At 53.5% G+C, this 103,548-nt stretch overlaps 43 protein-coding genes across 43 annotated transcripts; 23 read left to right on the top strand and 20 right to left on the bottom strand.

Moving 5' to 3' along the window:
• Positions 1-530: 530 nt before the first annotated feature.
• CKM354_000354800 (uncharacterized protein) lies at positions 531-1,556 on the bottom strand (the record flags this gene model as incomplete). The annotated part of the gene is made up of 1 exon (XM_044798748.1): positions 531-1,556. One exon carries the CDS (start codon positions 1,554-1,556, stop codon positions 531-533), a length of 1,026 nt encoding a protein of 341 aa, XP_044654683.1.
• An 862-nt stretch (positions 1,557-2,418) lies between these two features.
• On the bottom strand, positions 2,419-5,535 carry CKM354_000354700 (uncharacterized protein; the record flags this gene model as incomplete). Its single annotated transcript, XM_044798747.1, has 1 exon — positions 2,419-5,535. One exon carries the CDS (start codon positions 5,533-5,535, stop codon positions 2,419-2,421), a length of 3,117 nt encoding a protein of 1,038 aa, XP_044654682.1.
• Positions 5,536-5,893: 358 nt separating this feature from the next.
• CKM354_000354600 (uncharacterized protein) lies at positions 5,894-7,268 on the top strand (the record flags this gene model as incomplete). Its single annotated transcript, XM_044798746.1, has 3 exons — positions 5,894-6,260; positions 6,374-6,601; positions 6,718-7,268. The coding sequence occupies 3 exons, from the start codon at positions 5,894-5,896 to the stop codon at positions 7,266-7,268; spliced, it is 1,146 nt and encodes a 381-aa protein (XP_044654681.1).
• A 396-nt stretch (positions 7,269-7,664) lies between these two features.
• Positions 7,665-8,407, bottom strand: CKM354_000354500 (signal peptidase complex subunit SPC2; the record flags this gene model as incomplete). Its single annotated transcript, XM_044798745.1, has 2 exons — positions 7,665-8,015; positions 8,090-8,407. 2 exons carry the CDS (start codon positions 8,405-8,407, stop codon positions 7,665-7,667), a joined length of 669 nt encoding a protein of 222 aa, XP_044654680.1.
• A 241-nt stretch (positions 8,408-8,648) lies between these two features.
• CKM354_000354400 (uncharacterized protein) lies at positions 8,649-9,624 on the top strand (the record flags this gene model as incomplete). The annotated part of the gene is made up of 4 exons (XM_044798744.1): positions 8,649-8,695; positions 8,757-9,151; positions 9,228-9,389; positions 9,443-9,624. 4 exons carry the CDS (start codon positions 8,649-8,651, stop codon positions 9,622-9,624), a joined length of 786 nt encoding a protein of 261 aa, XP_044654679.1.
• Positions 9,625-10,290: 666 nt separating this feature from the next.
• CKM354_000354300 (uncharacterized protein) lies at positions 10,291-11,364 on the top strand (the record flags this gene model as incomplete). Its single annotated transcript, XM_044798743.1, has 1 exon — positions 10,291-11,364. One exon carries the CDS (start codon positions 10,291-10,293, stop codon positions 11,362-11,364), a length of 1,074 nt encoding a protein of 357 aa, XP_044654678.1.
• Positions 11,365-11,901: 537 nt separating this feature from the next.
• On the top strand, positions 11,902-13,596 carry CKM354_000354200 (uncharacterized protein; the record flags this gene model as incomplete). The annotated part of the gene is made up of 4 exons (XM_044798742.1): positions 11,902-12,290; positions 12,339-12,904; positions 12,960-13,398; positions 13,452-13,596. The coding sequence occupies 4 exons, from the start codon at positions 11,902-11,904 to the stop codon at positions 13,594-13,596; spliced, it is 1,539 nt and encodes a 512-aa protein (XP_044654677.1).
• Positions 13,597-14,084: 488 nt separating this feature from the next.
• Positions 14,085-15,524, bottom strand: CKM354_000354100 (uncharacterized protein; the record flags this gene model as incomplete). The annotated part of the gene is made up of 2 exons (XM_044798741.1): positions 14,085-15,194; positions 15,246-15,524. The coding sequence occupies 2 exons, from the start codon at positions 15,522-15,524 to the stop codon at positions 14,085-14,087; spliced, it is 1,389 nt and encodes a 462-aa protein (XP_044654676.1).
• Positions 15,525-16,061: 537 nt separating this feature from the next.
• On the bottom strand, positions 16,062-23,105 carry CKM354_000354000 (uncharacterized protein; the record flags this gene model as incomplete). The annotated part of the gene is made up of 9 exons (XM_044798740.1): positions 16,062-16,737; positions 16,793-18,105; positions 18,167-18,541; positions 18,595-21,266; positions 21,314-21,362; positions 21,420-21,571; positions 21,619-22,399; positions 22,458-22,761; positions 22,813-23,105. The coding sequence occupies 9 exons, from the start codon at positions 23,103-23,105 to the stop codon at positions 16,062-16,064; spliced, it is 6,615 nt and encodes a 2,204-aa protein (XP_044654675.1).
• Positions 23,106-23,951: 846 nt separating this feature from the next.
• CKM354_000353900 (uncharacterized protein) lies at positions 23,952-26,696 on the top strand (the record flags this gene model as incomplete). Its single annotated transcript, XM_044798739.1, has 3 exons — positions 23,952-24,197; positions 24,246-24,497; positions 24,579-26,696. 3 exons carry the CDS (start codon positions 23,952-23,954, stop codon positions 26,694-26,696), a joined length of 2,616 nt encoding a protein of 871 aa, XP_044654674.1.
• A 575-nt stretch (positions 26,697-27,271) lies between these two features.
• On the bottom strand, positions 27,272-28,918 carry CKM354_000353800 (uncharacterized protein; the record flags this gene model as incomplete). The annotated part of the gene is made up of 2 exons (XM_044798738.1): positions 27,272-28,729; positions 28,787-28,918. 2 exons carry the CDS (start codon positions 28,916-28,918, stop codon positions 27,272-27,274), a joined length of 1,590 nt encoding a protein of 529 aa, XP_044654673.1.
• Positions 28,919-29,541: 623 nt separating this feature from the next.
• CKM354_000353700 (uncharacterized protein) lies at positions 29,542-30,945 on the bottom strand (the record flags this gene model as incomplete). Its single annotated transcript, XM_044798737.1, has 2 exons — positions 29,542-30,199; positions 30,344-30,945. 2 exons carry the CDS (start codon positions 30,943-30,945, stop codon positions 29,542-29,544), a joined length of 1,260 nt encoding a protein of 419 aa, XP_044654672.1.
• A 1,968-nt stretch (positions 30,946-32,913) lies between these two features.
• CKM354_000353600 (uncharacterized protein) lies at positions 32,914-33,807 on the top strand (the record flags this gene model as incomplete). Its single annotated transcript, XM_044798736.1, has 1 exon — positions 32,914-33,807. One exon carries the CDS (start codon positions 32,914-32,916, stop codon positions 33,805-33,807), a length of 894 nt encoding a protein of 297 aa, XP_044654671.1.
• Positions 33,808-34,227: 420 nt separating this feature from the next.
• Positions 34,228-35,235, bottom strand: CKM354_000353500 (uncharacterized protein; the record flags this gene model as incomplete). The annotated part of the gene is made up of 1 exon (XM_044798735.1): positions 34,228-35,235. One exon carries the CDS (start codon positions 35,233-35,235, stop codon positions 34,228-34,230), a length of 1,008 nt encoding a protein of 335 aa, XP_044654670.1.
• A 2,805-nt stretch (positions 35,236-38,040) lies between these two features.
• CKM354_000353400 (uncharacterized protein) lies at positions 38,041-39,192 on the top strand (the record flags this gene model as incomplete). Its single annotated transcript, XM_044798734.1, has 2 exons — positions 38,041-38,091; positions 38,155-39,192. 2 exons carry the CDS (start codon positions 38,041-38,043, stop codon positions 39,190-39,192), a joined length of 1,089 nt encoding a protein of 362 aa, XP_044654669.1.
• A 2,546-nt stretch (positions 39,193-41,738) lies between these two features.
• On the top strand, positions 41,739-44,221 carry CKM354_000353300 (uncharacterized protein; the record flags this gene model as incomplete). Its single annotated transcript, XM_044798733.1, has 6 exons — positions 41,739-41,878; positions 41,929-42,032; positions 42,131-43,003; positions 43,106-43,199; positions 43,251-43,712; positions 43,771-44,221. The coding sequence occupies 6 exons, from the start codon at positions 41,739-41,741 to the stop codon at positions 44,219-44,221; spliced, it is 2,124 nt and encodes a 707-aa protein (XP_044654668.1).
• A 580-nt stretch (positions 44,222-44,801) lies between these two features.
• Positions 44,802-46,777, top strand: CKM354_000353200 (uncharacterized protein; the record flags this gene model as incomplete). Its single annotated transcript, XM_044798732.1, has 4 exons — positions 44,802-45,492; positions 45,546-45,945; positions 45,996-46,205; positions 46,255-46,777. The coding sequence occupies 4 exons, from the start codon at positions 44,802-44,804 to the stop codon at positions 46,775-46,777; spliced, it is 1,824 nt and encodes a 607-aa protein (XP_044654667.1).
• Positions 46,778-47,148: 371 nt separating this feature from the next.
• On the bottom strand, positions 47,149-48,176 carry CKM354_000353100 (uncharacterized protein; the record flags this gene model as incomplete). The annotated part of the gene is made up of 2 exons (XM_044798731.1): positions 47,149-47,746; positions 47,800-48,176. 2 exons carry the CDS (start codon positions 48,174-48,176, stop codon positions 47,149-47,151), a joined length of 975 nt encoding a protein of 324 aa, XP_044654666.1.
• Positions 48,177-48,729: 553 nt separating this feature from the next.
• On the bottom strand, positions 48,730-49,257 carry CKM354_000353000 (uncharacterized protein; the record flags this gene model as incomplete). Its single annotated transcript, XM_044798730.1, has 3 exons — positions 48,730-48,766; positions 48,834-49,033; positions 49,096-49,257. 3 exons carry the CDS (start codon positions 49,255-49,257, stop codon positions 48,730-48,732), a joined length of 399 nt encoding a protein of 132 aa, XP_044654665.1.
• A 460-nt stretch (positions 49,258-49,717) lies between these two features.
• Positions 49,718-50,897, bottom strand: CKM354_000352900 (uncharacterized protein; the record flags this gene model as incomplete). The annotated part of the gene is made up of 2 exons (XM_044798729.1): positions 49,718-49,926; positions 49,979-50,897. 2 exons carry the CDS (start codon positions 50,895-50,897, stop codon positions 49,718-49,720), a joined length of 1,128 nt encoding a protein of 375 aa, XP_044654664.1.
• A 298-nt stretch (positions 50,898-51,195) lies between these two features.
• Positions 51,196-53,106, top strand: CKM354_000352800 (uncharacterized protein; the record flags this gene model as incomplete). Its single annotated transcript, XM_044798728.1, has 1 exon — positions 51,196-53,106. One exon carries the CDS (start codon positions 51,196-51,198, stop codon positions 53,104-53,106), a length of 1,911 nt encoding a protein of 636 aa, XP_044654663.1.
• Positions 53,107-53,191: 85 nt separating this feature from the next.
• CKM354_000352700 (uncharacterized protein) lies at positions 53,192-54,094 on the bottom strand (the record flags this gene model as incomplete). The annotated part of the gene is made up of 1 exon (XM_044798727.1): positions 53,192-54,094. The coding sequence occupies one exon, from the start codon at positions 54,092-54,094 to the stop codon at positions 53,192-53,194; it is 903 nt and encodes a 300-aa protein (XP_044654662.1).
• A 483-nt stretch (positions 54,095-54,577) lies between these two features.
• On the bottom strand, positions 54,578-56,607 carry CKM354_000352600 (protein phosphatase 2A regulatory subunit CDC55; the record flags this gene model as incomplete). The annotated part of the gene is made up of 4 exons (XM_044798726.1): positions 54,578-54,601; positions 54,661-55,229; positions 55,280-56,073; positions 56,558-56,607. The coding sequence occupies 4 exons, from the start codon at positions 56,605-56,607 to the stop codon at positions 54,578-54,580; spliced, it is 1,437 nt and encodes a 478-aa protein (XP_044654661.1).
• Positions 56,608-57,734: 1,127 nt separating this feature from the next.
• On the bottom strand, positions 57,735-58,301 carry CKM354_000352500 (uncharacterized protein; the record flags this gene model as incomplete). The annotated part of the gene is made up of 1 exon (XM_044798725.1): positions 57,735-58,301. The coding sequence occupies one exon, from the start codon at positions 58,299-58,301 to the stop codon at positions 57,735-57,737; it is 567 nt and encodes a 188-aa protein (XP_044654660.1).
• A 2,958-nt stretch (positions 58,302-61,259) lies between these two features.
• CKM354_000352400 (uncharacterized protein) lies at positions 61,260-61,852 on the top strand (the record flags this gene model as incomplete). Its single annotated transcript, XM_044798724.1, has 2 exons — positions 61,260-61,408; positions 61,462-61,852. The coding sequence occupies 2 exons, from the start codon at positions 61,260-61,262 to the stop codon at positions 61,850-61,852; spliced, it is 540 nt and encodes a 179-aa protein (XP_044654659.1).
• A 994-nt stretch (positions 61,853-62,846) lies between these two features.
• On the top strand, positions 62,847-63,946 carry CKM354_000352300 (uncharacterized protein; the record flags this gene model as incomplete). Its single annotated transcript, XM_044798723.1, has 4 exons — positions 62,847-62,956; positions 63,012-63,098; positions 63,188-63,408; positions 63,462-63,946. 4 exons carry the CDS (start codon positions 62,847-62,849, stop codon positions 63,944-63,946), a joined length of 903 nt encoding a protein of 300 aa, XP_044654658.1.
• A 345-nt stretch (positions 63,947-64,291) lies between these two features.
• On the top strand, positions 64,292-66,268 carry CKM354_000352200 (uncharacterized protein; the record flags this gene model as incomplete). Its single annotated transcript, XM_044798722.1, has 1 exon — positions 64,292-66,268. One exon carries the CDS (start codon positions 64,292-64,294, stop codon positions 66,266-66,268), a length of 1,977 nt encoding a protein of 658 aa, XP_044654657.1.
• A 615-nt stretch (positions 66,269-66,883) lies between these two features.
• On the top strand, positions 66,884-67,993 carry CKM354_000352100 (uncharacterized protein; the record flags this gene model as incomplete). Its single annotated transcript, XM_044798721.1, has 1 exon — positions 66,884-67,993. The coding sequence occupies one exon, from the start codon at positions 66,884-66,886 to the stop codon at positions 67,991-67,993; it is 1,110 nt and encodes a 369-aa protein (XP_044654656.1).
• Positions 67,994-69,179: 1,186 nt separating this feature from the next.
• Positions 69,180-70,968, bottom strand: CKM354_000352000 (uncharacterized protein; the record flags this gene model as incomplete). The annotated part of the gene is made up of 2 exons (XM_044798720.1): positions 69,180-69,465; positions 69,518-70,968. 2 exons carry the CDS (start codon positions 70,966-70,968, stop codon positions 69,180-69,182), a joined length of 1,737 nt encoding a protein of 578 aa, XP_044654655.1.
• Positions 70,969-71,631: 663 nt separating this feature from the next.
• Positions 71,632-72,224, top strand: CKM354_000351900 (uncharacterized protein; the record flags this gene model as incomplete). The annotated part of the gene is made up of 2 exons (XM_044798719.1): positions 71,632-72,090; positions 72,180-72,224. The coding sequence occupies 2 exons, from the start codon at positions 71,632-71,634 to the stop codon at positions 72,222-72,224; spliced, it is 504 nt and encodes a 167-aa protein (XP_044654654.1).
• A 358-nt stretch (positions 72,225-72,582) lies between these two features.
• Positions 72,583-73,175, bottom strand: CKM354_000351800 (uncharacterized protein; the record flags this gene model as incomplete). The annotated part of the gene is made up of 3 exons (XM_044798718.1): positions 72,583-72,657; positions 72,717-72,875; positions 72,978-73,175. The coding sequence occupies 3 exons, from the start codon at positions 73,173-73,175 to the stop codon at positions 72,583-72,585; spliced, it is 432 nt and encodes a 143-aa protein (XP_044654653.1).
• Positions 73,176-73,504: 329 nt separating this feature from the next.
• Positions 73,505-77,836, bottom strand: CKM354_000351700 (uncharacterized protein; the record flags this gene model as incomplete). The annotated part of the gene is made up of 4 exons (XM_044798717.1): positions 73,505-76,273; positions 76,322-77,295; positions 77,352-77,604; positions 77,657-77,836. The coding sequence occupies 4 exons, from the start codon at positions 77,834-77,836 to the stop codon at positions 73,505-73,507; spliced, it is 4,176 nt and encodes a 1,391-aa protein (XP_044654652.1).
• A 656-nt stretch (positions 77,837-78,492) lies between these two features.
• CKM354_000351600 (uncharacterized protein) lies at positions 78,493-79,560 on the top strand (the record flags this gene model as incomplete). Its single annotated transcript, XM_044798716.1, has 1 exon — positions 78,493-79,560. The coding sequence occupies one exon, from the start codon at positions 78,493-78,495 to the stop codon at positions 79,558-79,560; it is 1,068 nt and encodes a 355-aa protein (XP_044654651.1).
• A 246-nt stretch (positions 79,561-79,806) lies between these two features.
• On the bottom strand, positions 79,807-80,778 carry CKM354_000351500 (uncharacterized protein; the record flags this gene model as incomplete). Its single annotated transcript, XM_044798715.1, has 2 exons — positions 79,807-80,307; positions 80,359-80,778. 2 exons carry the CDS (start codon positions 80,776-80,778, stop codon positions 79,807-79,809), a joined length of 921 nt encoding a protein of 306 aa, XP_044654650.1.
• Positions 80,779-81,269: 491 nt separating this feature from the next.
• Positions 81,270-81,950, top strand: CKM354_000351400 (cytidine deaminase; the record flags this gene model as incomplete). Its single annotated transcript, XM_044798714.1, has 4 exons — positions 81,270-81,396; positions 81,456-81,598; positions 81,651-81,755; positions 81,816-81,950. The coding sequence occupies 4 exons, from the start codon at positions 81,270-81,272 to the stop codon at positions 81,948-81,950; spliced, it is 510 nt and encodes a 169-aa protein (XP_044654649.1).
• Positions 81,951-82,305: 355 nt separating this feature from the next.
• On the top strand, positions 82,306-83,049 carry CKM354_000351300 (J-type chaperone JAC1; the record flags this gene model as incomplete). The annotated part of the gene is made up of 1 exon (XM_044798713.1): positions 82,306-83,049. The coding sequence occupies one exon, from the start codon at positions 82,306-82,308 to the stop codon at positions 83,047-83,049; it is 744 nt and encodes a 247-aa protein (XP_044654648.1).
• A 302-nt stretch (positions 83,050-83,351) lies between these two features.
• On the bottom strand, positions 83,352-86,657 carry CKM354_000351200 (uncharacterized protein; the record flags this gene model as incomplete). The annotated part of the gene is made up of 4 exons (XM_044798712.1): positions 83,352-84,962; positions 85,070-85,140; positions 85,190-86,039; positions 86,115-86,657. The coding sequence occupies 4 exons, from the start codon at positions 86,655-86,657 to the stop codon at positions 83,352-83,354; spliced, it is 3,075 nt and encodes a 1,024-aa protein (XP_044654647.1).
• Positions 86,658-89,004: 2,347 nt separating this feature from the next.
• Positions 89,005-89,701, top strand: CKM354_000351100 (uncharacterized protein; the record flags this gene model as incomplete). The annotated part of the gene is made up of 2 exons (XM_044798711.1): positions 89,005-89,138; positions 89,197-89,701. 2 exons carry the CDS (start codon positions 89,005-89,007, stop codon positions 89,699-89,701), a joined length of 639 nt encoding a protein of 212 aa, XP_044654646.1.
• Positions 89,702-91,955: 2,254 nt separating this feature from the next.
• CKM354_000351000 (uncharacterized protein) lies at positions 91,956-94,007 on the top strand (the record flags this gene model as incomplete). Its single annotated transcript, XM_044798710.1, has 2 exons — positions 91,956-92,296; positions 92,348-94,007. 2 exons carry the CDS (start codon positions 91,956-91,958, stop codon positions 94,005-94,007), a joined length of 2,001 nt encoding a protein of 666 aa, XP_044654645.1.
• A 957-nt stretch (positions 94,008-94,964) lies between these two features.
• CKM354_000350900 (uncharacterized protein) lies at positions 94,965-96,530 on the bottom strand (the record flags this gene model as incomplete). Its single annotated transcript, XM_044798709.1, has 1 exon — positions 94,965-96,530. The coding sequence occupies one exon, from the start codon at positions 96,528-96,530 to the stop codon at positions 94,965-94,967; it is 1,566 nt and encodes a 521-aa protein (XP_044654644.1).
• Positions 96,531-96,685: 155 nt separating this feature from the next.
• On the top strand, positions 96,686-97,700 carry CKM354_000350800 (thiamine transporter TPC1; the record flags this gene model as incomplete). Its single annotated transcript, XM_044798708.1, has 2 exons — positions 96,686-96,715; positions 96,765-97,700. 2 exons carry the CDS (start codon positions 96,686-96,688, stop codon positions 97,698-97,700), a joined length of 966 nt encoding a protein of 321 aa, XP_044654643.1.
• A 785-nt stretch (positions 97,701-98,485) lies between these two features.
• On the top strand, positions 98,486-99,250 carry CKM354_000350700 (uncharacterized protein; the record flags this gene model as incomplete). Its single annotated transcript, XM_044798707.1, has 1 exon — positions 98,486-99,250. The coding sequence occupies one exon, from the start codon at positions 98,486-98,488 to the stop codon at positions 99,248-99,250; it is 765 nt and encodes a 254-aa protein (XP_044654642.1).
• An 849-nt stretch (positions 99,251-100,099) lies between these two features.
• On the top strand, positions 100,100-100,524 carry CKM354_000350600 (uncharacterized protein; the record flags this gene model as incomplete). The annotated part of the gene is made up of 2 exons (XM_044798706.1): positions 100,100-100,165; positions 100,216-100,524. 2 exons carry the CDS (start codon positions 100,100-100,102, stop codon positions 100,522-100,524), a joined length of 375 nt encoding a protein of 124 aa, XP_044654641.1.
• Positions 100,525-103,548: the final 3,024 nt, after the last annotated feature.

Genomic DNA, 103,548 nt, shown 5'->3' with positions numbered 1-103,548 from the left:
CGCCAACTTTCTTAGTCACCATTCAGGCTATATTGGAGCTTTTTGCGAATGTCTCGCCAAGCAGCCCATATCCCATCCGTCTCAGGCGGCATTGGTATAGTGTGTCGTCATTCAGAAAGCGGAAGTGTTCAATGCAGGAGTGCTGACCAATGCCGCAATTCCGAAGTGCGCTCGTTTCGCTCGTGGCAGAAGATCAAGGAGGTCTTTGCCTCACTCACGGCTGCCGGTCCTCGCTCCAGAGCACCTTGCAACTGAGCGCTTGTGTAATGTATGGCCGCATTGGTGCTGGCTCGAAGCAGCACTCCCAAGCTGGGCACTGGCATTGCTCAGAGATGCCAGTCAGCACTTCAAGTGCGGTATCCGACGTCTCGACTGCAGTCCCAAGTGCTGCCGTTCTGGTAAAATGGCCAGTCGACGTCGCGTTTACAAGCCGACAATTTCTCTGATCTCCTGACTGGTCTCCGGTCAATGGCCGAGGAGTCTCCAGATGCTTGCTCACGGGATTTACAGAACGCAACATCACCAAACACTCATTCTGTCCTGAATCTCACATTTGCTCCAGGCAGCTCAATACCTCTCAACTTCGTCGACCACATATCTCCATTCTGGATCGGCAGCGCCTTGGTCAGGGTCCCAGTTGTCACAACCTCTCCTGGCTGAAGAGGCATGTTCAGTTCGTCCTTCTCCAACAGTTCGAGCAGCCGGCGTAGCGCGCTGATTGGACTTCCAAGCACATTGCTGCCTTTGCCTTCATCGACCTTCTCCCCATTTTTCAGAAGATCGACTGTAAAATCCTGCAATTCACTCAATAGTGCTGCATCCTCGCTCCCTTTCAGCATCTTCTTCGGCCCGACAAGTAGAAGTCCATGGAGCGCAAACGCCGCAGTTGTGTCCGCAGCGGTAAATTTCCAATGTGGATATATGCTCGCGACCACTTCAAATCCATGCGCCATCCATTCCAGACATTCAAGGATCTCCAAATCGCTCATTCCGGAATTCGGTACGCTTTTCAGTCCAAATATAATCTCCGGTTCAATTCTTGGCTCCATGGCATTAAGATGTCTTATATCAGCCAAAACTGTGCGCCCTTCGGCAAGCTGTCCAGGTTCCGGAAGGTTCACAATCGTATGCTGGTACATGTAGCTCCAATTTGGGGTGTCGACCATGTATTCCTGCCAAATGTTCTGATTTGTGAACCCGATCTTTCGACCAGCTACAGTCTCTCCATTCATCTCTCGTAATTGACGAATCGCGGCTGCGATTTCGTATGCCTTTTCCTGGGTGAATGCTCCAGGGTTGTTGGTTCCGTTGGGTCCCGTATACTGTGCTTTCGATAGCAATGGAATCTGGTAGTTTGATGCTCTTGCATGCTCCGCGAACACTGCCAGCTTTCGAATGGCATCCGGTCTCGACTCCCAATTTTTCTTGTGGGCCAACATGCCTTCAATATCGTTCGCTTGGGTGGCGTAAAGACATCTCTGGGCCCTTGCGAACTTTCGTGGCATCCAAGTGCACGATGCCAAGCGCGGCAAAGTGTGTGTCCGCATTGAAGCCATTCACAGTTTATTATGTCGGTGTTCGTATGTGCAAATTTTCCAGGTTGCGACCAATGAAACAAACCAAGCGCCTTGTCTGCTACGGAGATGAAGCTACAGGTAAAAAGCAGATGACACAATGCTAACACCAAACGAATGTCGAAATGCGCCGTGATGAAGTTGATGTGGTAAGAGCCGAGGTGGTGGGAAGTTTGATGTGGAAGCATCAGAGACGGGATAAGATGGTCCGTGCACACATGCTTGGCTCTAAGTGCCACTCAATGACTGAAAGACACGAGCACGAGCACAGTAGCATACAGGAACGAGCCATGAAAGCAACGTGGATGTGACGTATACAACCAATGTATTTGCGACTGTAAGCGCTCATCAAAGTCATCTCCCCATCACGTGATAGCCCTTCCATCGATCAATATCTTAGCATCCTGCTACTACTATTACAATAATAGTCACATCATCTCTGGTCATCCTTCTTGCTCCGTGACCGGGTTTTGCCCTCCATGAGTTGCAGCGCAAATACGTTATGCCCACTTTTGGTAGGTACGTGTCCAAGATTGGCTACATCTTGCGCCAAAGAATTTCCCGCTCGACTTGGGGTCGATGCCGTCCCTGCTGGTAAGCTCGATACCGATGTTGCTATGGGCACAGCTGCAGGCCGGCCAACTGAAGCGAGAAGTGTTCCCACTGCAGCGACAGCTGGACGAACGCCGGAGTTGGGAGACATTCGGTCTCGTGAGTCGCTATTCCCTGTTGCTGGGGCATCCATATTCTCTGTTGCTGAAGCATCCACATCCATATTATATGTATTGCCAATGTCTGTGGATCTGTGTCCGACAATGGCAGGGCCGTGCTTTTGGCTGCCGCTCTAAGGCGTGGCCTGCTCCCCAACATGGACCATATCCGTATCTTTGATGGCTCTCACGTACCCATCGTACGGCGTTGTCACCCGGGACATGTCCCGATGCTTACCCAGAATGTGTATGACCTCTTGTAGCAGAGCTTCGCGCTTCCAACCGACAATCTCGTCACCAGGTCCCCAATCTACGCCTGGCAGATCTTCATTCTCCCCTTCATCCACGAACAGGCGTCCTGCGAGTCCGCGGAGCAATTCTTCTGCCTTTTTCTGGAGATTTTCGGCCCCAATTCGCTTCGCGTACATGACAAGATAAACTCGGAATTCATCCCGGCCATTGAGCATTTGAGCAGCAGCAAGCCGATTCTCGAGATGTGCAATAGAGACGGCACTTTCGAAGCCTTCAAAGCCCTCGGCCGACAATAACTGCTTGACAAGTCGCTGCAGGAAGTATCCTCTGCCCTTCATGATGGCATGAGATGTGGTAGTCCGCTCTAGTAGCGGGATGATACCGGCTGAAATGTTCTCTGGATTGATGTCGTCTAGAAACGTCGAACCGTCTTTCTCCTTGCCCTTGTTCTTGCTGGTAGATATGGAAGCAAGAGACGTGTCGGTTGTATTCCAGTATTGCGAGCCTACAGCCCACCAGGCTTCGCTGAGCCGCTGCCAAACGTACATTGCTGGATTGTACGCATATCCGTCGCCATTCGACATCCCCATGATTATGTGACCTTGACTATTCAATCGTGCGAACATAATACTTGGGCCGCCAACAAGATGACCTTGTTGAGATGATGCGGCCATATCCAGGACCGGAGCGAGGTGTACGGGTGGATGAGGGGCAGCCATGGTCTTGACATTCCAGACATAACAATGACCAACCGCAGTCACTGCTAAGAGCCACCAACCCCGACAGTCCAAGATTACAGGTTGTGCCTCGAGGACGAGAGCACTGAGCAAGCGGCGACCGGCCGGCGTCCAGACTTGCAGACTACCGTCTTCGCAAGCAGCTGACCAAAAGTTCCTGTTGCCGGTGACGAGAAGCACTGCCCGAGGGAGAAAGTCCTGCCAGAGAATTTGTCCACGCTTGGACAAGGTGATGCGTGTAGGGTCCTTATCCGCTGCACGTCCTGTCCGCGACGCGCCCGTTGCGTTTCTTGCTTCGAAGACAATTGCTGCTTCGCTGTCCTCGCCTACAGACTGCTGCTCTGGAGCCGGCTGTCTCGAGTCCAGAGGTCTCGTAATTACGCTTCGCAGCAGTGGTACAGCAAGCCTCGTCTGGCTGACGGCAATGCTAGGGTTGATGAGTGCAGGCCGGAGAACGTCGGGAAGCTCGTCTGTTTTCGCTGTGGCACTACTCGCGAGTGCAAGGCCGTCGTCTGTATTATGGACAACAGGGGTCGCACCAGCCTGCTGCATGGAACGTATGCGCTTATCGTTGCGACTGCTCTCGCCATCTTCGTCGGTCACTTCTGCATACTTTCGCTTATTGCCCATCAGTAATGTAGCTAGACCGCCAGGAGGAAGGCCGTCGTATGGTTTGCTGAGATCCAATGTATGCGCTGGCTCGTCTGATGCGCCCGGACCCTGACGCACGGCAGCTTGTAGTTGAGGACGAGGAAGGTTGGACTCTCCCGTGTTGGACGAAGACAAGAGAAGCGGCGCTACACGCTTCTTGCCGTCCTTCGTGATCGTGACGCGTTGCTTCAGTTTCTCGACACGCTCGGCCTGGGGATCTTTCGGAGGGGCAGGGGCAGGCGGAGTCGCGGTTTCACCGTTTGGTGCATCAGCCATTGGGGCGTCTCCGTTTGTCAAGCCATTTGTTGTCGGTCCTGCGTCTCCCATGAGGTCTCCCATCCTGCCTTCGACCCTGTTCATCTCCGAATCCTTGCTCTTGTTTTCTAATAAGAGTGCATCTGTGCTCTCGACGATGCCGACACGTCGGCCTGCGCCGAACTTGGCGAGTGCCTTGTCGTAATCTGCGTTCGGCGCAGGGTACCCGAGTTCGCCCTTCTCGAAAGCCATGGCGGCTATCGTGCCGTCGAGAGATGTCACGTACAGTGTCTCTCCTTCAGGGCTCCACGCCATGTCGCTGATAGGTTTCGCGCAGAGCTCGGCGGTCGTAACGAAAGGTCGCGGAAAGGAAGTGTTCCAGACACTGACTGTCCTATCCTGCCCCGCGCATGCCACGACTGTCACCGCTCCAGGTGACTGGTAATCCTTGGGTATCACTTCAGGCGGAGGATCTCTGCAGAATAGCCTTGGCGAGAACGCGCAGACCTCCACCGGTCCCTCGTGGCCGATCAAATTGATCTCACTATCCCAAGTGCCTCTGGTAATGATGGCGACCGAACTGACAGGGCCATTGACCGCATTCGCCGCAGCGATATGTGCCCCTTCTGGGCTCCATGAACAGCGTCGGAAATATGTGGTAAGTGGGCTGGTTTTGAAGGGATCGGTTACAGTGTGTTCCAAAGTGAAATTGCTGGTCTGATCATAGGCAGTTGCGCCTGGCGGTGGCGGTGTGAAGCGATAAATTCTGATGCTGCGATCGTCGCTCGCTGTCGCAAAGTACTTGTTGGCAGGGTCGAATGTGATGCCCTTCACATGACTCTGATGCTGCGACAGCGTCTTGAGTTTCTCGAAGGTGGTTCCTGACCAGACGACCACTTTGCTGTCCAGCCCGACGGACACGAGAATGGAGCTGTCGCAACTCCAACCTAAATCTTGCACATCGTTGTCATGTCCCATAAGTCGGCGCCAGATGCGCCAGTTCTCGACGGGCGGCGTCTCGTTGGTGCCGAAAGTAGAATGTGACGGCGGACCAGGATCCAGCGTGTAAACACACACTATCTTGTCGTCGGCGCCCGAGGCCACAAACTTGCCGTTGCCGCTGAAGCGCACCGAATGCACGGTGCCGGAGTGATTTGAGAGGGCCGCGAGCTGCTTGGGCTTGGTGTACGCTGGGTTCGAGGCATTCAAGATGGCATCGGTCGACCAGATGCGCACGTGGCCATCGCCGGCGGCCGTGGCCAGTCGCGTTCCATCGGGCGAGACGTGGCAGCTGTAGACTTCGTGGTCCTTCTTCTCGCCGCCGTGGACGAGCCAGTTGGGTTTGGAGAAGCGCATCGTTGTCGCCGGCGCATGCTCGAGCTAGTGCAGTTACGAGGGGGAGCGGCGGTGGTGGCGGAGGAAGGGTGCGGCGATGGGCATCCTTTATGGCGGCGAGACGGAGGGAAGCTGTAGTGGAAGGTGAATGTGCACAGTCTCGCGGGTCTCAGGGAAACGCGACAGCTCGTCTCGCGTGTCAGCCAAATGTCTTGGCGCGACGGCGATCAGCAGCGACCTGCATCTGCATCTGCTTTCTGCGCTGCCACTACTACTGCGAGGCGCAAAACGATCGTCTTCAGCCGCATCTCCGCTGCTGATATATACTCGGTTCCGCGTCCTCCGCCACCATGTTGCAGTCCATCCGGTCTCCGAAGCCATGCGCCTGCTCAACACGAACAATTTGAAATTCGCTGAATTCTTTGAGGAGCAGACGCCGCCATATGCTATTCTGTCTCACCGCTGGACTGCGGAAGAGGTCTCATATGTCGACTTCATCGCCGGCAACAAGAAGGACAATGCCGGGCACAAGAAGGTCCTTGAAGCTTGCCGCTCAGCAAAGTCGCAGTCACACACATGGATCTGGATCGATACTGTGTGCATCGACAAGACATCGAGCGCTGAACTCACCGAGGCCATTAATTCGATGTATCAATACTACGCGGACGCCCAAATCTGCTTTGCATATCTGAGGGACGTCTCGCCAGGTTTGCCCACTCAGCAAACCAACGATGCCTTGCAGGGCAGTTAATGGTCAGTCTGTCGCCATAGCAATGTCGCGCCAACCAGAGTCAACGCATCGACTGACGCTTTCGCGTTCGCAGGTTCCGACGCGGTTGGACATTACAAGAATTGCTAGCACCCAAAGAAGTGCTGTTCCTCGACGCCTCTTGGAAGGCATTTGGGTCCAAAGCTCAACTCTCAGCTGTCATTTACCGAGCCACCGGCGTCCCGGAATGGTACTTACATCGTCCTGATCAGATTCCTTTTGCCTCGGTGGCGGCGCGGATGGCCTGGGCTGCACGTCGCCAGACGACGCGCAGTGAGGACATTGCTTACTCGCTTCTTGGTTTGTTCAACGTTAACAGTAAGTACCTTCTCAAGCTCACTATCTCTGGCTGTGGCGTGAGAACTGCGACCGGCTGCCGGGACGCAACGATCAGTCCGCACGAGACGTTTTCTTACCTTTTGTTATCCTCTTAGTGCCTCTTCTGTACGGTGAGCGAGGCAGTCGTGCATTCTTCAGACTACAGCTCGAAATTGCAAAATCTACAGACGATGAAAGTATTTTTGCCTGGACTTCCCCGTCGAATCAGCCCTGTGGCATGTTTGCTCCCAGTCCATCGGCTTTTGCAGGATTTGCCAATGTTAAAACTCTCCCGTTGGACCCCGAGGATCGACTTCCCTGGAAGTGGACACACAAAGGCCTAGAGCTGCATCTCGCGAGTCCTTTAAACTCAAGTTCGACCATGAAAATGGGCAACACCTTCTACGATCATACGAAGACTGGAGATATGCACAAGGTCGTAACTCTGGGCTGCTTCAAGAGTGATGTCGAAGTCGACATGCGAGATGCCAAAGCTGTCAAAAAGGTTAGCAAAGGCAATGTGATCTGCATCGAACTGCAAAGAATTGGGACTCGATGGAAGAGGATCAATGCCCAACAGGTTTTGCTATCAAAAGAGTTCGAGCGGTACACCAGCTCGTTTTTCGGTAGCCCGGTCACGCAGAAGGTGTATTACGTTGCTCAGTGAGCGCAAAATGCCAGTACTGCTGCTCTCTGACCAGTTCCCCGAAAACGGATCATCTCTTTGCAAAGCGTTACTGCCGGCGAGCCAAGTCGGGTACCAGATTGTGCCGCTGAGGTATGTCTGAAACATGATCGCCCTGCGTGAGAGGACTGCTCAGAAAGGAGTGTGCTCCGAAAAGGAAGGGGGCCTTCTGCACTTTCTAGCTTAGTTGAGAAACACGACTATGCTGCAGAGAGTGCCCGAGAGCCGAACACATGCCTTCTGACGACAACCTGGAAAGTATTCGACCGAGTGTAGGTGGACGAGAACTGTTCCATTATGAGACATGAGAGGTCAAGACCTTTTTGAGTGGTATCAATGTACATTGCAGACATTATCCATAGCTTTTTGGCCGACTGCTCAAGCTTTTCGCTTACTCTTCCTCTGTGATCCCTTCTCCACGGCTTCCGCTCCGGTCGATTGTGCTTTCGTCGCCGCCTGCAACAGCTCATACTGTGCTGTAGGAGACGCCAACTCGTCTCTCTCATCGCGCTTCGCATTCTTCAGATCAGCATCTCCAACAATTTCCACGCTGCTCGCGAGCCACTGCTGAAATGGCTTGGCGACAAAGTAGCCATCCTGTGTGAACCACGTCGTGAAAGGGACTTTGATCTCCCGTGTAGAAGTGTCATTGGCATTCGATAGCGAAGAGGCGTGAATCTCGAGGTAGTAGGTTGGGTCGTGCTTTTTCGTGCGGGAGAAGATGGAGATCTAGAGTCGGTCACACATAATCAGCCAACACTTCTTCCAAAAGCTGTTCCGAACAGTCAAGGGTGTCAACCCACCTTCTTCCCTGAGCGCGTGCCCTCGAACACTAGCCCTTTCTCCACAGCCCACATCCAATAGGTCATGGCTGCACTGAGCAGGGCGTACGCTGCGACTGCCACGGCAGTCCAGATCTTGGTGGCCTCCCAACCGAGTTTGTAGTCTGCCACAAATGTTGCACCAGCAATCACTACCGAGACATAGCCCAATGCAAGTCGAACGTCCAGCTTCGAGTTGTCCTGGACGAAGCCCAGTGATCGCAGATAGTTTCCCAGAGCATCGTCGGTCGTGTTCTTCAGATCAGCCAAATTGTACGGCGATATGCGGGATTCGGCCATTGTGGATTCAGAGGAATTCGATGTCAGAATGGTGAGCCTGAGAGCGAGATCGACTTCACGTTCGGCGACTTGTAAGAAAGAGTAGTAAAGCTCCAGGTGTCCCCAAGCTAGGTTGCGCTAGTGAATGCGGCTCAAAAGCTTGGCGTAGTCGTGGGGAGCATGTGAAGAGAGAGCGATGCACTGCACGTCGTTGTCCAACTGCACCATCAACGTTCACTGCTCGCGCGAGACATCTGCAACCATGGCGGGTATCGTTGAGCAGCAGATCCATCGTGATCCTGCTCTGTTGTATGTTCTCCCCATACTCGAACTCTTGCCCTGCGAGTCCGCGACTGACCACCGCCGGTAGCTACTGGATCTTGCTGCCAATCACCATAGTCATGGTCCTTACCGGTATCCTGCGTCACTACCTATCGACCTTGCTGCAATCCACTCCCAAGCCACAGCCCCTCGCCAAGACACGACAACAGCGGTCTCTGCTCCGCATGCAGAACCTTCGCGTCAACAATACCCAGATCTCCCGTGCAGCATTCGAGAAGCGCAAGGAGTTTTATCATGAAGCGGTCAAGGATGGCAGATTTTTGGCAGATCCTGAGAACAGAGGAAAACCTCCGGCCAATCCGTTGACAGATCCGGGAGCTATGGACGGCATGATGGGCGCCATGAAGGGCAATGTGGCCATGATGGTTCCACAATCCTTGATCATGGGCTGGATCAACGCCTTCTTTAGCGGCTATGTGATCAGTGAGTACAAAACTTCCTCAGGATGCATCGCCCACGAGAGGGAGAAGGGCGTGAGCGGTGACTGACAGCGCGACAGTGAAATTGCCGTTCCCGCTTACTCCGCAATTCAAGCAGATGTTGCAAGCAGGTGTCGGTACCAGAGATCTAGATGTCAGATGGGTGAGCAGTCTGAGTTGGTACTTCCTGACTCTATTCGGATTGCAGCCCGTATACAACTTTATACTGGGTAGTAACAATGGTAGGTGCATTTGGAAGCTGCATTCGTGGAACTCGTCACTGATCCATTCACAGCTGCCTCACAAATCGCTCAACAGATGGCCCAGTCACAAATGGGCCAGAACCCCATGGGTGGACAAGAAGACCCAGACAAGCTGTTCAAGGCTGAAATTGAAAACCTAGAAGTCATCGAGCACAAATACATACTTGATGGCGTGGAGGAAAGGCTGTTAGCTAAGCTAAACGCCACCATATGAGGCTTCAAACAGCTCGACATCGCAATCCCATAACGCCATTCGGACTGCGGATTTTTCCAAACAGGCGACTATCGACAACTTACCTGCAGCCTGGTTTTTCGTCCTCTGTCTGCTCAACGCTTACCTTGTGCTCGAGGCTACTTTCCATCATGAGTGACTAGACATCTTACCACACATAGTCACGAACTACCTCTCTGCAACGAAGCCGCCAGCAATGGAGTACGAGACAGTCCGCAAGCTAGTCTTAGACTACTGTATCCACAAAAAAGCTAGGCTCAATGAAGCACAAAAGCCTCAGGGATCCTCCGCAGGCTTGCTGGTCTTGGCTACCTGGCTTCGATGTCCGACTCGGCAAACGCAGATGCCTTGCCGCATGTTGCACGAAATATGCGGCTCAGCGGCAAGCAGCGAGCACTTCGATTCGTTGGTTGTGGCTTCTTGCTAGTGAGCGGAGGAAGTACCGTGAGCATGTGGGTGTAGTGCATCAGGATTTCCATTCCCAGGCAGTACGCGGCAACACCACTCATATCCCGATGACTTGATTGCCGGTCACTGCGTCAACCCACCCCTTGATCCGACTATGTGCACTTTCACGAAGTCTTCGCGATTCGACAACCCGCTCTTGCACCTAATTCTGAACACAGCTCTGCACAACTTGCCGCAATTATGGCCGACTCTCTTGTTCTATTGACTGGTGCTACCGGCTTCATTGGCTTTCGTATCTTGATTGAGCTGCTCCGTCAAGGATACAGCGTGCGAGCTGTGATCCGCAGTGCTGCCAAGGGACAATGGCTTGAGTCACGGCTGACTGCTGTGATGAAAGGCTCGGATTACAAGGACAGATTCCAAACTACCATTGTAACGGATTTCGTGACAGATGGAGCTTTCGATCAAGCAGCTGAGAACACGTCTTACATTATCCACGTGGCCAGCCCGATAGTCAGCTCGGACAACCCAGACGACTGGGAACACGACTTCAAACGTGTTGCTGTGAAAGGTAGTATTGGGGTCCTGGAGGCAGCCAAGCGAAGCGGAACTGTGCGACGAGTCGTCATCACATCTAGCATGGTCGGACTTTTCTCGCCAAAAGCTCTTTTTGCTGAGCCATCTGAGGTGCCACTGAACGCGGAATCACGCATTCCGGAAATGGAGCCACCTTATGCGCACAAAATGCTGGCATACCAAGCTGGGAAGATCGCAAGCATCAACAGCGCGGAAGCTTGGATCAAGCACGAAAAACCCGCATTCGATCTTATCCATATGCACCCCTCCTTCGTGACTGGCCGGGACGATCTGGCCACGACTCGCGAGGACCTGCGGAAATTCTCGTCGAACTGGCATTCAATGCAGATTGTGCTCGGCCACAAGAATCCTATCGGCAAGCCAATCCTGACATGTCACAACGATGATGTCGCTCGCTGTCATGTATCGGCGCTGGATCCCAAGGTTGCGGGCAATCAGAGTTTCCTTATTTCGTGCAGTCCGGAGGATGGATCGGAATGGGATGATTTGAAGAAGTTCGTGCAGAGGGAGTTTCCTGAAGCGGTTGCGCAGGGCGTCTTGCCCAATGACGGTCACATGCCGACCGTGAATAAAGGCGTCAGATTTGACGTGCGAAAAACTGAGAAGACCTTTGGCTTCAAGCACATTCCCTATGAGGCACAAGTCCTTGATGTGGTCAAGCAGTACTTGGAGTTGCCGGAGAAGGATGAAGGAGTGGAGATCTCGACGACGGCGTAGAAAGAAGTAGATATGCCCACTGAACTCTCACGTTTCCTGTTGGTATTGCTTCCAATCTCTTCTGTCGCCTGCTCACAGCGCAAGAGGCAGCATTGGCGAAGCTGAAGTCGAATCTCGGGATGTGCTCGGGACCTTTCGGGCCGATGCCAAGACCATCTCGTCGCTCCAGATCAAACGCGCTCTTGCCCCTTCAACTTCAACCTTCCTTTACAATCGTCTTGAGTTTGCAAGAGTGGCTCGATGCAAGCCATCAGCACTGCCAGAATGCAGACATAACTCCACCTTCGCATCATCAACTATGAGACTTCTTCGACATCAGTATGCGAATCAACGCTACGGCGAACGGTAATTGTTCACCGAGCCTCCGGAGTAATCGTAGGTTCGACGATTGCACTGCTCGGACATGAGGCGACTTTCATGCGGCCACGGCATCAATCGTTCACGGCAAATGTTTAGACCTTACCGGGCTTACCATCTGAGGTCGTTCCTGACCTCAAGTCTTGTTTCAATCTGTTTCTTGAAGACTGTACACCCACGATGGCTCCCCCTATCACTGACGATGGCCTTGACGGACTGAAGCAGCCTTATGTGACCTTTTCATCGGGCTCAGCATCACCACCACAATCCACGACTGACGCCATGGACTTCGAAGAGCAGATACTGGAGGCAATCAAAAGTGATGCTTTCCTTGTGGACTGGGTTGGAGAAGATGACAAGGGAAATCCTCAGAATCTGCCTTACTGGCGCAAGTGGGTGATCACAATGTCTTTGGCATTGTATGCTCTCTCGACGACGTTTTCTTCGTCGGTCTTCGGGGCTGCAACGCACGTTCTCGCAGAAGAGTTCGCCTTGCCAGCGGAGACGGTCGTGCTGGGTTGCACTTCCCTCTTCATGGTAGGATTTGCTACCGGGCCCATCTTCTGGGGGTGAGTGGGATATTCTATCACGAGGGGCATATTACTGACAAGCTTCAGACCCTTCAGCGAGGCTTTTGGCCGGACTCGACCTCTTTTGGCAGGCTACCTGGCTTTTGCGGTCCTGCAGCTGCCCATCGCTGACGCAAGAAGTCTGACATCCATATGTATCCTGCGCTTTCTGGGAGGGTTCTTCGGCGCAGCGCCTTCCTCTATCCTGTCGGGCATCTTGGCAGATATCTGGTCGCCCAGAGAACGAGGTTTCGCTATGCCCACAGTTGGCGCGTTTCTGACTATCGGACCAATCCTCGGACCGCTGATTGGATCAGTACTCGTCCAAAGTGTACTCGGCTGGCGATGGATCGCGAATGTAGTTGCGATCGCTTCTTTCTTCATTGCTGTCTTCACCTTACCGTTCCTCCCGGAAACGTACACGCCATTGCTTTTAGCGCGTCGTGCTGAACGCATGCGACACATAACTCGCAACTGGGCTTATCGTGCCAAATCTGAAGAAGCGCAGAGCAGTATTGGCGATTTCGCGGAGCGTTACTTGCTTCGGCCTGCTCGCATGCTTGCCCTTGAACCCATTCTGTTGATGATGACACTCTACGTCAGTGTGTCTTTTGGTAAGTCTGAAATTATTTGAGCTGAGCCACGAGCAAAAGTGTTGACTCCTTGTAGGTCTATTGTACAACTTCTTCCTGGCATACCCAACATCATTCATTCAGGAGCGTGGTTGGGATCAGACGACTGCCAGTCTTCCGCTCATCTCCATCCTCGTGGGCGTCATCGTAGCAGGAGCACTACTTTCGTTTACGACCAACTCCAGATGGGCCCCGAACGCCAAAGAGGGGCGACCTCAGGAGACAAGACTTTTACTCATGATGGTTGGCGCTGTCTCGCTCCCAGCTGGAATGTTCGCCTTTGCTTGGACAAGCTCCGCTACCATGAATCCTTGGCCTCAAATCTTGTCAGGAATTCCCACTGGCTTCGGTATCCACTTGATCAACATGCAGGGCATGAACTACATCATCGACTCTTACAAGATTTATGCGAACTCAGCCATAGCCGCAAACACCTTCTTGCGATCCCTGTTCGCTGCTGGATTTCCGATCTTGGCGTAAGTGTAGCATTAATCGTGTTGCCACAATAGTGTACTGACTGTCTCGCTAGGACTTCAATGTATGCTGCGATCGGAGTGAAGTGGGGAACGACCATCCTTGCATTGCTTGCAGTTGCCATGATCCCGATTCCGATTCTGTTCTACTACTTCGGTGCCAAAATCCGAGCCAAGAGCAAGTGGCAGCCACCTTTGTAATTACTTGAGTCAAGCAGTCACGAGCTTTGACTCTTTCGCATGTGCCCTTGCCTGCGGTACATGATATGCATCTATCACAAGTCTGTAGTCACTACGTGTTACATCCAGTTGAATGAGCGATGGAGTTCGTTCGCAGTCATCTTGTCAAATGTTGTCCTCGACTTCCCCGGCGTACCGTAGGAAAGCAAAATAGACACTAGGATCAACGTTGTGGACTGCTCTGCTATAGACATCCGAGTGCTCCTTCTATTTTCGTATCTCCGCCTGGTTTAGCGTAGCTGAGGCCGTATGTCTTAATAATCGAAGCAGGCACCGTATCCAAATAAATGATCACGAGTGTGCATGCTTTCGGCTTTCCTAGCTGCTGTCAATGACCAGCCGATTGACACAGATGGGCTTACAAGACCAAATGAAAATTGAGAAGCTTCCGATCAATTGGAGAAAACACGTTAGACGGCTACACAAACGCTAATTATCTGCACAACATTTTAATGACCATTGACACCATTAGTACCATTCGCATGGCCGTTGACACCATTAGCCTGAGCAGGAAGCTCAACGCCATCAAGGGTGACCTCGATGAGCGACAACTCGCCTTGCTCTGGATGAATGACTCTCTGCAGCCGCAGCTTGGGAGTCACTGAAGCAAAGATAGCTTCGAACGCACTCTGTGTTCGTTCACGGCCATTGAGGTTCATCAACATCAGCAGATCACGATCATGCATTCTTCGCTCGGTCTCTCTGCCAACCTGTCCGGCTTCAGGAACGACCACTTCGTTCAAAATGATGCGGTCTTGTGGCCTCAAGCCAGTTGCAAGCTGTTGCACGATCTTGGTGGCATACTTGTCACTCCAGTCATGCAGGATAAATCGAGCAAAGTAGACGATTCCTTCGCCGTCTTTCACTTCGTGAGCAGGTTGCGCAGTCATGAAATCATGAGCCTTAAAGTCCACTCTCGGACGCAAGTGCTCAGGGCAATTCTTCGCTCCCACTTGGACAGTCTCGGGCAGATCTTGGACTTGGAATCGCAAGCTTGGGTACTTTTCCGCGAGCGCCATGGCGACATGGCCGGGACCTCCACCAACATCCACAACCAGGTGACCTGCGCCCTCTGCGAGGAGGTGCCAAGGGTATCCGCCATCGACTGCATGGCGGAAGTCGTACGCACCACCAGCTGCGATACCACGCATAGCTCTTGCGAACATCTCGTGGTCCTTCTTTCCATCAGGCTCACGAAAGCGCTGGAATTGTGCGATCTTTCGTCCGATCGAAAGACCGTACCCAGCCTCATCTGCTTCCATGCTCACGCCATACTGCTCCACAGCCTTAGGGATAGCTGCACCAGCTGGGTAGGCAATCACCGCAGAGAGATACATCCAGGCCTCGAGATCGGGATCGGTAACCAGTAGTGATGAAGTGGCATTGTGAGTAACGTAACCGCCAGGGATCGTCTCGAAAAGGCCAAAAGAAGCACAATGTTGTATCGTACGCTCAACGAGAGCTGTTGTCACCCCATCTCCGACTGCTTCGGCAATCTTGCTGTATGTTGTGGAGCCATGTAGTGGGATGTGATTCGCAAATTTGTATTTGAAGATAACCTGCAAAGATATTAATTGAGATGAAATCGTAAATCCTTCGGCTAGACTGACCTGCATCGACGCCGTAGCGCAGTGCTCGAAAGACAGAGCTAGGAGTGTGTCGCGAGGTCCACGGACCAGGCGAATGAGCTGCTCGGCAGCCTCTACAATTGCGCTTCTCGCATCATAATACGGCTTGTTGGCTGAGTTGAGAGCCACCGATGGAGCTGGAGCATCAAACGATGGCTGCGGAAGGTTCTTCTGGTCTAGAAACTTGTGAAGTTTTGAGGAGGCTGAGACCAGCTCTGCCGTTAGCTCAAAGAGATTGTCTGCTTCAATTCGGTTGACCATTTTGATTGATGAGAGATTTGCAAATTGAAATCGTGAAGTGGAATGATGATGCTATGAGCTGGATATGATATGGCCTCGCGAGCCAGTGTTGCAAACGCGAGCACTAATGGTGATACCGAGTCGGCATTGTGCCCGCTTACGGTGCTTCGTCGCATACCGCAAGACAATCACCGAGAGAGATGTGCTGTTTCGTGAACGCGGCGAAGGGAGACCACGAGGTGTAAGAGCGACGTTCACCGAGCTGGGATCGGTGAACGCTGTTGCCGAGACCGACCATCGCCAATGCTTCTGGAGAACACCAGCCTGCAAGAACAAGCACGGTGTCTGGAAGAAATGGCTCGGAACTCCATAAGCTGATGGAGTCAAAGGTGTGTTGATGTAGAGACCACGCAAAGGAACTCCGAGAAGCTACATGTGAATGCCAAGCCAAGTGTCTCCACATCCGGCAGCGACTGGAGGTTGAGTTACCGAAGGTACATTCAAAAGAACATTCAAAATTTCATTACAATTGAACTCCAACGCCTAAATCTAGCGCTATCATGATGAGACAATTCCCAACCCGTCTCGCATGTGCTCAACAAGCATCTGTGCACCATGATCGCGCATCATGCTGAAGTGATGCTCGCTCTCCACAACTCTCGCGTCAACATCAGTGCCAGGAAACAAACTCGCCCATTCTGTGGCTCCAAAATCTTTCCGCTTCTCAGTCAAGAACTTCATGCCTTCAGTGTCTTCATCGGTATCGCCTGCAGATGGCGGTATGTGGGCATAGCGAACGCCATCAAATGCACATTCGCCGGCCCAGATGACCATCACTTTCGTCTTGTTGCCAAGCTTCATAGGCGGAGCGTGGTAGTCGTGTAGCAGCTCAATGGACGCTCTGAAGTGAGGCATCAGCCACTCAGGTGTCTTGTTGGGACCTCCACTGCCTCGGGACAGCTCCGTTCCAAAGAGTCCGACGTTCGTGCAGTGATCGAAGAATCGTGTCGGAAGACGATCCAGGCCTTTGGTTGGCGAAGGCGAGTCGATGAGGAGGAGTGTCGAAACCTCCTCGCCAGCGGCGATGAGTTCTTGGGCAACGGCATAGGCCAAGATACCACCAGCAGACCAGCCGCCCAGATGATATGGACCTTGCGCTTGACGGCCTCGAATGCCTTCTACATAAGATGCAATAACATCTGGTAAGGTATGATCCGCAAACTTGTGCGGTGTCCTACAGGAGTGTTGTGTTAGTTCCTGTTACTTTGACCTCTGTAGAGACAACTTACTTCATGAAAGGCGAATTGAAGGCGACTACGCCGATATCTGGAGAGAGCCGTGGTAGAGACAAGTAAGAAGTTGCGGCGCCGGCCCCGTCTGGAAACAAGAAAAGAATCTCTTTTGACCGCTTCTGTGAGCCTTGCAGATACATCGACCATGCAGGCGGGATTCGTCCTTTGGGCGGGGATGGTATCCTCTTCTGCGCCGGGGGAGAATCGAACACCTCGTCCAGATCAGTCATCGGCGTCTCGCCGTCGAACTCGGAGGAGGGCGGAGATGACGCGCTGGAATCGGTCAGAGGTGGCGTCGCATCACCAGCGCCAGGCTTGGTCGTCGTCGAGTCGAAGCTTTCCGTTGACCCAGAGAACCTCTTGCGAAGGTCAAATATAGTTTGGCATTCTTCGAATAGTGCTCGGTCCGGGAAGTCGATGTCCAATTCATCCCGCAGGCGACTGGTGATCACAAGACTCATGAGGCTGTCAACGCCCACGTCGGCGAAACTTGTGTCATCGGTCAACTCCTCATCAGTAAGCCCACTCTCTTCAGACAGAATCTTGAGGGCATCGCGCCAGACAGTGCCGATCTCATTAGGGCTGGGATCAGTAAGCTCTTCCAATGAGGTGAGCGCTTCCTCCTTGACAATTTCCACGGCAGTGGCAACGGCGACTGCTACTGGGGGGCTGAGCCTGGTCAAGAACTCCTTGAGTCCACCGATAGATCCAATCTCCATGAACTGCGCGGATTCGAACTCGATGCCCAGCTGGTCCCGCATGCGACTGCTGATTACCAAGGAGAGCAGACTGTCAAGACCAGCATCAGTGAAGTCGATATCATCCTTGAGCTCATCGATTGGCATCCCGATCTCCTCGCTAACAATCTCGAGGGCCGGGGCTATCAGTGCCGACACACTTGGTGTCTTGATGGTCTTGTTTTGCGGAGTCACTTGGGTCGCTGGTGGAGGAATCGAAGCATTCTTACGCTGGATTGCTGGCCTTGTGGGCGCAATAGGCGCGCTGGCTTTCTTTTCGACTGGCGGGCCAGAAGTTTTCTTCTCTGTCGGAGGGCCGGAAGCTTTCTTGTTGGCAGCTGTAACAATGTAATGCATAAGTCGCTTGGGCACGCCCTGCAACGCCACTCCCCCGACAATGCCGATCAATGCTTGCTTGTCGTCGAAGATCAAGACATCGCCGGTCCACAATTTGTCTTTGCCTTGGGCCATCTTCACATGAGTGTAGTAAGTCATTGCTGGATCCAGAGCGGCGAAGAAGCGCATGGAACCCCAGCCGTGATTGACAAAGACTTCTTTCTCAAGATCCACACCCTAAGGAACAGAAAGAGTTAGCATCGCACTCTTCAATGTGCTGTCTACTATCGCTACTGACCTCGTTCGCGTTCATGACGAATCCGCCAAGTTGCGACAACGCGTCGAGATAAGCCGGGCTAGAGTGGAATTTGCCCTCGTTTGGAATGCCCTTGAATGATACTTTGCCCGAGGCTTCCATGGCGTCGTTGTCGAGTGTGATCGCGCAGAGACCGCGGTACTTCTCGTCGAAGTCAGCTAATTGGCCGATCATCTTGTAAATCATGCCTTTGCTGAAGCGGTATGTGTTGTCATCCTGGCCAACTTGTGTTTTCAGAGCGGCCATTCTGGCTTGGGCAGCTAGTGCAGCACTCTTGAGCGCGGTCTTCTCCTTCTCGAGACTGCCGAACCGGATCTTGCAATTAGCATGCTGCTCGACTACGCTACTGCCGTCCTCCTAGTCAAAATTAGCATGGAATCCATAATGAGCTGATGACCCTCACGACTGACCTTGATACTAGAGAACGTGCATGACGCTACCTGGGCCTTGGGGTCAAACTTGGCATACGTGCGAAGGAGTTGCACTCTGCCCGTGTTGTTAGCCACTAGTGCGCTTTGGATGTTCATCTCTGCTACTTCGACGGATGTCTGTGCAACCTCGCCTGGCTTGATGACCTGTCGAATATACTCGCCGAGTGTCAGAGCGATATCCGCGTACACGGAAGGTGTGCACAGTGGAACACCGTAAACCTGATGCCCCTGAACCATGGGATGCAGGTCCTCTCGACTGAGGTCTGCGTCCACGACAAGCTCGCCGTCGCTGTTGGCGGTGATCGTGTTGGTTATGACCTTGTGTATCGACGAAGAGAGTTCCAAATTTGACGCGGCAACAACCACGGCTGGATCGCCCTTCCTCAGAGACCAGTCGTTGACATATTGTAGCCAGTAGTTTTTCAAGGTCCAGCCATAAGCCGGGAGCTCAAGGACTTTCTGAGCTCCAGGGAAGTCTTCGTGATAGCGCGACCACTCGACACTGGCACCTGCAAGATAGAACTTAGCTAGCGCTTGCGTCATGAGCTGCCATGTGTCTTTGTCTTTATTGATGGACGCAAAGGTCTGCATGGTTGTGCCCACAGCTTCCTTCACGAACTGTGTGACGACTGGGCCAGGGCCAATCTCGAGGCCAATAATATTCTTGTCAAGTAAGCCTTCTTCGACTGCACTTTGGAGAGCATCGACCATGTTGACAGAACTGCGGCAGTGATGGGTGAAGTACTCTGGTTGGAAGTCCTTGGCAGACCTGATCACTTTGCCATATGCGGGGGAGATGACAGGAATTTGGGGATCCTGGATGGAGCATGCCGCAGCGACCTGCAAGAGCTCGGGCAGAATCGGATCGACTTGGCCAGTGTGGAATGCCATCGGGGTGTCCAAGTACTGGCATCGAATCTTCTTAGCCTCAAGCGCGGCTTTCGCCACCTGGATCTGATCGACGGTGCCTCCAAGAACGTTTCGCTGTTCGCCATTGCGGCAAGAGAACTCGTACGCTTCTCCCGGCGGCCCATCGATCGCTGCCACAATAGCTTCTTCTTTCGCTCGGACAGCCAGCATCGCATGGGTGCCTTGCGAGAGATGTTTCTCCATCAGCTGTGCTCGCCGGCCCACCAGATAGAGCGTATCAGATTGCGAGAGCACTCCAGCAGCGTGGAGTGCAGCATACTCACCCAAGCTGTGGCCGACTACCGCTTTCGCTTGTACGCCGAGGGACTTCCACAGTCTGTACAAGGCCATCTGAAGAGAGACATGTGTGAGCTGCTGCACAGTTGGTGAAGCTGTGGAGAACGATTTGTCGTCTTCGAACATAGCCTTGATCGAGGGTAGGCTCATCCGCTCGCAGATCTGATCGTAACGAGCAATGTCTGAACGAAATGAGGCAAAACGTTGGTAGAGATCTACACCCATACCTGCGAACGCCGAGCCTTGGCCAGTGAAAGCAAAGACAAAGCTAGGTCCATTGGGCGGGTGAGGGATACTTCTCTCGCCGGACACCCGGCGGTCAAGCTGTTCTTGAAGCGACGAACGGATTTGCAGCAGATCAGTGCCGCTAGCTACGGCTCTGTGTCTATGGTGCACTCTTCGTGCAGTTGTCGTGTAAGACAGTTGAGGCAAGGTGGCGATGCTGTCTCCAGAGTGCTTGTCGATCCAGGTTATCATGTTCGTGAGGTTGTTCACCATTGAATCAGGTGTTTTGGCAGAGAGTGCAACGAGGTGATGTTCTCTAGGGTCGACTTCTTGAGAGTCCTCGGGCTCGGGCGCATCCTCAAGCACAAGGCACGTGTTACCTCCAGCGGCCGAGAAGTTATTGAGCAGAACACGACGCTTGCCATTCTTTGGCCGAGGCCAAGGTACCTCAGTGCGCGCTATGTGTGTATTTCGTGCAGCTAGGTCTGGTAGCCGGTGATTCAGCTTCGTTTTGATGCCCACATGAGGAGGGATCTTGGAATGCTTGAGCATAAGCAAGATCTTGGCCAGACTGCTGACCCCAGCTGCGGACTCAGCATGACCCACATTGGACTTAACTGCGCCAATGTAGAGAGGTGTTGTTCGCACAGCAGAGCCGGATCGGTTCAAAGGCGCTAGGGTCTCCACGACGGACGTTGTTTCACCACTGTCTCCAGCCTGGGTGCCAGTACCATGCATCTCGCACACACTAATGTCGTTCGCGGTAAGACCTGTCTCCGTGAGAACTTGCTGGAACAAGTCTTGCTGCGCTCCGGCATGAGGCCTAGTGATAGAAGCGGCCTCGGCTGAGTGATTAGTGGCAATTCCCAGAATTGAAGCCTGAATTGGATCTTTGTCCGCTTGCGCGTCTGGCAGCCGTTTGAGAATGAGGGTCACCACTGCCTCACCTCTGCAATAGCCATCGGCTTCGTCGTCGAACGTCTTACAGTTTCCAGACCTTGACAAGAAGTGACCCGCGTCGAGTCCCGCCGTCATGTCTGGATTCGTGAGGACGTTGGTCCCACCTACGATGGCTGTATCGACTTCGCCTCGCCAAAGTGCGTTGCACGCCATGTGCAATGCTGCCAAACTGGAGCTGCAGGCTGTATCGATCGTGTAAGATGGGCCACTAAACTTGTGGAAGTAGTTCACTCTTCCTGGGATGAATGCGCGATTGCCACCTGAAGCAATCAGAAAAATGCTTGCGGAAGTGTCGCAGAGTACTAACCGGGAATGAAGTATGTATCAACGTTTTGAGCGCTGTTGGTCTCCATCCACTATAGCAATGGATTAGTGCTGGCTCAGGAGCTGCCCACAGGAGAAACGACACTCACATCGTTGCTGGTTGCGCCGTACCATACTCCAACTCGGTTCTTTTGAGTTGACGATGTTCTGTTCGGGACAATGCCGGCTTGCTCGAGGGCTTCGGTGGCAGTCAAGAGCGCGAGACGCTGTGCTGGATCAACCTGCGGCGCTTCACGCGGACCTGGATTATCGTCAGCTTGAGCCATTCGTATGTGACGATCCTCGTACTCATGTTAAAATAGGCGGCATCAAATTCACCGGCTTCGTGGAGCCAGCAACCAAAACCTGTGCCAGATACATTCTTGGCCTTGGGATCTTCGGAAACATGAGTGGCTGCGTTCCAACGGGTCGGAGGGACAAGTTCGTGCGTATCGACGCCATTGATAAGTACGTCCCAAAAGTGGTCCATGGATGAAGATTGTGGGAAACGACCAGAGGCAGCAAGGATAGCAATGGGGGCCTTTGCCATGGGCTGCTGTTCCGCTCCTGTAGCAGACGGGATAGATGATGTTGATGTCAGCTCGCGCGTGGGTGCCTTCGCGCGTGGCAAGTGGCTGTTCACTTGTGGGCCCAGCTTGTCGCTGAACGACAGAGCGATGGGCGACGGAAGCACCGAGTCTTTGCCAAGATCTCGCGCATGACTGGCAATGCTCACTGCCATGCGGGCGAGGGCAATGGGGCGGATCAAGCAGTCTCGCACGGCCTCACTCATGGCGGCCGGGAAGCTTGCACCACGCGACACCGCCTCATCGCGGGAGAAGCTGATGATGGGGATTTGCACTGTCGGCCATGCCTCGCTGGGAGGCAGACAGTCCGTGACATGCTGCACATCTGCCGCAGTGAAGAGGTGAGGTGCGTGATACGGAGCGGTAATGGGAAGTCGCGTGGTTGTCAGCGGTCGGAGAAGTGTGCTGAGGAACGCGTCGAGGATGACGGGTGGCGCCGACACGGAAGATTGGCCCGGCCCGACCGCTGCCGAGAGATACGGAACGGACACGGATGCAAGAGCCTATCTTGGTCAACAACACAACCCACTATCGACACAGCGGAAACGGAGCATCACTCACATGCTCGGCCGTGTATGCTGAAATTCGATCCTGAAGGTCTTGGGGACTGACACCGCCCACCGCCGACGTCCAAGAAGCATAACGGCCATTCGCACCTCTCCTAGCATCGGCGAGGCAGCGGCCAATTTCCCAGGCTCGAGCACCCAATCGCGCGGCCACGGCAACAGTGTGCAATGCGAGCGGCACCAAAGCGGTCACACTCGAAGCAGAGCCGACAGCGACGGCGGTCAGCGCTCCGGTGCAGACGCCAGTAATGCAACTATCGTTGGCTGTGGGGTAGGCTTTCTGTCCGCTGCTGTGTTGTCTATGCGCGCATTAGCTGTGCTCAGCAGAACCATGAACTGTGCTGCCATACCGGATGAAAAGCCCCAGCTGGGTGATGCATGTCAATGCCTGCGACACTGCTGGATTCAAGGTGCCAGCTCGGTAGCGTGGCACAAGTTCAGCGAGCGTGGCGAATCGTGGAGTCTCTTCTTGTTGCTCGCTGCTTAGCCTGGTCAACTCTGCCTTCACAACGGCCGTTGCCCGTTCGAGGAAGTCGACGACTATGGCATCGTCGCGGACTCTTAAAAGCTGTGAGACGGCCTCGCTGCAGTCATAGGTCTGATCCCCGAACGCCACCACTCGCATCTGCGCTCCATCTTCCATAGTGTGAGATGTCAAAAAGAGTGACAATGTGTTGAAGCGATCAAGGGAGTTATGTTGAAGAACGGAAGTGCAGATGGGATGGCAGAGATACAGCTGGACACGAGCTCGTGACAGTGTATGCGCATCTATATCCCCATGCTAACCGTAGGTCGAGTCAATCGCCGGTCGCTATGGCATGCATAGCTTACGCGCGCCATTTTAAGCCTAAGAAAGTAGCCGTTCGACACACTCGGCGTTTGTTCCTCGTACGTTGAGTCGTCAGAGATTCTCAGAGGAGCGGATTCGATGCCCTCATGACTTCAAGCTCAGGTTCTGTGAGTAAATGCTCTCTACCGCTAGATGACTCTGTTACAGCGTCTCCCTTTCCTAGCCACCAGATGCACACAGAGTGGCAGCAATTGCTTTGTCACCATTGAAGCTGATGATCGTCGATACGAACGGCCGTGATACCCAGAGTGTCAGTATGCGAGACAGCTCCTAGCGCAAGAGGCCCGGCGACTTAGCCTGCACACGATGATTGAGACCTCGAGACAGGCCATGCCCAGTCTTCACGTGCGACAGGCAATCAACATGTTCGCCACATGGAAGCGCGCGAGCATGGAACAGCACATGTCCTATGCACGGTCACGTGACATATCACCAAAGGACGGGGACTTTGCGTACAAGCGGCCCGGGAAACACAACATAGGGAAACAGCACGCTCAATTTGGTTTGCGGCGACTGCGCAAGGCCAAGTTGCCCCCCTGCTACGAATGTCTGTTACTTGAGCTCCGTCGCCGGTTCTTATGATCGAAACGTCCTGGTCTCAATGCTAACATCTACTGTAATCGCACACATTTGTCACACATGATGCAGTTCCAACGCGATCTTGAGGCGTCCTTGGAGGCCGTATCGGCCAACACCCAGGAGCTGCTCAAATCCCTCAAGAGTCGCAAGGATGGTCAAGACCTCAACGCGTCGTTGCCGAAGGATCCTCTAGACAACTGCGATGCTCCAACTCAAGCTGCTCGTGCGCAGCTGGCAGAGGCAGCGACGAGAATCTTGCAGTTGTCGATCCGACCTCAAGAGTATCTGGAGCATCTACAAAACGGCGTAAGTTCGATTAGTCGCGCCAAGGTGTCTTGATCTAAGCTGTATCAGTATCAACATTTAACCTGTTTCCGCTGGCTGGTGGAACTCAACATACTGGACCACCTTCCACATAGCGGATCGATCAGCTACACAGATCTTGCGAGCAAAGCCAGCGTGCCGCCTATGCAATTGAGAAGCATCTGTCGCATGGCCATATGCAATGGCTTCCTGGAAGAGCCCGAAGCCAACCAAGTCCGCCACAGTCGCATTTCCGCCTTGTTCGCTCGCGATGAAAGCTATTTAGGTTGGGCTAGATGGATGGTGAGTGGCATCCCTTCCCCCTTACAGAAGGATTCAAACAGAGACGGCATTGTTCAGATCATGCTGACCTCGGTCTCACAGGTCAACTACTCTGTACCAGCTGCATACAAGCTTAGCGACGCCACGCGATCGTGGGGCGAGACTGTCGCCAAAGATCAGACCGCGTTCAATCTGGGAATGGATGTGAAGGTCCCATTCTTTGACCATCTCCGCCAGACGCCCGCAATGAAGGATGCCTTTGCAGCTTATATGCGTAATGTGACTTCAAACGCAACTTGGGGCCTTCAGCACGCAGTCGCCGGCTTCGATTGGGCTTCCCTTCCGCAGGGCGCAAAAGTCGTCGATGTCGGTGGCTCTCTTGGGCATGGCAGCATTGCCATTGCCAAGGAGCACACTCACCTTCACTTTATCGTCCAAGATCTGCCAGAGACAGTTGCTGGTGCTAGGAAGGAAATGGCCCAGAATAACAAGATTGACGCTTCTGTGAAGGCTAGAATCACCTACCAAGAGCATGATTTTTTCACCGAGAATCCCGTCAAGGACGCCGATGTTTACTTTCTTCGCATGATCTGTCACGACTGGCCCGACAACGAAGCCAAGGTCATCCTCTCACATATTCGCGCAGCACTGAAACCTGGTGCGCAAATAGTCATCATGGACACCATCCTTCCCCAGCCCGGTACAATTAGCGTCTTGCAGGAACAACAACTACGCATTCGGGATCTGACAATGATGGAAGTCTTCAATGCCAAGGAGCGTGAATTGGAGGACTGGAGCTCATTGATGCAATCTGCCGGTCTCGAGATTACTCACGTGAACCAGCCGCTCAACAGTGTGATGGGTCTGCTCACAGTCCGCTCAGCCGGCCAGACTGCCCTCTCTGGAACGAATATGCTCACGCCAGAGTTGGTGGCGGCAGTCTCCGCAAGCACTGGCTCTGCTGGTTCGAGGCCAGTCCTCATTGCGGGCGCCGGTATTGCTGGGCTCTGTCTTGCACAGGCTCTCAAGAAGGCCGGTATCGACTTTCGCGTTTTCGAGAGGGACTCCCATATCGATGCTCGGCCACAAGGGTACCGACTCAAATTCGAAGCAGACGCCGCACAGTCTCTCAAGAACATTCTGCCTGACGATGTTTATGAGGCTTTCGAGCTATCAAATGCCGTTACCGCCGTAGGCGAGACAGACTTCAATCCCTTCAATGGCAACATCATCCACAGCCGCACCGGTGGCGGCCTGTCTGGCAAGCAGGGACTATATGCCACATTCACTGTTGATCGCAAAGCATTCAGAACTCAGCTCATGACCGGGATCGAGGACAAGATCTCGTTCGGGAAGGAGATCGCATACTACAAGACTGATGCCTCCACATCAACAGTCACCGCGGAATTCAAGGATGGCACCCATTTCACCGGAAGCTTCCTGGCCGGTACTGATGGCTTACACTCTGTCGTGCGCAAGACATGTGTACCAAATCATCGTATCGTGGATACTGGAGCTGCCTGCATTTACGGCAAGACCGTAATGACCCCAGAGTTCCTCGCGCGATTCCCGGAGAAAGGCCTGAGATTCATGACTGTGGTCAGCGACATCGCACCTATGCTACAATCATGTCTCATCGGCGACAGCCCAGTCACTTTACTACTGGAGCCTATCCGATTCAGCGAAGCCTCGCGCGCCCGCTACCCAGAACTGCCTCCAGACTATGTCTACTGGGCACTCATCGGCCCCAAGGAACGCTTCGGATCGCAAGAAGTGACTTCCATGAAAAACTTCGTCTCACTGGAACAAGCGGCAGAACAGGCTGCCAAGCTCAGTCTCGCAGTCACCGAGGAATGGCATCCAAGCCTTCGTGCGTTGTTCGAGCTCCAAGACACGAAGCAAGCATCGCTCATTCGCGTTGCATCAACAATCCCCGATATCCCATCTTGGGAGTCTCACTCCAATGTTACCGTCCTTGGCGATAGCATTCATCCAATGAGTCCTTGTGGTGGAGTCGGAGCGAACACCGCAATAGTCGACGCCGACGCCTTGGCTAAAGTGCTTGTTGAGCATGGGACGAAGCCACCGGTGAATGCAATCGCCGAATTTGAGTCCGCGATGAGGACGAGAGCGAAGAGAAACATTTGGAGGAGTGAGGTCGGTAGCAAGAGAATGTTTGGTCAGAAGAATTTGGTGGATTGTTCAGAGTTCGTGTTTTGATGATTATGGCTCAGCAAATAGTGTTTCGGGTATGAAGTGTACAACGATCATTAACCGTGGCTACCTCTGAATGCAACTACCTCTGAGTGCAACCGCAGGTCGCTAGGCCAATCATTAAAGCTTTTCATGGATCGAGAGCCAGTCTGGTTAGGCACTTGCACTCAAAGGTCGTTGCATTCAGAGGTAGCCACGGTTAGCGATGCCGCGAACATACATGGACTCGGCGATCACTATTTTGCGAACGGTATTATCGTCGGTATACGAGCTCTCGGATTTTATGGACCGAAGCCCATGTCCAGCATAGCATGTCAGCTTGCCCTAGACGCGCTTATCAAAACCGAGACAACAGTACAGTGAGACGGAGTCCTGCCCGTTCTTGATTACTGAACAGAATGGCGGCGAGTGCTTCTGGGATCAATTGTTGGAACAAGGCGAACACATGTCTCGCAAACCATGGATTTCGTTCATACTAGTAACCTGAGAAGCAAATTCTGGCACACACTGTCCCTGAGGAAGATGTTGTAAGTCATCATCACTAATTTTCCCGAACCCTTCCGCACCGCTCACATTCCGTCTCAAATCTGCGGTAACTTGAAGCCACCCGGCACCTGCTTCTGGAAAACCTGTAGCGGATCATACTTCTTGCTCGTAGCAACCAGTTCCTCAATCGTGCTCTTGCTTCTGTAATCAAAGGGGCTCTGCCAGCTGTCTGCATAGGTAGGTTGGATGAAATGCCTGTAGATACCCAACTCTTTGGCCTTGGCATTGGCAGCGTGGAACAAGTCTTGGACACTCTTGGTGATAGCATCGTCGAATTGAGCCTCGGACTCATCGTAGCTGACAGCCCAGTGTACAAAGACAACATTGCCTTCAGTCTGGATTGGGCCCAAGGAGTCAACTGCTCCGTTTCGTTCCAGCTGAACAGCTGGTGCGGGTTGGTAGTTGAGGATAAGCTTGAAACCTGCCAGTTTCACGTATTGTTGCATGGCATCGTTGGCCATTTGGAAGAATGTCTCCATGAAGTCTGCATCTGGAGCGAAGCTGATGCAGGCGAATTGCCAGCGCTGAGGGTATAAAGTGTTTGCTGCGTACTCGCGAGAGAAGGAGGTGACGTTGTCTACTCGAAGACTGTCTTCTGGCGCGCCGGGGAAGATTGGAGTTCGCTTAGTCTGGAGGAACGGCTTGAATACTTCTGGCTCGGCCACGGGAGGATCGCTCTTGGTGTACTGAATGCTATTACCAATGAACCAATGTCCTCCGGTCATGTTCGCGAGGACCAGAGTATTGATATAGTGTGCATAAGGATCGTAAGGATGCGCTGAGGCAAGTTTTGCATGATTCTTGAAGTGTTCTTGGCGAGTGTCGATGGAGTGGAATGTCTGTCCACCCCAGAACGCACCTTGCTCAAAAGTCTTCAACGTAACAGCGGTGACGATGCCAAAGTTGTTGATTCCACCTCGCAACGCTTTCCAGAGATCGGCATTCTCGTTCGCGTTGGCATTGACGATATCGCCGGTGGCGAGAACGACTTCCCAGTTCTCTACCATGTCGCAAATATATCCATATCGAGGCGAGAAATATGAGACTCCACAGCTCGTTGATGCTCCTCCGACACCAATACCGGCGACTTTGGTTCCAAGTGTGCTTCGATTGTGAGCATCGAGAACTTCGTATACCAGATCCCATGTCGTACTGGGCGACACTGTGATCGTCTCGTAGTCTGGCGAGATGCCCGCGGATGGCATGTGCAGGAGATCGAGCACAATCCCGTTGTCGGTGCTCGCAGCTCCCTTGAATGGTGTATGGCCACCACCTCGGACGCCGAATTGGCATTGCCCCTCCCATTTGTGTGCGCCGAGAGACAGTGTGCGCACTGCCTTCGAGACATCTTCTGCTGATCGTGGAAGTGCTATGCAACTGGGATGGAGGTCGCTATTCTTCAAGCTGAAGTATGAGCCCATCGATTGAGAGTAGGCCGCATCATATGGGAACACCACGGAATTCTTGCCCAGGCTTTTTGTCAAGGCATCGCACTATTTCTTCGCGTCAGTGTCTGATCTTTGCATCGGTCAAGAACAATGGGTACTGACACAAGATTTTGACGCCGCCACAGAAGCCCATGCACTGCTGTCTGACCCATGTTGATATGAGCCTAAACCACTGGCGATACTGGATATCGTAGGAACATTGGAGAGGACCTGCTGTAAATTTAAACCCAACATGATGATGAATCAATTCGTGATGAAAGTATCCAGAGAACGAGTGGGCTGGAAAGGCAAGACACTGAATGTCATTGCAAGTATTTGCACATCAGCCAGCGCAATGCCCGCCATGCCTTCAAGCATTGTCACCACAATCGGCTACCTCAAGCTCGGTGTCGTGTGCTGATCCCCGGCCGCGTGAGGTCTGCGCGATTGGATTCGAGCACGTGACCGGCGATTGTGAAGTTTGCTCCACAAAGTCATCGCCGCCAGGTATTGTAGGACGAGTTCCGTGTCCCCGACACCTGTTGCAGCACGATCGTTTCTCTTCCCCATGCTAAGGAGCAGAGACCTGCGTGCATTGTCGGAGAAAGAAGGAGAAAATCCCCAGAGCTCACTTTCATGCAAAGCAGTCGCTTCGGACTCTCGGATAGATCTCTGCAGCATAAATTCGACCAGGGCTAAGCCGAAAGGCAGTGCAGACACTATCGCTTCGGGAAAAGTATTGTTGCCGGCAACTGGAACACGGTCGGGGAATGAAAAAGCTGCGTTGAATCATTGCGCGCAGTATCTGCCGTATGTAAGTCCTGTCTGCATATGTGGAAGTTCGCCTGCCTCCCAACGTGCTTCTTTAGCACATTGCATCAATCCAGCCCACCAAAGTCGTACTCAGGAAGCTCGATCTTTACTGTCTCGTTCCCGAAATTGAGCAAGCGCCAGATGCCTGTCCAGGAGATGATTTTATAGAAGGTGCGGAGAAGCCATATGCCCCAGTCTGACTGTGGCAAGATAAGTTTCGGAGCTTGACCTCCAAATGGAATTTCCTGGGACTCGCTGACAAACTTGTTGAGTATATCGTAATACGAGGCGAAAGCCCGTTCTAGATCGTCCGGACTTTTGGCCATCTCACCCGCAAGGACATAGGCGCCGATGATAGCAAGAGTTGTGCCTTGCCCTGTAAGCGGAGAAGGAGAGTAACCAGCATCCCCCACCAGAGCCGCCCGCCCACTATGCCACGAGTCCAATTTGATTTGCACTATGCGGGTGAAGTAGAAGTCGTCAGCGCTGTGCATGCCTTCAACGGCTCGTTTACCCAGTGGGCCCGTAAACTCTCGGAATCTTTTGTCCAAAAGAGCTTTTTGATCTTCTTGCGATCCAGTTCGTGCAACCTGTGCCAGCTCCTGGCTGTCGGACTGCGACATCAGGTAACATGATCTTTGAGTGCCCTTCTTATCAATGGGGCGGATAAGTATTCCGCGACCTTTGTTGGCATGTTGGAGTTTGCCGACTGGGGTATCGTACCTAATTCATCGTTAGATGATATGCGTCTCCGAGGCAGGTCTTTGCGACGCATTCGCGTCGTATCCACCCTCGCTACCACAGAGCTCGCTCCGCGGACAGAGTGATGGGGGAGGGAAAAGCCTTCTCGCGGCCGAGCTTACGTACTTTGGATCACCTGGAATGGAGAAGAACGCAACGTAGGTGTTGGTCGGGGACACAGAACGTCTGTTGATCTCCGGATCAAATGTAAGCTTGCGTATAGCTGATCCAAGCCCGTCTGCACCAATGATCGCAGTGAAGTCTTCTGGTTCGCCCGTGTCGGATAAAACGGCAGTGATTGACTTCTCATGCTGTTGAACTTCGTCGACCGTGCAGCCATATCGGAACGTGACATTTGGCAATGCTCCTGCGGCATCTACGAAGATTTTTGTCAAGTCCCGTCTCATGATCTCGATTTCTTGCGTGACGCTGGCCGTTCCTCCCTCGATAGGTGCAGTACCCAGCCGGGGAGCAACATCTTCGCCTTGATCGTCGACAACGGTCAGACCTGCTTCGCCGGTAGTGCTGTCTCGAATGCGTTGCTCCAATCCCATCTTCTTGATAATGTCGACAGCGCGTCCCGTGACGTCGACCCCTTGTCCGTAGGGCCGACTCATTGAGCGCTCTGTAACAACCACTTCGAAGCCGCCCTTGGCAAGCCAGAAAGCCGTCACGGCGCCAGCGGGCCCTCCGCCATTGACCAGGACTCTTCGGTTAGATGATGCCATGTCTGTAGAACTGGGATGCTGTTCACACTGCTTGGGTATGTCTGACAAGGTCTGCTCGCTGACCCATCCGCCTTTATGCCTTCTGCACACCGTGTGATCGCCCTCCACAATTGCCTGGTGTCCTGTTCTTCATGACGTCGACCGCGTTACATCATTTGCAACTCATCACCTCACGATGGAGCATCCGGGCCATACTGGGCGAACGAGGAGGCTCAACAGGCTGAGAACCAACTTTGCAGATCACCCGTACGGCCAGAAAGCGCCGGTCGGGCGCGCGAGATCGTGGCACCACCGGCAGCGACCAGGCAGAGCCGTGTCGAGGGCCAGACGACTGCCCAGGCTCCGTCCATCAAAGTTAAGGCCAGCCAGGCTGTTGCATCTCCACAAGCACCGGTCTCTGCGTGATCATCGGGGCTGCCGTCCGTGTGCTGGGCGCTGGGGGTGAACGAAGAGTTACGAAGGATCGTTGAGCCGAATCGCGCCATCACGTGTCGGTCGGCAGTCGGGACACTATACTGAACGGATACAACTCCGCACCCGGCTAGGCTTGACACAACAACAGCAGTCGACATGCCGCCTGTGAAGACGACCAAGGATGGCGATAGAATGTGCATATTCACGCCATTCGCGACCCTATTCCGTGCAGCACCTAGCCACCTCCTGCAGGCAGATGGGCTTGGCGGTCAAGTGCGCTGGGCGTGCCTGAGCGCCTACTGAATCGGAAGCAACGCCTACTGTCCTATCCTCGAAGCACGAGAACGTGGACGCTCAAGGATCGGGACCGGCGCGCTGCAGATCAATCTCTTACCTTCCGGTACGGTCCTAGTAGCGTCACGCTGCCATGTGCAACGCCTTGAACACTCCATCGGCACGCTCGGAGAATTGCTTGGTCGGGGACTTCTACTGCTCGCTTGATACGGGGACTGTCTGCCAGAGACATTCGCATGCAGCTGCAGGTTCGCTGATTGTGGGTGCTTACAGGCGCTCTCGCGATGCAAGACTAAGTAGCGCACATGTGGAATAAGTGGGACATGTTTAGATGACTTAGGTTCCAGGGAGGGCGCAGCCAAGTCCGGCGGCGCTGTTGATCTCACTGCACTGACGGACCTCGCTCGCGTGCTGTATCTCGCTTCATGCTACTGCTGGTGCATAATCAACCTTGCATGCCCCCAGGATCGCACGCACGCTTCTGACACGCACCGCCACATTCGGACAGTGGTACCATAGCGCGACGGCCTCCGCCGTCCTCTATCAAGTTGCTGGGACACTAAGCGTTCCAGGGTACGAGCTGTCAGAGTCGTCTGTGCTGGGGTACGCTCAATGGTAAACACAGACTCACAACTAGTTGCAGACGCAACGTGCGAACCGTTTCGACGGGCGCAGCGTCGCCACGCGTTTCGACTCTCGCTCCCTAGCGCACGTTGATGAGCGGCGATTAGCTTAAAAGTGTCGTTGCTCCGATTCCATCTGCTAGGATGCCAACGGAAGTGCGTGCTGATGGCGGAGGGAGATATATGTTGAGCTGAGAAGTCTGTGGGTAGCACATGAGAAGACACTTCGATCCCGATCGTCCTTTGACACGCATCCTTGACAACACTGTCCGATAGGCTTTCAACCATGGCGAAGGGGAGCGCAGGCGATGCACCCAACACAAGAGACACATCTTTCAAGCGTCCGAAGATCAGGGAATCGTGCACTCATGTATGTTTTTGTGCGTGCTTCGCTGCTCGGCACGACTGACCGCTCCACCAGTGCTCTAGCCAGAAGATCCGCTGCACCAAAGAACGCCCCGCTTGTGCCCGATGCGTCAATAAAGGACTCCTATGTCAGTACAACATCTCGCGGCGTACCGGCACCAGGCGTCATTCTGTTCGAGCAACGCCTGAGCCTGAAACATCAATATCCAATGCTCCTACCTCTAGCGTTCCCACGGATTCTGTCAAGATCGATGGCAAGCAGTCGCCCACCATGAGCGACTTTGCATTGCTCGATGGTATGGAGACATTCGACAACAGCCTGTGGCACCAGCCCATCACGACGGACATCCAGGATATAGACATGCAGTACTTCGACTTTTTTGACCCGGGTGGCTATCAAGCCGAGCCTGAGTCCATGAATTCATTCGACATAGACAGCACGCTTTTGTGTGGGACATCGACAGCAGGTTATCTTCCAGAGCTGGACGCAGAAGCGTCAACACGGCCTTCATCGTCATCATCGCCTCCTAGTCAACGGAGCGATGGTGGCAAGGCCACGACACATGGCGGGGGCGGATGCATAAGTACGGCGCTCCAGATCTTCTCCGAACTTCATGTATCCAGTTCGGTGTGCCCAATAGCCGCGGGCGCGGCAGCCCACGACATTCGCGAGTTCGACCATGTGCTGGATAGCAATCGCGCAGCATTGGAGAAACTTTCCAGCATTCTCGACTGTCCGCCGTGCTGCCACGATCAAGAGGTTCTCACGGCCTTGTTCCTGGCGGTCCAGAAAGCGCTGTCGTGGTACTCGGCAGCCTTGGACGTGGCGGGCGACGGCGAGCCCACAAGCCCATCCTCGCGGGTGAAGAGCCCGCCGGCGTTTCTGGGCAGCTACGCGCTTGGAGCTCAGGCGCAAACGCTGGCACGCGCGTATGTGGTGATGGCACAGTTGCAACAGCACTTCCAGCCGCTTCTGGCAAAGCTGCAGCGAATATCGTCCCTGTCGGCGCTGGGTGCGCGCTCGGCGTCGACCACCTCGCTGAGCTCCGTCTCGTCGCTCCAGTCATCCACGTCCGGATCGGCGGTGATTGAGTGCCAGAAGCGCGCGCTGCAGGAGGCGCTGGAAGATGTTGTGGCCAAGATTGAGGCCATCAAGCGCGGGTGATGGATTTGATGTGATTTGATGACGACTTCATGTAATTAGAGGGGGGCATGGTACGGGATTTTCAGCCTCAAATGTATTGTACAAACAACGTTCCTTGCTGACTTCCGCCTGCACCCACCGACTCTTCAAATACGATGCCCACGACCCGTCACCGCCGGTCCGGCCGGCCACCTCCCACCGCCGTACGGCCTTCTCTGCCGGCGCCTCAAGTCGCAGTCGCCGACGCCGGCAGCACACTTCCCCCGCCGCAGTCGCGTGTCGACGCGCTCGAGGTTCCTCGGCGGTGATCACGCTGGCCACGAAAGTCGGCGACAAACAGCCCGAGCACGAAAGCGGTGCGAATGCCCAGTCCGGCGTACGCTGACCGGAGCCATCACTACGCTGACCGTTTCCTCGGCGGACGCGGGCTGCCCACGCGCTCTAATATATCATGCTATTCGCCATGGCAACGACTCTTTGCAGTTCAGTCCGCAACATGCACTCGATGGGCACTGCTCCGTCCGTCTTTACCGCGCAGGTCTCCTCCTGGGGTCCGCCTCGTTCACTCGGAACGACGGGTTGAAAGCGAGGCAGTCTCGCGACCACGGGCTCGACCTGCTGTCGAATCTCGTTCAGCACGGTTCGAGCCCTGACGGAGCGTCTTGCAGCTGTGTCTAATGCGTAAGAGCCAATGAAGATCGGGGAGTCCACGATATCGCCGCAGTCAGGCTCTCCAACTATCGTCCCATACATGGAGACAATCTTGTTCGCCACCATGTATGCCACCAGCTTCACGCTCATGTCCGACATGCACGCACAGCTGAGACTCCGGTCAAGGAGGCGGATCGCTTCTCGATTTTCAGTCAAGAGCGAATCCACATCTCTGGCGCACCGAGCGTCCGCGTGCACTCCGCTGGCTGCGTTCAAACACTTCTGACTGGGAACATGCAGCTGCTCGGCTGCTAAACGCAATAAAGTCGCGTAGCAGTCGTGCTGTGGGCAATTGTTGTGTTCCATTCCCGGTGGCAGTGTGTGCGGCGGTGACCAGTCCAAGGTTGTCAACGGCGTGACCCGAGTACTCGGTGCCTTGGTCCAATCCATCGTTGCCCAATCGCGACTACTCGAAAAATGCGAGTGCATAGGTGCCGTGGCGTCCGCCGAACCGCCCAGTGGCTTGTCCCATGGCAAATTGTCTTGGAGAAAATCGCTAATGTCATGTCCGTTGCTGCAGGATAGCCCATTCGGCGATGATATATCTAGCTCGTTTCGCTCTGACGCTGGCAGCGCGACATTGCTATGCAAATTGTACGACTGCTGATCCACTACAGAGCCTGGATGTCTGCCTGTACGCAGCGAGGGGCTATAGTTGCAGCATATGTCCTTGCTGAAGCAACGCGCGCAACTTGGACGCTCCTTCCCACATCGAATCTTCTGTGCGCTGGGCCTCATCAGCCTGGGCCGTGGAAGTGGTCATATTGGTTTACCTGCACGCGTTGCATGAATCTCGCAACTTTCTACCCAAGATCCCTTCTCCGCCACCAGGCGTGTGTTCTTGTTCAATCGACATGCTACAAGACACTTTTGTTGCTGCGCTGTTTCTGACAATGGATTTGTCGAGGCCGAGCAGCTCCAAGCCACAGAGTCTGTGGGTCATGCGAGTCTTGGGCACCTGATAACCAACACTTGCCAGACATTTCCTCAGGATTTGGTACGGGGCAACTATTGGATCTCCACAATTTGGAACATGGTCTTGAAGATCATCCTGATGCACGTGGTCGTACCAGGATATTTGGTGGACACGCAATGCCAGCTGCAATGCTAGTCGCCTTGTCGAATAACGAAATCCCGACGCTCAAGCGACACGCTGACAAGAACGGAGGTGTATTAGCGTCATCACTGGAGACCGCGTACCTCCATCATGTCTGTGTCGACTCTCCCAGCCGAGCCTGATCCTTGCGACTCACTTGTCCGCCAGCACTGAGCTTCCGAGTTAGATCACGTTCGAGTCAGCTTTCATTGCGGCAGGATCAATGAGGCGCCAGACAGGAAATTACACCAGACTACAAAAGGTGCGCAGCATGTAGTTTGACTCCGGAGGCGCGCATCCCTTGTACTTCTCGCAAAGGGTGTCCCATGGACTTTGTTCTTGGTTCGCTCAACAGAGAAATCCGACTGGGGTCCAAGAAGCACTATCGGCGACATTCACATCCCTGCATTTACTGCATTTGTCGTATGGAAAGGCGTCGGAGAAGTTGCTACCGGCGGAGCCCGGGCCAGTAATGCGGCTCGACTGTGTTGCCAGCCTTTAATTCCAGCATTCTCCATCACCCCATCTGAGTTCAAGTGCACTGCTGATGTTTTAGTTCCTCACGCAAGGCGTCCACTTCAGACGGCATCCTTCAAGTGCACTGAGATGAGGAAGGATGATGCTCCGCCATGCTTCGGTAACAGACGTGTGGTCAGGACCTCAGATTGCCATTGACGCAAAGCCGAGCATGGCTATTGGCTAAACTAGTCTCACGGCTACACGACACGATTCAGGATTGAGGCTCGACACAGGCTTGATACTTCTGGAGCTAATTTGTCAATGTTGCGTGCTGCACTTCGACAGACTTCACAGGCGTCCCATCAAACGACCCTTCTTGTGATCCATATCGGAGCGGACCCTATTTGCATGCATGGCAATCAATTTTCCCCTTTTACCGATAACAGGCGAAACAGCGTACCGCACATGATACCGGAATCTTTCATTGCCTCATTCGACAAGAGACATCCATCCCAAGCAATGTGAGGACTTACGGCCGCCTCTGGCTGGTGACAATAGTCTGCGTTCGTACCCAGATCACTTCTCACAGCTTCCGATGTGTAATCTGCACAACTCAGTATTGGGGTATAGGCTGTTCCCTTGAGCTTATGCGCCGTCGCAGGTTCGTATGACAAGGCCACGCCATTGGGGCAATTGCATGTCGTTGTGACCGAGGGGTGTCAGAAGCACAGGGGAATTCACTAATCTTGGCGACGCATGGTGTGGAGAGAGCTTGCGGCTAAACCGACCCACGCAATCAGGTCCGTATCGTGGATTTGTGTAGTATCACTTGAGTTTGGAGCTAGACTCACAACGCAGACGACTTGCAACGTCAATCGTCTAGTCGCTGCAGCTAATTTTAGGTCAAGAAGGACTTCCAGAAGCTCCAACGCAATGCCCAATGAGTGCACCCGGGGTCCAGTCTCCCCAAAGGTGCGGGACAGATATTCCCGTCTCTCAAACTGGCAACATTGGCACGAGCAACCGAAGGTTCAGATCTCGGCAACCATCGCCCGTGGTGACGTTTGAGGGACAAGCACAACTAAGCTGTAGCTGGGATGCTACGCCGTGGATAAGCCGAGACCTACTATCAACAAGCGCCAAGAATGAGCTGAGGATTAACATTCTTCTCCATCAAATTCCATGAGACCTTCCAGAAGCGGCATATGGCAGTGCCCCCAAGCCTCACGCGCACACAGCCTCGCTTGCCTAGCGGGACCTGGGATGGCAATCACACTAGTTGATCTGTGCAGCTGGCATTCGCCAACGGCCGAATGAACATCATGGAGCGGAGACACCTACTCGCGTGGATTCAATCGCCGTAGCGTCCACGTAAGCCCTGCATGACTTGTACCGGCTGCGTTACAATCAACACTGGAAGGACATTGTCTACTTGATGCACAGTCTCACGTAACGGCCGAGCATCACGCAAGGTTCGTGACACGCTTCGCAGAGGCTGTTTGAGAAACTTTCCGAAGCAAAACAGCAGGTCGAAAGCTTCCTCTATTGGGACGCCTCAATTTGATGATGCGAAAACTCAGGCCGAACCGCGTCGACGTGGATCGCAACGGCGCATGACAATCTACCCGGCTGTTATATTCGGCCCTCTAAGTAGACAATGCAAGGTTCTAGCGGCCAAGGCTCCTTCAAACCCACTCAGCCATTAGGTCGAAATCAGAGAGCATGATGCACACAGGTCGCCGAGACCGGCAAGCTCGCATTGACGCAGCTTGCGCGGTGGTGATCCCGCCGATCATGTTGGAGGCAGAGGCGACCGAGTCGCCCGCCTAATCGGAATGAAGCACGAGTATCAATGGAGAAACCCAACGACCAGTCCTAGCAGTGCGCTCCTGCGATTACTTCCCGACGACTCGGGTGTCGTTCAGTGACAGCCCTCACTATCAGCAATCATCCTGACAGTGCTTCGAGCAGTGCTCTACGGCGTCAAGATGTCCAATGCCCCAAAAGTCCGCGACTCTTGCGACCAATGTAGCCAACAAGTGAGCATTGCGCCAGATGAGGGTCCATTTTCTTTTCCAACGGGCTCATTCCAAACTTTGCAGAAAATCAAATGCGGCAAGCAGAGGCCACGCTGTGCTCGCTGCGTGTCGAAAGGGCTCGAAACTTGTCATTACAGCGTGTCCATGCGCATTGGACGCCCACCAAGGAACCGGGCAGAGCCTTTACTCGCTGAGTCAACGATCAAAGATCCTACTTCACCACATCCCGATCCCGACACTGAGCAAGAATGGCCAATGACGAATGCAAGCATGCTGTTTGACGATCTAGGATGGTCACTGGCTTCTGAAGATGTGAATATCCCCACATCGAAAGACAATTTCGATACGCAATTCTTTCTGGACGAAGACTTGGCCGTTCTCGATGCTACGTCTAGCACCACGAGAGCTGGAGCAGATGCTCTGCAATATGTTCCTCCAGCCCCGATGATGACGTTCGAGCCTCTCGATTGTCGATCTCTTTCGGCCACAGGCGAGTCGAATCCTGTCACTTCATCGGGAAGCAGCGATTGCCTCACGTGTATCATCCAGCTCCTCGATGACATGCACGTCAGGAACCCTCTGTGCAACGACGGAGCTGGAACTCATCGCCATTCCAACTCGCGGAGCGTCGACATGGTGCTCATGCGCAACCGAATCGCCGTATCCACTTTAGCCAAGGCCGTAGACTGTCCCTGCTTTTCTGCTCAGGGATCCATACATCTGGCTTCTTACCTGCTGGTCTCGGCAGTAGTCAGCGGATATGGCGCCATCCTGAGGGCCGACGGGAAGCCCGCAACAGCCTTGTCGATCGCCGACAGTGTCGCGCCTAGCCCATTGTACATGGGATCATACGAACTCAACGAAGCAGCTCAGCGCGGTATCCGCGGCCGAATCGTGTTGACCGAGCTCAAGAATCACCTCGAGCCGCTCTTAGAGCGCCTGCCTCGCTTTCGCGCGTCGCTCGCAGACGAGATAAGCCAAGCGACAGATGAAGCATCTATGCCCGATGTGGCGATGTCGAGTACTCCTCTAGAGGTGCAGGAGTGCGTGCTGCGGGAACAATTGAGGTCGCTCGTATCAGCGGCTAGCCAGATACCTTGAAGATCCGGGCACTAGCGCGAATGCACTCGGCATGTGCATTGTACTTGATCGCCAGCCTTCCGAGCAGAAACGCTGGCGCTACCTAATTGCCTTCAACGGCATTTGGCTCCCAAACGACCCACATTTTCACATCTGCCGTACATCTCTGAAGCAACCAACGTCTGACTGGTCGTTGAAAGGCAAGAGCCTTAGGCCAGAGAAGCAGTTGCTCCGCTGGCCAGCCTGGAAGTAAGCACTTGATTGATTACAGCCAGACACCAAAACTTCTCCCCGCCGCTATTTTGCAGTCTTGCTGAGATAAGAATACCCGAACGGGACATTACCCCCGATCACCTTGCAGAATGCACCACAGGGTCTTGCGCTGCCCGAAAGAGCTCGCGGACCCATAAATTTCACGCGTCGGCTTTGACCTCACTCTACCTGAAGAGCATGGCTTGCATCGTACTCTTCGACTCGCGCACTCAGCTTGGCTTCGTTGAGTAGCGCACATCGCTTGCAGCAGGCTTACGAACACGAACACTCCCATCTGCGTGTCTCGGCTGCACATTGGCGCAGAGAAGAGCGTCGCTCTACATTTGTGCACTTGCAGGACATCCGACTGGGGTTGTGCACGCCAGCATTCAAGTAAGCGCCCTCAACGCCTGTTCATCCATCTCGCCAAGACTGTTCTAGGATCACCCACATGGACTTGGCCCTGCATTATGCACAGCAGCATATCGGGATCTCGTAGCTTGCGCACTCCAAGACACTAGAACAAATCAACAAGATGTTAGCGCCAGTTTCGGTCCTGCCTCCGCGCCTCCGCGATGTCTCAAGCTGCTTTCTTGGCGAGCATGGTCGTCCTGGTAAAGGCACATGAGTGATTACTCAGAAGGATGACTTTATGGCCTACTGAGGCATAACTTCAAGGTTTCGATGTACGACGAATGCGACGGCGTATTACTCTTCGATGACACCACTATCAGCCACGGCCGTATCATCCACAATGGAATAACCGGCAAGAACGTCTCGAAGCTCGGAGAGAAGACCTGCAAGTCACTCCGTCTGATAAATCACCATACTCCATCGACGATGTAGATCTCGTCGCAATGCTCCAGGTATCCGACGTCGCCGGCTTAAGTCAAACCCTGCGCGGCGGAGTTCTGTCCACCGGAATCCGCATTGCCACATTATTAGTAAGGCATGACCTGAAATGATGCGATCGACGATCGCCCAACGTCGCCAATAGGCCGGTCATGCTCATGAGACCTTGAATAAACCATACATACCGCTATTATGGACCGCCAACAACAACATCATCATCACAATAGAATCGCCGAAAGGCAAATCTTCTTCTGGATGTGAGGGATGTTCTGTGCCAATAAGCTTGAGAACTAAACACAATTATGCCTCAAAGTATCCTTCGAGAGCCGTCTTACTACCACAATGTCGCTAGTCTCTCTCATGCTAAGATCTTTCTGCTCATCAGCTGGGCCTGGGACAAGGTTATGCCACAGAGATCTGTTGGAATGCCGGGACTCGCGCTGAGTGCTGTCGTAAGGCAGCTTTGAGTCGTAATCGACGTGTTCGAGAAGAGTGATTCAGTGGAGCACTCCTATACTTGAGCATTGTTGTGAGGATGATCGCCTGGAACTCCGTGCCTGCCTCTGTGATAAACGTAGCGACATCTCGAGCCCTGTGGGCCTCGAGATCGACACGATTTCCATCGAGAACCCGTGTACGGTTTCATAGCCCGTATTGCCATCTTCGGATCTTCTCGGGTGGAAGTCAGACTCCGCTTCAAGGTGCACATCCTTGGCTGCCTGAGTGGAAGGTCGCTTCTTTTCTCCACACCATAACTCGTTGGAGAGAATTATTTGCTTCAGGAACTCTCTACCTGGCGTATGTGCGATGAAACCATTCGAGAACTGCGAGCCTGCTCAATACTATGAGGAGGTGAGGTGGCATGGGTATTTCTTGGCATCCGTATTCGTCTCTTCCGAAACATGTGCAACCACCAATGCTGCTCCCTCGCATCCACAATCCGTTTCAGGAGGCTCGGTAGAGCCAATACTCTATGGCCTCTCTTTCGTGCCTACGAATCAAGGGAGCACGGCTCCTCCGAAGATCCGCACACCACCCGGAAACACAGCCCGACAGCTGCAAGGCATATGGCAGAACGCGAGATGCCCCAACGATGTTTAATTAGGCTCGCCTGAAAGTGAACTGCTGCATTATCCAGACGTCGGCATCCCGTGGCCGATCGACCGTTCCGCACCATCACCTCACCCTCACCCTCACTTTCACCGCTTGGCTTTGTGACTGGTCTTCTGGGACGCGAACGCCACGTGCCGAATTCGTATGTTCACATGTCAGGCGCCGAAACGGTTCACCTGATGCGGTTGCACAGGTTGCGAGATGCGAGCAAACATTGGTGAATTGAGATTCGCGGCCCGCGCTTGCCTGTGAATTATAACAAGTCAAATGTGCAGGCACAAACACCTTCTGACTCGCAATGACCCAACCGACCTGGAACACCATCTCAAAGTCCATTCATACACTCCGCGATGCACCGCAAAATTAGCCGTACGCCCTTGACAGAATTGCTCTGTGATACGCACAGACGAGTGGAAGAGCTCCGCGCCAATGGCGACCTACGGATCTCGGGTCACACGCTAGACGTGGCCAGTGTCGTGGCAGTAGCGAGGTTGGACAGGACACGTCTCGCTGCGGAACTGAAGCTGATAGTGTTGCCAGGCACAACGTCGTCCCCAAAATCGAGGAGATCAATGGAGTGCTAAGTCTCGCAAAAAGCGTCAAGGTTCTGCAAGCCAGCTACGAGAAAGGGGAAACTCTCTACGGTGCGTCTATCATTGAGAGTTTCAATGCAGCAACGAGTCCTGCTCCTACCTCAGCAGGACTGATTTATGGCGACTCGAAGCGTTAACACATTCTTTAGGTATCAACACCGGCTTCGGCGGAAGTGCCGATGTTCGTTCACAGAACCCAGACGCTCTGCAGCGCAGTCTTCTACAGACGCTGCAGAGCGCCGTTCTAACAACTCAAGATCGAACTGGAGCAGCCAGTGGAATCCAATCTCATGCACTACCCGCGGCATGGACGAAAGCAATGATGACGGTGCGAGCCAATTCGGTACTCCGTGGCCACTCTGCCATTTCTCGGGACGCTGTCGATGCACTTTTGAGTCTGCTCATTCAAGGAATCACACCGATTGTGCCCCTTCGCGGCTCTATTTCTGCCTCTGGGGATCTTATGCCTCTTGCCTACGTGGCCGGCGCCATTGAGGGCTCACCTGACATATTCGTGCAGGTGGAAGAAGAGTCCAAGGTGACAGTACAGCGATCAGATCAGGCCCTCTTATCCCGAGGACTAACACCTGCCGCATTATCTGCGAGAGATGCTCTTGCTCTTGTCAATGGTACATCCGCCTCCGCAGCTGTCGCCAGCTTGGTGTTCGCGGAAGCAGCACAACTATCCATTCTCTCTGCATGCATTACTGCGCTCAATTCGGAAGCTATGTCAGCGCGCGTAGAGTGGTCACATCCCTTCCTCTCGGACATCAGGCCTCATCCTGGGCAATACGAAACATCTCACATCATCAGAACTCTTCTTCAGGACTCGGAAATGGTATCCGGTACTGGCGACAACGTCACGACGGCGGAAAGTCTTGTTGAGCGCTTTGAAGGCTCACTTGCACAGGATCGATATCCGCTGCGTACGTCGCCACAGTGGCTAGGACCTCAGTTTGAAGACATTCTTTCAGCCTATGCACAGATATCCACTGAGCTGAACTCGACCTCTGATAATCCTAGTAAGTTCGTCCAGACTAGTTTTCTACTTCTGTTTCCTTGGACGCCCTATCTTCAACAGAGCTACGCCATGACACGAACTGCTGCTAACACTCTGTGGCAAGGCACCGATCCGGCGGGAGGCCAGGTCTACTGCGGTGGCAACTTCCAAGCGTCTAGCATCACGTCTGCGGTTGAGAAAATGCGCCTTGGGTTACAGTAAGTGTTATTAGAGCTTCCCCGAGACACCTGCTTACCGGCTACTTTCAGGATGGTCGGCAAGATGTTGTTCAGCCAGACTACAGAGATTCTCAATCATCAGATGAGCAATGGACTGCCAGCAAACCTTGCAGCTGACGACCCCAGCCAATCCTTCTGCTTGAAAGGTTTGGATATCAACATGGCAGCATATCAATCGGAATTGTCCTTCTTGGCAAACCCAGTTTCCAACCATGTGCAGTCTGCAGAGATGCACAACCAGGCCATCAATTCCCTTGCACTACTGTCGGCAAGATATACCCACCAGGCTGTCGAACTGGTGGCTCTGTTGTCCGCTAGCGCACTTTATGCCGCTTGTCAGGGGGTGGATCTACGCGTCATGCATGCGAGGTTTCTCAGCGAGGTCACTACACAGATCGATGATCTGTGCACGGCCACGTTGTCGGTGCACACTGGCGAGGCAGGCTATAAGGATATTGTTGCTACTGCATCCAAGACAATGCGGAGAACCTGGTAAGTCACTCATGGCAGAGGCTGTGAAGACCTAATGGCTAATCCCTGCACTACACAGGTGGGAGAACGCTTCGGCCTCTTTCGAACAGCGGAGTGACAAAGCTGCGCAGGCTTATGTGCTCCACCTTGCTGGGCTCGACCCATCTTCTCGGAGCAAGACCCACCTCAATCTATCGATGAAAGATGTGAACAGTCTGCAGGCCAAGATCAAGTCCGAGCTGCTTCGCACTTTTAGTGCCAAACGTGCCACATTCCTGGAATCACCAGATACTGCACAGTATCTCGGCGCGGGAACCAAAAGGCTGTACGGATATGTTCGGAATACTCTGGCTGTGCCCATGCATCACGGCTTAGAGGCTCATCCACGTTGCGGGTCTGGGGACCAAGGCAAACGCAAGACAATAGGCTCGCAGGTCTCTATCATCTACGAAGCCATCCGGGATGGGAGACTCTTTGGCGAGGTAGCTGAAGCGATGCATGAGCTTGGAATCGTTGCATTGCCTAATTGAAGGGCTCTCGCGGTTGTGTCGACCATATTAGAGCCAACAGCGTAATACTTCGACCATGCAGGAGTTACTGGGCTTGATACTTTGTAGCGGTATGTCCTGCACTGCCAACGATCTTCCTCGACCCACGCTTCATTTCCGAACATTTCTTCGTCACATCTATTTTCTTTGGCACACGCAAGACTGTTGAGCTCTCCATGTATTCGATGCTAAGTACCTGTCCTGAGGGCATATATTGCGCCGCTGATGCCTAAGGCATAGACGCATTTGAAAACCGTGCCATTCATTCATTGGGCGAAAGGCTTGCGGCGGGCCCACCTAGCTCGCAAAGTCTTGGCCCGGCGAACATAGTCCGTATGTCCTCGAGTGCCCGACTCAGACGGCCACGTCCGCCGTATACTGTTTTCGATCTACGGCAATAGGTTCGTCATCGAAAAATCGCAGGGAGATCGTTGTTCAGTTCGCGCAATTCCACGTGGTAGGTGGGCCGCTGATAGTCTCAGAAAGATTTCATAAAGAGGTAGGGGCCGTCGAATGAGTTCCCTCATAGCAGTCTGGACCGGCTACTTTCCATACATTGACAATGACGAGCCCAGCGCGATCAACGCATACTGATACAGAGTCTCACGACGTCGTAAAGAGCGACTCGGAATCGAAACTGGAACTGGAGCACAGCGATTCGGATAATCAAGATGAGAAGTCCAACGCTAAGTTGGCGGAAGCTCCTGAAGCCAAGCCAGAAGAAGATGAAGAACTCAATGATCAAGGCGAGAGGTACATCTGCGGCTGGCCTCTGGTATTTCTCTTGTTAGCCATGGTCTCCACAGTCTTCATTGTCGCTTTGAGCAACACCATCATCAGCACAGCAATCCCGGCCATCACAACAGCGTTCAATAGTACCCGAGATATTGGCTGGTACAACTCTGGAGAAGCTCTTGCAGCCACTGCCTTCCAACTACCTTTCGGGCGAGCGTATCTCTTGATGGACCTGAAGTGGACTTTCCTCGTCTCACTGGCCTTATATCTGATCGGCAGCCTGATCTGTGGTGTGGCAAACTCTTCTGAGCTTCTCATTTTTGGCCGATCGATTGCAGGAGTTGGCAACGCTGGCGTCTTCGCTGGCGTGTTCATCATTATTGCTCGAAACGTTCCTCTGCGGAAACGCGCACTTTATGCTGGATTGGTTGGAGCGACTTTTGCCATTGCTGCTGTGCTGGGACCTGTCCTGGGTGGTATCTTTACTGACCGTATTAGCTGGAGGTGGTGTTTCTACAGTAAGTCTCTAGAACCCGTGCACTTTATTCCGTTCATTGACACTTTTCAACAGTTAACCTGCCTATCGGAGCTGTAGCTGTCGCAATCATCATATTCCTCCTTCCATCTCGTCCTGGCGAAAAGGCAGCAGAAGTCAAGGACCTGTCCTGGTGGCAGTTCTTCCTAAAGCTCAATCCTTTTGGGTCGGCTCTCCTACTCGGTTCCCTGACGTGCTTTTTCCTCGCCCTACAGTGGGGCGGCGGCGAATACCGTTGGAGTGCTGGTCGTGTCGTTGCTGTACTGGTGGTCTTCGCCGTCAGCTTCATCGGATGGCTGGTTCTGCAATACTTCCAAGGCGACGAAGCCACACTGCCATTTAACGTTGCAAAACAGCGTACCGTTGGTGGTGCCTCTATCTACACTCTGCTTCTGAGCGCCGCATTTGGACTCGTCATATACTATCTGCCTCTCTGGTGAGTTGATTCATGAGCATGCACTGGGCTCACGAACTGACATTATGAAGGTTTCAAGCAGTACGATCTGACAGTGCCGAAGCTGCTGGTCTCAAGCAACTTGGCATCGTCATCTCGCTCACTCTCTCGTCAATTGCAGCTGGCGGTGCTGTTGTAAAAATAGGATATTACTATCCTTTCATTTACGCCGGAACGGTCTTATGCAGCATCGGCTCTGGCTTGCTTTACACGATCACACTCGATACACCGCAATGGGATATGTAAGTAATCGAGCTCCGACTGAATTTGAACATTTCTAACGCATGACAGTATCGGTTATTCGATCGTATTCGCCATTGGAATCGGCGTCAGTCTCGAGCAATCCAACGTTGCTGTCCAGACTGTCCTGCCCGATGCTCAGATACCAGCAGGAACAAGCTTGGTTCTGTTCGTCCGACTACTTGGATCAGCAATCCCCGGACCCATCGGACAGAGTGTACTCCAGACAACACTTGCCAGTAGGCTAGGGACTGAGGTCGCAGAGCAAGCATATGGTGGTACCGGAGCAACTGAAATCCGCTCAAAGCTCGACAACATTTTTGGAGCTGGCACACCTGAAGCTCGAGATGCCCTTGACGCTTTCAACGATTCTGTGACGAAGATCTTCATGGTCGCAATCATAGTCTCATGTCTGAGTGCGCTGCCTCTTCCCCTCATCGAGCTCAAGAGCGTCAAGCGTGAGAAACGAGACAACGAAGACGCCAAAGAAGGCAAGAAAACTAATGGGACGACGCGTGAGATAGAAGATCCAGAGAAGGGGCAGAGTGCAGAGATCGTGGGCAAAGCAGTGTGAGATGTGGCATCAGACCGAGCGACGATTTTATAGACATTGTAGCGAGCTGTTACGACTAACGCATGTACCCAACAGAGTGTGTGGCTCAGAGGCAATAGAGCTTTGACGACATAATAAACCAAGAATTTTAATGGCTACGAGTCCTCTCAAAACCTCGCCGGAATTGCTTTCCGAAGCAAAAGAGTCTTCACAGCTCGCGAGATTACAAAGCGCCATAAAGCTGTCGGTGATCTCCGTTGGAGAACGATCGAATGATTTACATGCAATCCAGCTCGATCTCTGAATCATGGAAGAACTGGAGAACAACTATGCTGCAGAAGAGTCAAATCATCTAGAGTTACGAACGTATATTCGAATACGGTACACGAATCCTACTCAGCCTCCTGATCCTCCCAAAACACAAAGCACCTGGTCTCAGTACTCGCTCTCGGCTCTCCAAAATCATCCGGAGTAGGGAACGATGAATGTGGAACACGCCTCGCAGTACCATCCTTCTTAGAATCAAACATTTTGATCAACAATGCCTCATGCTCCGTCATACCAGATACATAATGCCATTTGTGCTGCGTTGGAGTCTTAGGTGGAGCAACAGCCCACATCTGGTTCTCCTGAGGTGCAGCGTCCGGCCACCTCATTGGAACAAGATGCAGAGTGTTGAACAATTCGTCTTCACGAACTGATCGAGCATCGCAGACTGCTAGTGGCTCGTTGGTGACCTTGCGTACGGGACGCCAGACGTTAATGATGGCCCATCTGGTTTTCTCCAGCCTGCGGGCCTCCTCTTGGGGCAGATCCAGGTAGAGTCTACGGACTGCACCTTGGTAGGATTGATCGACGTGGACGAAACGTCCAGGAGTCTGGCCCTTGGTCATTGTCATGTCTGGGGCATTTTTCTCCTCCTCGGTCGTATCATTGTAATTCAACGAACGATGGAGGTGACCAATGACATGAACTTTGGTTGCTCCGGTGCTGTGAATAATTAGCACAAGAACTCCTGAACGACGAATACAAGATGCTCTTACACCCTCTTCAACATCTCAGCAACTTCGCCATAGTACGGTCCCTGACGAATTGCCAAGTAGTCCGCAAATTCAGTCACTGAAGTTTTATGCTTGACCCAGGCAAAGCCATGGGTGTCGAGGTTGAAGTTATGTTCATTACCACGTTCATTGTTGATTCGCACCGTCCTGGTCTCATACTTCCTGCGCATCAAGCCAACAGTACCGCCCCAGATAACTTCATCGCCACCATCACGGGGGTCAAGACGGTAGTTGAATTCAACATCGTAGTAAGGCTTCTCTGGCAATTCCTTATTGCTTGTGTCTTCAGGTGGGCTTGGTGGTGCCACGAATGGCACTGCTTCCTGCAGAGTCTCAGTGGTAGTGATAGTGCTTGTCATCTTGGCTGCTCTTGACAGACGTTGGAACAGACGATTGAACAATTTCTGGGTCTGGGACCGTGCTCCAGAAAGCTGCATAGAAAGTTGACTGAGCTCCAGTGATAAGATCGACTTGATAAGCTGAATACACGGCATTCCATGCCTGACTTGCATGGGAGAACTTGGCCGCTGCGGCATGTGAACGACTCGGCGACCAGCTCGGATACTTTCATCATACTTGTTCGTACTCGTACGAGGTACTCGGCGAGCACCTCAAATCGTTCGCCGGTCTGCGACCCAGCCTTCGATGCAATCAAGTTTGAAGATCCTCAGAGAGAGTCTGATAAGCTGCGATCGTTCGATTTATACGTTGTAGGCGACATGTCTCCGTACGCACAAGGACGATTGCAAACATAATAAAATAATGCTTAGGAAAAGGATCGAGGTCATGAGAATCTTGGTACATCATTGTCTTTAGTATAGCAAGATGTATGGTTCTCTTCAACTACGCTACCTGTGCTAAGCATCTAGCTTCCTGTCGCATTCTACAAACACCATCCCGTGCCCTCCGCACCTAAAAGGTGAACTCCTCAATCCAAGTCAACGATCCCCTACATGACCAGAAAGTCAGCAAAGCCCAACAAAATAATCAGCAGAGATCAGAAAGTGACAACATACTTGCTGCGAGTCATATCCGCAAAATTGAAATGATCGGGAATAGTCGTACGCAAAAACTCCTCATCCTTTTGCATAGTCTGGATACTCTCAATGTCTTTGACGATCATCTCAAAAACGGTGTCATAAGCGAGGACGTTCTCTTCTGGCTGGCCACCCATCAGAGCCGCTTGCTTGGGCTTCGAGTAAGCATCGTTGTGCTTCTGCGATGCGAGTAAGTAAGTGATTGGGGTGAAATGATATTTCACGGAAGGCAGGCACGGACCACAGTGTAGCGAACAATGCCATATTTCTTCAGAAATGGTATCATCATTGGAGCATTGACCTTTGAGACATGGTTGTGGTGATCTTCCTCAGATTGGTCGGGCTTCTTGGTCACGTAGATGCTCCAGCAGAGCAGACGGTTTGGCTCTCCGATGGATCCCATTGTGATGATTGATGGCTGATGAATATGTTGGTTGCTTGGTCTTTCAGACTGTTGTGGAAGGAGTGTCTGCTGGATACTTTCTTGATCAAAGATGATGATTGATGTAGTTATGGCAAGCGCTCTCCCTGTTCATCCCATATTCCTGCGAGGTATGCATCCATGATCCCAGCGACTCTGTACGACGCGCAAGACGATCGGAGAGTGTGACAGATGCCGAGAAACGAACCGTGTACCTAGATTGAGTTGGATTGCGATGATGCCGAGTATCCATTGACATGTGACAGGTTGGTGATCTCCACCGGGAACTTCTTGGTCTGAGCTCGGTGATTAAAGCCGAATTCGATTTATTGCCTCGTGACTTCGAAAACGAGACAGAGAGACTTCGGAGACCATATGGACGAATACCGGTATCGCTTTCCTTGTGCAGTGCCATCGCGTGAGCGCGTGGACCGAGTTCCTTCTATACCTTCTCATACTTGCCAAGACCATCGCTCAGTCTGATCAGCTGACGACTCTGTCTCCGTGACTGGTATACCCTGTACGAAATCGACACGAGGGCCATTGCAAGCACTGCCAGCAATGTGAGTTGGTGGCTCGCGAGGATAGCCCAGATCTGGCTGGAGCTGACAGCCGCCACGGCGAACATCCCGGTGGTGCAAGCAGACGCATCTGCTACGCGTTAGCGACACTGATACAGGGATTTCATGGCGAAACCGCTCACCTTTCTCCGGCAAAAGAGCCCCATCGATCAAATGTGCCACTCCTCCATATAGCAACAGATCAGTGCGAACGACTTCAGCACCATTAACAAAGATCTCGCCTCTCTTTCCACGACGAATACGCAACGTGCTGCCATCCAACGTCTCCAAAGTCTCCACCCCATCAAAGAGAGTCTGATACAGCACCCGATTCGGCACAGCGTGTTGCGCCACCACGGACTTTAGCTGCTCCGATGTGAGCATATCCAGAATAGGCTGCAGCTTGACGAGTGCTTCGTCTTGCGGGATGAATATGGTGACATCCGACAAACTCTCCAGTCTAGGAACGCTGTCAGACCTTTCCAACAGGTTCAAGAATTCAGTCATCCCGCCGAGCCTTGCAGTCTCGGAAATGTTATGAGGTAGAACCATGTTCGCGTCGATAGCATGAATGACACCGTGGTCGTAGGGGATGTCTGCTTCCACAACGGGTGTCAAAACGCCCAATCCAGACTCGACCAGGATGCCATTTGCTCCTCCTGTTCGATTACTTCTGAGCTTCGCAGCTTGACCTTTCGTGACGTTGTTGAAAAGTGGTGGCTGCAGAGATGTTCGGACAACCTCTGCTTCGTGGTGTAATGCCTTGACCGTGTCGGTTGTATAGACGGCATCTAGCTGTGCGTACTTGAAGATCGCTCGAGCGATGTTGGGATCTGCGGTAGTAAGGTTGATGCCAAAATCCGCCAATTTGTACAGTCCCTTATTCGTGATCGCGAAGAACGTGGCATCGGCCGTGGATTCCAGTTCATCGACCAGGCCATGTTGATGAAGAAGATCGCGTAGCAGTGAGAATGAGTCCCGCTTTGCAAGCACTTGATCCAGTGATTGCGCAGTGGCACGGGAGAGCAGGCAGCCCGCCACAGCGAACGCTGGAAAATGCATAATGGCAGTGTCGAATTGTTGTCGTGATTCTTGGTTGATCGATCTCCAATGCGGGTGCGAGCACACTGCTAGTGTCTTGTTTTAGCAAGTTGCCTTTGAAGTCAGCGGCGTACTAGAAGCTGTAGTTGCCGGTTCGGTGACCTCAGACACGACTCGGGATTCAATGCCCGTTGGACGCCAAGACATCCAAAGACCTACACGATGTTCTTCTAGACCTTTGGCAAAAGATACTGCTCTTTGTCTCAGGCAGTCATCCATGTTGCGGACAAGAATTTGAAGATCGTCCACTGCATCAATAATGTGGTCTGTTCGACTCTACTCCTTGGCCTTGAGCCTACTGCTTCAATGCATTGGCCCAGCCGCGGGTCGTCCTTCGGGATGCGTGGACGATGTCGAGGCAGTTCGAGAGAGTGAAATCAAAGGCACACAGCCTCCCGTGGTTCGCTTCGAAATCTCCCTAACAACACAGTCAATCGACGCAGCTGGAATAGGCTCGCGGGAAGCAATCTTCATCAACGACGCCTTCATCGGACCTACCCTCTACGCCAACCAAGGCGATAGGATCGAGTTCGTTGTTCACAATCACATGCAACAGGACACAAGCATTCATTTCCATGGCATCGATCAGCGATCTACGCCATGGTCGGACGGAGTGCCAGGTCTGACACAAAGTCAGATCAGGCCTGGGGCGTCTTTCCTGTACAATTGGACTGCACACGAGGCAGGTACATACTTCTACCATTCTCACGCCAAATCACAAATGATGGACGGCCTTTACGGCGCGGTCGTCATTGCGCCGAATGACGAGACACCGCGTCCATTTCATCTTATCAGCAGCATCGAAGCCGATCAAGCGGCGATGCTCGCAGCGGAGAAGTTGATGCGACCCATCTTCGTCAGTGACTGGTCCCAGTACACTTCTGCGGAATATCACGGAATCCAGCATGCTGCGAATATTGATTTCTCGTGCATGGATTCTATCCTCGTCCAAGGGTTTGGCTCGCAATACTGTCTGTCCGAGGAAGAGCTTGACGATATGACGAATCCCATTGTCTTGCAGCTGTTGAAAGAGCTAGCGAGAGGACACATGACGCCCAAAGGTTGCATCCCTCCGTTGCAAATGTTCAATGGAGACTTTGAATTGCACCTGGAGAATGTGCCGGAGCTCGCCTACAACAAGTGCAAAGGAGGACAGAGCTCGAAGGGAAACTATACGATTGATGTTGACTCCTCGATCGGCTGGGCGGCGTTGACATTCGTCAATCCCGGAGGATTGTACCCTCTGCAGCTGTCGATTGACTCGCACGAATTGTACGTGTACGCTGTAGATGGCCAGTACGTGCACCCGATCGTTGCGGATCGGGTGCTGGTCAACACTGGGAGTCGAATATCCGTAATGATCAAGCTCGATCAAGAGAAAGCCAGACACGTTGTGCGAGTGGCCAACGACTACCTCAACCAGATCTTGGGCGGCTTCGCCGAGCTAGCGTACGATGGCGCGACAAATGCTCCTGAACACCCGCATCCGAAGACGAACTATGGCGGCAAGCTTATTAGCAGCGAGATGGTGTCGTTTGTGCCCGAGGACAGCAGCCCATACCCAGCCTTGCGACCTGCGCAGAGCGCCGACTCTACTTTCAAGCTTCGGCTGAAAAAACTAGGCCAACCTTATAGAGCGTACGAGTGGACGCAGACCGGCAGCCTGGGCTACAACATTAGCCATGAGCACGACGACCCTCCGTTGCTGCTGCAGAATGTAGAAGATGTTCCCGTCACAGAACTCACGCTGAAAACGCAAATCGGTGACTGGGTCGACCTCGTCCTCGTAACAGCAGGTCCATTCGCCCAAGCGCATCCAATGCACAAACACGGCAACAAGGTGTTCCTCATTGGCTCGGGTTCAGGGAATTTTCCGTGGGACAGCGTGGAAGAGGCAATCCCACATCTGCCCGAAGGCACTTTCAACTTCCAAGATCCGCCATACTTGGATACATTCAACACAGTGGAGATGGAAGGGCAAGCCAATGATACCTGGACAGCAGTCAGGTATAAGGCGGAGTATGCCGGTGCATGGTTGTTCCATTGCCATGTGCAAACGCATTTGTCGGGCGGGATGGGCATGGTCGTCCTGGATGGCGTGGATGCTTGGCCAGAAGTGCCCTTGGCTTATCAAGAGTGGAACGGATTCGAGCCACCTGCTTTGTCGTGAGCGACTGTAGCTTGAGACTGCAGAGACATAGTGCAGCTGTTCGCCCCATCGCTATTCGAATAATTGAATCAGACGCCGAGTGTGTTCACTTTTTCCCCTTTCTCTTCTTAAAGACCACTGCGGGCGTAGCAGCAGCTCCATCTTCTTGCTTGACATCTGCTGATGTGCCTGCTTCGACGTCTGGCACCGAGTTCAATGTGGTCGACCCAGCACCATCCTCCTCCTTGACTACACTTCCATCCTCTGTCTTGGCCTTCTTCTTCACCCCTCCAAGGAGAGCATCCAGATCAGCAGTATCGACCTCCTCTGTCTTGCCAGGATAAGTTTTGACGGTGCTTCCCCAAGCCTTTCGCATCTTTGGCGCAGCCTCTTCGTCTCTCGGGTCATCGTCATCATCAAATTTCCGCTTCACTCCGGTCTTATCATCATCCTCATCCTCGTGGTCATGTGATATCTCCTTCTCCTCCTTGACTGTATCCTCCCCTCTGCGTGCCTCTGCCAGAATCTCCGCAAGTGATCGGTTCACCGTGACTGCGCCAGCTGAGCTCGTATCAACCTCATGCGCATCGACGACTTGGTAAGATCCAACACCCGTGGCCTCCTTCTTCAACTCTTCCGGCAGCTCCACGCCCAGCGCAGCGAGCTGCTCCGCATGCGCCTTCCTCTGCTGTGCCGTCGATTGGGGAGGTGGAGGCGCAGGAGCAGGTTTGCCCATCTTGCCTACATTTTGTGAAGCGCCGCCGAGTTGCGCCGCTGTTGATTTCTGGCCACTGACGAGGCCGTTCAGTCTGTTGACTTCATCTTTGGCGCGCTGCTTCTCCCGCTCTTCTCGCTCCTTGCCCTTGTGCAGCTCTCGCAACGATCGCTGGATGTTGTTCTGGTGCTTGGCCGAGGCCTCGTGGTTCTTGCGCTCGATGGCCGTGTCGCGCACATATTGCGAGCAGAATTTGCACCAGTACGATGGCGTTGACTTCCAGTATTCTGACATGTCGAAGGGAGCGCGACGGAGAATGCACCGTCCTTGGGAGTTGGGAAGAAGTTCGCAAGCCCAAGGAAAGTTGCGTACAAGCGACGGAATTCCGCCCGGCAGCTCCACCTCTCACTCACTTCTCGACCGAACTCACAATCAATGGCCGGCAGTCTCCAGCATGCGGCCTTGTGCAGTACTTTCATCTGTCATCATTTTAATATGAAAAGTCGATTTATGCATTCGCAAGCACAACCATCACTGAGTAGAAGAGAAGCACAGCACGTGTAGTTCGACAACTCTTTTCATGTCAGGATATCGGCTTTAAAGACCGATGGGCTACATAGCACGCGCCATGATCGAGTACCGACCTTCCCCGTGGAAGAGTACTGCCGTTCCCATTCGCATCACTACCACTTGCGCCCATTCTGATTGACCATGCAAGATGCCGTCCTGCTTTCACTTTCCCCCCACTATTGCAAGCCTCTGCGCCAGACCTAAGGTCTACAAAGCCGAGAAGACGAACAGCTAGAATGAATGTCAGCGTTATGAAATTGACAAAGCGCAGCAAGGAGTTGGGAGCTTACGTTGTTCGTCGCCGCAATAGCAATACTGTCCTCCTGTGGATGCCACGACATGTGGAGGATTTTCTTGTTGAAGTCGATCTGGTCCGCGTCCGTCTCCTTGCGCATCCTCTGCGCCCCACCGACTGGACTGCTTGCTCGAGATCCCTTCTTGCCGTCCTTCGCACCGGCACTGTTCATGGGTGTAGGAATGCCCACCTTCTTGGCCTTGAATGCGCTCTTGTCGGCCTGCAAGACGACTTCTGTGTCCTTGCCTTCTTCTGAGGGATAGATCATGAAGTTGTTGTTGTACGAGCCAGTCATGACATTCTTGGCGTCTCCCGAGAACACAACCTCAAACTTGTCGAATATGCTGTCGTTTTCGTAGGTGTCACACAGTCTGGGTCGGAGATGCTCGTGGATAGGTATCGTCTTGACCGGTTGCTTCTCCATGTTAACGTCCCAAATCTTGACAGTCAGGTAGTCGCGCGAGAGAATGTATCGGCCGTCGTGAGAGAAGCGGACGTCTGAGATACTAGAGATGATCTCAGAGAAGAATGATCGCGAAGAAGGGTCTTCCTCTTGCTCAAACTCTGGGCTATGGTCAGTAGGAATCCGGCACACAATTCAGGGGGTCACGTACGCTTCGCGTGCTCATCACACAGCGCTCTCTGCCGCATGTCTGCCAGCTTGATCGTGCCCTTACTCGAAGCGTACATGAACCAATTGCAGCTGACCGGATGGAACTCGGCAGCTGTTATCACCTCCGTAAGTTCTTCCATGTTAGCTGGCTTGATGTCCACGATATTGAAGCTCTGGTCTTGGATGTTCAAGTTCCACAAGTTTATGCGCAAGTCATCGGAGCTGATAAACGTCTCACCGTCGCTGTTGACCGAGATGCTGTTGATGTGATATGCATGTGCGTTGGCGTACACTCTCCGGGGTACGGCAGCAACGACGGTATCGTGGTGCGTCATGCGTGGAAACTTGAGGTCTGCTACACTCTTGAATGCATGATTGGGATATCGAACGGGACCGCCGCCGTTGGCATTGCCTGTACCAGCTGGCGTGAGCTCGTTGGATAGGTTGTTCTCAGCCACCACTTTCAAGGACTTTTCAAACACCTTCCACAGCTTGATGGTCTTGTCGTTCGTTGAGAGCAGATAATGCGAAGCATTCTGTCTTCTGCACCACTTGATTTTGTTGATCTTTTCTTCAATTTCGAGAGATTTTAAGTAGTCGAACTCGGGCTCATGCGATTGGAATTCGGTGTGAAACTTGTACTCGCACGTCTTTTTCGTCTCATTACGTTCGAAGAGGACGACACGCCCGCCTTTGTCGCCGGTGGCGAGGTAGTTTCCCGTTTGATCGAATTCGACGGTCGAGATGATGTCGGCTTCTGTGATGTCCTCGACGTCGCCTTTATCGCCAAAGCATCTGCCACCACAATGTCAGTATCTATGTTCGGCCTAGGCTTCTCGCTTAATCTCATCAACTTAGGGCCAAAGCGTTCGCACTGCGTGAAATGCCACACTTGTTCCGCGACAGGAAGGTTGCTCTGATCCGCTCGATACTGCGGATCTTCATAGTCCTCTTCGTCCAGGTCTGTCATATGGTCGTGACGCTCGAATGGCACCCAAACTCCCCCGCCATCATTTTCTATCACCTCGTCGACACAGTCTCGCACTGATGCCGTTGCAGTTGGTGCGGGTACAGGCGTGCGAGAGGCTTGCGGTCCGTGTCTGCGAGAATTTGTCCGGTCGCCCAACAGCGATGATCGGATGCTTGAGAGCATGCTGCCGTAGCAATGTGGTGACTCGAAGCCCCGTGAAAGACTAGCTTGTCCTGTACAAATGCCGCCGCCGCCGCTCGTGTGCACAGGAGGTATGGTTGTGAGAACAAAGAAAGGGCAGGCACTTACTGCGTGAACTTCCAGGTAGGCTGGCTCCCGCCGTCCGCAGCTTCCACCATCTTCTCCAAGTGTTATCTGCTGTGGTCAATCGCTGGGGCAGGGGCGACAGCGCAAGCGAGTGTGCTTGAGTGCGCTGTCTGCGTGTCTGGCGACCGCAGGTGCCAATGCGGGGCCACGGGCTGTGCCTTGCGGGACTTGGAGCGCTGATACGAGCGTGGCGTCGACGGTGGCGGCGGTGAGGCGAGCACGGAGGTCGTGGAGGAGCGGTGGTGAAGCGCAGGTGGAGGTGGTGAATATGTCGGAGCTCTGGGGTGGCCCAACGCGAGCAATCTACGTCAGAGAGCGCGGTGATGCCGCAGCAGTCGGTCTGCTCTTCTCTCGCGCTCGACGGGCGGGCGGCGGGACGAGCAGAGGGCGCCGGTCGCACTCGGCCACGGCACACACAGTCACGGCGAAGGTGCAAGAGAGTGTGAGCGCGCACGGGCAAGGGAGAGTGACGAGGGGCGCGCGCGAAGAATGTCGAAGCAAGCAAGCAAGCAGGCAGGTGTGAGGTGGTCGGATGATGATGCTCTGCAAAAGAGTGGCAGGGCTGAAGATAGCACGGAAGGCTTGGCAGTCTCGCCCATGGGCGGCAGACTGGAGCAGCTCATTCATGATCCACCTGCGACAAAGAACCACCCAGCGCACTGCCTGTCTGCGGCCGTGCAGAGGAATGTCTCGTCGTCCCGTGCGCGCTCTGCTGCCGTGCGTCTAGCCAGAGTCTGCATGCGCTCTCGCTAACGACCTGCGCCTGAATGAGCGACACCAGGATCACCTCCCCTCTATATATTAGTCGTTGCACTTCACCTCTGCTCTGCATATATCTCTACCCCGCATGCCGTTGCTCAGGTTGAGGCCGCACATCGACCCAAGTTGGGTTCAAGAGCCCGCATCTGCGCCACTCCCACAGCATGCCGCGGCGAGAAGGCACTCATTCTCCCATCGGGACCGGACACAAAATCAGAATAAGAACTAGTGAATTTTGGCTGTCGTTATGTGTTGCGCAAATGGTATGTACAAGCCCGCTCGTTAGGTGCAATGTTCGCAACGCACACTGTCATGCCCTTTATAAAGAAGCGCCAGCACTCCTACCCGCATGTCCTTGCGCGTATAAATCCCATGAATCCCTCACAAACATGTCAGAAATCTACCGTCTCTCGTCCTGCCACATGGAAAATCTCGATTTTTGTGAACTGCTGTTGCTGCCGTTCATATAAGGGCTCGTCGGACTGCGGAATGGCGCCCCTAGTGTGCCTTGCGAGTGCCGCGTCAACTGCGAGTTTCGCGGACTGGTAACCGGGCTTTCCTGCATCAATGGGCGATCCATGGTTCCCTTTCGGGTGAAACTGGGAAACAAGCCCTGCTTGACACTCGCCATCCTGCTGAGCCCAATCTCCGTCGTAGATGCACTAGGGTTCCAGGCTGGCAACTTATCCCGCTCGTCCAGATAGCCCCGATCACTGTAGACGGGCAGCTGAGAGAGTCGCTTCTTGCGACCACTACGGCCGCAGCAGGAGCAGCATCTCTTGAAGCCTCCAAATGCATATGCACATGCAATGATCAGGCCTGCCAAGGCAAGGACCAGCAGGATGACAATGGCGGCGATAGTGCCTGGTGCGATCGAGATGCCACCTCCACCGTCGAACTTGAGACTGGAGGTATCGTCCTGCGTCACGATGGTGTTGTCTGCTGTGCTGGTTCCAGTAGAAGCCATGGTGTGCGGTGGTGTCGCTGCAAAGTGTCGGGTTGCTGTTAGTGGCTGGAGCAGACACAATCAAGTGCTGCGTGTCGGTCGATCCGATGTGACTTTACGTCGTGCCCTCAATTCGTGGGTCTGGCGCGCCGTTAGGTGCTTGAACTATGGGGTTGGTTCGTCCGGACCTCGGCAGTTGAGGGTGTAGCGAGGGGCAGTAATGTCGGAGTGTCTTTGGCGGTGGAAAAGAATGGCTAGAGTGGAGGATGAGGTCGACAGCAGGGTATGCGGTCTGTCGAAATGAATGAATAACGATGGAGCGCGACAGTCAGGGCGCGTGCAATGGCGTTGTCAATGACCGATTCGCCGGCGACGCTCAGTGGGTGGAAGGTGTCGATTGGTGCAGCGGCTGTGGCGGGCGCTCCAATTTCGCTCGACGCCGTTTGATGCTGCCTTCCAAGCTGGTTGTCGCTGGCAGGTGAGAGGGTGGTTATGGAGATTTAATGAAGCGAGAGTGTGACAAGGTGGGTTGTGCAGGGGGAGTAAAGAAAGGACCAAGGTCAGGTATGCAGCGCCATCGACGTACACGAAAGTGGGAGAGGGCGGAGAGGAGGTTGGGAGGGAGAGAGACATGCAGCGCGACAAGACGAGAAGACGGGACACGCCGACAGCTAAAGTGTGTTAGCGCCACGAAGCCTTCGGTCACTCAGTCGTTCAGCTCGTTCGGCGGGAGCCAAGCCAAGCGGGCGACGCTGACGAGTCGTCGTCAAAATAGCAGTAAATTGGGAGCGGCAGCGCGACTGGGCAAGGAGGTCGCTCTGACGCGGCGCGTGGGCATGGCGGCGGCAGCGATGCGTTGCGTGCTCACGAGCATTGGAGTGGAGGCATCGCAGGCTGTCTTTTCGACCGAGCCCGCCAGCATGGAGCGCGGCATGAAAGGTGTGGTATGTGGCACAGAAATGCCGGAGCGCATTGTTTGGAATCGAGTGCGCGTGCGCGGATCATGGCTCTCGTATTTGGGGAGGAGAGACAGGAACAGGATGCGATCGCTCCTGCCTGCCCCGCTCTCCTTCCCAATCAGTGCCGCCGGGGGTTGGCAAGACTGCTACACGTGTCAGCCGTTCCGCGGACCCAGCGCGCGACATCATTCTACAGAGAGAGCATCGAACCAGACACAAGCCATCGAGCATCGAGCACTGCACCTACACCCGCACCTCGTCGCCCGTCTTCATGTCGCCGCGGGCCTCCGACGCGCTGCGGTGGTCGCGGTGTGCAATACGAACACGAATGATGATGTTGCTGATCTTGCCTTCTCCGTGGTAGGCACGTGCATTGCAGACTTGATCCCAGTGTCCAAGGGGCTCCACGGCGATGACTTGAAGTCTTGAACTCGTTGCGCTGCGATTATCTTGAGCGCAGGCGAGAATTGCGAGTTTGCGACCACTGCACTTCCGTCGGTACAGGCCTTGCACTCCAGGTACCTCCAAAGCTTCGAGCTGGCACTTGCCGACTTCATGATTGCACTTGCTTGGAGAGAGATCACGCCTTCAGTGCCGAGGCGCAACGAATCCCAGTCTGGCAGGCCTTATAAGAGTATCATGTATCGACTGCACCATATTGCCCGCTTCGCTTCCTCGACGATTTTCGTTACTCGCCATTGCCGCGCCACTCCAGCAGAAAGGCACACCGAGAAGACCGCTCCTGACGAAGCGTTCAGAGCCCTGGGCACCAGACCTGCAAGCTGATCACTTTCGCTGCGTCTCCCAAGAAGTGTCCTCAAGCCCCAGTGCAAGTCAGATGGGCGAGCAAATATCTGGCTTGTAAGCAAGACTGCAAGACCAGCACCTACTCAATGGGCCTCACTGAACTCATGTCCGAAGACTCTCAACAACTGCCGTCCTATGTACGGTGCAGGTTCGTGGTTCTTGAGGCTTATGACGTACGCCAGGACTACAGCACAGTCTCGTATAATGATACGAGCGTCTGATGTCCTCTTGTGCAAAGCTGAAAAGTACTAACGATCGCAGCCAGGGTCTTGATACCACGTTCGCCCGATCGTGTAGACGGTCATCATAGCGATGGTCCAAATCAGCCATGCATTGGAAGGTTGCATTGCTGCATTCTCCAGAATTGTGCATTCATAACGCGCCGATCAATTGATGTGGAGAATAGGGCACGCCTCAGCTTGTGCAACACGTGCTGAGCTTGAATCGCTATAGGCAACCCCAGCCTGGCCCAGCTGCTTGGAGTGAATCTTTCGGGCAAAGCACGCCCATGCCCGGTCGCTTGTGGCGCACAGTTACTGGTGCAATTTCTTCTCTATAGCGAAGATCTCGCTGGGCAGAGTTTCTGTGCCCGCTAACCATCTACAGCTTACCCGATTGAGATCGTCTACCATCACTATTCGCCGACGTCAGCAAGCATACCGCGACACATGCTACATTCCAGACTCGCGACTGGTCTTTTTACAGCCCACTTCGACTCCACCTAGCACATCTAGCACGACTAGGGTCAGCACAGAAGCTGTCGCAGCACGTTGAGTTTCTCTTGGCGTAGAGAATACGAATGCAGCATACGTCAAACCATGCTACTCCAGAACCACTTCCAACAGGGTCTCTCGCTTCTGCGTACACATCGAGCAAAAGATGCACTCGAGATTCGCTTGCTGCGACTCAATGGGTATGATATGCGCCTGGGCTGGCGTGATGCTGTCTCATCCCGAGTCACCATGAACAACGATACGTCAGACAGCGAGTTCACCTTAGCATCAGGGTTTCTGAGCGAGTGGCGAGTTGTAGGGGAACAGGAGGGGAGATGGCCAAGGGCGCGCGGTGCCCTACGCCGAAGAGATGGAGCACAAGATATATAAGGACCTGCTTCGACCGCCTGAGATCCAACATCATCCTCAGCAACAAAGATCACAACGAGAACAGAAACAAACCCAATTTCCAAAGAAAATCAATTACTCCATCAGCCATCATGCAATTCACCATCCTTGCCATGACCATCCTGAGCGCTGCTGGTGCTTCAGCTGCTCCCCAAGTGGACGCGGGCTGCACACTCTCTTGTGGTGTGTGGAACGGATGCCGCGCTCGCGCTGTCATTGAAGGCAACCCTTTGACCGACTGGTTCGATACTCCTTTCACCTCGACAACTTCTGCATACTGACCATTTGCATTAGCGGTGCCGAACCAAACCGATGCAACTGCCAACAATTTGCCGATTTCAAGCCAAAGCGTGCTGCTGCTCCTGAGCCACAAATCGATGCCGGCTGCACACTTTCTTGCGGCGTGTGGAACGGATGCCGTGCCCGTGCCGTCATCGAGGGCGAGCCATTGACCGGCTGTGGTGCCGAGCCTGATCGATGCAACTGCCAACAGTTCGCGGACTTCAAGGTCAAGCGCGAGCCAGAGCCAGCCCCAGAACCACAAATCGACGCTGGCTGCACCTTGTCTTGCGGTGTCTGGAATGGTTGCCGTGCCCGGGCTGTTATTGAGGGCAACCCATTGACCGATTGCGGTGCTGAGCCAAACCGCTGCAACTGCCAGCAGTTCGCCGACTTCAAGGCATAGATGGAGCGATAGCAATAGGGGGCAGCACAATCGAATTGCTGCAGCAGACAGAGGAATGTCATATGATGATGTGGCACACGATCGTTCGCTGTACACTAGTGTGTATAGATTGAAGTCAGATCCAGATAGTATGCTGTATTCTGGTCGTAACATGTTACTCCATACCCGAATACCCATTCCTTTGTGCTTTTTCTTGTAATGAGCAAGATGATGATCCGAAACGAAATTGGTAAGTCCTTGATCTGACGTCTCCCGGTTCTGTTGCGTGGATGGAACTTTTGTTGTTTGTCCAAACTTCTGAACTTCAACTCCTGTATTCTAGTTTACCGTGTGTTTGACTAGCAAACGCCCATCATAGAGATAAAGTCTCTTGGAGTTTCACGTCCTGAGACACACTCCTCCGTGTACTCAAGGCTTCAGCCTTTTCAACAAGACCCAGTATACCTGACCTGATGCAGCTCTATACTCCATCACCACGCTATAGACACGACAGCGGTGATGAGCGGAACATTGCGGGACAAGACGTGCTTGCTGTAAATGTACCACATCCACTGCCCGTCTAAGTCTCAGGCGAGCGTCAGACGCAATCCCGGTAAGAATCCGTCCTGGAATCAACAGTCGAATTCACATCAAGTGTGCCATTCTCGCACGTGTTATGTGCGTTGGAAAAGCTTCACTTCAATGGGAAGAAGTGAGCTTCATCAGATGCAGACCCTGTGGAGACAAGTGCGGGTGAAGATGCGGCTCCACGCGAAACGCATGTGGCACGCGTTGACCAATGCGTGCCTCGCCGCGATCGGGACTCGGAGCTGACCTTGACCAGATTGTACTCGAGCTCTCAGTCACTTTTGTCTGCAGTTTCCACATACCATTGGAACCGCTTTACATTCACTCTCCGCTCTTCTTGTCCACCATTTCAACACCGGCCGCTCCTCGAACACCATAAAGTCACATTTCCACCGCTTCGAACGACACCGCTACCACCTCGCCCAACATGTCGACTGATAAGCCGCTTCCGTTCATATACCAGTTCGCCGCTGGCGCGGTAGCTGGTGTTTCCGAGATTCTGGTCATGTACCCGCTCGACGTGGTGAAGACAAGAGTGTAGGCAATGGGATAATTCTATCGAGTCGGAGCACGTCTAACACAATGTGCGCAGTCAGATCCAGGGCAGAGTGCCGATCCCAGGTCAGGACTTCTACACAGGCATGGGGGATTGCTTCAAGAAAATCGTCGCCAATGAAGGGTAAGTGAAAGATTCGTGCGGCGGTGACTGTGGATACGGGAGAAGGAATGGTTGAGTGTGCATCAAGCGCCAGAGCTGACGCAACGAAGTTTCTCGCGTCTCTATCGAGGCATTTCCGCCCCTATCCTCATGGAGGCGCCTAAGCGTGCTACCAAGTTCGCAGCCAACGATGAGTGGGGAAAGTTCTACAGGAACTTCTTTGGCGTGGCCAAGATGAACCAGTCTCTGTCGATTCTCACCGGAGCTTCTGCTGGTGCTACCGAGGCTTTCGTGGTGGTGCCGTTCGAATTGGTGAAGATTCGGTTACAGGGTGAGTATCTATCGATCTTCTGTAAGATGTCGCGACCACTAACTCTGGCTTAGACAAGGCGCAAGCGTCCAAGTACAACGGCATGATGGACTGTGTCACCAAGATTATCCGCAACGAGGGCCCACTTACCCTCTACCAGGGTCTCGAATCAACCATGTGGCGCCACATTCTCTGGAACAGTGGCTACTTTGGCTGCATCTTCCAGGTGCGCTCCCTGCTGCCGGCGAACCCAACCGGTGACAAGTCGATCCAGATGCGAAACGACTTGATTTCGGGTAGCATTGGAGGAACTGTTGGAACGATACTCAACACTCCAATGGATGTGGTCAAGAGCAGAATCCAGAACAGCACCAAGGTCGTTGGTGGAGTACCCAAGTACAACTGGGCCTGGCCAGCCTTGGGCACGGTCGCGAAGGAGGAAGGATTCGCCGCGCTGTACAAGGGTTTCTTGCCAAAGGTGCTGAGACTTGGACCAGGAGGCGGTATTCTGCTGGTGGTTTTCACGGGAGTCATGGACTTCTTCAGGAGCATCCAATAGATGGCCCAGCATGAAACTGCTCGAGATGCGACGGGCGTACGTTAGAGAGGCTGGCGGGCTGGCACAGTACTGCGTTCCCCATGCTGCAGCAGCGTGCAAACGCTCACCTGCCCTGTATCATAGTTAGAATCACAGCATGGCATGGCTCGCGATGATAGACGAATGACTTGTGGAACTGAAATGCACAAGAGCCCTCAATTTCTCATCAAATATTGACATCAGGCTGCCTCTAGTCCGCGTCGCGTTTTCGTGGTTGCCGAGCTCACCTGCCACAATACCACTCGTTGAACAAACGCTCTTAGGGCGCTCTTGTCACAGCACCGCCGTTTACCAGTAAAATGGCAAATGGAGTCGAAAGAAGAAGCGAAACGCGGCGGTGGGCTTGTCGCAATCCTACTTATCACGCGTACACGCCCCGGACCAAGACTTGTGTTCCATTATCCTGAGAAACCCGACTACAAGACCAAGCGAAAGTACGCGGACATTGACGCCGATGACTCCGATTCTGAGGAGGACGAAGAAGACAATAAACATGAGCGAGACGACTCGGGCGCTGAATCGCCACTGATCGTACCTGATGATGCCCGACGCAACCTAGATGGCGCGCAGAAGCCTCCCGGCCCACGAGTTCTCGGAAGCTTCGTAGGCAGCTTGGAGAAGGTGCTATCGCCAGGCCGCTGGTGCGACAGGAAGAAATTTGAGATCAATCTGAATGGACTGTCTTTCGTCGGCCACCCAATCTATGCGTCAGAAGATGGAGAGTGGGCAGCGAAGAATGCCGATGCGTCCTCTACATCTGCGAGCAAGGACGCCACTGGTCTGGCAAACCTGACCTTGGATCGTCGTGAAACACCATCGCCTCGCCCTCCAGGCACTGAACTTGATTTCGCCCATGTGCCGGACAGCTTCGAATCTCAAGATCAGACCGCGCTAGGAACATCAATGCGCACGGTCTCTTCGACTGGTTCAGACCCAACGACAGATGGCAGCATGTCTATGTTTCATGTTGTCTTCGTGTCGCGTGGAAGAGGTGCTGAGGCACAAGCGGAAACGCAAGCAGTCTACCAAGAAGTGGCCAAGAAATTCAGCAGAGCTCTGCATTACTGCCAGAAGCAAGCAAATTACGTGCAAGCAGAGAGTCGCAGGATCCTCGCGACCAGGACCAAAGCTAGGCAGTCGCAGATATCTATGTCTGAACTCTGGATGCGAATCGTTGAGACGAGTGAGCTAGCCTGGAGTTTGAAGGAAATCTTCGATCGCATCTCGCGAGGTGAGCTCGCTGGCGTCAGGTTGAATGGTATGGAAATGTCTTTGCATCTGAGCAAGCCGAATCATGTTGGTGCGAAGGAAGACGCCAAACTGGGTCCGCTCTCGGCCATTCTGCTCTTGGATAGCAAAGAGAATCTTCTTCTAGACCTATCACACCCGGATGCCTCACCTCTGGCAGCATTTGTACGCGAGCACACGCCGACCAAGAATCTTCAAAAGCATGCCGCATATGTTGGCATGCCTGTGGATGATGTGCTGTACATGGCATCACATTTGCTCAAGTGGCGAAAAGCACGTATTATATCTCCCTTGCACCAGCGCAACACATATGTCGTGGCACCAGATGCACCGCTCGAAGATCTACAGCAGCATATCAGTGCTTACCACAAGCTGTTTCCGACACTGCCTACGCTCCCAAATATGCTCAAAGTCCTGAGCGGCAAACCGATCAAGTACGGACTTCTGATCCCGAGCCGAGATCATCGCACCGCTTACATGAATATATTGTCTTACCTCGTCCGCCATGGTCTTGTGGTACAGCTCAAGACGTACGGCTGGCTCAAACTGCCGAAGAATCTACTCGAACAGACACAGGCGAAGGGAGAAACGCCGAAACGTCCTCTGCACACTCGCAATAACTTGCTTTCGCCCAAGTCTAGGGCTGTCGATGATGACGTTGTCAGCGTCAGCTCCGAGCGTACTGCGATTGCTGCACCTTCGACGCCCCTGAGTAGACAGTCCAGGCGCTTCAGCCGCGAAACGCAGGTCAGCTCTCAGGCAGGAGGAGACAAGACTGCGCCGGAAATCTATGTGAATATCAACGACCCACGCGAACTGAGCGAAGAGCAACGGAAGCTCGTAGATGCTCTCAAGAGCACTGTTCGCGACCACGACTTGCGGGACGTGTTGCCGCAATTGATGCTGCATTTTGACGGCACCCACGCTTTCGAAGAGATCGCCGCCCAAGAAGGCTGGAAACGAGCGAGTGTTGAAGAGTGGTTGGCCGAACTGGACAGCAAAGCATATTTGACGACCGTGCGATATATTCGATGAGAGCTGCCAATGCGCAAAATAGTATACGGACGTGGATGAGGTCGCGTGCTCGCGAGATATTCCGAGAACCGCAATAGATGCTGCACCCATGCATCCAGTTCCCCAGTCGTGCGAGGGCTCCGTGAGGGGAACGATGCTCGCCCAGGGCAGCGGTACATGACGCTCTTCTGTGCGCATTTTCGGCCACCGTTTCTCGTCTCGTTTGCTGTGCATTCTTTTTGCTTCTTGTCGTAGTATTACCAGCACCAGCGGAGAATAGTAGGAGGAGGATAGCGCGACTGGAAGCGGCAAGAGATTCCTCGGTCTCTGCGTCCGACAGCATCCCTGCAAACGCCGAGCTGCCGATGCGAGCAACAGCGACTTCGAGAAAGACGTTTTCACCACCTCCGCCGCCCACAGACTCGCCATACTCTCACAGGCGCCTCTCACGTTCCATTGCAGCACTTATATGTCGAACGTGCGCCGGAATCACTTTTGCCTCGCTGGCTCAGAAGCAATTGGAGCACGCAAAATTTGCAGACGATCAGCACACTGCAGGCCAAAAGTTTAGCCGGTTTCCATTCGCCCAACCTTCATTGATCAGTCAGCATTGCATGTAGGCGCAGATCATTGGCAATGGCAGCCTCCTATGTCGACCGAATCGTCGGCTCTGCCAAAGATCTTACAAGATCTGCCTTTTCTGGAGCCCCCGGCATCGAAGCAGAAATTCAATCTCGTGACTTCTTGGGGCTAGGAAAACCAGTAGGAGAGCCAGGTTCATCTTCCAGAAGTGCTCCATTATCTGCTCAACTCTCCAGGCAGGCTCGGATGACGAACTCTGCCAACGAATCCTTTCGCGAATACGGAGCGTGGGTCAAAGATGTCGAGCGTGAATACCAGGACTTCGTCTGCGGATCTTCCAGCCCAGTGCAAGGCATCTCGAGCCGCGAGGGCTCGCCAGAATCATTCAATGGCACTACGTGGAATGGGGTATGGAAGTCCAAGCAATCGGCGTACACAGACACTAGGCGGAGCTCTATCTCTCCGCACGATCATGCACAGTCGGGTACAACAACGCCAATCTACCAACGATGCTCTGACGGCAAAGTTGTATACCAGGACGATGGACGGCCAGAGTGGCGCTGGCGACACGAATGGAAACGAATCAACAAGCATCTCTCGCGAGAGCAATTAAGACAACGCAGCCAGACCAGCAATGATGTCAACTTCGAATTTGACCACGCGGCTCGGATGGAAGTCCAAGATATGGACTCCTACAATATTCAGTCTTCAGCATTAGCTCGATTGCAACAGCTGAAACAACACCTTGTGTCAATTCAGAAGCCCGTTGCAGACAACCTCCAATCGTGGAAGCCAGATTGGGAGATGCAGCAGCATGAGCGATGTGACTGGACCGTCGAACGAGAGACCGACCGTGTCACTGGCAATCAGGATGAGCTACCAGAACGCTACTTTTTCACTTGCCAGCTGCAGGGCTGTCACCATCGGCTACTGCGACAAAGTGAAAACCTCACGCTGGAGGTACGGCAGAGAGTCTGTGTTCATGACGACTGCGGGTACGTGTCTGATACCGTAGAAAACTGGCTCCGACATGTGACGACACCCCATCACAATCTTCAGCATAGGACCGGCAGAGATGGCTATATTGAACGTGACGAAGACGAGAGCATGCCCGATTGGGCGAGCTCTGACAGTGAGCACTCGACTGACTGCGTTGCTGTTTGAGTACTGAGCCTCCACCGAGGCCGTCTAACCTGCTTCTAGAAAGCGCCAGTTTTATTCGCGGGGGCATATGGCTCGTCCGCACAAGTTCAAGTACAAAGCTTGACCTCCGATTCGAGCCCAACCACGATGCACGTGGGATGCGCGAACAGATCAAGTCGTACGAACGCTGGTCCACGGAATTGAGACTTGGAGAGTGGGATTCGCCGTCATAGCTCTGTGAGCTGTACTGATGAAAGGGTAGTAGCCCGATGTCACAATCGACGCAGCGCAAGCAGGATTCGCCGGCAGCTGGAACGGTTCCAGGTATGCTTATGAAGGGTGTGTTGTCGCTTCTTCCCTCATTACTGACCGATGTGTAGCAGCGCCACCTCCACGCCTCTTCCACTGAAATGGTCGTGAAGAAATTTTCTGGCCAACACTCAACAACTTGTATATTATTTTGACAACCGAAATGACCGAACAGACGCTCTGGTGGTTTGGCTACATCTTTGGACACTTATCAATCTCGTTCGTACGACCCATTGTGTATAGGAGTGTCAAGGAGCGTTCCTCGCACGGCATCGATAATCGTGATGATTTTTTTCTGTTCAATACATTGACAAGAACACTTCTCACGCCGAGAACAAATCTGCCATAGCCATCATCACTGATCAACTTCAATCACTTCCACATCTCTTGACAGTACCCAACCAACTCGACACACACACATACAGAGCTGACTGCATGCTCGTGCAACCAACTCTCGACCGGGAGTGAGGCACGCTGCAAGCTGTTGACTGGTCGATAAACCATGAACGCTAGCTCACGTCGCATGAACGCCTGTGCAGCCCTTGACCCAGATCACAGCTCGATTGGACATGACACCATGGGCGCTAGCCAATGTTGCCCGTCAGTTGTACTACATTGTCAAAGAGGTCTAGCTTGGTGCTTTTCTTCAGCTCACGGCTGACTCCTACAGCTCCTCAGATGCAAATGCAGGTGGTTGAGTGTGAGAAGGTGCGTCGCACAAGGCTGTTGGCGAGACATCAACGTGGTGTGACATTTTTCGTACAGTCTGCCACGCATCTATGCTTAGTGCTCATAACGGACGTGCATCCATTAAACGCTTCGTACACGAATGATGAAGCTAGGTCCTCCTTTCCTGCTTCTTCCGCCACTTTGACATGATGCCGCATGCATTTCCCATTTATTCATCATCGTTCTCTGGGATCGTGCTCTGCGCCTCAACTTCATCCTCCTCGAATGTGTTCGGAGGCACATTGTACAGGCGAATGGTAGGCTTGTTCGGGTCCTTGACCAAGACGTACTTGCCGTCGTCCTCCTTCATGACCATGTCGACGAATGTGCGAACGATAGCCCAGCCGTTGTTCAGGTTCAAGTTCATCTGAGATGCGAACTCACGTGGCTTGTAGCCCAAGACACCGAGAATGACGTGCTCGGTGGTGGACTTGGGGTTGGCACGCGAAACGAAACTAAAAACTGTCAGCTGAAAGCAATATAAGAAGGTGTTTTCTTGACACTCACCCAAGTTTCATGAGGTCCGCCTTTGCGAGGATAGATTGAGTGGTCCATCGGGCGAGCTTGCACGAGTTGTTCTTCATCTCTGTCGCGACAACGGCACCACGTTGTGATGCGAGCTTGGTTCGCCAGTCAAGTGCACCTCCACTACCTTGCGCCTTGTTGTCGAACTCATTCAGCGCCTTGATGGTGAGGAATTGATCCTCGCCCGAGATGTTGTTCTTCACCACCGCATCAAGTTCAGATCGAACAATGAGATGGAGAGGTTCCGCGTCAGCTTCGAGGGACAAATCGAAACGGCGGTACTTGTACGCTTTGCTCGCTGGAGGGTCAGTCTCGGAAGCTGGGTCGTAGAATGGGTGCTCGTGGTTCATGTCACGCTTCGAGCTTTCCGATTCCTGCACGACTTGCAGAGGGAAGATGTTGTTGATATGTGTGGCCTCCTCCTTGAGAGCGCCTGGAGCGTTGATTTGGTCCTTGTTACCCTCGCTCAGCTCTAGCGGTGCATCAGCTGCGTTCTCGTTGACAGTGACCATGTCAAGGCTGCTGCCCTCGCGCTTGTCAATGAAGATCTTGTTGCCCTGCTTGAGCATGATGATATCCCAACTGTATACACTTCGAGGAGCGCACATCAACATGGACAGAATGTTGTCGGCGGCAAAGATTTGTGCCTCGTCCTTATCAGCCAGCTCTTGGATGACCGGGTCGGAGGAAGTCGTGACATTGTACGCAGCGCGGTCCAGCACTGTCAGCTTCCTCACACTCGTTGGTGCTCCTGGCTGCTTGTCGTACGACCTGTCGTAGTAGTACAAGAAGCCATAATCGTCCAGATCCTCGCCCTCGCCAGTGTCCAGATTGAGCTTCTGCAGGCGGTTGAAGTCGATCTCATCCAACATTCTCCAGCTGTCTTTGGGCTGCACAGAAGCCTCACGATTTCGCTGTGGCTTGTCCCAGTCCTTCCACCCTCCTCTGCGCCCACCGCGCCCACCTCTACCGCCTCGCGAATCATATTGCTGTGCTCCACCACGACCTCCAACACGCTGGAATGTGCCGCGCCCTCCTCTTTGGCCTTGTACACCACCGCGACCGCCCCGTCCGCGCCCAAATACGGCGGAACCTCTCCCGAATCCTCGGCCCCGCGTTGTCGGTGCGCTGCGATCGACCAGGGAGAAGGAGCTTTCCTCGTTCTGGCCTTCGATCTGGAATGCAGTCTGCAGGCCGGACGCGCCATACACCTGGTCGCGGTATCGGTTGTTGTACTGCTGGCGTCCTCCGCGTCCTTCACGTTCCTTGCCTTCGGCAGTCCAGTCGGCCATGCGGCCGAGCTTGTCGCCTTTGGAAAATGGTGCGTATGGGATGCCGTTGAGCGTCGTTTCGCTGGTAGTTGGAGGACCCCATGTGTCCGACGCGGGCAGGGCCTCGATGGCCTCGAGCAATCCGGGTGGAAGTCCAGGCATGGTGGATACTGCGATGGTGATGTTGTTGGCGGCGGGGTGCGTGGTCTGTCAAAAATTCGAGCCTGCACAATGCAAGTCTTGGCGCGTAATTCGACACGCGAAGTGGGGCTCCGCCAACGACCGCCCCCAGTCGCAAGTGAAGTCAGCCATCCTTTCCACCGCCAGCACCGCCAGACTCCGCTCCCACATTCGGCCAGAGCATCTTGGACGCTGGCCGGGCGGACCTGTCTATCTGGCGGCCGCGTCTGTACCACCTCTCACAGTACATTTCCGGCCCAGGTCAAGATGTTGCGTGCTGGCCGCCAGCATCATCACGAACACAACCAGGTGTAGCCATGATCTGCCGAGTTCGTATTCATATTCACGCCACGGCCTGCCCCCAACCTCGACCAGGCATGTCTGCGCCTCGTGGCAAGCTTTTGCAGAATGCTGCCGCTCTATAAAGCATCTCTAGGTCTCCCTCATCCAGACCAAGGCTTTCGCTCTCAACACTTCCTTGAACCTTGTTTACGCAGCCCATTTTCGCACTTGTAGCTGTCTTGGAGACTGTTCCATGCTCCTGTTGTGCAATTCCGGGCAGGGCCTTTATGCCAGATCTTATCCAGCTTCGCTCGACTCTTTTCGCTGCCTCTGTGGGCCTTATTGGCCCTCTCTTCCACTACTATGTGCTCACCGACCATGCCTCGAAATAAAGAACGATTCTACCTCGCACTCTACACTCGCGCTGCTTCCACCAAGCCCGTGATGCCGGGCAAAGAAGACAAATACCATTGGGCATTTCTGGTCGGCCCCAAACATGAGAACAAGTCTTCGCAAGGCACGAAATGTCATGCTAAAGATGTTGTCATCATCGACGAGACCAAAGACAAGGACACGATCAGGACAGAATACCATTTTGAGGAGCGCAAAGTCTGGTTGACGGCGGTGGATATGATCGTCGTTCGCCTTCTCCTCGGGAAAGTGCTCGACAAAGAACGATTGATGGACGTTCTTCGGGGCACGAGAGTCAAAAAGCACAGTGACGCCGGCGGGTGGAACAGCGTGAGCTGGACCAAGGACGTTCTCGACAGACTTACCCGTGAAGACGGCATTCTGGGCGCAAGCGTGATAGATTGGGAAACGGTTCGGCATTCAGCATTGTGGTATATTGAGGAAAAACGGCACAACACCGATTCGACGGCAAAGCGATCGGGACGTTCGATAAGACAAAGGTGCCGACTTGGGATCTGGTGAATGATATTGAGCTTGAACCATGAACACAGACAGGCCTATGTCCTCAATCCGATTGGGGAAGTCACACAGGTTGAGAGCTTCAGCTGGCATCACGATGCGGAACCGGGCGAGGATCGCGGGTCGAATTCCTATGGGATGACTACGACAGTCACCCTTGCAAGGGGCCATGCCAACAACCAGTTCCAGGAACTCGAGAGTTATGGCTACCAGGACCCGTGCTGGAGCAAAAAGGATGAGGGGAAACGCGGACCCTTCCGATACTCCGCAGGAGTCAAAGTTGCTGGGGCTCCAATTGTGGACGGCATATAGAAACACGGGAACTTGAGGAGCACTTTGGAAAAGTTGGCGACAAGTGTGCTGGGACGAGCGCCCGAACCTTGTTTATAGTTTTGGCTCCGGCCACTGGCCTTCCGAGACTATTGTCATGACACCCGTTCGTACTTTGCTTGTTGTTTTCTACACGTCGGTGTCAGTGCGGCACGCATTGGTTCACGAACTGCGACCTCAAAAATTACCTTCAGCTCTTTGTGAGCCTCACACTTCTGGTCATAAAATTCGTGATCCTCGTGATTCTTGAAGATAGATTGCGAAGCTATGGTATAGCCTTCACTGAGCGGCGACGATGTATTCAAGACGCGCCGAGAAACATTCGAAACAATGTACGGCTTGCCGTCCTGTCGTACAATGATGACTTAGCACAAGACAGGACGTGCACAAGCTTACCATTCTCTGGCATATTCCTGGCTATGCAGGAGCACGAGAGGGAGGAAGCTGACCTTCAAAGCATTCTTTCGCAAAATCTCGTATTCTTTCAAGACGGCCTGGATATCCTCCTCCTTGGCTACCTTGAAGAAGGTCAACCGCTTCACGAAGTTATTCCCGGCTTGAGAAGATTCAGATCGTGCGCCGCGAGCCATTGTCGTTCGCAGTGCACTCAAAGGCTTTCGCCTCAGGGAGGAGATGAGGGACTGCATCGTATTTCGTCCGAGGTAGTAAGCTTGAAGCTGCAGGTCAGCTGTTGTTGGTGGGAAGCACGCGTCTGCAGTTGCAGTTCGATGCTTCCGGGTGAACCCGAGACGAACTGTTGGAGGGTTCAGCTTTTCTTGGACTGGGCTTCTCCGGCCGGACCGTGATCAACCATTAGCACCAGTCGCAACACGGAGTAGCATGAACATTGGCCATTGTCTTGGGATCCTGCTAATTCATTGAGAGAAGATACCTGACAGTAGTCCACGAAAGCTTTTCAACATACGTTCAGTAGACCTGCTCGTCGGCCTCGAATACTACAGTCCGTGCCAACATCTCAGTCTGACCTCTCATCGATCTCCATCTGCTCGCTCGGCTCGAAGCTGGCATCGTCCAGCTTTCTCTTCTTACTCTCAGCTCTTCCATGCCCTCTGGTTCGTAAAATGCTGCATGCAATATAAGCGGCTTTAGTCTCGGCCTCCTCTCTAGTACTGCAATCGCCAACGTTGGCTATATCCTCCTCACCAACTTTCACAAAGCACTGCCACGACTTCTTGCCATTCTCTCCTTCGTTAGTCTTGCTTGTGTACTTGACTTCGTCGCGGTCTGCCAAGATACCCAGCATCTCTTTGGGCGAAACGCACGAGATATTGTCGTCGAGCATCCTCCGCATTACCTTCAAGACACCGATTCGCTCAACAAACGCTTCACATGCCTCCAAGCTACCACGGGTGTCAATGAAGATGGCGCCGATAATAGCCTCGATCAAGTCACAGAAAAACTTGGGTGGCGAGAGGGTTACCAGCGCCACCCATGGATATTCAGGGTTATCAGCTCCACCCATGGATATGAGTGCTTGGTTGATCCTTTCTTTTTGCTCTTGATACCTGATAGCTGAAGCGTTCTTGTCTTTGTTGAGCTGAGGCGCAGCGCGTAAGAAGTCGTAGAGATGGACTTCTCTTTGCTGTTGAAGTGCCCGAAATCCTCCAGACTGATCTGAGACGACTTGAAAAGTCTCGTTACACATGGTGTGCTGTAAGCAGCAAAATCCTAGGAAATGGCTGTTGACCAATGCCGAATGCATTCCATGCAATTGCCAATGCTTGAATCTATTCGCGTGAGCGAAGAGCTTCGGTGTGACGATCATGTCAAGCACACTGTCTCCCAAGAACTCAAGACGTTCATACGAAACGCCCGTCTGGTTGAATGGGAAGGAGAGATGAGTGGTAGCCTCGACAAGAAGAGCGGGATGCTCAAACGTGTGTCCGATAATTTTCTCGAGTGGTGCAAGATTTGTAATGGAAGTAGTTGGCAGTTCCTTAAGCAGCACTTCAATGCACTGATTCCGGTCGTCCCAGATCTCGTGGGCCAAAAGCGTTTTGATGCAGCAGAACGCCTTCTCAAGACCGCCACTGATATATGCTGCTCCGATCAAGGCTTCCACGACGTCTGCTAGAGTCTTGGTTGACATGGGGCGTGTGTCCGGTGCCTGCATGTCACTTGCGTAGGGCGGACGCCACTTGCTTCCCGTAAAAGGTGCAGAAAGTACGTATTGGTCAAGTCCACAGTCAATCGCTACTTTCGCGAGATTGCTGTTCCGCACAATGCGATCCCTCTCATGCGTGAGGTAGGCTTCGGGCCAATGGACATTCTGGGCCATTAGTTGTAGTTCCGTACAGTGTTTGAGGATACAATCACCGAGATATTCCAGACGATTGTAATCGTACGGCTCTCGAGCAGCAGGTGAGGCAATCGCTTCCAGTAACGAAGAATATTCCCAGGATCCGACTTTCCTTAACTTGGTCTCAGCAAGATCTTGGGCGATCAGAGATATTTCGAGCTTGTGCAAGATAGACGGCACGAAAGCCGAGAGTAGCGCATATTTGGCTGGTAGTGCATCAATTGTACACTCTGCGATCTTGCAGATATTCCTTGCCGTATGTGCAGCGCTATGTTCAACCGCGGGATGTAGAAAGTCTTTTCGCTTTGGAAAGGCAGTGAGATTCAGTTCTTCTGTGTCCTGGTTTATGCTGTGCAGAAAGTATGAGCGCCCCTGTTGGGATGCCACGCGCACCAGGCCAGCATCTTCCACCTGAGGAATCGAAGCGAGCACGATCTCCGCGCTTCGATTTCGTTCTGGTTGCTTGTCTGCAATGCTTGCACTCATGATATCCGCCGAGTGAAAGAGCACAGCGAAGTCGTCTTGGCTGGCCGACATCCGATGGCCATGCGCCCTGGCCAAGAGCGTAGCTGTGCAAGCTTTCAGCGTAGTCTGCGCCTCGTGCGATAAGACTTCTCCTGGACTGCAAGCTGTTACCTTGACCTGGTAGGTCTTGTGACTGTTGTAGTAAAGATCGAAAGAATCGATAACGGGTGTCTGGCCGAGCACCCACATAGTCAACTCGACGACGAGTTCGCCTTGTAGTAAAATCTGGATCTTGGACGAACTCCATTTCATGCTAGGACTCGCATTGCGCCATGCTTCCCTAAGTGGCGATTTACGCTCCGACACTTGCACAATTGAAGGCTGATTAACATGCTCAGTGCCAGGCTGAGGACCGTAGTTCTTGACGAGCGGAAGCAAGTTGTCATTAACCAATCCTCCTCGATGGAGTCTGACATATGCCTCAAATGCAGCGTCTTTGATGGCGTCGCTCTCAGTCTCCCATGCCTTCGAAGAAACTGCATGCCGCATACTCGCATGGACCGATGTAGGCAAAATTACCTCTGCCTTCCAAAGCTTCGTCCCAGGCTCTTCGTGACTGCTGAATTCTGGTCGTAGGTCCACATACTTCGTATATTCTGTGATACTCACGCTGCAAAAATGATACAAATGTGCTTTGGCATCTGCTGTGGTTAGTAGCGCGCTGGTCAAAGGCACCTCGTATGTTCGCTGGGGCTCGGTAGTTGGGTCTTCGATGACGACAGCTCTTGAGTCGTCCATATAACTTGCCTTCATCTCCGCTTCGAGAGCAGACCACTCTTTGCGGCCTCTGGCATTCTCTTCTTCGGATACAAACAACACGTATTTCGAATTCGCCTTCCTCGCTCGTCCACGACGCTGCACAAACGACACCAAGTTCTTCGGTGCATCGAAGCAGATGACCTAAAGGAAGATCAGAAATGCGGCCGCTGATTGGAGTATAATACATACCAAGTTACACGCGGATATGTCTATGCCTTCTTCCAGAACGCTAGTCGCGATCATCAAATTCTTGCGTCCTTCTCGGAATGCCTTGAGGTCATTCTCCTGATCTTTGAGCGCTACCAAGTCCGCGAGTGATAATTTGCGATTCGTGTTTGTTGACGTGCCCACAAAAGCTGCGACTGTATAGAGCTCGCGCATCGCGGGCATTCGCCGGAGTAGTTCTGCGAGGGCAGTAACTTGTACGCGCTGCTCGACGAACACGATGCACCGGACCGTAGCATCAGCATGCTGCTGGAGGGTGGCAATGAGCTTGAAAGCTTTGTCGCTCAGTACGATATCACCTTGCAAGGGGAATGAAGCGACTTGTTGCTCGATAGCATCGGTAATCGCCAAGAGATGCGCTCGCTTTTTGTCACTGAGCTCCAGTAGAATAGAGGTTTCGACAGGCTGCGCCTTGAACTTGTGTATGCAGGCAGAGACATACCACTGCACCATGCTTGTTCCGAGCTGGTTCTGGAGCGCGACTGCTCGCGATTCCAGTGCCCGCAGCTGCCGCAGACAGTACGTATCACGCTTCATGAGCACCTTCTCCAGTTTCTGTTGAGCTTTGCTATCGCTGTGCTCCTTCAGCTCCACAACATATGGGTCACTCATGATATCGTAGGCTCGAGCAGCGTTCGTCAATGCCGCACAAACATTGCGTGAGTCTGCCTGGTCGTGATGTCCGCAGCCATGAAACACAATCGTCTGAAACTCCGGGGGCTGGACATACTTCTCCAATTCAGCTCGATGCACCTTTGGTGTGACGGCTTTCGAGAAAAGATTTGACTCAATTGTTTCAAGACTGCCAGCCTTTGTGCTCATGACTGGGCTGGCGCTCAGGCCCAATATGTGAGGGACATTCTCGCCCTTCGCCTGTGCTGGTCGATAGAAATCTTGCATGATCTGGTTCATAGGATGTTTCTTTGTACACCTGTGCGCTATAGAGCGATTTGTGATGAGTACGAGCAAATTTGGCGCACTCTCTCCGACTTACCTTCGTCGAACACGCACAGAGCAAGTCTCGAAATTTTGACGAAAGCATGGGTCAAGACATCCCGCAAAATGGCTGGCGTTGCGACGACGACTCGGACATTGGTGAAGACTGCATCCCAGAGTTGTTGCGATGTCCACTTCTCTACCTCGTCATTTCCAGTCAGTAGACGAATGCCGTAAGCAGAAAGCTCTGTGTTCAAGACGGGGTACTGCTGTTCTGCCAGAGTTCGGGAAGGTGCTAAGAACCAGATGAGCTGCACTGAAGGTCAGTAAACGACGCAAACAGTGCTGAAGTGGCTGGCTTACCTCGTCGCCCTTCATACGCTCCAGCTCAGCACGAATGCGAGCGACGGCAATGTGCGTTTTTCCCGATCCGGTGTCCATGGCGACAATGATGTTCTTCTCAAGGCTCAGCTGCAGCATTTCCTGCTGATAAGATCGCAGCTTGACGGCATCGCCGAGAGGTGCTGCGGGTGGAGAGTCCATGGTGAACGTTGTCTGCACTGAGACGAGAAGACTGTAGTCGCGATGTCAATGGTGGAAGCAAATACCAGACCAACCTGCTCGCGAATCAGGCCTGCGCATTGGACTTCAATGCAAGGCGATCGTGCTGCGTAACGTGAAAGTTGTAGCTACATGCGCCGTTGACGCGTCGGCGACTTTTGCGATTCGATTGTTACCTGTATTGCGTGTATAATCGCCTCGCGCTGAGTGACAGTCGGCAGTCATTCGAACGGTCTTGCAGGACGAGAAGGCAGTCGGGCGGCAGTGAGAGGGACGTCGCGAAGGTGGCTGGCATCGGCTCACTTCTTGGCAGCCGTGCCGCTCTCGGCCAAACCATAACCTCGTCTGTCCCTCACTCCGATGCCACCGCCTGCACTTGCTACCCCTCGACAATCGCACTGTTTGTCTGAACGTCTCATAAGCGACTCTCTGCTTGAAACAAGTTATTCTACCACAGACCGAGCACCCCCAAGATTCGTGTTGAGTTCGGCGCCCACTGGAAGCTGCAAACGGCAGGCCGTTCTGCTGGAGGAAGTTCCGCCGCGCTTCTCCATCCTGGTCCCGGTCGGATGATATATTTTTATTGATCTTACGCTATTAGATTTGACGACAAGCTGGCCTACACGGTACAGTGAATCATGGCTACAAGCAGTGCCTCGCCAAATTACAACACCACCACTGATGATGAAGCTTTCGGCGAACTGGAGACGGCGCTGCGACGACAGATCAAGGACACACTGCAAGGCGTGGCCACGTCTCACGATAAGCTGGCCTTATCCCATGAGGAACTTGATGGCCGCGTGCAGATTGTAGAACAACGACTGCCCAAGAACCTCCGCTTCCGTCTCAAGACGATAGAAGACCATGTCAAGTCTCAGGAATCAATAAACAGCAGCCTTCCGGACAACAGATCCAATTCGCTCTCAGACGCTGCTCTGGCGACAAAGCTGAAGGCGCTCGAAGATGTGAACGCCACACTCGCGGGCAAGCTCTCGTTCATGCAGTCGCAGTTGGATCAGCACAAGCGGAATCTAGACCGCATCAGCAAGAAGAACACGACCCTTGATGACTCTGATCCTGTTGTACAAGAAGTGCTCAAACGGCTCTACATACTCGAGAATCAGCGCATCAGCAGCAGAAGCGCTTTCGAAGCTTGGACCAACGACGAGGTTGCAGAGGAACTGCTTCGACGTTTGACTGAAGGAGGAGCAGGCATCTCGTTTGACCTCAGCGCGCGTCTGCACTCACTCACTGCCAGCAAATCCTCGGTCGCAACGGAAGGATCCAACGGCGCAGGGCGTCGCAAAAGCTCAGCAACAGATAGCACTACTAGCAGCGACGTACCACACAAGCCTCGCAAGCGCTCTGCACCTGCTGCCACAGACTCATCATCGCTCTCCGACCTCTCCAGCACACAAGACTTTGAAGAGCCGCCGTCGAAGCGCACAAGGACCACGTCCGCGACGGCCGTCAGGATCTCTCCGCGCAAGATTTCAAGCATGTTCAAAACTACCAAGTCTGCTCCATCAGAAAACACCAAGTCAGCTTCACAGGACGGCACAGACGGCGATTTCGACATGAGTGAGTTTGCTTTGCTCCAGGACGAACCTCGCCGGTCAGGGCGCAAACCTAAACCAGCACGCAACCCACAATACCTTACCTGGCTCGAGGTTCGCGCTGCGAAGAAGAGGGGTACCTTGGACTAGACATCCACTGCCGTACCCGATGGGCAGCAAAGCGAAGAGTGAACGTGGACTAGAAGTTCTCTATTGGCGTTTGACGGGTTCCAGCATTGCTTTCGACGAATTCACAGCGATGGTGTTGAGGGTTGCATTGCCATTACTTCGCATTGTTGGTACTTGTTTCACTTGGGAGGAGCAACACGACGAGCTGCGAAATGATTTCCCCTCAACGAGCTCGACTACAGCATGTTATCGCGCTTGATTTTCAGTCTATATCGGTATCGTGAGAGGATTCATCACACTACTCCCTCCATCCACAATCATGTTCGCACCAGTCACATATGATGAAAACCCACTCGCAAGAAAGCCAGCTACCTTTGCCACTTCGATCGGATTGCCAGCTCTCTCCAGTCCAATGATCTGCTTCTGCGTCTCTCGATTTTGAAGGCTCGACGGCGGCAGTTGATGTTCCAAGCCGCGCTTGTCCACTTTCTCCAGATCGACGCCAATGTCTACCGTGCCGGGTGAGATGCAATTGATCCTCACGCCTGTGCCTTTCAGCGCGGCGACTCCGGCTTTGACTACACCCAAAGCTGCGTGAGATGCCATCGTGAATGCCGGTCCCCAGCATCCGCCGGTAGTAGAGGCAATGGAAGATACGACGATTATTGAACCGTACGCTTGATCCTTGGGCGTGGCATTGGGATAATTGCCTTTCGGCGTGGTCTTGAGCATTGCTGGTGGTGCATATTTCAAAGCGAAGAAAGGTGCCTGTGATCCAATCAGTTTTGCCCGACTCTGGAGTCACCAATTCAAGATTACCATGCTGTTCGCCTCAAACAAGCGATGTAGATCCGCAGGCGTGGTATCCGCAATCGACGCAGGACCAAGCAGCCCAGAGGACGTAATGTAGATATCAAGTCTTCCCCAAGAGTTGAGCACGTCGTCAATCAGCCCCAAAGTGTCCTGCTCATCTGCGAGCTTGAATGGGTATCCGATGACTTTTGTGTTTGGGTGTATCTTGTTCACTTCTTGTTCCAATGCTCCGAAATCATCCTGTAGTGTGGATGAGCAAGCGTAAATGCATGCTGCTCCATGTGCTGCCAATTCTGTCACGATTGCTTTTCCTACTGGCTGTGTCGCGCCTGTTACAATGCAGACGAAGCCATAGAGCTTCCCGTCGGATCGGTAGGGAGAGAAGGAGTCGTTGGTAGTATCGAAGTGACCGTTCACGGCGGCCATGGTTCTTGATCTCTTGCTCTGTTCGGCGAAGAAGGAGCAACCTTGCGCGAGGTAATGTTATGGAGCGGCATACTCAGACCTGCAAGTACGTGCATTTTGACAACATTGAAGCTCGTCAGTACCGCATCGTATCAGTGATGCAACCTACAGTGACCTCCACGGAGAAAGAAGCAGCAGTGCTGCTGATAAGGATAAGCCTGCATTTGTGTGACCATGCAGCCACGGCACCTCAGCGACGAGCACTTGCCCGTGTATCACGTCTGCTCCAGAAGGTAGGAGGTAAGAGCAGACAATCGCGTGAAGCTCGCATCTCGGACTGGTCTTTTCGGCGCCGTTGTTGTGGCGGTGAGCAGAAACGTGCCAGTAGCCTTGGTCGCTTTGTCATGCTACGGTCTCCAATGTGCGGCCAGCGGGACACATGTTCTCCAGCCGGTCAACCTTGATGAGAAGCTCGCTAAGATAAACCTTCCCTCTCTTCCCTTTCCTCCACCATGTCCGATTCGTCTGATTTCCAACGAGGACATTCTCGCCATGATACCGCACTGATCCACGGACTGTCGCAGTCAGAGGTCCAGCGATTGTCCGAGGCATGCATTGAGGCAAAAGGAAGGGCATATTGTGCGTTTGTCCTGCACCGCTTGGCAATTATGGTATTCAATACTCATGCTACGGAATAGGCCCATATTCGCACTTCAGAGTCGGAGCTGCGTTGCTGCTGAAGAGCGGTGAAATCGTTCTGGGAGCAAATGTCGAGAATGCGTCATATCCCGTTGGCACCTGTGCCGAACGTACGGCGATTGGAACTGCAGTCGTCCAACATGTACGATAAGCAAACCCACGCCTTCTGCTTTCATGACACTGAACGACATCAGGGCGCAAAGCAAGGTGACATCCGAGCAATAGCTGTTGCGACAGACATCAGCCCACCGGCAAGCCCGTGTGGCATGTGCCGCCAGTTCATCCGGGAATTTTGCGAGGTATGTTGAGGGACATACTAGAACGTGATCGTGTCCATCTGCTGACAGACGCCTCCATAGACCAGCGTCCCGATCCTCATGTATGACAAGGATGGAAAGTCGACGGTCATGACGCTCGAGCAGCTCCTGCCCATGTCATTTGGTCCGGACAAGCTCTTGCCACCGGACCAGCTGGCAAATGGACTTTCACAGTAGCATTGTGACGCCCAGCAGCCTGTTACACGCACGATGCTGTGGAAGGCGAGGATTGCCCGAGGATGTGAATATACGCATTCACGGCTCGGGAAATGCGCAGCATGCAAGCGGAGACGTGCGGAGGGCGGCGGAGGTGAGCACGACGGAGCTCGTGGAGAGACATACTGTAGGCAGACAGACATCATTGGAAAGTTCGCAGTATTCGGTTTCAGGCATATGCCTGTGCCACTAGACTTCACTTGTGTGTTTTCATGTGATCGAGGTAGTGACGTAAGGAAGCGAGGCAAGCCGATCTCGGTCATATATCCAAAAAGTTGTCGAGAGCTGCCACACAACATCATCAAACCACATCAACATGCGCACACAATTGAGAACACGGTTACAATACGCTGCTGGCACGGCCACGCTCAGAGGGCAACACGTTGCCCGACAGCCATTCGTATGCAGAACATGCAGAGCTGCCGTCAATGGCACGCAACAACGCTCCTTCGCCGCATCTCGCCTCCGCTCCAGCGATAACACGACCGAACGACCCATCCCTCAAACACCGCAGACACACTACGACTTCTTCCCGCAGACCTTCCCATCGGGACCTCCTCCCAAAGCCTCCTTCACTCCTGACTTGCGCCAGCTGCGAAAAGAGTTTCTCCAGCTGCAGGCCAAAGCCCATCCAGACCTCGCTCCAGCAGAGCGTAAATCACACGCCGAAGCGCTGTCCGCAAGGATCAACGAGGCATACAAGACGCTGCAAGATCCATTGCGCCGAGCGCAGTACCTGCTTGCACAGCAGGGCATCGATGTAGAAGACGAGAGCGCAAAACTGGATGCCGCGGGAGGCGGAGATGCAGAACTGTTGATGGAAGTCATGGAAGCGAGGGAAGCTGTCGAGGAAGTAGAAAATGAGGAGGATTTAGCGAGTATCCGAGAAGAGAACAACGCGCGCATTGCCGATAGCGTGCAGGTTTTGGAGGACGCGTTTACAAACGCTGACTTTGGCGTTGCGGCGAAAGAGGCTGTTAAGTTGAGGTATTGGATGAATATTGAAGAGAGCATACATGGCTGGGAGAAGGGTGTAGGAGGCGGAGTCAATCACCATTGAGCAACGAGCCATGTACAGCGTGATGCCGAGCGTGTGTCAACTGGACAGCAATGAGTGATCTGGGCTTCAAGATTTCGCCTGTTATCAGCACAACGAACACAAACAAAATGAGTCTAGTTTGCTGGAGGCACTGGCCATCGGACGAGCAGCCACGACGTACGCGAAAAGCACGCCGGAAATGATTGTGCCGTCATTACATGCATCCCACGCATGATTCTACGATACGAGAGGTTGACAGCGGACTTTGAGAAGCGTAACGCGAATTGCCGATGCTGGATACTTGCTCTAGCGAGTACAGTAATCTACAGAGCGACGACCGTTTTCAAATAGGGCACGATGGTCACGTTCGAGACCAGCCCATAATCCTGCTCGAATGGCACAGGTCCAAGCCACAAGGTTCCACTGGATTTGACCTGTTCGTAAACGGTTCGAAGAACATTTCCCAGGGTGGTGGTAACAACCACTTCGAGCGTGTTGGAGCCATCAACCAGGTAGTCACCCAAGTCGGCTCTCGCATCTGTAGGATCAAGCGGCGGAAGCAATTGTCCATTAATTTCCGCTTTGGCAGTGTTCACGATCGCGCCCAGGTTCAAAATTGCACCATCTGCGCTTCCATTCGAAGGCGGCCACTCGAAGGTCGTTGTGTAAATACCACGGCCGGAGACATTGCGAAGGGAGTCAGAGATCGTGCCCCAAGGCTCTAGTCTGGTCACATTGTACGTGGAATTGGACAGAGACGGCTTGGTTTGGTCTTCCTCCAAGTTTTGTGGAGGTGCCCAGGATTCAACAATCAAAGACCATTCGTCGAGCTGGACGGGTGCAGCAGGAATTGGCAACGACAGCATTGTACCATTCGAAAGGAGCACGGGCTGTGTTGTATTGCCGCCTGCCAGGACTATGTGTCCGGTTTCATCCCGAGTTGCGCCATAGACCTCTGGTGGCGCAGAGAGCATTCTCGTCCCAATTGCCACTGTTTCGTTGTGGTGGAAGCCGATTATAGTCGTCTGATTGCCGGCCAGACTGAACTCAATAGTTGTTGTCGTAGCGCTTTGCTGGTACGCAGGGATAGGCTTGACGTCTCCAGTCCAAGCATCATAAGTGTATGGTACACCTGTAGCTTCGAAAGTAATGCTGCCTGTCGAGGCACCGCTGCCGAGCTCTGAGTCCCAAGCATCGTTGTAAATATACACGTACGTGACATTCACGTTTGAGTCTTCGCGCCAATATGTATTCCACACTCGTTCTGAGTGGACCCGCGTGCGAGGTGTGATACCCACCTCCTGCAGCGAAGATGCGAGGTTGTCGTACGGAACCACGTGAACATTTCCCAAGCCCACAATAGTAGAGAGTGCTGACCGCACGTATTCAGTGCCGGTCGCATTATACCCGGTCAGATTTTGCGGGATGCCTCCAGAGAAGATGATGGGCAGGCCGGCCTGAGCATAAGCAACAAGATTCTGCACACCAGAGACAGTAAGCGTATCGTTTCCTCTCAAGATGAGTGCCTTGAAAGCCTGTCGCTCTGGAGCGAACACGCCATCGATCACTTTCGCATCCGGCAGCACGAAATTATCAGGACTCAGATACTCGTAGCTATACCCAGCTTCTTGCAAGTCATTCGGATCGTAGACCGAAGGAACATCGAAGTACTCATTCCTCTTCAGCCAAAAAGCTAGATCGATCTTAGGTGAACCGGACTGTGCGATCCATTGAGTCCGGGCAGTCCAATCCATGAACTCTTTCTGGTGGTCCCAGTAGGGTTGCCGTGGACCGTGCATGTTGCTGAAGCGGTAGCTGAAAGTCGTGTAGCCTGGCCACGTTGTGTTTGGATAGTTGCCGGAGTAGGGCAGCCCGTGGTAGATGAAGTTGTTCACACCCCCAACGACAGATCGTTTCGTGTCCCAGATCAATTCCTAAACATGCAATACAGATGATAAGCAAATATATCAGATAGTACACGCCTCTGAAAATCTAGTCATGGTCGAGGGCAACACTTATGACTTCTAGTAAGTACACTTACTGGGAGAGTCTGAGAATAGACTTCTTGGCGTTGGGCGCCTAGTTCAGAGGAGATGATGCGCTTTCCAGCCACTGAAGAAAGTGTCAGCGAGGTCAACTTTCGTCTAAGCATGATACTCACAGTTCGCCGGTCCCGAGAATTGACGATACGCATCAATGACATGATCGAAGCCCAAAGATTCGCACTCAGGCGCATTGACAGATGGGACATTGGCGAGCATATCCATGGGTAGGTTGTAGGATACTTGGGCCGAGAATTGTGACTGCAAAGTCTCCTGCGACCAGTCTCTCAAGACGTCGAGATAATCACGATTGAGGTCCGTCAAAGTCTGCCAGTAATCGTTTACATACGATTGGCCTTGATCATCGCCGTCGGTGTAGAAGCGGTCCGGAGAGGCAAGCGGCCCATTAGCCTCAGTGTTGAAGGAGAAGATCAAAGGGAGATACTTGTTCAAGTCGTAGCCGCGGTTGAAGCGAAACGATTCCAGCAACCCTGGAGTCCACCAGGCGATCGTACCTGCTCCAATCTCCATGCTATCTTCCCAGGCAAAGTTTCCCACTTCTCTGATCAAATCTCGGGTGTCACCATCGAGCAGGTGTTGCTCCCAGAAGTTAGTGATCAGCTTGGCACCCTTGGCGGAGAAGTGATCAACCACTCTGGAGCCATTCTGCACGTAAGTCGTTACGGGCGATTGTGGAACGTTGGTGTTTACGTCGATTGGCGAGGCTTGCTCCAGATAGGTTGAGCGGGTCTGGTAATACGCGAAGATCTGATATACAGTGCCCTCTACATCGCTGGGGAAAGAGAGTTGCAGACGGCCAGTCGTGGAATCAACCATTTGTGTGACGTCTGCTAGCGAAGCGTCGGAGAGGACTTGACGGGTGCCATTGTACTGCTGACCCTGCCACGCAGGTGCAGCATACCACGTTGCATTCGTCTTGGAAGTAACAAGCCCGGTCGATGCAGATACCTAGGTGTCGACGTCAGTCTTATCTCGTGTTCAGTCTTGTCTCGTGTTCAGTCAGTGACGAAGGGGGAAATGTACAAACTGGCCTGAGCCCCAACCTGGCAAAACACCGTCAAACGAGCCGCCGACTGGAACCGATGTGTTGAATGGAAGCAACTGCCACATGATGCCCTCGTCGTCCGGCTCGGCAGGAACACCAGCGCCCTGGTTGGGGCCAATGGTGAAGTCCATGATCAATCCTAAGGCCTTCGTTGCTCGAAGAGCGGCGTCCGTTAAGTTTTTCCATGCTGGTGTGCCCCACCCGTATTTGGTCCAGTCGACAGGCACTGGGCCGCCTTCTTCGATCTGCTGCGGGTAATTGCCATATAAGTAGTAACCAAGCAGCTCAACTCCTCCCATACCAACATCTTTCACTTTACGCAAGTCATCAGCCACGACGTCCAGATCCACCGAGGCATCTGGGATCCAATATCTGAAGCGAGGCCGGACGTTGGACGAAGGATCTTCAAAGGTCCCGTAATCAACAGAGGAACTAGTCTGATCATCAGTGTTCAACGCATATCCAACAATTGACCATGACAAAGATGCTGTGACAAGCTTCAGGAGCCGGTTTGGGGCCATGGCGGATTGACAAGAAATGGCTTGGCCAGCTTGGTTTCGACATTCTTACAAGATGGGCACATTTATAGGCCATACACGATATTCGGTGCAGTGATGACCAGGCTCGCTGTTAGTGCTATCCGTCGAATGCGGAGGGCCATGCGGGGATTGCGGGATGAAAGGCCATGATGTGGAGCCGTTCTCATGTTGCAGGCTCCAAAGGCAGATCATCAGGGCACACATGACGATAGTTACCCTCTTCATACGAGCCTTCATGGAGAGCTCGGCATTTCGGAGCGAAGATGGCCCTAGTCGCAAAATGCTGAAGGCGTGTTCTGCATCACCTTCGAATTCCTTCGAATGGGAGGGACGCGAGCAATGTGTTAGAACTCGTGAACGGAAGAAATGGTCGCGAAGCGTGTGATTTCCGGTCTATACGTTGTACTCGTTGGCCGATTGCAAGGTGGTATGTCCGGTAGCATCTCCTTCATGCTCATGCCTTCTATCGCATGTAGCATTCTTGCCATTGTAAGAAGCCTGGACATCCGTGGATGCGACAGACATTATGGCAGTCGTAGTACCCACGCTGAAATGCGATAATACCGTGTGTCCGGCCTTCGAAATGGGTGCGGCGTGGTTATCGGTGCTACGTGTTGTCAGTGGTATACGTTCGTGCTTGCGCTGCGAGGATGCTGAGCCGAGGCCAGGCAGCCACAAGTGTCTCGGGAAGGAGTGGCCCGTCATCTCGTATTCACGCCAACGTTGTCTGAGGGAGCGACTGCACTTCTTGAACAGCACTCATCCTCCGCAGAAGGTGTTCCGATCCAAGAGGCCTGGAAAAGGAATACGCCCACCAAGTCGCCATGGCCGCCGAAGAGCTCCGATGGCAGTGTCTCCGCGCCGAACGAAGCCGCTGCCCAGGTCGGACCAGCGCCGCGCGTGTACGCGCCTGCCACGCCAGCTGTGCGACGTGTTGATGGAGCCACGACTTCGAACGAATGTGGAGAATGGGCATGTTTGTATACAATCACCACAGTACGCGCAATGCCGTGCAGCGGGATGTGGGCTGTCAGGGAAGGTGCCACTCACGCGACGAGACACGGCAGACGCAGGCACCGCAGGCTCCTGAAGGCTGCGTCTCGCCGTGGTAACCAAGATCCACAGCCACCAGTATTATGCTGCTTGCCATTCGGCTTCAGCTATTCTGAGACCTCTCGTCGATGCTCGATATTTGGCGCTCATCTCACCACGACCATTCCGCGACTCCCGGCCACAGATGCGTAAAGGCGGCGTGGGAGCTTTACTGACTGGACATCTTCGACAAAGCCGCTGCGCAATCATGGAAGAGTACAATAATCATGTCTTCGATAAGTGCAAACGACACCTTCAGAAGCCTCTCCGTGGCACTCCTCAGTCTCGCCATGATCGCGAGAGAAATTGATTGACCTTCGTGGAAGAGATCTTCGCTTGGTGCGCCTTGGACACGTCTGATGAGCACAGTCCGAAATCACAACGCACTTTAGCTCGCACCAGGCCTCAATTTGCGACATATTGGCCAAAGTACGGCATCTTGGCGAGCGACATGAAGCCCTGCGACTACAATGGTTGCTGAGGGGATCAGCGCTGTGCTGCCGGAATACAATGCGCCATCGGGAGCGAAGATGCTGCTATGCGGTAAGGTTACCTGTGATTCGTGCTCTTCTATCCCGTTCAACGTGCCACAGCAGGCTACAAGGCCGGTCGCGAATCATCCAACGTTGGGACGGCATTGCGTGGCAGGCGAGAGGCCTCGAATCAAGTTCTTGGGTTGTGGGTTACTATACGCAACCCCTGTGGGCTAAGCATAGATCCGGCCCACTCCTCCACGCCGGACGCCAACCGATCGCCTTACGACGAGAGGCTTTCACTTGTGCGCCGGAGCAGACTGGCGAGCGCCGTTCAGAAAGCGCTGGAATGCGTACGCGTTGCGACGCGACAGGGCGCGATCGCTGACGATCAGAGAATGCAAGAGAAGCTTGCAGGTGCTTGAGAGTCGTCGCGGAAAGCCAAAAAGCGTCGATGTTTTCCTGTTCCTGAAAGCACGGCAGAGTCGCGGCTACGCGAACATGATGCCGGAGCGCCACAATGACCCACTTTGTTTCAAGCTAGCCGTTCTCCTGGCGTCGCACGTCTCGAACATGCTGCTGCTAGCCACGCACAAAAGCACGACTCTTCCATTCCAACGACAACCACCTTCACTTACATCTCTCATCCTTCGTTCGCTGCATTTGCACACTCACAGTCGCTATAAGCACCAGCTTTCTCTCCAATACACCACTTCTCACCGACAACTTAATCACTTAATCACCAACAACTCAACAACATCAAAATGCGTTACTCCGTCATCGCCGTTCTCGCCGCCGCTGGCACCACCTTCGCATCGGTCGACGATGGAAGCAACTTCAACGACGACACCCAGCCAAGCGGCTACGTGGTTTCGCAGATCGCAGATGGTCAGATTCAGTGAGACTCACCACCTAACCTGTGCTTCGACCGCGCCGATGTACTGACCATTATCCAGAGCTCCTACTGCCCCAGTTGCCTACACTCCAGCAGTGAGCAGCGCCGAGGCCACCGCCCCAGCTGGCTACGACACTCCATCCGCAGAGACCACCCCAGTCGCCGCCACATCTGAGGCCCCAGCACCACCAGCTTACTCTTCGGAGGCTGCTCCCGTCGAGTCTTCTGCTCCAGCTGGCTACGGCTCGTCTTCTTCGGTCATTGTCCCAGTCCCAGCCACCTCCGTCGAAGCTACCACTCCTGTCGTGGCCACCACTCCAGCTGCATACACTCCACCAGTCGAGAGCGCTCCATACCCTGTCGCCGGCGGAAACAGCACGCTCCTCACTGCCACCTCGGCCGCGACCGTCACATCCGTTGTCGGCGCTTCGTCAACAGAGGCCGGTGCTGTTGGCGGCGGTGCTTCAACCTCCTCTCTAGCCACTGCCACTGGTGCCGCCAGCGCACTCCAGGTCAGCGGTGGTGTCGCCGCTCTCTTCGGTGCCGTTGTCGCTTTCCTCGCATAGAGGAACCGCTGCATGACGATGGAACAAAAGCACTTTGTAACTTACAGTCACCATTGAGTTGAAAGCGTGGAGGCCTAATTCAGGAGGCAACCGAGTACATTTGAGAATTTTGGGCACGGCGCATCAGGGCTGGCTGCCCATGGGATGGTAATGACTTGCATCGTGTCTTTCCCTAGCGTATAGATACCACAGAGAACATACAGTCGATGATGACAATGAAAGGCGAAAGACCAGTTGATGAATTTCACTATTCGCGTTTCAGGTTGTGAGAAATGTGGTGATGGATCGGCACTTCCACGTCACGCATGTTTCATCCAGATCAGGGTCAATTTCGTTGTACCTGAGCGACACAAAGGGACTGGCTACCATCGTGCCGCAGATTTATTTACTCTTCTACCTCACCGCGTGTTGATGGCTTCCTGTTCGACAATGTTTTCGTCGTTTCAGATGAGTCTGCTCTCTGGAGTATCCGATGCCATAGGCTCACTTTTGATACTTGAACGTCATGTGCGTGATACATTGCCATTCGCATGTTCGATATATCAAAAATCCGGGCGTTTTGTGCCCTACTCTCACCGTTTGGAACGCACGCTGCACTTCATCTTCGTAATTGGGCGATGCCGTACGCATGCAGCATATGTCTAGCAAGAAGTCTTTTTGCAAGCTACTCGTGACAAATGCGGCTATGGTGAAGACGCCGGGCATACCTATTTCGGGAAATATGAACAACCGCAAAAGCTTGTTGCCGCAGCCCTGCCAGCGATGGCGTGGGTTCATGCCCTTCTGGGACATTGCTAATGAGGCCCTGTTGCCGTCAGCTAGCGGGAGACGTTCGGGAGAAGTGAATATCGTCTCATGTGGCCAATCGAGGCGGCGCATTGCATACTCTTTCCTCGTGTTCACAGACTGTGAGAAGAGAGCACGTGGAATCAATGCTTTTCAGCCTTGACGGGCACCCGGAGATGCATCTAGCAGCTCGCCAGTTACTGGCATGTCGTCCAGCAATGCTGAACCCAAGCTTACCCAAGCTCTAGACTCGAGGAAAGAGGCGTACGCCAAGACAGCGGGCGCAAAGCTTGGTCTGGCCACTGCTTGTTCGCGAGGGCGAGACGACCATCCAAGATCCACGTCCATACAGCAGAGCTCTGAGCACCGCTGTGGCATGCACGAAGCATCGGCGAGATGCGTCAAATTTGATATGATGAAAACGTGATAAATGAGATCTCGTCAGGGTCCGAGGATTGAGGGCAGAAACTGGAGCTGGTGTCCACACGAGAAGTGGAGGAAGGCCGCTTTTTCGGGGCGGACACTGCCGCCCACAGACGTCTTCTGTCCAGTCCTCCAGAACGTGGGCGCATTGGAAGCTCTGATTGGCTAGCCAGACTTCATCTAAAGACATGTCTCTCTCTGTGATCAGCACGTTGTCGGCGATGTCTGCTGCGCTGCCGACGACGATGATGCGGCGGCGCGGCCATGTGCGCGGCATCAGACACGAGCTGTGCCCCTGCAATGCCACGCCGCGGCGGCTGCTTGTTTCCAGATGCCACGCCCGGTTCGCTGATGCTGGGCGAGCTTGGATGGACGAGCGCCAGTCTTCCCTGGCGGCGCTCGGCCATCGGCACGCGCAGACCTTGCAGTGGACACTCCGCTGTGCTGAAGAGCGACCAGTGCCACTGCGGGCAGCGAAGAAATTTCACGCCCACTGCGACTGCTACTGCACGCTGCCACCGTCCCACGCCTCCGCTGCGAAGTGGACTCCGGCTGCGGGAATAGAGTTCACTCTCAACCGGCGAAGTCCATCGGTGCCAAGTGCGCGCTGCTCATCAACACCGTCACCCGCTCCTCGTCGCCCACTGCGCTCTTGCCTCATCTTTGCTCCGGCGCTGGCCCTTCATTTGGCGACTGCCGAGTGTCGACCGTCGCGCCTTCCCTCGAGCCCATCTCTGCGCGCCAGCCCAGCATCCCTCCGAGACCAGTGCCACCCAACACACCACTCAGCCTGTCCTGCCGTTGCTTCCGAGCACCACCGGCGCAGCCATACAGAGCTGACAGCACTGCAACGTGCCTGCCATCCTCACCTCGAATCCTTCTCGAATCCCACGCTGCCGGGCACAGCGCCCAGTCCATCGCCCACAAGCACGGGACGGCGCCCAGGCGCAAAGCTTAACATACTTATAGAAGCTTGTCCTCGGCCACAAGACAGCTGCTCTCTGTTAACGCCTCTTAACGCCAAGCCTCTGCCATATCGCCAGCCATGGGCGACTCATCAATGCGGGACTACGGCATTGCCGCACCCCATGGGCCCAACATGGGCGGCCAGCACGTCGCGACTGCCGACCTGGGAGACATGAAGGCCAACGAGTCAGAAGTGTTTCGATCTCTCCTCCTTCCCGACGACAGCTATGACGAGAACGGCACTTACTGGGCCGACATGAAGATCGGTCAACGGCTCAAGTTCGTCAACAAGGTCGATTCCGCAGAGGCCAAAAGTGAATTGCAAAGTATCGGCCGCATGATGAAGGCCGATCCTCTGAGTCCTGTTGGTTACTACTTTAGGAACATGGTGATCCCCGGCATGGGTCTTCTCCTGGAAGGGTGAGTTGTACCATTTGTTCAGTTCTGCTTTCAAACTAATCAATCGAACAGATACGTCCTCTTTTCCATCGGAAATGTCAAACCCCTCTTTCAGGCCGCCTTTCCTGACTGCTGGAAGAGCAACACCGTATGCACAAAGACATGGGTGCAGTCTGTCGACTATCTGGAGATCGTTGGAATTATCGTAGGCCAGATCCTGGTCGGTGTTCTGGGTGACTGGATCGGTCGCCGATGGGGTCTCATCCAGGATGCAGTCATCATGTTTCTCGGTCTCATCATGTTGACAGCCTCTTGGGGAACTACACTCAATGGCTGGGTCATCTGCTACGTCTGGTCGCTCTTCTTCTACGGTATCGGTGTGGGAGGAGAATACCCGATGACGGCAACTTCTGGAATGGAGAATGCCGTGGGAGCTGGCAAGATCTCTACGCGGGATGACCGTCTTCATCGTGGACGCAAGGTCACATCTGCCTTCTTGATGCAAGGATGGGGCCAATGGTTCAACCAAGTCATTTTGATCCTGCTCTTGCTCATCTTCCACGGCGGCAAAAGTGGAGCTCCATACAACAAGACGCTCGTACAATGGACCTACCGCGTTTCGTTCGCGATTCCTGCCGTTGGCACGCTCTGGCTCGTGTATTACCGTACCTACAAGATGAGATCCGCGTCAAAGGTTCTCCAGCAAGCAAAGAAGAAGGGCTCTGTCACTGGTTACGATGTCAAATCTCTCGGCTACACTTTCACCTACTTCGGAGGTCGTGTGTTTGCAACTGCCGCCGCCTGGTATGCCAACGATGTCTTCTTCTACGGCAACAAGCTCTTCCAGGCCGAGTTCATTGCAACCTTGTCAGGACAAACAACTTCCGTCATGACCAACTGGTTGTGGAATCTGCTCAACATTGGAGTCTCTCTTGTCGGCTACTACCTCGCTTCTTTCCTGATCGACAACAAGAACTATGGCCGCAAGTGGATGCAGATCGTCGGTTTTGCGGGCGACTTCATCTGCTTCATCATCCCAGCATTCGACTATGAGTATTACGCCAAAGGCGCTGGAGTTCACGCCTTCATGGCAATGTACTTTTTGTCGTCATTCTTCAACCAATTCGGGCCTAACTCCGTCACCTTCTTGGTTGCAGCTGAGGTTTTCCCAACCCCGGTCCGCGCGTCTGCTCATGGCTTTAGTGCAGCAGTTGGCAAGCTGGGAGCACTCACTGCAGCTATCCTCTACAACTACATTGATGTGCCAACACGGTTCTACGTTGTCCCTTGGTTCGGTCTCGCAGGTGCGCTTATTACCTGGATCTTCCTGCCAGACACCACTGGCCTCGACCTGAAGGAGCAAGAAAGACGCTGGGCTTTCATTCGTGCTGGCCGCGAGAACGAATATCACGGAGTTGCCATTCACCCTCAACACTTGTCCTTATGGGAGCGCATGTGGGGCGCGGGCAAGTATTACGATGCTGAGGAAGACTACAAGCAGCGAGTGGAGGAGATGCGTGCCGACTGGGAGGCAGCCATGGCGCGACGAATCGCAGAGAAAGAGGGTGCGCAAGATGAGGTTGATGACGATGACTGGTCCAGCGAAGTCAGCACTTTCTTCGAGAGAACAAGAGGAAAGTCAGCTGCGAAGCAAATCAATGGCAATGGTACCACGCATCCGATAATAGAAGAGAAGGGCAATGAGGAGCTGAATCAGGATCTGAAGAAATAAGCCTTGATCAGCATATTTTTGAGTACACTATAGCCGTTTGGATGGCAGACATATTGTAGCGTTCATGCGACATAGATTATGATCAACAGACGAAAGCGTGTACATAATAGGAACATTGACGATCAGTGTGTTTGGACAGTCAATATTTGCGACGGATCAGATCTACGATTCAGGTACCGTCGTAATGCTCAGCAAGGGTGGTCTAGCTGCGGACAGCAAAATGGAAACTGGGCGATACGCTCACTTTACGACCTCTCTCACGAACCTGGTCCCGCGGCAGCTTCGCTTGTCGAGACAGGGCGCCTGTGCTACGCTGCACAAGGCAGAAACACGAGGATCGAAAGAGCACTCGAGTTCCTCACAGTTAAGAGAGGAGTACGAAGTCTCAATTCTGGTTTCTGTTTTGCCTTCCGGCAGTAGGGTGGTGTCGCTACGGCTTCCGCTGCATGGATTTAATTTTCTGAATGAAACATCCAGAACACCGTCTAAATTCAGTTGCGGAGCGGGATGTGAATTCCGTCGTTTCGAATGTTCAAATCAGGTGGTGAGTCCGCAAAACATTTGACACATAGAGACATATCAGATTTGATACGACAATATTGAAGTTGTTTAGAGCGTAGGGGCATGATTACGCGCGGTGATGGCAGCAACGAAACACTGCAGTGCAGTATATTATTCAACGGTAAGATAGCTATACATTGCTTACTTCTTGGATATCAGGGACCAAGAGCGCAAATGTAGCGTGTATTTAGATCATTTGAATTGTACATTCAGGATTTATACTCCATGCCTCGCCGTGCGTGGTAATGCTCACGATGAGCACAATTCTCGTCCTTTTCACTGTACTTCGCACATGCCTCAGCCTCCCGTGCTCCTGTTGTTCCACCAGAGCAGCTATGTACAACATTTCCCGCTCTAGCGCCCTTTCATCTGGGGAACATTCCCTCAGACCTCTGCTTAAACATCATATTTCTGCTGCAAAATCCTCAGCTTACTCAAATAAGGATCCTTATCAATATAACCTCCCTTCAACCACCTCTCCTTGCCCACATCTCCGACATCAAACGCCCGCCGTGCATGCAAAACTCTCCGGTTATCAAAAATAACACATTCGCCCGGCTTCATCAACCGTTCGTGGATGTGGCTTTCCCGATGAATTAACGCATTGAATTGTGACGCAGCCTGGTGCCACTTCCGCACATGCTCCGCGTAAATTTTCGCTGAGACTGCGGGCGGTGGTGCGTCACCATTTTTCCTAGGATCGGGTCTGATGCGGAATGGTCCTTGAAACGGTGGCGACCAGGCTACAGAGGAGACAAAATCCATCAGGTCCAATTCCTGCAACCAGGTGACGTTCGGTTGGAGATCGCGTTTGCGGAGCGCGGCAGCCCAACTGTTCAAGAAAGTTTTGCCTCGGCCACGAAAGGGCTGCTGTTCAATGACTGTGCGACTTTGATGATAGTAGTTGTCGCCAGGATGGTCATAGTGGAATTGTACATCAAGATTCGTCAGACTGTCGAAACTATTGTAGTCCTTTTCTGCGAGTTCTTGCACGGCTTTGAAACTGTCGGAGAAGAGACTGGCGCCGCCTGAGGAGGAGGAGCGGATGCAATGGAGAAGTTGGAGGTGTGGTGGCTGCTCCATGTACATGAGATCCATGTGGAAGCCGAGGTTCTGGGCAGTGTAGGCGACGTTCTTTGCATCTGGCACTGAGCGGACGTCCCATGTTTTGCCGTAGAATGTGGTCTTCAGCGGACCTATACGCTCAGCTAGGCGGACAACAGACTCTTCGTCCTCGGGTACGTCGGTCAAAAATAGCAGGCCATGGCTATGAAGCTGTTTGACGGCTTTCAGCAAAACGGTATCATCAGACATGTACGCATCGTATGCAAAGTCCTTCGTGTCCTTCGCGAAAGTGGCAGCGTCCCACAATGATCGTGGAATAACAGGAGGGTCAACTTCAGGTTTCCCGTTTGTGAGGATCCTACGCAAGAAATCGGTGGGGATCTCTGTGACATGTTGATCGTCGTAACCAGGGACATCGTTCGTCCAAGTGATTTTCAAGCTGTTCGAATCCTGATCGACCGTTTTAGCTTCAAGAGTGCTTGGAATATCTGGTGTGTAGAACAGCTTCTGCTTTGTAGAAGTGTCAACGCACTGTGGACAAGCACACAAGTCTCTGAGTGCCACGGGCACCAGATGTACGTCTTCGCCATCGAGGGATATCTTGATGCCTTGGGGTTCGTCTGGGCGATCCTGAATACAACCTTGATCCTTCCTTTTTGGCTGTCTTTTCTCATATTCGATCGACGGTCGGTTCTCAGCGGGATCAGGCGGACCTGATATTACTGTCCTGACTATGTTCCCATTTCGTCCTCTCGATTGCTTCGCCGAGTTAGTTTCATGTTCTTGGCGAATGCGTGGAGCTGTGCTGAAGCCGCGAAGACCCGCACTGGATAGCCAACATATTGAGACGGATGGCCGTTGTGTCCGCACAAGCTGGCGGAACAGTGGCAACGTCATGGTGGTAGCTTGTCGGCAGGAAGGGCATTGGTCGAGCAGAGCGGGAGAGGTTCAGGCGGCTCAAACGCACGGGCTTTCCAAGCGCGCATAGCCGAGCTGTCAGCATTGTCCTCCTTCAATCCACATGCTCCATCGAGCACATTGAAAACACATGGATGTCGACGGCAGAACATCTCCGCGATGAGGTAAGATGGCAGGTTTCCAGCTTTTGGTGTAGAAGCTCACATGGCACAGGGAACGCGGATCCAAGTCGTCCTCGCCGGCGCCGTAGCAGGCTTGATCTCACGCTTCTGCATTGCACCTCTCGATGTAGTAAAGATTAGGCTGCAGCTGCATTACCACTCTCTCGCCGATCCGCTGTCTCAGCCATTTCGAAAACAGACGCCCACGGGAGTTGCGATTGTAGTTCGCGACATTTGGAAGCATGAAGGCATCACGGGGTTCTGGAAGGGCAACATTCCAGCTGAGGGACTTTACCTAAGTTATGGCGCTGTGCAGTTCTTGACATACCGGAGTACATCACAATTCTTGGATAAGGTGGCAGAGCAATCAGGCGTGGCCATTCCCGGTTCTGCGAAGAGCTTCATCAGTGGTGCTGTTGCTGGGACTGCGGCCACGACCACTACATATCCTTTGGACCTGCTGCGAACTCGATTTGCTGCACAGGGCACCGAGAGAGTCTATGATGGGCTGCTTGGGAGTGTGCGCGACATTGTGCGCTATGAAGGATATGCTGGGTTCTTCAAAGGCTTGAATGCTGGCGTTGGTCAGGTCGTGCCATATATGGGACTCTTCTTTGCTCTCTATGAGGGTCTCAAGCCGCCTCTTGCAGCTGTACAGCTGCCTTTTGGCTCTGGCGATGCAGTGGCTGGGGTGATGGCGAGTGTGCTCAGCAAGAGTGCAGTTTTTCCACTGGATACTGTGAGGAAAAGATTGCAGGTGCAAGGGCCAAGTCGAAGCAAGTATGTTGGAGGCAGAGTGCCAGTCTATGATAGGGGTGTCATCAACACAATTAGGATGATCCTGAGGAAAGAGGGCGCCATTGGTCTTTACAGAGGGCTGACCGTGAGTCTGGTGAAGGCGGCGCCGTCTAGTGCAGTGACTATGTGGGCTTATGAGAGGGCTTTGCACATGATCATGGCTGCACAAAGCCAGAAGGATGGTCAGTAAAGGCAAATATGCAGGCTGGGCGAGGAGCATGGCAGATCGAATTTCAAAGGCGGTGTTTGATGTTTGCACAACACTGTTGCCCTTCTTCGCTCGTAATCGAAAGTGTTATTGTAATGGCGCCTCGTAGCAAACAATAGATGGGGTTGGATCTTGCCATTAACAGGGCAGAAGTGCTAGCTTTTTGAACGGAGAAGATACAGGTATAATGCAAAGAATCGATAGGTCATTCTAATGTTGCTACCAGGCGAGTCTTGGGCCGTCTCACAGGGTCAAGGGTGGCGGATAGTGAAATTGAGAGACTTCACACCCGGGGTGATATTGACCCCGAAGGGCACCCTGAAGGTCTCGCACCTCTTAAAGGTCAAAACGTAAAGCTAGAATCGCCCACAATGGAGTAGAGAACGCTGAGTTTGTCTGAGAACGTTGGGGTGCCGATATACCGGGTACTTTCACTCCACCACGCCATATCTCGACCAAAAATGATCCGACCACCATTATTTCTTCTGCTATGCTCTCTTTTGAGTGCAAAAAAGAGATGATATCTCCTCGCTAAAGAGAACCACCATACCTGCGCCGCAATGATGCTATGTCTTATCGATGTCTTAGGCAAACGTCTCGACTGTTCTCGCACGGATTCGGACTAGGACTCGGTAACGCAACCTCGAAGAGAGCGGAAAGGGACATGAGGCTTGTCTAATCGTTGTGGCTACTACGCAAACGAGCCGACTTGTCGCCTTGTTTGTAGAACAGAAGATCAACACCGCCCGCACCTACGGTTATGAAGAATGTCGGATCTACTCTCTGTGCTGGAGTGCATAACCCCGCACAACTTATCGGCGCTGTGGGAGGGGGACATTTTCTCCGTGCTCCTTCAGAGCCCGTTTATGATTCGCGCATTCGAATTTGGTGCTGCCGATGGTGGGCTCGACTGCAGTACTAGGTATCCAGAGACTGACAGCTATGCCGAGAGGTGGGCGACCTTTGTCGAGCGTCCTCCTGGGCGAGGTCACAAGGTTGTCTTGTTCGATGTCAAGAGCACAGTCGCCGCGGAGGCCGGCCGACAACGCTACTTTACCTTTCCTCTCCAGTATGCCCTCGCTGCATTCTACATCTGCGTCGCTGCTGGCGATCCTGTATATATCGATGTCGTGCCCAATTATAGCCAGTACGCCGACAGTGCCTCTGCAGAACGATTGCTCGAGGATAAATCCAGGAAGATATTCGAGCTCTATGCCACGCACAGCATATGGCATCCCCCAAGCGCTTATGGAGGGGTCGATCCAACATCATCGCCGTATCGTATGCCGCGCGCGCTGTTGCCTGCTGCTCTAGAACGCATCCGCAACTGTGCTCTCGGCTATGGGATATACCAGAATCCCTGGACTAAGGTCGACTTTCCGCAATGGCAACCCGCCCTTACAGCACAGACAAGGTTAGCGCTAGGATCTGACGCCCGACGCTCGCCTGCTGACCCGTTTCTTCGCAGATGGATAACGCCTACCGAGGGGACTCCGCAATTCACGGCTTACACGCAAGCTATGCACATCTAGCGGGCAGTATCGCACACCGGACTTATGAGGTTTGATTTTGTCGGTTTGCAGCCTCGTCTGGGCGACTTCTAGTTCGACGGTATAATCATCCAGCACAAGGTCGACACAGATCTGCGCTCGCCGCATACAACATTTACGGACGTCTTCGTCGCCCGTGGCGAGGTGTGTTCCCCGTTCGCGTGATCGATAGATTCGTCGTCGGCACGCTTGCTGACAATTCGACAGCCTCCCCGAAGACGATATTATTTCAACGCGTTCGAAAGGTTCGACTTCCTCTTCTACTAGTTCGAGTATTCCGGACTGCCAGCGCGGCGCGTGCTGTTCTTCGTTCCCGAGTGCGAGCTACCAGATGTGTTGTATACTAGCACGCACAACCGCGGCAGCTTCGACGGCCTAAGGAACTTCTTGATAGACATGGACGACGATTTGGAATGGGTGCGCCGTGTCCGCGACATCATCGCTCGTTATCCGTGCCCGCGAGTGTTGAAACCGAGACCGCTTCGCGACCAAGACTTTGCGGCACGCCAGAACGACCATAGCGCGGTGGACGAAGAAGATATAACGCCGGATCACACCGAAGAGGATGCTAGTGCAGAAGCGGAACCAGGGTCGCCGCTCGACGAACCCGCGGGGTCTTCCGGGCGCGCACTGCACGCAAAGGCTGCACAGAACAGCTTCCGTCGCTTCTGGAGCGAGATTATGATGCAGTGCGCGGAGCGAATGTCTGGACTACTCGTAATTCTGCCCAGAACTCACCACTTCGAATTTCTCTACTGCCGGTACATGTGGTCCCCTGACGAGCGGTCCAATTTTGTGCGTCTAGGCCGGCCTCCGCACTGTTTGCACTCGATGCCCGCAGTGGCCGAAGGCACGCCGATCTGCTACCTAGCGCGGTACCGAGAGTGTTCGTTTCAGGTTCGTGCTCTCGAGTCGTGGCATGTAGATCCGCGGTTGATATTTCGCAGGGTCCTGAGTTCACATCTACATTCTTTCGGCGACTCAACAGTACAGCCCAGCCCAGAGTGATTATCTGTGACGTGGGCGGACCAGACGTGCCGGCAGGTCCTCTCAACCCGGCGGTCATTCCATCCGAGGACGTGACCTTAACCGCGAACCAGAGAAGGATACTCGCCGAGAACCATAGCAAGGAGGGCGAGTGGCTAGACAAGATGCCCACGCTCTCGGACGTGCTCGATGCCGGCATGTACACGACCGACTATGCTTTCGCGCACGGAGCCCTGGCCTACGATCAAAATCACATGGCAGACGTATAGTCCCTACTCGACCGGTTCACAGGGCTCGAACAGGTGGAACATCCGACTGGGTACTAGCGTAATCCCAGCCGCTATCGGTGCAGCATCCGCGAGGCGAACGTGGTGCTGAAAGACATAATGGAAGCGGGCGCGGAAGAGGAAGGTGTAAAGGATGTTTGAGCCTACGCGGCAGGTGTTCCCGCAGTGGTGTTCCTGAACTGTGAGAACTTGCAGAGTTAGCTATTTCCTTGAGCTTCCACAGGCGTGCCTAGTCCCATTCCCTTCTCTGGTGCTGCGGCGCGAGGAATCACTTCGTAGAGCCCTGCGCTGTCCATGGTCGATTTGATATCCCCAGTTATGCCGCGGCACCGCTCCATAATTTTTGAGTAGACTCGGCTGAGATCCGAGCATAGGAAGGCTTGCAAAGCGTCATATCGCGCGCGATTGCCCGCGTTCAACAAGTGGGTATCGAAAATGTACGGCATCGAGTCTAACCGGAGCAGGGGATTAGAACCCTGTGGTGTGGTTCCGCGCGTTCTATACTCGGAGTCGACCCAGCGGCCAACGATAGCTTCTAGCTCTTTCGTAGATAGCACATAATAGCTCGAGGCGGTGGCAACAACAATCAGTGTCGGTTCGGGGGTGGCGTATGTCGGCGCAGCGACGTGCGACACGTACTGGAGCGGGTACAGGGGAGTGAGCGCCGCTGGAGCATTGACAATGGCGTTGTACTTAAGGTATCGGGCCCGTTGACTGTGGGCTATGAAGTTCACGTAGCTCGTGGCCGACCACACGTAATCCATTATGCAGAGCGTTGGGTATCGAGCCCTACACAAAAGCCAGAGTCAGCAATAGTCCGACAGCGACAGTGCTGCTGCGTTGCTCGCCTTACCTAGGAGATGGTAGTACTCTCGATGAAGGGCGCAGCGGCTCCCGATCGGGCGTTTTCCAGACCTAATGGGATAGTAGGAAGAAGAAGAATGCGCGACGCTGCCGCGCAGCGATTTCGTTGAGCGCTATAGTATCCTTTTTGTTGCGAGGCAACTCGCGGACGCGGCCGTACAGGTTCTTATCCATCAGCGTCTCACCGCAGTGTTGCAAGAAGTAGTCGCCAGCGGTGGGTAGCATCCGCAGTGTCCCTTCCACCTTCGTTCTCTTCCGTGGCGCGCGTGCGCCGTCCTCGTCGTCGCCATGGGCACGTTTGCGCTCTCGCTGGGGCTCTATGAGTGTCGAGTGAGAACTGACGCGTCTAGCGCGCGGTAGACGTCGTCGCGGCGGGCGGGTCGCTGTATGGCCCGCCGACATCAGCGAGCTCCAGATTGTTGGCGTGCGTTGTTCTGCACTACACTACGCACACCCGTAAGAGATGGACCCTAATTGCGTTTTGCGCTAAGTAGAAGAGGTCTTGCAGACCCCACGATGCCCGGACTGGGCAGCCAAAGTGCTCTTCGTCTGCGAACACTTCTGGGTAGCGCTATCCGATGACCAGGCGATCCAACGCAACCTCAATCCCCAAACACTCCCGGCTTTCCTCTAGCTGCTGTGTGGGTTAGACGCCTTCGACTTGGCCCAGCAAGTCATTCCGGATCTTCGACATACCGATGCGCGAGCGCTGTCTCGCAGCAGGACGATCGTACTCGAGCAGATAGAGGCCCAGCGCAGCAGATACACGGCGCTGCATCTGAATTAGGCGTACTTCGACAGCGAAGCGTACAAGTACGAAAAGGCGACGTTCTTTGAGGCTGCCGTGTTTCGGGCGGCCCTCTATCTCTAGCGCAGCGATCGGCTGACGCCAGAGGAAGAGGTGGCCGTTCGTGAGTGGTTGGAGCAGTGTCTGCTGCTGGTACGGAAGGAGAAGGAGAAGGGCGGTAGCGTCGAAGGACTGGACAGAGATGGTAAGGGAACAGACGCCGAGGGTCGCCGACGAGAATGAATGCGGTCAGGCTCGGAGATTTGGCAGAGCAGAGCAAAGCTACCGGCGGCAAACGATCGGCAGCTGGGCTTCTAGAGCCACTTTACCTGCCAAGCTGCCTCCATTCCGCATGCCGTGTGTGCGCTCTCTCGACACTTTTCGCAAATGCCCTATAAGCTTTGCAGGACTGATTACGAACTGGATGTTGTTACCGATGCAAATAACTGTATGCTGATCGATGCGCCTCGTGGCACTGTGTACCCTTTGTGCCTTGCCCTGTCTTGCCCTTATCCAGGTTCCTTCCGAAGACACATCGGTTAGCGACATTGTACTAGTAGCGCGCTCAAATGTTAAGAAAAATTGTTAATAATCTACGCTCTCTGGCAGACGGACGTTACATAATGGGGACGAACCGAACACGACATACGATCGGCCTATTAAGTCTTTGGCGGAGAGGGTGAGCAGGACTTGACGACAGCGTCGTTCTGCGCTAGTCGGCGTCCGGATCGCGTAGGGGGGAAGCATCGTGCAATAGAAATCGGTTCGCGCGCAGGCGCAAGGCGTCGTCGGCGGATTTGTTGACTAGTATGACCATTGCGATTGGTCTAGAGAAATTCATCGTAAACAGACAGCTAATGGCGATAACACACATTCCCGCACGAGGGCTTCTTACCCTTTACATACTTCGGCGGCCTTCTCAAAAACTATTGTGAGACGATCGCATTCAACATATCGAGAGACGTCTTATAGGTCTCATCTGCAAGCACAAAAGATCAAAATAGTATAGGTCCGCTCAAGACTGCGCCTAATACAATGATGCAAGACAGGCGCCCTCTCGGAGACAAGCGCTGGAGACATGCGAGACATCATCGAGCGCAGGTTCTCGAACGAGCTCGCCGAGCGCTCCGGGCTCTGTTCTCGGTCCACTGCACAGGCCCGGCGTTCATGGCATCGGGCTACGCTAACTTATATAGATCTCCTTTTCGACACTACCTATCGCGAGATGACTTTGAGAGGATTGTATTAGAGTCTCCTGTCAATGCTATAGTAAATACAGTTGGTGCCCTGACGGTCTCCAGTCGACCATTGTGGGAGCACGGTTACCGGCCAGTATCGCCACTATAGGCCGCCAG

The sequence above is a fragment of the Cercospora kikuchii genome, assembly GCF_019650295.1.
Source record: "Cercospora kikuchii DNA, contig_00002, whole genome shotgun sequence".
Classification (NCBI taxonomy): domain Eukaryota; kingdom Fungi; phylum Ascomycota; class Dothideomycetes; order Mycosphaerellales; family Mycosphaerellaceae; genus Cercospora; species Cercospora kikuchii.
Note: the sequence above shows the minus strand (reverse complement) of the source record. Positions and strands in the feature narration are given on the sequence as shown.